A 108,008-nucleotide genomic window follows, 5' to 3' on the forward strand; every position below is an offset into this window, starting at 1 on the left:
GTCCCTATATGAAACCTATCTCCAGCTCCCCATCAGCTCTTGCCCTCATAGAAGCCATTCTCTATTCTGTGCTGGATCCACTAATCAAGCCAGTTATGTACAGCATGAGGAAGAAGGACCTTAAATGTGCCCTGTGGTTGCAGCCCCTTCTCCTGCTGCTGCCACTGTCCCCAACAGACCCAGGCAACGGGAGCCCCAGTGCTGGCCATGCCCCAATCCAGGTGCAGACTCTGGCTCCACAGGGTGCCAGGTTCAGGAGGGAACAGCAGTCGTGGTGCACAGGTCCTTTCTTCCAGGATCTGCTCCCAGTCCAGGTGGGACACCCGCAGGGAAGTGCCGTGGAGACAGTGCCCGAAAACTTGCAAAGAACATTTTTCCATTGATTTTGTTGGTTAAATATTGCATCTACCCTATAAACGTGCCTTTCAAAATGGCCACAGTTTTGAAGTGTGGGATGTACGGTACCTGAGATATTGCAGACATTTTCATTAAACTGGCTTCCAAGACCTGCTCTAATTAAAATGCCACCCTCTTCCCCCTGCCCCAGAGCATGTGTAAAGATGCCCATATGCAGACATAGGGAACTGGAGACAGATCATGATCCCACCAGTTGTCTTGAGAGACCAGACCAGTCCCTGGCTTTAACACCTGAGGTCTCTATTCATGCTCTATTTCTGTGTGTATGATACAGATAACTTGATGTGGACTGAGGCTGACGGGCTCAGGGATGAAGGCTGGAGCAACTCTTTTCATACCTGGCTTACCTCTTCATACCCAGCCCACGTGAACAGTGGCAAAGCAGCTGCCCCTGCTCACGTCCGTTCAAAGACCTGCTGATTGCTATTCTCCTAAAGCAAGCCCTAGACAAGGAATGACAGGACCCACAAAACATCCCACTCATCTGAACTCTTCTCAGCTGATAACCCTCACCCTCCCACCCCAAAACGCACATGCACATGTACACACACCCCAGCCTCAGCTGGGACTATGAACTGAATAAATTCTCTCAGCCACTGTGTCTCAGCTTTCTCATCCAACATCTTAGAGAGACTGCCACTGTCTAGAGGTCCTCAACTCAACTCCTCCACCCGCTCTCTGCTTATTCTATCAAGCGTTTGCCCTAGGCCTTTATTGCTAGTCAGAGCAAAAGCTATTCCGATAGGTGCTGTTCTTCCATGTAACCAAAGAGTTTTAAATCCAAGGTACAGCAGGTCGGTTTTGAGAGAGGCAGGGTGTGAAGGTATGCAAGGTCTAAAGACTAGGAAGGTCCTACACTAGGTACTAATTGAAGTCAATTCTGTTTCATCACAGAGTGAAATGAAAGCCCAAACTGTGTGCAAATGCCAAAAACTGTACGTGTGTGGCTGCATATACGCAGTTTCGTCTCATAAAGTGAAGTAGAATCTGGCACCAAGAACTAGGAATTGTTCCAGTGTAAGTATTTCCATATATCCCATTCTCCTACCTGAGCCGGCACCCACATTTTATTGATTAATTATCTGTTCACATCACTCTCAGTGGCATTGACATCAGTGACTTGAAATTGCATAATTGTGCTGGATTTCGTAATGATATATTCTTTACTTTCCTAACGTCCTCCCAATTTTTTTTTTCAAAAACCTACTCTGTGCACACATGAAGTTTATTATCCTATTTTTACCTAACTTGTTTTTAAATGAAACTAAAGGTTAAATGTAGGTTAAACAACTGTTAGGGGACATATTGAAGTGTCAGGCCTTACTCATGCCATACTTAGCTTAATGCAGATCTTTGGACCTGTGAGTCTAGAGCAGAAGCAATAATGCTGAGCATCATCATAGAATCATAGTGTTAGAAATACCCGTAAGGGTCATATGGTCCAACCCCCTCCATCCTTCCCTATTTAGGAAAGGAGAACAGTTATTCACCCTCGTCTTTATGGCAGTTTTTCAGATATTTCAAGACTGCTATGATCTCCCTCTTAACTGCCTTTTCTGCAAGCTAAAGATGCTTAGTTCTCAGTGTGGATGACCGGATTCATCAATGGAGGCACCACACAATACAGAACAGCTGCCAGGAGATCTAGAGGGGACGGGGAAGAAGTGGAAAGAAGCAGGGAGACCACTATAAGGTGGGGAATGCAGGTGGAGAAGGCTTTCTGCCGGCCCTGCTTCGAGGGGATGCTCCACACTGCGGTGAAGATACAAACATACGATACAACAATGAAAGCAAGACAACCTAAACATAAAAATGCACTGAAGGCAACAGCTGCCAGCTCCCTGCGGTATGTGTCGCAGCAGGAGAGCTTGAGCAGCTGGGGCACTTCACAGAAGAACTGTTTGATGATATTTGAGTGGCAGAGGGGGATACTAAAGGTGTTCCCAGTGTGCAGTGCAGAGTACATGACACCAGCAGCCCAAGCACCGGCAGCCATCTGGACACAAGCTCTCCTGTTCATTATCATCTCATAATGCAGTGGCTTGCAGATGGCAACATACCGGTCATATGCCATGATGGTGAGGAATGCAAGATTGTCTGCAGAAAAGAGGAAGAAGAGAAAGCTGTGCTCTGGTTTAATCTCCCTCACAACGCAAGTCATGGGATCTCTGACAAGGCCCTGAGCTTCTCTGTCTTGCTCAGTTGTCCCTGTTAGCCAGACTGGGCACCTTAGGATGCAGGGAGGCAACAGATTGCAATTGGGTTAGTTCCTATGCAGTTTTGCATGAGAACATAACACTGTTCACCAGAGTGCCCCAAGGGATGACGAGGGCAAGTGGTTATAAACTACTGCAAGAACGTTTCAGGCTGGATATAAGGAAGAATTTCTTTATTCTCCGAGCCCCGCAAGGCCTGGAGAAGCCTGCCATCGGAGGTGGTTCAAGCACCTTCATTGAACACCTTCAAGAGAAATTTGGGTGCTTATATTGCTGTGAACCTATGACCCCAGCTGACTTCCTGCCTCTTGGGCAGGGGGCTGGACTCGATGACCTTCCAAGGTCCCTTCCTGCCCGAATGTCAATGAATCTATGAAATATGACAGATTGTCAACTCAGATCCTAGCACATGGGCAGAGGGCACATTGACACAGCAGCTCTCCTATAGAGAGATAAGACACCGGCTCAAGATGTCAGTGGATTCTTTGCCCCTCTCTATTAAAAAAAAAACAACAACCCTGCCCGAAAAGAAGTATCAGGGTAGCAACGCTGTCTTGATGTGCTCAGGCTGCCTCTCCCTTGGCTAGTGCCTCTACAGGCTCTCTGATGGACACCCTGGCTACCTGAGTCAGCTTGCCCATGAACCCTGAATTTGGTCTGGACCTTTGGGTACCTAACCTGACTCTGGTTTGATGTGCTGCATACTCAACTAATGTGAAGTCTGGTTGGAAGTCTGGTGGAAGTATGTGTCCTCAGGGGACCATGGACAGACTAATGTGAAGTCTGGTGGAAGTTTGTGTCCTCAGGGAACCATGGACAGTCTGGCTGGAGTTTTGTATTGAGGTATGACATGCCAAGGATGGTCTCTGTCTACAAGGTCAGTACAGACTTCAGGCCATGCATAGGCTCCACTTGACTCACGGGTTCCATGAGTGCCTCTGTTGTCCACTCAGCAATAGCCGCAAAGCAAGCCTAGGCCACTGCATACCATCTGGCAAGCCATTTGGAGAGCACTTGATCCCAGCAGCTAGGCACCAGGCAATGAAGAGAAGTTAAGATGACTAGGTCTAAGCAAGATCCAAGTCAAATTCTGCAATGAAAGCCAGATAAAGTTTGCCCTCAATGAATCCTAAGCACCTAAGATTTAGCTTCTGTACACCATTGGAAGCAATGCAATTTAATCACCTAGGAGCCTGTTTCCCTTTTAGGTTCACCTATAATCTAGATAAATGCTGGAGGGGTGGCCAATCCTTTGGGGGAATCCAATCCAGTGGTTGTGCTCCAAGCATGCCTAAGGCACACGGACAGCTCTGAGCCTAGAGCACCCACGTTGGGCTTTAAAAGCTTAGTGGTTGAAGCACTCACCCATAGATCAGGAGACCTGAGTTACAGGCCTTTCTGCAGTAGTGTCTGTTGTCTCTGCAGATGGGTGGACTGGATTGATTTGGGACAGAAAAAACTCTCTTAAGCATCTCAATACATTTCTATTCCTCAGTCCTACTGCTTTGAGAAGCCCCTGCCACCCACCCTCCAGTTCTGCCCCACGCCCTCACACAAGCTGAGCCTGATTCGATGTTGGGTAGACCTGCAAGTTCCCTATGGCCCTCTTATTTCTGTGGGTACCTTACTGTTCCCAAGAGGTTTGTCACTTGTAGCCTCTCCTGAGAGAGAGAGAAGGGGTCCCATGCCAGTGGCCCAGCTTTTCTGGGAGCAGTGCTCCACTGCTGTCACTTCATTTGGTGGGTAGTGGCAGGAAGAAGAGCCCCAATGTATGTCCCCACATTGTCTTCATGAAGGATTGATGGTCAGGAGAAGCTGGTCTGGCAAAAAAATGCCTCTCTTCCAGAGGTCCATGGGAGCCAACATTTCAATCACATGGAAATGCCAGTATTTCAAAATCTGTCTCAGCAACAAAACTCACCCTCTCAGATATTTTTTATTTCATCCTTTCCAGAAAAATCTCAGAGCAGCTTATGCTTAAACAGAAAACATATGGAAACATCATAAAATACCAAAATAAGAAGGTTAGAGCCAAGCAAGCCCTGCCACTCCAGATCTCCAGCATTCAAAGCAATTCACCCTCACCCCGCAACTCCCTCCTGCTCCTCTGCCTCTGAGCAAGGAGAGTGCCCCCACTCCCAACCCAAACTAACTGCCCATCCTGCATTCACAATTTCCATGAACACCAGCAACATTGTGTATTTCTTCCCCAACTTCCCTCCTATCCCTCCCCACTGCCACTCCCCAGCTTCTCAACTTCCTTACCCGCTATTCATAGATTCATAGATATTAGGGTTGGAATGGACCTCAGTAGATCGTTGAGTCCAAACCCTGCCCTGGGCAGGAAAGAGCGCTGGGGTCAGATGACCCCAGCTAGGTGGTTGTCCAATCCCCACTTGAAGACCCCCAAGGTAGGGGAGAGCATCACCTCCCTTGGAAACCTATTCCAGATTCTGGCAACCCTTATTGTGAAGAAATTCTTTCTAATGTCCCACCTAAATCTTCTCTCCATCAATTTGTGGCCATTGTTTCTAGTTGCTCCAGGGGGTGCCCAGGTAAATAGAGTACCATGCTGATGTCCTTTCAGGATTATTTTCCCTGCTGGGCTCCCACAAATGTGATCCTTAATGATTTTTTCCAGAGTTTTCCTAAGGATAGAGGTGAGACCAACTGGCCTATAGTTTCCCGGTTCCTCCCTCCTCCCCTTCTTGAGAATAGGGACCACACCGGCCCTTTTCCGCTCTTCTGGGTCCTGACCGAGGCACCATGAGTGCTCGAACAGCAGTGCCAGTGGCTCTGCTATGACACTGCCAATTCCTTCAGCACCCTTGGATAAAGTTCATTTGGGCCCACTGATTTGAATATATCCAGCCCCTCCAAGTCCCCCTTCACTAAGTCTGTGCTAAGAGTTGATGGGCTGGTGTCCCTCCTGTGTCTATCTATGATCCAACTGGGAGATTTGTCTAGGTCTGTGTCTAGGAATACAGATGAAAGAACTCATTGAAGAGCTCAGCTTTGCCCCACTCCTTTTCCTACAGTGTCTTACACCAATGGCAATGTTGTGTGGGAGCACAATCCAGCTGTCATTGTGTGGATGAGCAATGCATCTTAGCATGTCCAGCTTCTTTGCTACTTGTGGTCATGTCAGAACTATGGAAATAGAAAGAATAAATAAAATAGGAAGCAAGGTGTTTCTTCCTGGACCAACTGCATCGTTGGGAGAGAAGTCTGGCAAGCTTCCAGGCACAGACTCCCCTTCTGCAGACCTGAGGAAAGGAAATGTATGTTGAAAACCTTTGCTGACTTCTCTCCCAATTATGTAGTTGGTCCAATAAAAGGTTTTGTGGGAAAAAAACAGGTTCTCATACAGTTCCTGCACCCTCATGGCTACAGAAACACTAGAAGCTAAAATGGGATCTACTGTTACCAGGGGCTTCATGGGTGTCAAAGAGCTCCAAGTAGTGTAAAGTTGGTAAGTAGGAGAGAAGAATCTGCAACATTTCGAGTTAGACTCTCAGCAAGGCAGCACAGGTTTGCTGATTTGATGAAGCTTAATGGATTTATGCACTTTGGGGATCCCTTCTCGTGCCTTCAATGGAATCTGTTTCTATCAGATAAAGACTGGTTCATTTGCTTTAGTGGCATGATTCATAAATTCATAGTTGTTAGGGGCTGGAAGGGACCTCATGAGCTCACCAGGTACAGCCCCTGCTTCCTTGGGCTGTCTCTGGCACCCAAGAGTAACACAATACATACCCCAGTGTGAGGCACCTTGAAACAAAGACTCCAAGATGAAGAAATGGAAGGAAAGCAGGACAAAGCAAGAGTCCCAGGAAAAGAAAGTTTGGCCTTTTGACTAACGGGACTCTATTCTTGACTCGAGCCTAGCAATGGTGACACAAGGACTCTGCTGGCTGTATTGCAGTAAGCCAGTAAATGCAGTCTTGCTTTACAGGGGCTGCATGCTTTCTGCACATGTGATCCTTTCTCTTTGTGAGGCAAAGTACCTCCCCAGGAGCTAAGCCAACTGGAGCTCGTTGTGGAGCTAAGCCAACTCAAGCACCAGCTGGAAAGCCTGGTCTTGTGGTTTGAAAAGCCATGTGTTCACCACTCTAGAAGCTACATCTGGGCTTGGTTTTCAGCAGGACACAGAGAAACCACATCATGGTTGAATATTCTCTAGAAAGAGCCCCTCTAGAGAAAGCGTAATAGGGTGAAGTGCAGTTCATCAGTGGATTCTGTAGTCAACTGTCCAGAAATTCAATTTCATGAACAACATATACTTACTTTCTTTATTTGACATGATAAAAAGGACCTTAGTTAGAGTAATACATGGGCACACTTAGTTTAATTACTCAATAATACTGGCAGCCTTAAAATAATTATTTCAACAGGAGCTGAGCAATGATGACACTTTCTACTTGTCTTTTCCACTCTCCAGCATTGTGGAGAGAAATCCATCCCGCCCCTCCCCAGATTCCCCATTTACACAAAAACAAGGCTATGAGGAAATAATAGCTGATCAATCATGCAGATGTCCCTCTAAGCAAACATTACCCCCTCATTGCATCCATCTTACCAAGCACTTCCGAATACCTGTGCTGAAGAAAAAAAGTCCGCCGCTTGGCTGATGGGGAGTATGGATTTAAGGCTCAAAGATGAGGTCTTAGCCTACAGAATATGAGAGGTTCCCTGAAATCCACTTATTGACTTTCATCTGCTATTGATTGTACAAGGGAGCTGATTAATTAGCACAAGTATGGCTTTTAAGTCTTAATGATCTGTGAGTTCCAGGGGTTAGCATGATTTACATACACCAGTTTCTGGAGTCAAAAGCACATAAGGAAGCTATGTGACTAGCATCACATCCAGCCACCTTTGACTGTGAAGGACTGTTAACCAAGTACATGCTTACAAGTAGATTGAATTAGGGGGGACATTAGCACAAAGCCAGATCAAGGTTTATTTTTAACTCACTGGAGCTGTAACTACATACTGTAGCACTTTGTCATCAAGCTCCTTTAAGATGCGAAAGAGGGTAGTATAAACTTCTAAGGAAAGAAAGTCTAATTGTAATCTTTAGGCACTTTAATTTCTTCAGTGGAGTTGGTCTGGATTGCACATTGCCTTACTTTTGTGGACTTATCTACCGGTTAAATACCTATACGCAGAAAAAGATAATCAAACAACACTTATGAGAAAAAGATGGGCTCTTTCTTTCAACTGAATAAATTCCAGGCAATATATTTCCCAAGGGCAGCTTTGATTTCCTTGTTCCTAATGCTGTAGATGATTGGATTGACTATTGGTGGCAGTATGGCATACACAACATCCCCCATGAGATCCAGACCTAATGAGGAGTTGGATGTGGGCTTCATGTATGCAACCGTGGCAGTGAAAATAAGCAAGGAAACTACAACAAGGTGAGGAATACAGGTTAAGAAAGCTTTATGCCGGCCCTGCCTTGAAGGGATTCTCAGTACCACACTGAAGATCTGAACATATGATACAACAATGAAACTAAAACAGATCAAAAATAAACACCCACTAAAGATAAGAATCCCAAATTCACTGAGAGAGGAGTCAGAGCAGGAGAGCTGGAGCAGCTGGGGGACATCACAGAAAAACTTGTTGATGATGTTGGAGTGGCAAAAAGGTAACCGAAAAGTGTTACCAGTGTGCAGTGCAGAGTAGGGAATGGCACTGACCCATGCACTGACTGCCATCTGGACGCAAGCTCTCCTGTTCATGATGGTCTCATAATGCAGTGGTTTGCAGATGGCAATGCATCAATCATATGCCATGATGGTGAGAAAGGCAAAGTTGGCTGTAATGAAGAAGAAGAAAAGGAAAACTTAGGCAATGCATCCAGCATAGGAAATCAACCTGGTGTTCCACAGGGAATTGCCCATGGACTTGGGGACAATGACAGAGATGCTTCCCAGGTCTAGGATGGACAAATTCATGAGGAAGAAAAACATAGGAGTGTGAAGGTGGTAGTCAAGGGCTACCACCATGATAACGAGGAGATTCCCTATCAGAGCTGCCAGGTACACTGCTAGAAAGATGGCAAAGTGTAAAAGCTGCAGCTCCCGGCTGTCAGAAAATTCCAGGAGGAGGAACTCGGTTACAGTGGTTTGGTTCGACATTGCTTTTTTCAGTCCACTGAGGGATGCCTGTGGAAGAAATACAAGGGCAGCAGTCAGGATCAGAAAAACATAGCTCAGAGGCTCTTATTCTCCATTTAAAAACATCTCACAAGCCATTGGCAATGCATAAGGGGCTGTGTCAATGACAGTATATGTTGCAAAACTCAGCTAGAAAAAATAAGAGCAAAATGCAGCCTTTAGTTTCACAGTCTTAGGGCATGTTTAGTAGAAAATGGGGGTTTACTTCACCCTAAATTGAAGCAGTGGGTTTTTAAAAACATTGCTGCAATTTAGGGTGAAGTAACTCCCTGTGTTGTGTACACCCGTGTCTTACCTGCCTCTCCAGCGGTGGGGAGGGGAGGGTGAGCTGCCAGTGAGCAGAGTGGTCCCCGGGCTGTGGGAGGAGGGGGTTGGGGTGCTTCCCTCCAAAACAGCAGTGGTCACCCTCTCAAGCAGCACCCACCTGCAGGCACCTGGCTCAAGCGGTCTCGGGGGGCACTGCAGCCATGGAGGATAGGACCTCATCCCCGTGCAGCTCAGACAGGCTCCAGGGGAGGAAAAAAAAAATAAGATCAGGCTCACCACTTTTTTTTTTCTTTTCTTTGGTGCATGGGCTGCTGCCAGACTGCCTGCAAAGCCCCTTATCCACATGGAGCATGGTGCTTCACTCTGCGGTTGTAGGGCAGCAAACTAAAACTCGGAGGTGTTTTAGTTTGCTGTGCCCCTAAGTCCTTTAAGGTGCATTATGCCACCAAATGTGCTACAGCAGCTGGAATTAATGCACAATATGCATACCCCAACACCATTAAAGTGGTGCAAAAGCATTGAACTTGCTTTAAAGCGTCGTGCATGCATGCCCCTTGTTTTGTCTACACAATTAGAAAAGAGGTTGCAACCCCACTGCAAAAAATATACTTACAGCTTGTGCAGGAAATTGTAACACTAATATTTCAGCATAGCATCCCACAGCCTTTCAAGGGATAGACTGCATGTGTATGTAATAATCCCACACCCAACACCTATGCACAGATTGCTTGACTGTCATCTGGTTGCAAACTAAAATAGGGCACTGCATACCAGCTGGGTTTGTCATTTCTATGTGAAAAGGGCATACAAGGGAGTCTACCTTACTACTTTGGTGCTCTGCTCATTTCTGCACAGCACTTAGTTTTAGCTTGCAGCAATGTGGCCAAAGACGCATCGTTCCAATCTCATTGACTCCCTTCTGTCCCTAGCCTCTCGTTGTATGTATTCAGGCTTGGAGCAACTTACCGCGCTGGTCTTTGTGGGTTTTTTCCACAAGCTTCTGTTGCATTTGATCCTCTGCTGTCAGTAGTCTTTGCGCACTACCCAGCTCTCAACCTACTTAAATACTCTTTCTTCTGCCACTGTGTTTTTTGAAGACAAAGACACTGATATTTGATTCAAGCCTCATTCTGTTTGGAGATGAATGGGCTGTAGCTGTCTAGGAGCCTCTCTGGTATGGAAGAGCAAAAGCTGCAGTAAGGTGATTTATCTGTGTCCTTCTTCTAAGGGCTTCTGGGACTCATTCCCTTGAGTTCTCCATAGCTCAGTAGCAGAGGCCTAGAACAAAACACTCTTAAATTAATTGTTTTTAAAGATAAAGGGACAATTGTGTATATGTAGTTTCACCTACTGTAAGGCACAGGTCAGAAATTTCACCCTGGGTTTCCTGTTCCTAATTCTGTGTATCCTGTGGGACAGACTGATAATGGTTTTTTAGCACTCACACATGCACACAGATGCCTAGTTGAATTTAGAAAGCTATATGTGCTGGTTGTCTAGTTCCCTTTGGTTAGGTACTGTTTTAGATCCCACTGACGGCTTAGTTAAATCTTTAAGCATCTCAGTAGGCACTTTCATGTGTGCATTTATGCACTTTCATTAATGTGCATTAAATCTAGTACCTCCATTTTGAGGTACAAGGAAAATGTGCATTAGCCCAGCTTAACGCGCATTAATGTGTCGCCCTCCGGTGTGGCACTGAAGGATAAGAGCATTGGTGAGATGCGAGTCCAGGGAGGGTGGTCATTCCTCACGGGAACAATCCTTTTGGCACAGAAGGGGACAATCCCATTGCGCATAAAAGGGGACAAAGGAGCCAAGAAACCCTCTTGGTTGAACAGGGAAATCCAGGAAAGCCTGGGGGCAAAAAAAGAGGCATACAGACTGTGGAAGCAGGGGGTGGCTACCAAGTAGGAGTATACCTACTTGACTCGCACTTGCAGGGAGTCAGTCAGGAAGGCCAAAGCAGCAATGCAACTTAGGCAACGAAAAATAAGGACAACAAAAAGCCTTTCTTCAGGTCTATAGGGAGCAAAAAGAAGGCACATGGTAACATAGGACCTGTACAGAACAGGCTAGGGTAATTGGTGACAGGTAGGAAGGACAAAGCTGAGCTCTTCAACAAGTTTTTTTGCTGAACACAGATCAAGACAAGTCTCCCAGCTGGACTACAGACAGGCATAGGAGGGACACCAGCCCACCAACAAATGGTGCTGACCTAGTTGAAGGGACACTTGGAGGGACTGGTGTAATGAAGCCCCGATAAAGTTTGCCTACAATGTTTCCTAAGCACCTACAAGTCAGCTTCTGTATGCCTTCAGAAGCAATGCGGTTTAATCACTGAAGTGCCTGTTTCCCATCTAGGGTCAACTGTAATCCAGAGAAATGCTGGAGGGGCGACCAGTCCTTTGGGGGAATCCAATCCAGTGGGTATGCTCCAAGCATGCCTAAATCACACTGTCAGTGCCGGGCCATGAAGGGTTGGATGCTGGTCCACAGGAGAGTTGGCTGCTGGACTGGAAGTCCGGAAGTGACGGGCATACTGCAGACTGGCAGTCAACCTTTTTTATACTTGGTATAAAAACGGTATGCTGGTCACTGCTGGTTTGCAGTTTGGCGGTCTGTGGTCACTTCTGGCCTGTGGTTTGCTGGTCCACAATCACTTCCGGCCTGTGGTTTGCCAGTCTGCAGCAGAAAAAAATTGGGAACCCCTGTCCTAGAGCACCCATTTTGGTCCTTAAAAGCTTAGTGGTTGGAGCACTCACCCATAGAGAGGGAGACCTGAACTACAGGCCCTTCTGCAGTGGTGTCAACTGTCTCTGCAGATGGGTGGAATTCATTTTTTGGGGACAGAGGAACCATCTTAGGCATCTTAGTTGGTTTCTACTCCTCAGTCCTACTGCTTTGGGGGAAATGGTTAGGGGTCTGAGGCACATGACTTACGAGGAGAGGTTGAGGGAACTGAGCTTATTTAGTCTGCAGAAGAGAAGACCGAGGGGGGATTGAATAGCAGCCTTTAAGTACCTGAAGTACAGAAGGGCACATGGGAAGCTTGCAGGGCCTGAACTTAGCACCTGTTGGTTTTGAAAAAACCATCGCACACTGGGCAAATTATAGGACAAGGCACAAGTTTAGAAAGGTGGTAGCAGACTTTGAAGTTATTGTTCAGCATTTACCCACTGGAGCAGAAGAGGAGTCACACTGCACTAGGCAGAATTATGTACGCATGCCATCTGCATAGATTTGGGAATGGAAGAGACTAGAGATGTTGTGCAAAGCATGGGAGAAATAAAATGGAAGTGTAACAGAGTATATAGCACTGATTTTATTGCAAATCTCTGTGAGGCCCTGCCCTCCGCATAACAGAGACAACTCTGATAGAGCACACATACAAACACCATACAAGGTCCTGGTTATGTTCAAAGGTCCTCTCCTGTCCTACTCTGAGCCCACCTATGATGGACAACAGTCTATCAAAGTATTGATAGATATATTTGGTATGGTTGCAGTATCTAGTATTCTGCTCTTTAGCTTTGTGGTCCTTGGTTCACTTCCCATTTTGTCAACAAAATTAAACATGGGAGGTAATGAGTAGGGCTGTGCGAGGCTTTGGACAGAGTTTCGGATCCGGTGAAGCTTCGGAGGCTTTGGGGTCCGAAGCAGCATGTCCGGGTGGAAGCGATGGCCTCGTTTGGCTTCCCGAAGTGGTTTGGAGCCACCTCGGAGATCCGGCCATAGGATATAATGGGGAAACAATAAAATATTTATAACTTTGTTGTTTTTTTGTCTGATTTAGACAAAATTTTCAGGGGTGGTAGCTCTTACTGAGGCCACAAAGTCTACCAGGTTTCAAGAGGATCAGTGCAGAGGTTTTGGGGTAACAGCAGCCCAAATTCTTGAAAGCAAAACTCATGTCATATCTAGGTATTACAACACAGTGGGGTGAAAGTGCAGGGGTGGTGGCTCCAAGATGAAGAAATGGAAGGAAAGCAGGACAGAGTGAGAGTCCCAGGAAAAGAAAACTTGGCCTTTTGACTCTATTCTTGACTTGAGCTGGCTTGGTGACGCAAGGGGCTCCTATACACATGCAGGGAGGCTGCTCCAACACGCTGTAATTACAGTGTGTTGAAGCAGACTTGATTAATTGAGTCTGCAGGAGTGTGGTAATTTCCATGCTCCATGAGACTCCACTGTCATGTATATCAGTGTCCCTATGCTGAAAAATGGCAGCAGGAGCACTTTAACTTCAACGAGTTTTAGTTAAAGTGCTGTGGCCACCACCATTTTTCAGTGTGAAGATGCAGATACATGTGACACTCAGGGCGCTTTAATTAAAGTGCCACCCCCACCTGCCAGAGCACATCTATAAATGCTTTAGGACTCTGCCTGCTCAGTTGCAGTTAGTGAGTAAATGCAGTCTTGCTTAAGACGGACTGGCTGCTTTCTGCATATGTCCTCCTTGCCCGTAAGAGGTAAAGAACCTCTCCAGCAGCTAAACCAACTGTAGCTCATGCAGATTGCCAGGTGGTGCAAGAACTGGAAATCCCAGTCTCATTGTTTGAAAATGAAACTGGGATTCACCTCTCCAGATGCTACATCTGGGTTTGGTTTCAAGCAGGACACAGAGAAACTGCATTACGGTTGTATTGTCTCAAGAAAGATCCCCTCTAGGGAAAGCACAATAGTGTGAATTGTAGCTCAACAGTGGATTCTGTCATCACCTGTCCAGAATTCCTATTTCGTGAACCACATAACATTTCTTTCTTTATTTAACATGATAAAAAGGACCTTAGTTAGAGTAATACATAGGCACACTTAGTTTAATTACTCAGTAATACTGGCAGCCTTAAAATAATGATTTCAACAGGAGCTGAGCAATGCTGACACTTTCTACTTGTCTTTTCCACTCGTCATCATTGTGGAAAGAAATACATCCCCCCCCCCCCCCCCCCAAATTCCCCATTTACACAAAAACAAGGCTATGAGGAAATAATAGCTGAGAAATCATGCAGATGTCCCTCTAAGCAAACATTTCCCCCCTCATTGCATCCATCTTACCAAGCACTTCCAAATACCTGTCCTGAAGAAAAAAAGTCCACTGCTTGGCTGATGGGGAGTATGGATTTAAGACTCAAAGATGAGGTCTTAGCCTACAGAATGCCAGAGGTTCCCTGAAATCCACTTCTTGACTTTAGTCTGCTATTGATTTTACAAGGAAGTTGATTAATTAGCACAAGTATGGCTTTTAAGTCTTAATGATCTGTGAGTTCCAGGGGTTAGCATGGTTTACATACACCAGTTTCTGGAGTCAATAGCACATAAGGAAGCTATGTGACTAGCATCACATCCAAATACCTTTGACTGTGAAGGACTGTTAACCAAGTACATGCTAACAAGTAGATTGAATTAGGGGGGACATTAGCACAAAGCCAGAGCAAGGTTTAATTTTAACTCACTGGAGCTGTAACTACATACTGTAGCACTTTGTGATCAAGCTCCTTTACGATGGGAAAGAGGGTAGTATAAACTTCTAAGGAAAGAAAGTCTAATTGTAATCTTTAGGCACTTTAATTTCTTCAGTGGAGTTGGTCTGGATTGCACATTGCCTTACTTTTGTGGACTTATCTACCGGTTAAATACCTATACGCAGAAAAAGATAATCAAACAACACTTATGAGAAAAAGATGGGCTCTTTCTTTCAACTGAATAAATTCCAGGCAATATATTTCCCAAGGGCAGCTTTGATTTCCTTGTTCCTAATGCTGTAGATGATTGGATTGACTATTGGTGGCAGTATGGCATACACAACATCCCCCATGAGATCCAGACCTGATGAGGAGTTGGATCTGGGCTTCATGTATGCAACCGTGGCAGTGAAAATAAGCAAGGAAACTACAACAAGGTGAGGAATACAGGTTGAGAAAGCTTTATGCCGACCCTGCCTTGAAGGGATTCTCAGTACCACACTGAAGATCTGAACATATGATACAACAATGAAACCAAAACAGATGAAATATAAACACGCACTAAAGATAAGAATCCCAAATTCACTGAGAGAGGAGTCAGAGCAGGAGAGCTGGAGCAGCTGGGGGACATCACAGAAAAACTTGTTGATGATGTTGGAGTGGCAGAAAGGTAACCGAAAAGTGTTACCAGTGTGCAGTGCAGAGTAGGGAATGGCACTGACCCATGCACTGACTGCCATCTGGACACAAGCACTCCTCTTCATGATGGTCTCATAATGCAGTGGTTTACAGATGGCAATGTATCGATCGTATGCCATGATGGTAAGGAAGGCAAAGTTGGTTGTACCGAAGAAGAAGAAAAGTAAAACTTGGGCAACACATCCAGCATAGGAAATCAGCCTGGTGTTCCACAGGGAATTGCCCAAGGATTTGGGGACAATGACAGAGGTGCTTCCCAGGTCTAGGATGGACAAATTCATGAGGAAGAAGTACATGGGAGTGTGAAGGTGGTGGTCGAGGGCTACCACCATGATAACGAGGAGATTCCCTATCAGAGCTGCCAGGTACGCTGCTAGAAAGATGGCAAAGTGTAAAAGCTGCAGCTCCCGGCTGTCAGAAAACTCCAGGAGGAGGAACTCGGTTACAGTGGTTTGGTTGGACATTGCCTTTTTCAGTCCGTTGGGGGATGCCTGTGGTGGAAAGAACAAGGGCAGTGGTCAGGATCCGAAAAATAAAGCTCAAAGACTCTGATTCTCCTGTCAGAAACATCTCACAAACTATCTTCCAAAAATTCACATGTCACTCTTTCTTCTTCAAGGATATATATATATATATAGTTGTTATATATAGTTTTATATATATATATATATTATATAGTTATATATAGTTATTAATATTACACACAAACCCATACTATTTGATATATATCTCAATAGTATGAGCTTCTATATAATAATTCCACCCCCAAGGTTTGTGCACAGACTGACTGCCACCTGATTACAGACTAACATATGGTGCTACATACCAGCTGGATTGTCATCTCTATGTAAAAAGCAGATATACTACTATCTCTCTGATACTTCTGCTCTTTATAACCACTCTGTCTCCTGCACCAAAAGCTGAATTTGGGAGGGAGTCTACCTTACTACTTCAATGCTCTTCTCATTTATGCACAGCATTTGGTTTCCGCTTGCAGCAACCTGGCCAGACACATAATCCCAATCTCATTGACTTTCTTTCTGTCCCTAACTTCCCATTCTATGCATTCAGACTTGAAGCAGTTTACCATGCTGTTTGTGGGTTTTTTCCACAAGCTTCTGTTGCATTTGATCCTTCGCTGACAGGATCCTTTGCTCAGTACACAGCTCTGAACCTACTTAAATACTCTTTCTTCTGCCACTGTGTTACTAGAAGACAGGCACTGATATTTGATTCAAGCCTATTTCTGTGTACAGATGAACTGGGTGTCACTGCCTCTGAGCATCCCTGGCATGAAAGAACAAAAGCTGCAGTAAGGTGCTTTATCTGTGTCCCTCTTCTAAGGGCTTGTGAGACTCATTCCCTAGAGCTCTGGATAGCTCCAAAGCAGAGGCCCAGAGGCAAACACCCTTGAATTAATTGTTTTTAAAGATAAAGAGACAAATGTGAATCTGTTGTTTGATCTACTGTAAGGCACAGGACATAGGTTTCACCCAGGGCTCCCTGCTTCTATGTATCCTGTGGGACGGATCGATAATGGATTTTTCGCACCCACATACAGACAGATGCTCAGTTGAATTTAGCAAGCTACGTAAACTGTTTGGCTGGTTCCCTTCGCTTAGGAGCTGTTTTAAATCCCATGAGCTGCTTACCTAAATCTTTAAGAATCTCAGTGCCTATGATACCCGATCCTGAATTTATGGCATCAGTTATACTCTCTCTCAACAAGGGGCAAACTGCCATGAGTCAGGTTGTACCAAACCTGCACCAAGTTATCATGAAGTAGCAAGTCTTCCCCCTTATTTATTTCAGGGACACTTCTTTAATTTCCTGTTCTTATAGAATCCTTGAAAATCACAGTCAGACATGATAGCAAGAGCAGCCAGGCACCAGGCACTGAGAGAAGAAGTTAAGATGACTAGGTCTAAGTGAGATCCAAGTCAAATGCTGCAATGAAGGCCAGGTAAAGTTTCCCCTCAATGATTCCTAAGCACCTAAGATTTAGCTTCTGTACACCTTTGGAAGCAATGCAATTTAATCACCTAGGAGCCTGTTTCCCTTTTAGGTTCACCTATAATCTAGATAAATGCTGGAGGGGTGACTAGTCCTTTGGGGGAATTGAATCCAGTGGGTGTGCTCAAGGAGAGCAAGGAGAGTGCCCCCACTCCGAACCCAAACTAACTGCCCATCCTGCATTCACAATCTCCATGAACACCAGCAACATTGTGTATTTCTTCCCCAACTTCCCTCCTATCCCTCCCCACTGCCACTCTCCTGCTTCTCAGCTTCCTTACCCCCTATTCATAGATTCATAGATATTAGGGCTCGAAGGGACCTCAGTAGATCGTTGAGTCCGAACCCAGGGCAGGAAAGAGCGCTGGGGTCAGTTGACCCCAGCTAGGTGGTTGTCCAGTCCCCTCTTGAAGACCCCCAAGGTAGTGGAGAGCATCACCTCCCTTGGAAACCTATTCCAGATTCTGGCAACCGTTATTGTGAAGAAGTTCCTTCTAATGTCCAACCTAAATCTCTCCATCAATTTGTGGCCGCTGGTTCTAGTTGCTCCAGGGGGTGCCCTGGTAAACAGAGCACCGTGCTGATTTCCTTTCAGAATTATTTTCCCTGCTGGGCTTCCACAAATGCGATCCTTAATTATTTTTTCCAGAGTTTTCCCAAGGATAGAGGTGAGACCAACTGGCCTATAGTTTCCCGGTTCCTCCCTCCTCCCCTTCTTGAGAATATCATGATTTTTCCAGGGACTGAGGTCAGGCTGACTGGTCTGTAGTTCCTCAGATGCTTTTCCTCCTTTTTCTTAAAGATGGGCACTATATTTGTCCTTTTCTGGACCTCCCTCGATCACCATGAGTTTTCAAAGATAATGCCCAGTGGTTCTGCAGTCACTTTGGCCAACTCTCTGAGCACCCTTGGGTACATTTCATTGGGCCCCATGGACTTGTACACATCCAGTTTTTCTAAATAGTCCCTAACCTGTTATTTCACCATTGCTGCCTGCTCTCCTCCTCCCCAAATTGTACTGCCAGGTGCAGTCGTCTGGCAGTTGACCTCTCCTTTGAAGGCAGATGTGAAAAAGGCATTGAGCACTTCAGCCTTTCCTGCATTTTCTGTCACTAGGTTGCCTTCCCCATTCAGTAAAGAACCCACCCTTTCCCTTATCTTCCTGGTGTTGCCAACATACTTGTAGAAACCCTTCTAGTTAACCGTCACATCCCTTGCTAGCTGCAGTTCCAGTTGTGTTTTGACTTTTCTGATTTCATCTCTGCATGTCCAAGCAATATATAATATATAATATACTCCTCCCTAGTTGTTTGTTCAAGTTTCCCCTTCTTATACCCTTCCTTTTTGTGTTTTGTCTCACTGAAGTTTCTTGCTAAGCCAAGCTGGTCTTCTGCTGTACTTGCTAGTCTTCCTGTGCACCGGGATACTTTGTTCTTGCTCTCTCACTAAGGTTTCTTTAAAATGCAATTGAGTCCAGGAGGACCCATGGCTTCCCAGAGGATTCGGCCCCTTAGTTCCCCGAGGGAGTCCAAGTCTGCTTTTCTGAAGTCCAGAGTCCTTACCCTGCTGCTCCCCCTCCTTTCTTTCCTCAGGATCCTTCCTTTCCTCGATTCCTCCGTCCCGAAACAATTGACTCCAGCGCTCAGCAGACTCAATAGACACTGCTGCAGAAGGGCCTGACACTCAGGTCTCCCACTTGGTGGGTGAGTGCTCCAACCACTAATCCTTTGTGCTAAAAGTTGGTACACTAAGCTCACAGCTGTCTGTGTGACTTAGCCATGCTTGGAGAGCAACTACAGGATGAGATTCCTCCACAGGATGAGGCACCCTCCCAGCATTAACATGGATTACAGTGGAGCCTAGAAAGGAAACATGCAGTTAGGTGATTGAATTTCATTGCTTCTGAACATGTACAGAAGGTGCATTTTGGGTGCTTAGGAATCCTTGTAGGCAAACTTTATCTGGCCTTCATTATAGCATTGGGTTTAGATCTCACAAGCCCTAATCATTTTAGCTTCTTCTGTCCAGTACCTGGTGCCTGGTTGGTCTTGCTGTCAAGTTAGACTATGATTTTCAAGGAACCTAAAGGTATAGGAAAAATAAGTCTCCCAGAAGTAGAGGAGGAGGAGATTTCCCTAGTTTGTGATAACTACCTCTGTGCATTGTTTTACCCCATAGTGGTTGCAATCTGAGTCATGGCAGTTTGCCCCTTAGGGTATAAAGGATGCCATAGATTCAGGACCAGGTTTCCATAGGCATTGAGATATCTAAAGATTTAGGTAAGCAGCTATTGTGATTTTAAGCACCACATAAACAAAAGGAAGTAGCCAACCAGCTCATGGAGCTTTCTACATTCAACTGAACATCTCTCAGCATCTGTGGGTGCCTAAAAACCTTTGTCAATATGTCCCCAAACTTATATTGAGCTAGGAGCCAGGGAACCCTGGATGAAACTTATGACCTGTGCCTTACAGTAGGTCAAACTACAGACCCAGGATGGTCATTCTGACTTTAAAAACCATTAAATCAGGAGTGTTTACTTTGAGACCCCTGCTTCTGAGCAATGAAGAGCTCTAGGGAGTGAGTCCCACAAGCCCTTAGGAGAGTGACACAGATAAATCACCTTACTGCATCTTCTGCCCTTTCAGTACAGGAGACTCAGAGGCAGCTACAGCCAGTTCATCTGTAGACAGAAATAGATTTGAATCAAATCATCCATGTCTTTATTATCTAGAAGCTATAGTGGCAGAGGCAAGAGAGACTAGATAGATTGAGAGCTGGGTAATGAGCAGCGAATACTGACAGCAGAGGACCAAATGCAACAGAAGCTTGTGGAAACCCCGACAAAGACCAGCATGGTAAGTTGCTTCAAGTCTGAATACACAGAACTGGAAACGAAGGGCATAAAGAAAGTCAGTGAGGCTGGGATTCTGTGGTTTTGGCCCCGTTACTGCAGGCTAAACCCAACTGCTGTGTAGCAATCACCGGAGTAAGGCAGACTCCCTCCAAAATCCTGCTTTTGGTCCTGGTGGCAAAGTGACAGCTTGGTTATACAGAGCAGAAGTATCCGAGTGATAGTAGTACCTCCTTTTCACATAGAGATGACAATCCAGCTCTTATGCAGCCCCATATGCTAGTTTGCAACCAGGTGGCAGTCAGTCTGCGTGCAAACCTTTGGTGTGGAGTTATTTCTTACAAGCAGGTCCTGTGTGGTATATCCTCGGGAAGATGGAGCGATGCCATGTTGAAACATTACTGTCACTGTTTGCTAGATGTGCTGTATGGTTTTTTTCACAGTGGGGTTGGGACCTTTTTTACCTAAAGTTTTAAACCTAAAGGTTGTATTTGCTCTTATTTTTTCCAGCCGAGTTTTGGGACAGATGCTGCAGCTGACTCAGCCCTGTGAACTCTACAAAAGATCTACCATGTAACAGTAGTTTCATAATGAACCTGAATACAACACGAATTTTGAAAGCGTAGTGAGTTTACACCTCCTAGATGATACCAAGAATGTCATCTGTCTCATAGTGCCTGCTGAATAACGCTGTTGCTCAGTTTTGTATCCAAATCAAAATATTCCTTCAAAACCAAACTTTTCCCGTAGACTAAAGATTTGGCTCCAGTTGATCCTGTGTGTATTTGAAAGTGAGCGTGTGAGATGTTTTTGACAGGAGAATCAGAGCCATTCTGATACTGATTGCTGAGCTTTTTGTTCTGTCCACAGGCAACATACAATGGTTTGAAGAAGGCAATGTCCAACCAAACCACTGTAACCGAGTTCCTCCTCCAGGAATTTTCTGACAGCCGGGAGCTGCAGCTTTTACACTTTGCCATCTTTCTAGCAGCGTACCTGGCAGCTCTGATAGGGAATCTCCTCGTTATCATGGTGGTAGCCCTCGACCACCACCTTCACACTCCCATGTACTTCTTCCTCATGAATTTGTCCATCCTCGACTTGGGAACTATCTCTGTGACTGTCCCCAAATCCATGGGCAATTCCCTGTGGAACACCAGGTTGATTTCCTATGCTGGATGTGTTGCCCAAGTTTTCCTCTTCTTTTTCTTTGCTACAGCCAACTTTGCCTTCCTCACCGTCATGGCTTATGATCGATACATTGCCATCTGCAAACCACTGCACTATGAGACCATCATGAACAGGAGAGCTTGTGTCCAGATGGCAGTCAGTGCATGGGTCAGTGCCATTCCCTACTCTGCACTGCACACTGGTAACACTTTTCGGTTACCTTTCTGCCACTCCAAAATGGTCAGCAAGTTTTTCTGTGATGTTCCCCAGATGCTCCAGCTTTACTGCTCTGACTCCTATCTCAGTGAGGCAGGGATACTTGCCTTTAGTGTCTGTTTATATTTAAGCTGTTTTGTTTTCATCGTTGTTTCGTATGTTCAGATCTTTACTGCAGTACTAAGAATCCCTTCAGAGCAGGGCCAGCATAAAGCCTTCTCCACCTGTGTTCCTCACCTCATTGTGGTCTCCTTGTTTCTTCTCACTGGCATTTCAGCTTACTTGAAACCAACTTCCAGCACCCCATCCATTCTGGATCTCATAGAATCTGTCCTTTATGTCATATTGCCGCCAGTGGTCAACCCTGTCATTTACAGCATGAGGAATAAGGAGATCAAAGCTGGCCTCGGGAAAGTGATTGTCTGTAAAATATTCACTGGGAAGCAAGTGTCCATCTTTTTCTCATAAGTGTTATTTAATTATTTTTTTTCTCCATTGAGATATGTGTGTGTGTGTGTGTGCGTGTGTGTGCATGTGTGTGTGTGTAGTATAACTGATAGATATGTTCACCACAGTAAAGCAGGGTGCAATCCACACCATCTTCACTGATGTAAGTAAAGTTCCTCTAGACTGAAATCATCTTAATTGCAATTAGACTTCCTATACTTAGAAGTTGATGCTACCATCTTTCCCATCTCAAAGGAGCTTGGTGTGAAAGTGCTCAAGGTATGTTGCTACAGCTCCAGCAAGTTAAGATTAACCTTGCTCTTCCCCTGTGCTAATGCCCCTGCTAATTCAGGTCACCTATGAATGTGAACTTGGTTAATAGTCCTTCATGCTCAAAGTTTGCTGGATGGGATGCTAGGCACAAAGCTTCCTTACGTGCTATTTTGCTACTGGAACTGGGTCACTGTGGCAATTCATTACCTTCCTTGTCAAATCAATAGCAGAGACAAGTCTGTAGTGGATTTCGGGAATCAAAGGTGTTCTGTGGGATGAGAGCTTACCTGTGTTTCTTAAAAGCATACTTCCCATCAGTCAGTCAGTGGGCTTTTTTTCTTCAGGATAGGTATTTGGAAGTACTTGGGCAGATGGATGCATGGGGGGTGGGGCGGGGTGGTGGTGAGGAAATTAGGAATGTTTGCTTAGATGCCCATCTGCATGATTTCTCAGTTAGTATTTCCTTATATCATGGTTTTTCTTTTTAAATGGGGAATCCCAAGAGAGAGAATATTTTATTCAATGCTGATATTATTGAGTTATTAAAATTAAAATTGAGTGTGTCCAATTAAGACTAAGGGTCTTTTTTTTAATCACTTTTAACATGTTCTGTCATCTATCACCACTGAGAACAGCCCAGCTGCATCCTCTTTGGTACCACCCTGCAGGGAGTTAAAGGCTGCTATTAAATCCCCTGTCAGTCTTCTCTGCTCCAGACTAAATAAGTCCAGTTCCTTTAGCCTCTCCTTAGAAGTCATGTGCCCTAGTCTCCCTCACCATTTTTGTTGCCCTCTGCTGGACTCTCTCCAATTTGTCCACATCCTTTCTGTAGGGGCAGGGGACACAAACTGGACACAGTACCCCACATTTGGCCTCACTGGTGCTGAATAGAGGGGAAATATCACTCCTGTTGACCTACTGGCAACACACCTACCAACGTGGTCCAGTATGCTGTTAGCCTTCTTGGCAACAAGGGCACACTGCTGGCTCATATTCAGCTTATTGTCCACTGTAGCCCCAAATCCTGTTCTGCAGAGCTGCTGCCCAGCCAGTCGGTCCCCAGCATATACTGGTGCATGGGATTGTTCTGTCCTAAGTGCAGGACTTTGCACTTGTCCTTATTCATAGATTCATAGATGTTAGGGTCGGAAGGGACCTTGGTAGATCATCAAGTCCGACCCCCTGCCCTGGGCAGGAAAAAGCACCGGGGTCAGACGACCCCAGCTAGGTGCTTGTCCAGTCTCCTCTTGAAGACCCCCAAGGTAGAACCTCATGAGTTTTCTTTTGGTCCAATCCTCCAATTTGTCTAGGTCACTCTGAATCCTAGCCCTACCTTTTAGTGTATCTACTACTTCCCACAGCTTGATGGCATCTGCAAACTTGCTGTGGGCATGCTCTATGCCATCTTCTAGGTCATGGATGAAGATATTGAATAAAATCAGCCCCAGGACCAACCCCTGGAATACTCCACTTGATACCAGCTCTCAACTACACATCAAACCATTGATTACTATCCTTTGAACCCAATTATCCAGCCAGTTTTCTATCTGCCTTACAGACCATTTATCCAATCCATACTTCCTTAGCTTGCCTGTGAAAATGGTGTGGGAGACCATATCAAAAGGCTTGTCTTGAGTCAAGGTATATCATATCTACTGTTCACCCTATATCCACAGAGCCAGTCATCTTGTCATAGAAGGCGGTCAGGTATGACTTGCCCTTGGTGAATCCATGCTGACTGTTCCTAATCAGTCACCATCTTCTCCTCCAACTGCTTAGAAATTGATTCCTTGCGGACCGCTTCCATGATTTTTCCAGGGACTGAGATAAGGCTGCCAAGTGGATCCCTGGATGGGCACTAGATTTGCCCTTTTCTAGTTGTCCAGGATCTCTCCCAGTTACCACAAGTTTTCAAAGGTAGTGGCCAGCAGCTCTGCAATCCAAAGTTTCCTTAAAGTCTTGGTGCCCAGGTTCACATTTAGTGGCTTACACCCAGTCTTGAACTCATATTCTTGTACGCTCAGCATGCAGACCCTTGAGCTACAGAACAGACTGGAAAAGTAGCATGACCAAACTACCACCAGTGAATGCAGTGAATATAGTCTATTTGGACTTTAGTAAGGCTACAGATGTAATCCCACATGACTTTATCATAAAATTACTAGAAGTCAGTAATTGGTTCAATAACTGTTCACAACATCTAATGATAAATGGATTAATTTTTGAGTGGCAGAAGGTTTCAAGTGGGATCTCACAGGAATCTGTCCTGGGCTCAGTAGTGTTTAACATGTTTATTAGTGATTTACAAGCTGGAGGAGAAAGCTTCCAGATCAAGATTGGAGATGACAGGAAGCTGGGAAGGATTGCAAACTCATCCAAAGATAGAACTGAAATTAAAAAGGATCTCGATCATGTGAGCTATGTGAATGTGATGAATCTGCATGTGTGAATCTTAAGTTACTTTCTGGTACTTTCTGTTGAATCAGCTCACACCAATGCAGGTAGAGTTTTACTTTGTGTTTTCTATATAAGCTGTGCCTGCCAGCCTGGGAGGGCTCTTTCCTACTCTAGTGTTTAGAGTTTTATTTATGGAGGCCCTGAGACACCACCAAAAATAGGTTTGGGAGCTGGGCTAGAGACAGTAGAATAAAGTTAAGAGCAGAGCTACATAAGGTGCTGCATCTAAGAAAGAAACATAAAATGCAAAATACAGAACAGGAGACAACAGCCTGGGTAGCAGCTTTGCTGAGATGAATCAGGTGGTTTTAGTGGATCACAGACACATCATGTGTGAGTAATGTGATGCACACAAAAAAGTACTTGTAATTTGGGGCTATATCAACAAGAGTTTTAGGCTCAAGATACAAGAGATGATGATATCTTTCCACTCCACACTGGCTCTGCCAGACCTAGAGTATTGTGTACAGTTATTGGCTTCACATCTTACAAAGGAGGTCGGGAAAGGGAAGAGGGTCAGGAAGGAATTTTACCCCATGGTCAGCTTTTTTCATGTTTGATGAGGGGTTTTGCCTTCTTCTGTACTAGGTGGTGTGGTCCTCTTCTTTGGATCTCTTGAGCATATTTTAACAAATTATTTTTTCACTCCTGCAGTAGCTCTTAATTGATAGCACACTCACTCCCCAGCTTTGCTTGTGGCAAATTAAAGGGTGTTTGATATTTCAGGTCTTATGCTTGGTAGGTAGGTGTGAGGGTTTATTCCTAAAACGTTAAGAAAAAAAATGATAAGCACTTGTGCAAGGTGTTTAGATAGGGATGATTCTGCCTTCAGTGAAAGGATGAACTTGGTTATCTTGTGAAGCCTCAGAGCTGCACAGATATCTATGGATTTGAAAACCTCATGCAATTGCTTTTGGATCAGCTCAACCTAAAGACTGAACCATGTGCATTTCCCCCAACATTTCACCTCCCTCCCCACACTCACTCATACACACCAGAAACAATTAAAAGCCCCACACTATCAGTGGAAAATGGCTTTTAATTTAGATTAGGTAAGACAAAAGACAGATAACAAAAGTAATATTTTTACATAAAAGAGAGAGAGAGAGAGCACAGTGCTTATCACAAAGAAGCAGAGTTACTGCCTAAGATACTTGAAAGCACAAAGAACATTGAATGTCAAGAGGAATTAGGTAGCTCTTCCATTAATGATTTTGCAAAGCTTTGCTTTGGGAAAAAAACAACCTACTCTTACATGAGTCCCATTAATAAAACAGAATTAGACGTACTCAGATTTTCACAAACCTTTTTTTTGTAGCAGAAATTATTTTTCTTTACTGAACTATACAAAAATGTGTCTTGCAATGTTTCTGTTTTGCAATACACTCCACATCCATCTTAGTATTTCCATCACTCTACATCTGGCATAGTATTGCCAGGTACTGAATCGAATATAATAAGATATCATTCTATATGGTGGTTTAGGAATGCCACAGAAGGAATATTATTTTCTGTGAAGAGCAGCATTCTGGCATCCATGCAGGGGGTTGGACCAGAGGACCCTTGAGGTCCCTTCCAGCCCTGTGGTTCTATGATTCATTTCTACAGATCATTAGAGTAAACTCTAGAGCAGGTTAAACATCACCTTTCTATTCTGCAGGGAATTCTGATATTTAGAAACTTTTTTTTTGTTCTGAATTGGAATAAAAATTAGACATAGAAAACAATATTCTGGTGGAACCAAGTTTCTGGAGAAAATATTTCAGAAATGGTGAAACACTTTTTTTTCAACAAGGATGAAGCACTTTGTTTCAAATATACTGTTCTGATAACACAACACATCACCACATAACATAAAGTTGGAACAAAATGACTCTAAATGAAGGGCTTTGATACATACTTGCCATTGAAAATTTCAATCAAATCAAACTGATACTACAAAATGTTTTTATTTAATCAATTAACCCCTTTTGGGTGAAAAGCTGTTCTGTCAGATTTTTTTTGACCAGCTGTAGGCAATTATATAGAACCCTAAAAGTGTTTTTATGACCCCAACACAAAGCAAAACAAGGTTCCTGAACAGCTATAAAAAATAATTTTAGGCTGAAATGCTCTTTTAACAGAAATTTACTTTTTAAACAAAACGGAATTTTGTCCAGAAAATTTTAGTTTTCAAGAAGAATGCTCAGAAACTTGGCAAAAAAAAAATCTAGTGGCAAATATTTGATTAATTTTGCCAATGGATAACTTTGCTAAGAAATCGCTTCAGGGCTTCTTTAACATCATTGTTCCTCAAGCTGTACACTATGGGATTGAAGAGCGGAGTCACAACAGTATACATCAAGGAAAGGATCTTGTTGAGATCAACTGTCTGGGTTCTTGTGGATGCACCGTATGTTATGGTCAGAGTCCCGTAGAAAGCTGTGACTACAATGAGGTGAGAGCTGCAGGTAGAAAATGCTTTGCGCTTCCCACTCTTTGATGGGAGTTTGATGACAATCAGGAGGATATGAATGTAGGATGTGATGGTTAAGAGAAATGGGATCAGCGACACAACACCGGCTGAGACAAAAATCGCTACCTCCACCATAAACGTGTCAGAGCACGACAGTTTTAGCAAGGGTGTCAAGTCACAGAAATAATGATTGATTTCATTTGGGCCACAAAGAGTTAAGGATTTTCCCAAAATAAGTAGCAACCCAGGAGCCAGCAGCAAACCCCACACCCACGTGCCAACTGCTAGCTTAACCGACAGAGTCCAATTCATTAAGTCTGCATAGTGCAAAGGGTTGCAGATAGCCAAGTACCGATCATAAGACATTAACATCAGTAGAAAACACTCAACAGTTCCCAATGCACAGAATATATATAACTGCAGGATACAGCCTCCAAAGGAAATGTATTTATCATGTCTTAGTAGGTCCATAAGCATCCTGGGGGTTATGTTTGATGAATACAAGACCTCCAGAAAGGACAGGTTACCCAGGAAGAAGTACATAGGTGTGCGAAGGTTGCGGTCAGCTGAGACAATAGTTATAATGAGGATATTCCCCACCATGCTTGCTAGGTACAATGTTAAGAAGAGTGGAAAGAGGAAAATCTGCAGTTCTTGATGATCCTCAAAACCCAGAAGTACTAATATGTCCACAACTGTTTCATTTTCAATCCCAGGGTCCACCATTATTCATTTCTAGCTGCCTATTAGAAACAATAATAAGTATTATTATTATTATTGACTTAGGAGTTGAAGCTGTGGGAACTGGGTGTATTTATTCTGGAGAAGAGGAGAGTAGGGGGATTTAAGAACAGCGTTCAACTACCTGAAGGGTAGTTCCAAAGAGGATAGGGCTGGACTCTTCTCAGTGGGGGCAGATGACAGGACAAGGAGGAATGGGCTCAAGTTGCAGCAAGGGAAGTAAAGGTTGGATATTAGGAAAAACTTTCTCATTAGGAGGGTAGTAAAGCACTAGAACAGGTTACCCAGAGAGGTGGTGGAATCTCCTTTTTAAGACTTGGCTAGACAAAGCCTTGGGTGGGATGGATATAGTTGGGGATGGTCCTGCTTTGAGCAGGGGTTTGGAGTAGATGACCTCCTGAGCTCCCTTCCAACCCTCATCTTCTATGATACTACAACAACAACAACAAGAGAAGTTAAGTTATGTAAGCCACACAATGAGTAGCTGACTTCTTTTGTGTGAATATGGATTCTGAAATAAGAAAAATGAAAAAAACCCAAATAAAATGGCAATAACACAAGTTGCATGCACACATTATTGTAATTTAGAAGTTTGTACAAATGATGTAGATCAAAGACATTTTTGACCCTTTAGAATAGCTGTGTAATGAAGCCATAACACAACATTATTGAATTCCCTGTGAAGCAGACAGAAATATTTTAAACTAGCTACTTGTGCATGTCAGAGAGAAATTCTTATAACAATGTTGTCGGTCTTTATTCATTGTGTCAGCTCTTTCTGTCTGTCTGCTTATTTATGGTAAATTCTCTTTCTCTTTTTTCTCTCAGTTGTGAGTCTCATGTACTTTTGTGCCTAGGTTCCCAAAGAATCCAATTCACTCTGAATTGCCCCCACGATTCTCTACCACTCCAAATTTTAGCACCAACATTTTTATATGTTTTTCTGATATTGAAGTAATATTCCAAACTTCAGCATCCCATAAGAAGCAACCACATCAGATGTTGCATAGAGAGTAGGCAAAGAAGATGTAAATACATTGTGAGATAAAGATATGCATAGATGCAGATGACGTGGAATTACAGAAAGAGAGCATCTGGGAATGTCTGGGCATACAGAATAGGAAACAGATTAATAACTAACCTTTATCGCTGGGTGATCAGGAAACGCCATGCCTTCAGAAATTTAAAAAAACATTTCTCCTTCTCATGGGCTGAAATGTTTTCTGCATCATCTTCAGATAAGCTGAATGGCAGTTTCATCAAGGACACTCTCATGCATACAGTTTACCGGTGCCTCAGTGTTCTCAATCCTCTTCATCCTCTCAACTTCTCTGAAAATTTTCCCTAGTCTAGTGCTCTTCTTAGAAATAAGCTATCAAAGCTCTTTTACTGCACATGTTGGTTCCCTCCCTGCAATTATAAGTACACAACACATGTGCTGTCTTTATTAAGAGCAGTACAAACAATTGATGGGCTGAAATATTTTTCTTTTCTTTTCAGCTTAAGTGTGTTTGTCACAATTCACTCTGAGGTGCATGTGGCTCCTAAGCTATCAAGATTGAATGTCACTGTCGCTGGCAATGCTGTGGTCTTTTGCTTTATATCAGCTCTTTTCCCCAACCAGCTGTTGATTTGCTTTCTTTGTTCTGCAGTAAGCATTATTAGCTGTGTATAGACACATCTGTTTGCATCATCTAATTGGTATATTCCTCAGGGGTACTTCCCCCTCCCAAATAATGTCTGAGATTCTTCTTGGGTTCCAGCCAATGAAAACTGGTATTGGAGCACAATGAAGATGGCTCCTATCTGATCTCTGTTTCACCAATTTCCGAATAGCCTCATGCTCAAGGCAAAGTTGGGCATGTTGTTATCTAGGATTCAGAGGCAGTGTTACAAAGGTCAAAGGTTATTGCCCATTTTTAGAAGATAGGGACTAGATTTTAAGACATTGTATTTAACCCCAGACGCTAAATGCTTTTGTGGTAGAGAAATATACTGTTGTCAAATAGGATCATAGGCAATGAGGATTGGAAAGGACCTCAGGAGATCACATCTAGTCCAACCCCCTGTTCAAAGCATGACCAGCCCCAACTAGATCATCCAAGCTGAGGATTTATCTAGCCTGGTCTTAAAAACCTTCAAGCATGGTAATTCCACTACCTCTCTTGGTAATCCGTTCCAGTGATTTACTGTCCTCCTTGTGTGAAAGCTCTTGTTAATATCTCATTTAAACATCTCCTGGTGCAACTTGAGACCACTGCTCTTTGTTCTATCATCTGCCACCACCCGGAACAGTCCAGCTCCATCCTCTTTGGAAACCTGCTTTAGGTAGTTAAAGGCTGCTATTACATTCCTCTTCAGTCTCCTCTTCTCCAGACTAAATAAGCCCAGTGTCCTCAGCCTCTCTTCAGAAGTCATGTGCCCCACTACCCATTTTCATTTCCCTCCAATGGACGCTCTCCAATATGTTGAAAGAGTAATCAGATTTACTTAGAATGCATTTTTAATAAAACTGCTAGGGGTTTTCATTGGGAAACAATGGTTTGTTGAAAACATAAGGCCCTGCTACATGTTGAAAAAACTGGATAAAAACCAGCTATAGAGTTTTTACACATTTTCAAACATGAATTTTGTAGCTGTTTGGCTCTTTTTATAGCTTGGCAATCATTTTTATTGTGTAATAATTACACTGCACATGTGGCTGGCCTAAATTTTACTGAGAAATTAGCCAGTTAATTGCATAATATATGTAATGTGTACCAGGGCCCTCAGATGTTTCAAAGAAATGAATTTGCTTTTATGAGCTGTCCATGACCCTCTTCCCCAGATTCCTATTTTTCCTGCCAGGTATGAATTCTTTAGAAATTTTGTACCTGCTTGCTTTGAGTGCTGCTCAGCAACTTTGTCCATCAGGATTCACAGTTCTGGCCCAGTCTGTCCCTGCAGCCTGCACCAGGGCCAGGGACCTTGGAAATGACAGGTTTTGCAGCTTCAGGGCAGCTTTCCCATGTAGTAGGGTACAAATGGACCAATAAGTTTTCTAGATTCTGTTGTCAGTCACAACTCATTGCCACAGGTGCCATCATTGTGTTTGAGGTAGACATGTTCTGCCCATGCCAGAAGAGTCATGTTGCCAGTCTTCCAAGTAGTGCATATAGCCGCCATATTGGAATTCAAGATGACTGCCATGAATTCATGTTTTGGTCAATATTTAAGCCCCCTCATAGGTTAGAAAATTTATTCCAATGACAAAGACAACATTGTGTGAACTGAGATCAACCACATCATTTCTGTCATGGTAGCCATATTGGATTCCAAGAGGCTGACACATTAGCATATATGTATGAGCTCAATGCAATTAAAAACCCTAGTAAACAATACTCAGGGGGAAAATGCTGGCTACCACTGTTCTAGATGACAGGCACCTGGCTTGCAGGACCTGTAGCTTCCATAGGAGTACCCTAGCTATTTAGCTCTGGGGGCAAAATACATGTTTTCACTTCTCAGGCTACAATTATTAGCCACAGGTTTTGGCTGACTCAATTTTAGGAGTCTTAAGACTGCTACATATCTATCAGGAATGTGTGGTACGTGCTTTGGCAGCTGGTGGGCACGTTCAGTCTGTGTGTACACTTAGTGGTGCATAGCCATCCACATGCACAGGGAAATGCATTCAAAGACAGGATTTTCTGCGCAAAAAGTGCTAAAATTGCCCTGTACATCGTCAAAAAATGGACACGGAGAGCACTAGGAAACAAGCACAATGTCACTCCAATGATCTTGTGATCATTTCCAGAGAACGTTTGTGACCAAGCCAGGAAGAGAACCAAGACTTCTGTTGTCTCCTGTTCCTGCCTCAACACAAAACAGTCCTTGCTTTCTAATCACAGGGTGTTAGGATTCCCTCTGGAAGCTGGGACTTTTGAAGGCCCCTAAATTAGTTTGACATGCAATGTCCAGTAGGATTTGAAATTAATACTCCTAGGGGTGTGTTAAGATGCAAGTACAAATTTATTAGTCAAGGCAAGAAAAAGCAAGCAAATAACACAAAGCAGATTCACCTTGCCTGCCAAAGACAGATTCCCAATTGATAATGGATATTTAGGCATTCCCATCATTCCCACTTTTCTTATGAGGATCTCAACACAACATTAGAAAATTCAGCTTCCTTCGTTCCTGTGTTTGTTCAGCAGTATAATTCTCATTTCCAGGCAGGAAAAACGAGCTGTTCTGTTAAATCTCTTGTTCATTTACTAGAGTGCAGTATAAACCTACACAGGGCTGGCTTTCACTTAAGTGAAATATATATTTAGAAATGAACAATTTGAAAGCGAGTTACAGATGGAATAAAGTTTGTGTTCAAGTCATTTCTGCCCATTCTTTTAGACAACCTAAACCATTTGAGGGATAGGATACAAAAGTGTGAACAATTAGTCAAAGAGATTAGGTTTTTACCACATCAGCTTGATAACACCCTCACTGTGTGCAACCTAAAGGGAAAGTTAGACTTCAGATTTGGGCCTAAGCGTAGGAAGCCTTTGGTTGAAGACAATCTGTGTATACTGGCTTGAAGCACTGAGAAGTTATCCTCTTAAAATCCATTCACTATTTTTATCTGGAGCAATTTTTAAGTGAACACTGTGGTAGCAGGACAATCCGTTCAATAGAACCAGGTGTGAAATGTAATAAATCTCTCAAAAGTTCCTCTTCCTTTTAGAATTCACTGGAAAACCCCTGGGCCAGGAGCCATTCATTTTCCAGAGCTCTGATTCCTGTTATTTCCATTTTGCTTCAACCTGCTAATAGAGTTTAACAATGTTTGCATTCCTCTCCAATTCATACACACACAGACAGCTTTCCTTACAGCCTCCTTGACTTCCTTGTTTCTCAGGCTGTAAATGAGAGGGTTGGCCAATGGGGTCAGCACAGTGTAGGAAAGAGAGAATACTTTGTTCAGGGCTCTAAGGGTGCTGGTTCTTGGGAACATGTACACTAAAATTAGGGCCCCATAGAAAATGGTCACCACAGTAATATGAGAGGAACAGGTGGAAAAGGCCTTTTGTCTCCCAGTAGTGGAAGGGATTCTTACTATGGTGGTGATAATGCAGACATAGGACATGAGAGTCAAAAGGAATGGGGGTAAAACAAATATACAGTCAAGACTGAGAACTGCAAGTTCAATCTCATAGGTGTCACTGCAGGAGAGTTTAATTATTGGAACATAGTCACAAAAGAAATGGTCAACTTGATTGGGTCCACAGAAGGTTAATCGCAACAAGAAGAGACACACAATGGAGACAACTATAAACCCACTGATCCATGAACCAGCTGCAAGTTTGAAAGAAAATCTGTCACTCATAAGGGCTGCATAATGCAACGGTTTACATATGGCTAAGTGCCGATCATAAGACATCACAGATAAAAGACAACACTCTGTAACTAACAACATACCAAAGAAAAAAAATTGGATGAAGCAGCCAGAGAATGAGATGGTTTTGTCACCAGTGAGGAGGCTGGCCAGCATCCTGGGCAGGACAGTGCAGGTATAGCAGGTTTCCAAGCAAGACAAATTCCCCAGAAAGAAGTACATGGGAGTGTGCAGATGCTGAACAGCTATAATTAGCACAATTATGAGGATGTTCCCAGCCATGGTTGCGATGTAGAGCAGAAGAAACAGCAAGAAGAGAGGTATTTGCAACTCTGGAAATATTTCAAACCCCAGGAGGATAAATTCAGTGATGGAAGTTTGATTTCCCACCTCTGCATCTGCCATGGCAGCAGAGAAATTCCATACAGCTCTGCAAAATAATCTGAATCAAACAGACACCTTTGAATATCATGGAATCAGTCTCTCTGCTGAATTTTTAAGAGACTAACCTTCCCTGAAAATGATCCATCTAGGTTGGTGTTCCAAAGTTAAAGCTAGGAGGTGAACAGTCCATCATATCCATTTCTATAACAGCTTCATGGAAGCCATTGCCCCACCTATGTCATTGTGAGAAAAGAAGGGGTAAAATTGTCTTTTGCAGACATGTAAGAACTGTTTTACAGTATGTCTAAATACTGCTTCATGCACCCCTCCTAGCTTCATCGGGGCAAACAATTAGAATTTTGTTCTGGGAATCTTCATCTCAGAGTGTAGCACAATATATGACATGCAATCTTTCCCATTTTCTTCTATCACCAATTATATTACAGATTTTCTAACTCAAAGTTATGAAGTATACGTTTTAATTTTACACAGTTGATAACATTAATGCCAGTCACAGTGTTCCTGTTATTTCTAGTTTTGTGTTGCTATAGAAGCTGAAATTAATAAAAGAGTTATAGTGTTTTTAGTTTAAATTTCTCAAACTCTAGATTACAATTCTAACCAGTCCTTAAATTATACAGTAAAAATTGGTAATGACATGAATTTGGTTTGCCAACCTAGAGCACTGGAATGTTTCTGAGACAAAATTGGTACATTAGGAAAACTTAAGAAAAGATTCGAGTCAGAATAAAATCACACTCTCTCTCCATAAGCAGATGGAAGGCAGACTTTTGCGGTGTTCTGGTTAGGATGCTCTGTTACTTCATTGGGAAGTGCTGCCCACCCCAAGGGTTTGGAAAGCATTTCTCAGGTTCCCCAAATCATGACATCAGTAACTGGAAAGACATGTCATTTGACAAAAGAAGTAACTTTCCCCCTCCCTACAAGCAGAGCTTGTTTTAAAAAAAATGGGCCTAACCAAAATGCAAGATAGGTACGTGTGAGTGTCCCTACTGAAATTCACACCTGATACCATGGGACTATGCTGACAACTGAAAGTAGAAAATTCAGTACATTGGTCCTGTGTTCTAATGTAATAGATGGAGATGCAACTGGATGCCTGAGCATCCTGAAGGACAGCTGCAAACAGGGCACTATCAGTGGCTTCTGCTTTAATGGTAGGGTGGCTTCCAGTTACCCCAAACAGATCATTTTCCATGTATGCTAAAGGGGTGTCGTGGGTGGCATTGCAAACTTTTTGCACTCCTGCCCTGGCTCACGAAGCATTATGGCAGATACCTCTTAGACCACTTTTGGATCCATCTCTCAAGAAAGCAGTAATTGTCCTCAAAGTACAAAATCACACGATAAACTGATGGCATTGACCTCTAGGCTGTTGTCAAGGATCAAATGAAAGTAATGAAAGGGTATTGGGTGAACTTGAAATAGATCAGCAACTGTTATAATATGAAGACACCTAACCTAGAAATTTTACCAACAGTACCATAGTCTGTCACAGGAGTGCATTACTGAATTATTGCTTAGGAACCCGTAGGATGCGAGTGTCTCTTTAGTTTTCCTGTACATTTGTGCAAGGGAGAGCTACTTAACATTTTTTTTCCATATATAACTTGCGCCTGGTTACCCAGCATCCTCTTGGGAATCAGTAACGAGCTCTTTACTTGGTCCCCTAGCCCCAGTTGCCCTGCCTGAACAATGCCTACACCATGTGAAGTCCTGGTCCTTTCCTGTGACCCAGCATGGTGTCATCTGCAGATTTATGGCTGCAGTGACAAGGAAAACTTTTACCTAGTTTCCTGTAGATGGATTCAGAAGAGACTGTAAGAATTTTACAAGTCTTAAAACTCTAGCCAAAGCCCATTCAAATGATCAGAAATCTTTCTGTTGACTGCAATATATATCATGACACGCACATACTTGTATTTAGTCTCACATCAAATATGTGTGTGGGAGGGAGGACATCTAGGAGTAGCATTCCTGCATTTGTGCAGGCAGTTTGATCAAACAACTTTTGAAGTCATTACAAATCTTATGATTTTATCACATGTCCATTTAAATTGAGTGGAAATTTTATGAGGATCTTTTTCTGTTAGGGAGTGATCAAACAGAGAGCCTTTTGGCCAGCTCTTTTCAAAGTTCAGTCTCTAAAAATCATTTGTACTATTATTCTCAATCCAGTATATCTGACAGATATAAATCTTAAGTGACTGAAGATGCATTAAGGAGGCAGAATTAAATCTTGGAATTCATATGATGCCAAATATGATTTTTATTCTGACTTGCTTTTTTCTTAACTCACATTTTAACTAATAAGAGAGATTTATTCCTTTAAACACTCAAAATGTTGTCATGTAATTATACTTATTTACTGTTTGGTATTATGTAACCTGACATTCCTCTATGCTTAATAAATGTCATACATGTATAGGAATTATTTTATTTATAACACATTTTACATAATTAAAATATTTTGAAACTAAGAAACAGGCCCAAAGAAAATAGAAACTGAAGGATGAATATTTCCTATAGACAATGAATGCCTTTTCTTTTGGAACGTACCATTCTATATTAATATTGAAGTGTTCGGGTTATTTATTTTGTTTATTCATTACTGAGTCTTGCAATACAGGTGAGATGTGAAAAAAAAATCTGTTCAGATAAGTTAACTAACATTCATAAACATGTCCAAATGCATATGTTAAATTTAATATTGATTATGTTGTGGGAAATTGAAACATAACCTAATGCCGCTGTAGGACAAAGATCACTTCAGAATATTATTTATATGGAACAGGTTTGATTATAGCATTTCCATTCGTAAATGGACAAATTAGTTCTATCTCTCTATCTATTCATCTCTTTACCTACCTCCCCACTGATGCACCCCTAAAACTGATATTATTTGAAGAAAAAAAAGAGAAATTATTAGCTTACATTCAAAGGGTGTAGCAAAGCTTGAATCTCTGATGTGGTGCCTTCTATCTTCATTCAGGAGACCCAAGTATTGCTTCTGTAGTCAACCTTCTCTCCTGATGCATTTCACATTCATTATTTCACCGATTTGACAGATGCACATATTCTAAGAGAGATGCTGTGGTTCCTCACCCACGCTTTTGTCCACTTGTAGCTTATAGGCATTACACAATATCAGTTTCTCCCTGAAGCCATTATTTATTCTGTCTTTGAGAAGGTGATAATACTCCAGACACTTCTGCTGATGGGCATGTCATATCATTATTGTGCAGGCAAAGCCATAATATTAATAGAACCAAGTAAACAACCCCTCCCCCCAAAAAAAGATGGGGGGGGGGGAAGAGAGAGAGATGGGAGTTTGAAATATCAAGATGAAATGAATAGCAAAGAAAATGAAAAACAAAAGAAAACAATCCCTCCCTCCACTCTCCTTAGGATTGGCGTAGTGTCGCTGATTATGAAGCAATTATCACCTCTACAACTTACTAGAGTTATGGACCCAGTCTGACATCTGTTGAGGGCTGAAATCTCCCGTGGGCTACATTTCCAATTTCCAGATGCTCACGAAGGAGAGAGGAAGACCTAACGTGGGCAAGGAAAAAATATATTTTGACATGCAGGAGTAAAATCTAAAACACATTCACTGCTTTGTCAAAGAACATCCCAAATGATTGGAGAATAAAGTTGGAGATGGACAACTATTCGTGTCAATTGTACTAGATCCTGTGTGTATCTGTTGTGCTTGTGTGTGACACAGGCCATTCCTAACTGAAGTGCTTTATTTTGTGCCAGAGGGAATGCTATTGAGGTGCTACATAAATAGGGGATAGAGAACTGGTTTCTAAGCATGCTTCCTTGCCTCTTGACCAAAAAGGCTTCCAGGAATAGCTAAGTGACAATATGAGAGTCTTTTGAGTATATGACCCCACCTGGCTTCTGCTTAGCAGTTTCTGTCCTGCAATGGCAGGAACAGGATATTAAAATAAGGAACAGCAACTTGTGGGAGCAGATAGTCTTAGAGGCCTGGGGTGATGAGCAGTGGTAGCGAAACTTCGGTTGAGAAGGGCCATCTACATGTAGCTGTGCATTCCAGTGACGACCTGATAGACTCTCATCTGTCACCAAAGGGTAGAGAAGTCCATGACCAGATTAGGCAACTTGGAGGTGATCTATGCCATCAGACAGTGCTGGCACTGTGTTTCCTCCAGAGGACCATACCTGGTATTATCCAGATGAACTTACTGATCTGAAGTGGAGCAATGGCTGGCATGAACCCTTCCATCCTGTACCCAGATAACTGTAGCTCAGAATACATCAGCTTCAAGTATTAATTCTCCATCTTGCTGCAGATCATCATGGGAACCTGGACATAAATTTCCCAAAGGAACCATATAGTGTTCAGGCAAGGTTCATTACACTAAGGTCCTTGGGTACACCAGATGGTGCTCTTGTTAATGTGGAGTGTGTTTGCATGTGCTGGTACCAGCACTGAAATGGAAGGAGTTAATATTTCTCCACCTGCAACATCTGCTTCTTGGGTAGCTGATGGCCTTTGACACCCTGAACTGAATGGTAAATACCAGTAGGCGATGGTCGCTATCACCCAGGTGGTCGAGAAACTGCAGTCCCCTCACCAGGTTGTCGCCTGTGGCCAGGACCAGGCCCAACAAGGCATTTCCCCTGGTGGGACTGTGCACCTCCTGGGTTAGATGGAGGTCCTGTAACTTGGCTAGGAACCTACATGAGCAGTCAGATCTGGCTGACTGCTCCTCCCAGCAGTGTCCGGATAGTTAAGGTCACCCATGATAACCACATCCCTTGACCTAACTGCCTCCGCAAGCTGACCCAAGAATTCTCGGTTCAGCTCTTCCTCCTGGTTTGGGTGGTCTGTAGTAGACCTCCACCGTTAATTCCCCTTTCCCCAAACCCCCTTGTATTCTTACTCAGAGCACTTCAGTCTGCCCCTCCTCTGACCCCGTGCTGTTTGTTGAACATGTGTATTGCTCTTTGATGTAGAGTGCCACATCCCGGCCTTTTCTCCCTGTTCTATCCTGCCTGTACAGCCTATAGCCCTTGATGTTCACCACCCAATTGCGCTTTGGATCCCACCAAGTTTTAGCGAGCCCCACTATGTCTGGGTTTGTGTCAGCCAGCAGGAGGGCAAGTTCCTCCTGCTTGTTCCCCATACTACGAGCATTAGTGTAGAGGCATTTAAGTCCTTCTGAGGGTGTATGCACTGCCCCCCTAATCCCAGGACTATCCTGTCTCTTACCTGGGTACTTCTTCTGCTCATCACCTGTCTTGGCTGGGCTGTTCTTGTGGGTGTCTCTTGGTTCAGTGTTCCATGGCTCCCTCTGTCCTCATCCCCCCATTCCCCTGATGAGCCTAGTTTAAAGCCTATTGGAGGAGATCAGCCAACCTCAAATAGAATACACGCTTACCTTTGGGGGAGAGGTGAAGCCCATCCCACTCAAGCATGTCTCTTGTTCTGAAGTATGGGCCATGGTCCTAAAAGCCGAAGTTCACCTCAAGACACCATTTTCGAAGCTGCAAGTTGACCTCCCTGGTGTTAGTGGAGGTGGTGCAGGTGGAGGCACTACTCCCACGTCCTTGCTGCCACTAGCAGCAGAAACATCATGGCTGCTCAGGAAGAGGGTGTGTCTAAGTTTCGGGAAGGGGGGAAACTTACAGCTCTCCCTCTGCCCCCCTCTCTCCTCTGCCAGAAGACCTGGCACCTGCCTTTCCAGCATCCCTCAAGTTTGGTGTGCTGGAAAATGTGTGTCTGTGTGCTGTATCTGTGTAGTGCTTTCCAGCACAGTGATGAGACAGTACCAGGCAAATCAGAGCTTTTGTTTTCTTTCGGGTGAAAAAGACTAAATAACAGGATTTTAGGGGAAGAAATATTTGAAAGGGATTAACAATTGGGATGGTAAGTAAGTGGGAAAGGATTGGCTAATGGCTGGCTACAAGTTGGTGGCAACAGACTTCCTACTGCTACCAGCCTAGACCCTTCAGATGCTGTGCTCTCCTGCCTATGCTGCAAGAGACAGATCTCACAAAAGGCAGAGAGCAGGTCACAAACAGCCTTATATGTTTTTTCTCTGTTCCTCTCTCAGAGCACTGGGATTGGAAGGAACCTCCGGGACAGATCGCAGATGCTAGTCAGCTAAGATGTCAAGATCAGAGCAGTCCTTCCTTTCCTCTTCCCCCTCCCTCTTCTGAGTTTCTGTTTCCCCACAAGCCCACCTCTGAAACATTCAGAAACATTTTGGATGGCTTTTTTCATTTCAGGGATGTTTTGGAACCTTCCATTTCATTTCAGATTTGGTGTTTCAGGTGCCAAAATGGGCTAAAACAACTCCAAATCAAAACAGTGCTGAAGTTTAGCACAGCCCTAATGCTCAGTCTGTGTATATACTTCATGGTGCAATGTCATGCACATGCAGAGGGCTATACATCCAGTAACTAGAGGCTCTGGGCAAAAAGTACTAAAAATGCCCTGTACGTGGCCAAACACTGGAGACAAAGAGAAGTAAGAAACACAAGAAGATCACTCCAGTGATATCATGAGAAAGTCCAGACAAATCTTGTGATGGAGCTAGAAAGAATAGCAGGAATTCTGTTATCTCATACTCCTGCCTGAATGTGCTCCAGCAGACTCTAGCGTCATTTGCATCAGCAGCCTGATTTGGATGGGAAAAACGGTGCCAAAAAATGTGCTGAAAAATGGGGCAGGAGTGTAGGTTGTAGCCGTGTTGGTCTAAGGACATAGGCAGACAAGGTTCCTTGGGTGAATTTGATACCTTTCATTAGACCAACCCAAATAGTTGGCTTAATAACTATTCTCCAACTATTTGAGTTGGTCTAATAAAAGATATCAAATTCACCCAAGGAACCTTGTCTGCCTGAAAAATGGTGGTGAGACTTTTTAAATTAAAACTCATTGAATGAGGTTTAGTTTAAAATGCCCTGCTGCCATTTTTCAGTGCAGGGGATGCTGAGGCTTGGGCACTTTTAGTTAGCGTGACTCACTAATTAAAATGCCCCCCATGCCTCCTGGAGCATGTGTAAAAATGTCCACATTGTCGAACATCAGATTTGAGATAAATGGTCCTAGAGTTGGGTTAAAATCTAACTACACATTTATTAGTCAATAGGGGTGTGCGAAACAGGCCCTATTCAATTTGGATTCAGATTCAGCTGGAATCGGGGGCAGTGATTCGAGTAGTTGATTTGGATAACTGTCCCTGATTCGATTCAGTCAAATCCGAATGTGAAGATTCGATACTGATTCAGAGAATCAGTGATTCGGCCATACGTACAACTTTAAATGTTTTTTCTACATACCTTGAGGTACCAGGCATGGTTTGTGAACTCTGCAATGGTGGGGCAGATGGAGTGTCCCACAGGAGCACGCCCCCACCGCATGCTCGGCGGTGAACCTGGGTCCACTGGTGAGTGTGCAAGAGGGCCCCCCTGCGAGCCCCTGGCTTGGCAATTGGCCATTGGCAGACCCTGGGTGCCCCCCCAGACCTAGGAGGCACCAGTTGCTGAGCTGGGAGGGCTTTGTGGGGCCCCTATGCACACTCCCTGGCAGACTGGAAAGTTGACTGGAAGTGCTTCTGGTCCACTTCTGGGTCTGCTGCCGAGTGTGCTGGGACCATCCACGCTCCTATGACATGCTCCATGCATCCCACCATCTCAGCATTCACAAGCTGTGCCTGCTACCTTGAGGTACGTAGAAAAAACATTTAAAGTTGTGTCTATGTCTGAACCGTTGAATCTTTCTGAATTTCTCTGAATTGATTTGGAGGGTGCTGATTCAATTCAGAGAGATTAAAGGGTCTCCCAATTCGATTCAGATTTGGAGATTCAGCTACCGAATTGGGCTGAATCTCCCCCACGTCAAATCAGCGACCGAAGCTTTGCACAGCCCTATTTGTCAAGGCTACAAAAAAGCAAGGAAATAACATAGAAGAGATTCACCATGCCTGTCAATGACTTCTTCCCAATTTATAATTGATAGTCAATCATTTCCATTATACCAATTTTATTTATGAGGATATCAACACAATATTAGATAAGTCAGCTTCCTAAAGATTTTTTTCAGCAGTATAATTCCTGTGTTTAGGCAGGGAAGACAAGGTACAGCCACAACAAAAATGATAGAAGACTAGTATGCTATTCTGGAACAGCAGTTGCATCAGTTCCTGATTTCACTGTTTCTACACAAAGCCTCCATTTGGGTAATTCTGTCATTCATTCACCAAAGCACTGCATAAAGTGACACAGGTTTATCTGTGAAGTAAGTGAAACACATATTTGCAATCAAACTATTTGTCAGTGAGAGAGAGATGGAGTCAAATTCTTGTAAACTCTGTTCAAGTCCATTCTGGACATTCTTCTTGACAAACTAAACTCTTTGAGAGTTCGGATACAAGCATGTGAACAACGAAGAAAAGAGATTAGGTTTTTGTCAAATCAGCCACTTGTTGATAACTGCCCATGCAGAGGCTTATTGGGCAAGTCTACATGAGAGGTTTACTGTTTAGTACATTAAATTAGCCACATACACAGTAAATGTGTTGGCATATACACATGTGTGCCTGTTAGGCTGGAGTAAACTAATATACTCAACAGCAGAATAGTACTCATAAATACAAGTACTCTATCCTGCCTCAGTAAAAAACTAGGTAGCAGCTCATGTGTAGATGCTGCCCTGGCTAGCTGGGACACAGGGGTGCTTCAGCGTGCAGGGTGCCCATTGGCTACCCGTTTCCTGAAGCACCCTCCTTGCCTCGGGTTGGTGAAAATGGATGTAGGCTGGCTTGAAGCACAGAGTTCATATGACAAAATCCATTCAGCATTATCTGGAACAATTTCAAAATTAACACTGTGGTGTCATGACAATCCATTCATTAGAACAAGGCGTGAAATGTATTGAATCTCTCTGAAATTTTCCTTTCTTTTAGAACGCCCCAAAACCCCTGGGTCAGGACTCATTCATTTTCTACAGCGTTGATTCCTGTTATTCCCATCTTACTTTAAGCTGCTAATAGAGTTCAGGAAAGGTTGTTTTCCTTGCCAATTCACAGACCCACAGACAACTTTCCTTACAGCTTCCTTGACTTCCTTGTTTCTCAGGCTGTAAATGAGAGGGTTGACCAATGGAGTCAGTACAGTGTAGGAGAGAGAGAATATTTTGTTCAGGTCTCTAAGGTTGTTGGTTCTTGGGAGCATATCCACAGTGGCTAGGGTCCCGTAGAACGTTGTCACTACAGTAATATGGGAGGAACAGGTGGAAAAGGCCTTTTGTCTCCCAGTTGTGGAAGGGATTCTCACTATGGTGGCGATAATGCAGACGTAGAATATGAGAGTCAAAAGGAAAGGGGGCAAAACGAATATACAGGTAAGACTGTAGTCTAGAAGCTCAATCTCATAGGTGTCACTGCAGGAGAGTTTAATCACTTCAAGAAAGTCACAAAAGAAGTGGTCAAGTTGATTGGGTCCACAAACATTAATCGTAACAAGAACAGGTATACAGTGGAGACAACTATAAATCCAATGACTCATGAGCCAGTTGCAAGTTTGAAACTAAATCTGTCACTCATAAGAGCTGCATAATGCAGTGGTTTACATATGGCCAAGTACCGATCATAAGACATCACAGATAAGAGACAACACTCTGTAAGTATCAAGATACCAAAGAAAAAAAACTGGATGAAGCAGCCAGAGAATGAAATAGTTCTGTTTTCAGTGAGGAAGCTGGCCAGCATCCTAGGCAGGAGGGTGCAGGTATAGCAGGTCTCCAAGCAGCATAAGTTCCCCAGGAAGAAGTACATGGGGGTGTGTAGATGTCCAACAGCTATGATGAGTGCAATGATGAGGAGATTCCCAGCCACAGTTGCAATGTAGAGCATGAGAAAGAGGAGGAAAAGAGGTATTTGCAACTCTGGAACAATTTCAAATCCCAGGAGGATAAATTCAGTGATGGAAGTATGATTTCCTACTTCTGCATCTGCCATGGCTTCAGAGAAATTCATACAGCTCTGCAAAATAATCTAAAGAGAACAGAAAATTCTGAATGCCAAGAAATTGTCCATCTCCTGAGTTTTCAAGAGACTAATCTTGCCTGAAAATGACCTATCCAAAGTAGGATTTCCAAAGATCCACCCAGGAGGTGAATACTTCAGCATATTCATTTCTAGATCATCTTCAATGAAGCCATTTTCCCACCTATGTCATTATAAGAAAAGTAAGGGGGCAATTCTCTTTGATACACATTAAAAAAACAGTTGTACAGGATGCCCAAACACTGCATCCTGTAGCCTTCATCCTCACCTCCTAGCACTATAGGGCCGAACTATGATTCTTCTAATCAGGCAAGCTTCAGTTTATAAATTTTGAAATCTATCTTTTCATTAACACAACTGACACCTGGTTGTGATCCAGAAGCTGGTTGTGATCTAGAAGCTGGTTCTAAGGAAAGTAATCAAAGGTTTATAGGGTTTTTAGTTTATATTTCAGTAACCTGTTCAACATCTCCAAATCATACTGTTCAACATCTTCATCAGTGACTTGGACAAGGGGGTGAAAAGCACCCTGTTCATATTCATAGATGACACTAAGATGTGGGGAGAGGTGGGCACGATAGAAGGGAGAGACAGGTTACAACTAGATCTGGACAGGTTACAGGGGTGGGCAAATGAGACTAGGATGGGATTCAACCCTGACAAGTGTAAGGTGCTGCACCTGGGGAGGAAGAACCAGCAGCAGACCTACAGGCTGGGGAACTCCCTTCTCCTCAGTGCAGAGGCAGAAAAGGATCTTGGAGTCATTATTGATTCCAAGATGAACATGAGGACGCGGTCAGTAAGGCTAAACACACCTTGTCATATATCCACAGATGCATCACGAACAGGTCCAAGGAGGTGATCCTCCTCCTCTATGCGACACTGGTCAGGCCGTAGTTGGAGTACTGTGTCCAGTTCTGGGCGCCACACTTCAGGAGGGATGTGGACAGCATTGAGAGGGTCCAGAGGAGGCCACTCACATGATCAGGGTTCAGCAGGGCAGGCCCTACGAGGAGAGGCTACAAGCCCTGAACCTGTTCAGCCTCCACAAGAGAAGGCTGAGAGGGGATCTGGTGGCCATCTATAAACTTACCGGGGGGACTAGCGGGGAACAGGGGAGTCCCTGTTCCCCCGAGCACTACCAGGAGTAACAAGGATTAACAGCCACAAGTTGATTGATAGTAGATTCAGGCTAGATATCAGGAGGCGCTACTTCACAGTCAGGGCGGCTAGGATCTGGAACCAACTTCCAAGAGAAGTGGTGCTCGCTCCTACCCTGGGGGTCTTCAAAAGGAGGCTGGATAATCAGCTAGCTGGGGTCATTTGACCCCAGCACTCTTTCCTGCCCACGGCAGGGGGTTGGACTTGATGATCTGCTCAGGTCCCTTCTGACCCTACCAGCTATGAAACTGTGAAACCGCAGGGATCAATTCTGATCAGTCCCTACATTATAAAATGAAAATGTATCATCCATTCCTATCATAGCTAATCATATGAACATATGTCTCCTAGTGTCCTGGAATCTTTCTTCCTAAAAAAATTGTGCACCAGGAAGAGGAATGAATAGATTCTGAGTCAGAATAAAACCCCACTCCTTGTCCATAGTTAGCTGGATGGCATGTTTTCTTCTGTTCTGAATGTCAGGATGCTCTGTTATTACACTAGAAAATACTGCCAATAACAAGTGTTGAGGAAACTTTTGTAAGGCTTCAAAAATCATGACTTCTATTGAATTAAAAGGTCATATTCTGTCACTAAGGAAATAACTTCTTTTCTTCTCCAGAAACGCACATTATTACAGAAAAATGCAAGTGACTGAAATGCAAAATATGTACACGTGTGTCACTACTGACACTCACCCCAGATACTCAGGAACAGTGCTGAGAACAGAGTGTAGAGGATTCATTACATTGGTTCTGCACGCTAGGGTAAAAACAGAGATGCAACTGGAAGCCTGAGCATCCTGAAGTGCAAAATGACACAAAGCAGTACCAGTGACTGCTGCTTCAGTGATGGATTGACTGAGAATGGGGTCCACAGCTCAGGAGAGAGGTAATTGCCTGAAAAGAACAAAAACACAGGATACACTGATGGCATTGATGTGTAGGATGTTACCAAGTCCCCAAAAAAGTATATAAAGATTACTGGGCTACCAGAAAACACAGCTATTTGGTTGAACCAGCAAGTTTGCATTGCAAGCCACGACAGCCTTTTAGCATGCATGGATAATGATCTGGCCTGGGCAACTCCCAGAGCAATGGGAAGAGAATTGCTGTCATGGCTACACAGCCCGGCACTGTAGAGCACCTAGAGCTGAAAGAAAGAAAGAAGGGTAGTTGAATTAGATTTGTGGCCAAGGTGGAAGACAATCTTATAGGTCATTTTTGATTCTTTTTAAGTCAGGTTCCTAGATAATCCTGGAAATCTGAAGCTGAAATGCTTTTTCATGAGGCAGATACTCTGTGCCCGTGGGAAAGAGAACAGGCTGACTTGGTGAGTGACCACTTATATCAAGAGGCAACACATATTTGCTAACGGTTGATTCTTTCTCCTCCTGGGTCAAAGCCTTTCCCACAAAACAGCTCTGAGAACAACTCAGTAACTAACATGTGTCCTCAGTAGATGGGGTTTACTGAATGTTACAGCCTGAGACATGGGTGGTAATAGCACTGGTGAAAGGGACCCGTGCACTAGGAATTGATCAGCAATTTCTGTTATGGTAAAGACACCTAATCTAGAAATATTACCAGCTGTACCACAGTGTGTCATTAGTGCATTAGTGCATTAGTGGAGTTAATGCTACAGAAACCACCTGGGATGAGACTGTTCCTTCATGTATCCTGTGCATCTCTGCAAGGGAGAGCCTTTAAAATTTTGCCCCATATAAGAATGTGCCTGGTTTCCCAGCATCCTTTTAGGAATCAGTAAGACACTCTTTATCTGGCTACCTGGCCTCTGTTTCCCTGCCAGAACAATGCCTACAACGTGTGAAATCCTGATCCTGTCCTGTGAAGTGTCTATTGCCCAACCCTGCTTGGTGTCATCTGCAGATGTATTTAGTGCATATGGCTCAAGTAACCTGGAAAACTCTTAGCGAGTTCCTTGAAGTGGGATTCAAGAGAGACTAAGAATTTTACACGTATTAAAGCTCTAATCAAAGCCTATTGAAACGATCAGCAATCTCTCTATTGGCTCCAATATACGTTATATCAAGACCTGTGTCTTTGGTGTGAGAGTAAATACAAAAGTGTGTGAGAGAGAGGGAGGGAGGACATGTAGGCGTAGCATTCCTGCATTTTGCAGGCAGTTGGATCACAACTTTTGAGGTCCCTCCCAATCCTGTGAGCATATCACATGCCCATCTTGATTAAGTGGAAATTTTACGAAGGCCATTTTCTGTTAGAAACTGATGAAATGGAGAAGCTTTCATCCAGCTCTTTTCAAAGTGCAGCCTCTAAAAATCATTTGTACTATTATTGTCAATCCTGTACGTCTGACAGATCTCAGACTAAAGGGACTGAAGGTGCACTAAGGAGACATAATTCAATATTGGAAGCCACACCATGTCCAACAAGAGATCATTAGGATTATTCTAACGTTATCATGAGAGCTTGGTTGTTTTTTTTTCTTAACTGACATTTTACTCTAACGTGAAATATTTATTCCTTGAAACGCTTAAAATGCTATCATATAGTTAAATTTCTTTTTCTGTCTGGGATTACATGTTTGACACACCTATATTCTTAAAAAACTGTCATACCTTTGTAAGAGTTATTTATCCTGTATCGCATTTTACATGATTAAAATGGTCTGAGTCTAAGAAACTGGTTTAAGAAAACAGAAACTGAAGGATGAATATTTTCATGCAGATAGAATACATCTGTGGGTTTTTTATGTGCTTGTCTATATAGATATCTAATTAATTTATTTAATTTAGTCATCTTCTCTGAATCCTGGGGTATGGGTTAAAGTTGAAAAAAAAATATTTGAGAAGATAAAGACGTTATATAATATGTTCAAATGTCCAAATGCCTATGATAAATTTTTAATACTGATTATATTATGGTATAACAAAAGATAATCTAAAGATGCTGTAGCACAAAGAGCTATTCAGAATATTGTTTTTATGGAACAGGTTTGATTATAGGATTTCCATTCATGGGGGGTCAAATTAGTTGTATTTCTCTAGCTACCCATCTGTTTACATACCTATCCAGTGACCCATCCTGAATCTGGTATTATATTATTTGAAGAAAAGAAGAGAAAAATGGTTCTTTACCTTCAAAAGTGAAGGAAAGTCTGGATTATCTGATGTGATCCCTTCCCTTTTCATTCTAGGAACCAAAGAATTGCTTCTATAGTCAATCTACTCTCCTGATGCATTTCAGATGCATCATTTCTCCCAGATGAGAGACCTACATATTCTCAGAAAGAAGCTGTGGTTCTTCACCCATGCTGTTGTCCATCTGTATGTTAGAGGCATTACACCATGTCAGGCTCTCCCTGGAATCACTATTTATCCTGCCCTTGACAAAGTGATAATACTCCAGACACTTCTGAAGGTGGGAACATCAAATAATTATTGTACAGGCTAAGCCACAATTCTTACGAAGTACACACCCTCAAAAAATAAGAAGAGAGGGAGGGTTGGCAGCTTGAAATAGCAGGGTGAAATGAATAACAAATAAAAGGAAAAAAACCTCAAACAAACAAACCTCTATTCTCATTAAGACCAGCATAGTGTCACTGATTATGAAGTAATCATCACCTTCACAAGAGGTTTCCAGACCCAGTCGAACATCCCTTAAGGGCAGAAATCTCCCATGGGCTATTTTTACAGTTTCAGACTTGCTCAGGAAGGACAGTGGGAGAACTAACAAAGGCAAGGAATGAATACATTTTAACATACAAACATGCTTCATTTAATTAAATCTGAGACTAATTCACTGTTTTGGAAGGAACATCCCAAATGATCAAAGAATAATGCTGGGTATAGACAACTGTACATGTGAATCACTTTAGATCCTCCTTTAAAATGAAGTGCTTTTGTACCATACAGTCTCATCCCAACAGAAGAGCTTTGTCTTGTGCTGGAGGTAATGCTACTGAGGTGTGCCACAGATAAGGGTCCAGAAAGTAGGTATCCAAGGCCTCTTGACCACTATCCACTAGAGGCTCACAGGGACCACTGAGTGGCAACATCATAGCAGGGGTGTAGGTTGTAGCTGTGTTGGTCTAAGGACATAGGCAGACAAGGTTCCTTAGGTGAATCTGATATCTTTTATATCAGATTCACCCAACAAACCTTGTCTGCCAACATTATAGCAGACGCTTAGAACAGGTTTTGGTCTGCTTGATTGTATTGAAGTCAGCAGATCTGAATGAGCTCCATCTCTGGATGCTGAAAAGTTGGAGAGAAAGGATTTGAGAGTCCTTGGCAATCATATCTCCAAAGTTGTGGGAATCAGACAAGGTTCCAGAGGTCTAGAAAAGGGCTGACATAGTGCCCTCTTTAGAAAAGGCAACAAGCCAGGCAATGACTGCAAGGGCTCTCTCCACACACAGGTTATTGCTAGTAAGGATAACACAAGTGTTATGTCAGGATGTAGGCCAGACGGCTAATTAATGGCCTGGATAAATGTCTGGCCTGTGCATATCATTTCCAGCATGAATGAGAGAGCGTTCCTGAGGTCTGCATGTTCCTACCTGCTACCCCCTGTACTGGCCCTACATTTTGTGCAATGTTCCTCAGGCTATAAATAAAAATGGTGGACCAATGGAGTCAGCACTGTGTAGGAAAGAGAAAATGCTTTGTTTAGGGCTATAAGGGTGTTGGTTCTTGTGAGAATATACAAAATTGCTAGGATCCCAAAGAAAATTGTTAACACAATAATATAAGAGGAACAGGTGGAAAAGGCCTTTTGTTTCCCAGTAGTGAAAGGGATTCTCAGTCTGGTGGTTATAATGCAGATATAGGACATGAGAATCAAAAGGAATGGGGGCAAAAGGAATATGCTGCCAAGACTGAAAACTGCAAGTTCAACTTCATAGGTGGCAAGGCAGGAGAGTTTAATCACTGGAACAGAGTCACAAAAGAAACGCTTGATATGATTGAGTCCACAGGAGGTTAATCATAACAAGAAGAGAGATGCAATAAAGCTAACTATAAATCCAGTGACTCATGAGCCAGCTCTTGGGTTGAAACAGAATCTGTCACTCATAAGGGGTACATAACGTATGGCTAAGTACCAATTATAAGCCATCAAAGATAAGAGACAACATGCTATAATTAACAGCATACCAAAGAAAAATAATTGGATGAAGCAGCTGGAGAAGAAATGGCTCTGTCTCCAGTGAGGAAGCTGGACACCATGGTGGGCTGGATGGTGCAGGTATAGCAGGTCTGCAAGCAGGACGATGCTCCTGCTCTGGGGCCTCAGTCTGTGTGTTTCCTCTCCCAGGAGCACTGGATGCAACTACTGCATCCAGTGATCCTTACTCCATTTCTATCTCTTTGTCAAATAGTTTGTTTGTTTCTTGTAAAGATGTATTTCACTTACTGCACAGATGAAAATGTGTGAGTTTACACTGTGCCTGGTGAATGAATTAACACTATTGGAATATAATGGCTGCCTGCTTGCCTTCCACCCCCCTTCTGGCTTCTGGACCTTCCCCCGGAGAAACCTTGGTGCTTTCTCTGAAAAGACTTTCTTTTTTGAACTTTACCCTTCTTCCTGCCCCCACAAGGGCTGCTTGGGCATCCACCTGGGGACTCTTTGCTGCGCTCAAATCCCTCTTTTTGTATTCTTTCTTTCCTTGGATGACACTTCATCTCTGGGCATCATTGATTGGTTTGATTGTGGCCATTATACTGTCCACCTTCTGTCCTATCAGCATATACCTTTTTCCACAAATCCATCACATGCATTTATCTTAATTTGGTTATATACAGAGACTCCTAACTGGTCTGTTCACAAAAACTGGAAATCCCAAGGGCTGTGCAGTTGTGCACTGTCCTGGTGCCAATGCTACAGAGTGCCTGATCTCTGTTATGGAACAGTGTTCATGTCTTCAGTTTCCCAGCCTGTGTGTCTGCTGGCTTCAGACACAGTTGGCCTCGAAGGAAACTTTGTCACAAGCAGGCTTTTAGAAATCAGCTAACCCTTACCATTTCCCTGGACCAGTTTGTAATGCGAAGTCTACTTTTCCTACAAACCAATTTCCAAAAGCAAACCTCTAAATATCATATTCTAGCTATCATTCCCCCTTCTTCAGCATGTTGAAAAATTGCAGCCACGACATGTTCCCATCCTTATCATGTCCCCTCCCCTGCTGCCATGTTCCAAAGTTCCACGAGGACAGATTGGGGCTGGGTCATACTCCCTCCATTATACCAGTTTTATTTATGAGACTCTCACCACAATAGATAAATGAGCTTCATAATTTCCCTGATTTGTTCAGCGGTATAATCCCCATGTTCACGCAGGGAAAACAAGGTACAGTCAGACAAAAAATATATATAAGACTAGTGTGTTATTCCTGGAAAGTGGTTACATGAGTTGTAATGTCCTAGCTGTCACTGTTTATTCCCAAGGCCTCCATTATGGTAGTTCTGTCTTTCGTTCACAAGGGCACAGTGCAAACTGGCACAGGTTCAGATCTGAATGATGTGAAACATATTTACAAATGAACTATTGGTCAGTGAGTCAGAGATAGATCAAGGTTTTTGTAGACTATGTTCAAGTGAGTTTGGGACATTTTTCTGACAAACTAAACTATTAGAGGGTTAAGATACAATCTTGTGAAGAATGGGTCAGAGGTTAGGTTTTTACTATATCAGCCACTCCTTGATACCTGCCCATGCACACGAGCACTGTGTGCAACTTAATGGGAGATTTACATCTCTGCCTAAGTGTAGGAAGCCTCCAATTGAATTGATTTCATACGGCAAAATCCATTCCATATTCTTTTGGGGAACAATTTTAAAATGCGTACCTTGGTGTCAGGACAGTACATTCATTTACACAGGGTACGGAATGTATTGAATCTCTCTAACGTTTCTCTTTTTTCTCAAATTCCCTAAAATCCTTGTGCTAGAATCCAGACATTTTCAACAGCTTGGATTCCTGTTATGTCCAATTTTGTTTAACCTGCTAATAGAGTTCAGGAATGGTTGCATTCTTTTCCAGTTCAGAAACATGCAGACAACTTTCCTTACAGCCTCCTTTACTTCCTTGTTTCTCAGGCTGTAAATGAGAGGGTTTACCAATGGAGTCAGCACAGTGTAGGAAAGAGAGAATATTTTGTTCAGTGCTGTTAGGGTGTTGGATGTTGGGGACATATAGACTATAGTTATGGACCCATAAAATATGGTCACCACAATAATATGAGAGGAACAGGTGGAGAAGGCCTTTTGTCTCCCAGTAGTGGAAGGGATTCTCATTATGGTCCTGATAATCCAAACATAGGACATGAGAGTCAAAAGGAATGGGGGCAAGAGGAATATACAGTCAAAACTGAAAGCTACAAGTTCAATCTCATAGGTGTTACTGCAGGAGAGTTTAATCACTTCAAGAAAGTCACAAAAAAAATGTTCAATTTGATTGGGTCCACAGAAGGTTAATTGTAAGAGGAAGAGATACAAAATGGTGACAACTATAAATCCACTGATCCATGATCCAGCTGCAAGGGTGAAACAAAATCTGTCAGTCATAAGGGCTGAATAATGCAACGGTTTACATATGGCTAAGTACCTATCATATGACATCACGGATAACAGACACCATTCTGTAACTATCAAGATACCAAAGAAAAATAATTGGATGAAGCAGCCAGAGAATGAAATAGTTCTGTCTCCAGTGAGGAAGCTGGCCAGCATCCTGGGCAGGAGGGTGCAGGTATAGCAGGTGTCCAAGCAGGACAAGTTCCCCAGGAAGATGTACATGGGGGTTTGCAGTTGCTGAACAGCTATGATGAGCACAATGATGAGGACGTTCCCAGCCACGGTTGCAATGTAGAATATAAGAACGAGGATGAAGAGCAGTATTTGAAACTCTGGAAGAATTTCAAATCCCAGGAGAATAAATTCGGTGACAGAAGTTTGATTTCCTACCTCTGCACCTGCCATGGCATCAGGGAAATTCAGTACAGGTCTGCAAAATAATCTGAAACAAACAGATACTTTTGAATGCCATGAAATCAGTCCATCTCTTAAGTTTTCAAATGACTAATTTTGTTGGAAAATGACTTATTCAGGTAGGTGGTCCAATGTTCCAACTAAGAGGTGAATAGCACTGTCTATTCATTTTTAGGCCCCCTTCATCTAAGTTATTGCCTTACCTATGCCATTACAAGAAAAGAAAGGGAAAAGTTCTTTGATAGTGTCACGGGATATAGGGGTTAAATCCTTTCTTACCTGTTGAGTTACTCCCTTGTGACATCAGAGTGAGCCCCCAAAATGGAATCACCAGCCCATTTTGTCAGTTGTTCTTGTTCTCCTGCCACGTCTTGTGGTTTTTACTGGGACAGAGTCCATGCTGATTTTTTATGGGATCTTTTCCCTCTGATTTCTTCATGCGGCTTCAACCTCCTTTATAACCCAAACTCACCAGATCCCTGGCCCAAATGGGTATCATTGTTAGGAAGCCCTTTACGGATGATCTCTTCTTATCCATGCCTCTCACTGACATAGGAGAGTTGCTTCCATTTCAGTGGCTCTTCTTAAGCCACCTGAGATCTCGGCCCCACGTCCTCATGATAGTGCTCATCACAGTGTAGCCTTAACAACGTTCATTAAACATTTACTGAAAAACTCAACAGAAAGTTCTACCATCTAACCTTTCCTGAGATGAACTCCGAGTTAATGTATTCTTATCCCATGCTGTGGTCTAGGGTTTTGCCTCTTAGGGGGAATCATTCCCCTTAGCCGGTTTGCCTCCCATCCCTGGTCATCCACTGGACTGTTTCCAGGTCTCATGTCATCCATCCTTGTGTTGCCTCCCGGCTCCTCAGTCCTGAGAGGTAACTCCAAGTCCCAATGTTGCCAATTCTGGTCTGGCTTTGAACTCTTCCACTGTTCTCCACTGGAAAGCTCTGTCCCCTTTTGTGGTTCAATCTTTACTGAGGCGCACAGCGGGTTCAGCTTCTAGAGCAAGTCATGCATGTCTTCCCAGCCCCACCTCTGCCCCTGATCCTCTCTAGGTGGTTTGTTCACTGCCAGCTGTAGCTCTTCCCAGCTGTGTGCTGGCCCTGTCCTCTCACCCCTTTCTCCTGGGGGGTGTTTCCATCTCTACCCTCCTGTGAGCCACTCCGCTCCGCTTCCCAGCTTCCCAACTTCTCTCAAGGCTTCTCACTGCTTCTCCCCCTCTCCTCCTCCTCTGCCCTTCCTGTTGATTGTTCCCTGGCCCTGGCCCTCTTTCCCCCTGACCCAGAGGGTCCAGCAGCTACAGAACTGCTGTGCCGGGGCCTGTCATGCTGGTGCCTTTCCAACTGCTGGGGGAGGAGACAGAAGGGAAAACCTCCATTTGTTGTCTCTTCCCCTCTTACACATCCTCCACCTTAAGACACCATTAGGCACTCTTGACTGATTGCCTGGGTCCATGGGGGCAGATGAGGGTGTGGGCAGGGAAGATGCCAAACCATGTGTGGGAATGTCCCTTGAATGGCAACAAGATAGTCAGTCACTATGTTAACCTTTCCTAGTCTGTATTCTATATGAAATTGAAAAGGTTGTAATGCCAAGGCCCAATGGGTAAGGATGGCATTATCTGTTTGGGAGGATATGAGCCATTTTAAAGGGGAATGGCTGGTGATGACCATGAAAACTTGACCTAGCAAATAGCCGTGGAAATACTGGATGCTAGGGCTGTGCGAAATGGAAGCATTTTGTTTCAACCAGCGTTTAGACGTTTCAACAGAACAGTGTTTCATTTCAACTTTTGTTTCAAGTCAAAACAGCTGTTCTGTTTTTTTCCGTCGAAACGTTTTGCCGTTTCAACCCTGTTTCGAAGTTTTGCCCATAAGATATAATGGGGAAGGTCAAAACAGGCTATACCTTTGTTATTTCCAGCCAGATTTGGATGAAATTTGCAGGACTGGTAGCCACTTCTGAGGGCATGATGTGTACTGAACGTAAATAATGAAGTCTCTATTTTAGTTAAGACAGCTGACAACATTGAAACACAAGGAAGCCTATGAATGTGATTGAATTGAGTTGTGCTCTAAAAGTTGGTTCTAAGAATGACAGTCAAAGGTTTATACGGTTTTCAGTTTACAGTGTAAGGATCCAAATTTTTATCTGGAGTTTCTGACATATAAAATGAAAATGTATCCATTTCTATCATTGCTGATCATTTGAACTTATTCTGGTCTCCTAGTGTCCAGGAATCTTTCTGATCCAAGAATCGGTACATCGTGAAGAGTATTGAATACTTTCTGAGTCAGAATATAATCCCACTCTCTTCCCATAGGCAGATGGACAGCACTATTTTCTTCTGTTCTGAGTATTTGGATGCTCTGCTACTGCATTAGAAAAAAACATCCCATCACAGGTGCTGGGCAAACATTTGTCAGGCTCCAAAAATCATGACTTTGGTGGAATTGAAAGGGCCTTTTCTGTAACAAAAGAAATAACCCTTTCCTCTCTATAAACATGTTATTTCAAAGAAATGTAAGTGGCTGAGATGCAAAATATGTACATGCACTTCTTTTCTGAAGTTCACTCCAGATACTTTGAACAATGCTGAGAATTGAATGTAAAACATTCATTACATTGATGCTTAACACTGGTGTGAAAGACAGAGATGCTACGGGACCCTTGAGTGTCCTGACTGGCAGTGGCACATGGGACAGCATCCGTGGCTTCTGCATTAATGGGGGGGGGGGTAGACTGACAATGGGGTCATCTGTAACAGTACACCCCCTGGCTCCATCCCACAGGACAGAAGTAATTGTGCCAAAAGTACAAAGTCACATGATACACTGATGGCATTGACCTGTAGGGTCTTACCAAGTACCAAGCTAAAGTTAAAAAAACAAAACAAAACAAAAGTTACTGGGATATTTTGAAACACAACAATTTGGTTGGGCCACAAAGTTTTCAGTGCAACCCACAACGGCCTTCTTGCATGCATGAATAACAATCTGGCCAGGGTAATTCCAGGGCAATGAGAAAATAATTCTTGCCATGGGTATACAGCCCACCACTGTAGAGCACCCAAAGCTGAAGGGAAGAAAAAAGGGTTGGCAGATTAGATTTGCAGTCAAAGGAGAAGGGCCGTTGTAATGATAATTTTGATTCTTTTTAAGTCGGGGCTTAATATAACAATAGAAATCTGAAGCAGAAATGGCCTTTCATGAGCAGACCCTTTGGGTCCATGGCCAAAAAACAGGCAGACTCCACTGGTGAGCTGCATGTTACATCAAGAGGCTACAAAAATTTGCTAGTGATAATTTCTCCGCCTGGATTGAAGCCTTTCCCACAAAACAGCTCTGAAAACACCTCAGTAACTAACATGTGTGCTCAGTAGGTGGGGCTGACTGATGTGTACAGACTCAGACAATTTAATTGGAAATGCAATGAAAGAGGTCAGAGTCCTAGGAATTCATCACCAATTTATTTCACATAAAGACACCTAAGCTAGAAATATTACAGATAGAACCATAGTCTGTCAGAGAAGCTCATTAGTGGAGTTTATGCTCAAGGATCGACCTGTGATGTGAGGGTCCCTTTAGTTCTCCTGTGCAAGGAAGAGATGCTTCACAATTCTTGCCCCGTATAAAATGGTACCTGATTGCCCAGCATCCTCTTGAGAATCAGTAACAAACTTTTTACTTGGTCACCTGACCCTAGTTGCCCTGCCTGAACAATGCCTGCAACATGTGAAATCCTGATCCTTCCCTGCGAAGTGTCTGCTCCTCAGCCCCTTGGGATTATCCATTTAGGATAATTCCATGAGAGCCTGAGTTGCTCTGAGTTGCTGTTTTCCTAACTCAGATTATAACTTAATGTGTCAAATGTATTCCTTTATACACTAAAAATGTTATCATGTAATTATATTTCTTTTACTGCTTGGCATTACATATTTTTCTTTACATTCCATTATGCTTAATAAATGCTGCAGCTTTATAAGAAGTATTTAACCTTATATTTGATCTAATCAATATAAGACATTAAGATATAGGCTTTAAGAAAATAGAATTTGAAGGATGAATACTTTCATATAATGTTTTTTTATAAAATACCTTTGTTTTTCTGAATGTACTATATATATTAATATAAAAATATTCTGGGTCTGATTTAAAATATGCAGCATGAAGAGCTATTCAGAATATTTCTATATGGAACAGGCTTCAGCATAGCATTTCCATTCATGAATGGATAAATTAGTTCTGTTTCTCTATCTACACTTCTATATACCTACCTCCTCACCAATCCATCCTAAATCTGATAGCATATTATTTGCGGACATACAGAGAGAAATGTTGCTTTACCTTACAAAGGTTGGGAAAAGCTTGAATCTGTTGTGGTCCCTTCCATTTTCATTCTGGAAACCAAATAATTGCTTCTGCAGTCAATCTCCTATCCCAATGTATTTCAGATACATGTCTCCCAGTTGAGAGACCTACCTATTCTCAGAAAGATGTTGCCATTCTACACCCATTCAATTGTCTATTTGTACCTGATAAGCATTACAAATAGCTGGCCCTCCTAGGAATTATTATTTATCCTGTCTTTGAGAAGGTGGTAATACTCCAGACTTGTGCTGATGGGCATGTCATATCATTACTGTGCAGGTAAAGCCATAATAATCACAGAACAAAGTAAACAACTGCAAAAAAAAAGGGCGGGGGGAGGGGGAGAGAGAGATGGTAGTTTGAAATATTGGGATGGAATGAATGACAAAGAAAAGGAATGAGAAAAACCACGTACTCTCATTAGGGCTTCTATATTGTCACTGATTGTGATGCAATTATCAGCTCAACAATTACCAAATTCCAGACCCAGTCTAACATCTCCTGAGGGCTGAAATCCCCCATGGGGTATGTTTACCATCTCCAACTTGCTCACGAAGCAGAGAGGAAGAACTAAGACATGGAAGAATTGAATACCTTTTAACATTCATTTAGTTAAATCGGAGACAAATGCACTGCTCTGGCAAAGAACATACCAAATAATCAAACAAGTTGGGTATGGACAACCGTTCATGTCAATTGTTGTACATCCTGCACCAATTTTAAGTGTTTTATTATGCCACAGGCCCTTCCCAATTGAAGCACTTTGTTTTGTTCTGGAGGGGATGCTACTTAGGTGTGCCACGGATAGGGAACTAGAGTGCAGGTAGCCCAGCATCAGTGCCTTAGGGGTATGTGACCCCACCTGGCTTCTCCTTAGTGATGCCTGCCCTGGAATGGCAGGACCACAGTTTTAAGCTAAGGAATAGCACATGCTGGCAGTAGGTCTTGGAGGCCTGAGGTGATGGGCAGTGGTACCACAATTCAGTTACAATGGGGACACCTACATGGAGATCTGTCCCGAGCTAGTCCCGTCACTTTAGAACCATGCCCCCAACATAAGTTTGCTGATAACTTCCCAATAGACTTTCATCTGTCACCAAAGTATTAGGAAGTCCATAACCAGATCAGCTGTGTGGGAGGTGAGCTGTGCTATGCAGAAGGTACTGGCACTGCATTTCCTCCAAAGGATCATACCTGGGATTGTTCAGATGAACTTTCTGATCTGAAATGGAGCCACGACTGGCACCCACCCTCCCATCCTGCGCCCAGATAATTGTAGCTCAGAGTACATCAGTTTCAAGCATTCATTCTCTATCCTGCTTCAGGGCTTAGCAGATGCCTGGTGACAGTGTAATGAACCTGGCCTGAACACAGGGTGGTTTTCTGAGTGAATTAAGTTCTCTCATGAAGTTGGTGCTCTTGCTCATGTGGAAAGTGTTTGCCTCTCCTGGTACCAGCACAGAACTGGAAGTAGTGAATGTTTCCTCACATGCAACACATGCTTCTTGAATACCCAAAATATTCAAAATATTTGCTTCTTGAATACCCAAAATATCCTCCTGTGGCTCATGAGGTTCTATGGTAGACACCTGGAGTAATTCACCTATAATCTCAATGCCACTCTGTGAGCAGAAATTGCATGTTGGGCATCGCAAGGTATAGTGGGGAGCACTGAAGGATACTCCTGGATGATCATGAGCACTTAAAACATATGTGAGACAAGGACAAAGAACTTCCTAGAGGATTGGGCTGTTAAGGCTCCCCACAGCCAGCACAACCTAGACATCAAGGCTCTCTAGTATTGTGTTCTTGTGAGGAACAACAGGTATAGGCAGAAATGACAATTTTTGCCTGATCTGGCCACAGAAAGCCGTCCTATAGCTGTGACCAAACACAAGTGCATGGTTGAAAACAGCTTTAAAATGGCCAATCAGGTGAAAATCTGACTCCTCATCGCATGAGGTATCAGATAAAGACATTTCAAAATATCCCAGGTTGCACCCCTCGCCATTATGTGCAGTGCTGGGCCTATGTGGAGCCGCATGCTGCTGGGCATCTGTGCCTGCACCAAGCATGCATGGCCTGAGCACTCTCACCTGCTGCTGAAGCACCATGGGGGGAGTGTAGTGGGGGTCTCCACCCACCCAATGACCCTCACACCCCACAAACACCACACACCCGCACACTGCCCCCACAAGTACCCATATAGATTCATAGATGCTAGGGTCAGAAGAAAAATCAACAGAACATTGAGTCTGACCTCCTGCCCTCGGCAGGAAAGAGTGCTGGGGTCAGATGACCCCAGCCAGATGCCTGTCCAGCCTTCTCTTGAAGACCGCTGAGGCAGGAGAGAGTACCATCTCTCTTGGAAGCCCATTCCAAATGTTGGCCACCCTTACCGTGAAGAAGTTTTTACTGATGTCTAGCCTAAATCTGCTCTCTGTCAGTTTGTGACCATTGCTTCTTGTTATGCCAGGAGGCGCCCTGGTGAACAGAGAATCTTCAGTTCCTTGTTGTATCCCTATAATGAATTTGTAGGCGGCTACAAGATCACCTCTCAGCCTTCTCTTGTGGAGGCTGAAGCGGTCCAGGTCCCTTAATATCTCCTCATAGGGCTTGATTTGTAAGTTCTTAACCATATGAGTGGCCCTGCTCTGAACCCTCCCAAGGGTATCCACATCCTTCTTAAAGTATGGCGCCCAGAACTGGAGGTAGTACTCCGACTGTTGTTGGACCAATGCCGCATACAGGGGAAGTATCACCTCTTTACTATTTGTCATGTATCTGCTGGTGCTTGATAAAGTGTGGTTAGCTTTGCTGATGATTTCATCACACTGATGACTCATGTTCATCTTGGAGTCCACTATGACTCTGAGATCACTCTTTTCTTCTGTGCTGCTGCGAGGGTCATTCCCCAGCCAGTAGGTGTGCTAGATATTTTTGCACCCTAGATGCAGCACTCTGCATTTGTCCTCGTTGTACTGCATCCTATTGTGTACCGCCCACTTTTCTAACCTGTCCAGGTCTGCCTGCAATCATTCCCTACCCTTCGGAGTGTGCACTTCACCCCACAATTTAGTATCATCCACAGACTTGGACAGAGTACACTTCACGCCCACATCTAAGTCACTGATGAAGACATTGAAGAGTACAGATCCAAGGACCAAGTTCTGTGGGACCCCACTGCCGACATCTTTCCTGGTCGATACTGACCCATCTACTACCACTCTCTGGGTGCGACCCCCAAGCCAATTTGCCCTCCACTGAAACATGTAGGCATCTAAGTTACATCCCCTTAATTTATTTATGAGACTGGGATGAAATAGTGTATCGAAGGCCTTCCTAAAAATCTAAGAAAATGAAATCCACCTTCACTCCTTCATCTAAGTGTTTTGTGACGTGGTCATAAAATGAAACCAGATTAGTCAGGCATGATCTGCTTATTACAAATCCATGCTGGTTTCCCTGCTGCATTATTTTTCTCGCTGGACTCACACAAATATGATTGTAATAATCTTTTCAAAGACTTTTCCAAGGATGGAGGTGAGACTGACTGGCCTATAATTACTCGGATCCTCCTTCCTCCCCTTCTTGAAAAAAGGAACCACATTGGACCTTTTCCAGTCCTCCAGGTCCTGACCAGAGCACCATGAGCACTCAAACAGCCGTGCCACTGGTTCTGCTATGACACCAGCCAGTTCCTTCAGATGAAGCTCGTCCAGGCCTGCTGACTTAAACACATCCAGTCCATCCAAGTGACTCTGCACCAAGTCAGTGTCGACAGTTGGTAGACTGGTGTCCCTCTGATGCCCATCTAAGAACCCTTTAGGAGACTTATCTTGACTCCTGTTCAGGAACACTGAGGCAAAAAACTCATTGAAGAGCTCAGCCTTGTCCCCCCTGTCTGTCACTAATTGCTCCTGCTTGTCCAGTAGGGGTCTTATGCTGCCCTGCGCCTTCCTTTTACTCCCTACATACCTACAAAAAGACTTTCTGTTGTCTTTAATTTGTGTTGCCAACCTTAGCTCTGCAGTTGCTTTGGCCTTTCTAACTGCCTCCCTGCAAGTATGGGCCAAGTAGGTATACTCCTTGGTAGCTTCACCCTGATTTGACCACCTATATGTCTCTTTTTTTAACCCATAGGCTCCCCTGGATTTCTCTGTTTAGCCAAGGAAGTTTTTAGCCCCTTTCCCCCTATTCCCTTGCACTGGGATCATCTCCTGTCTCGCCAATACTCCTATCCTGCAGTGCTTCATTGACTAAACTCCTAAGCACACTGAAGTTAGCCTTCCTAAAGTCAAGCACTTCCACCCTACTAGTTATCTTACCCACTCTATGCTGTATTGTGAATTCTATTGATTGGTGGTCACTGTCTCCAAGGTGACCACAAATCTGCAGCTCCCCTACCAGGTCATCCCCCATAGCCAGCATCAAGTCCAGTAGGGCATTCCCCCTAGGGGGACTGTATACCTCCTGCATTAGGTGAGAAGTAGTTGGCACTCATGTGTAGACTCACATGATTGTTACATCACCATAGCACATCGGAGACCGATGAAGTACATTGCTACAGTGACATAGGGCAACATGTAGACATGCCTACAGAGAACTAGGAAGCACCAGAATGTCACTCCAATGATTTTATGATAAATCCCAGTCCTTGTTTTCTAATCATGCCATGTTGGGACTCCTCCTGAAAGCTGGGACTTCTAAAGGCTTTTAAATTTGTTAAACATGAAAAGTTCAATAGAACTTGAGAGAAACACTCTTAAAGGTGGGTTAAGATCTAAGTACAAATTTATTAGTCAAGGCTACAAAAAGAAAGCAAATAACACAGAGGATAATCACCATGGCTGCTAATGACCTCTTCCCAATTTGTAATGGATAGTTAGGCAGTCCCATCATTACCACGTTTCGTATGGGGATCTCAACACAACATCAGATAATTCAGATTCCTAAATTCCCCTATTTGTTTAGCAGTTTAATTCCCATGTTCAAGCAGGGAAGACAGGGTTTAGCCACAACAAAATATAAGACTAATATGTTATTGAATCAACAGCAATTACACATTTACAAGTTCCTGATTTTCACTGTTTATACCTAAATCCTCTGTTCTCATAATTCTGTCATTTGTTCACCAGAGCACCGTGTAAAGCAACACAGGTTCATCTGTGAAGGGAAACACATATTTACAATGAAAATATTTGTCAGTGAGATAGAGATAGAGTAAAGTTTTTGTAGACTCTGTTCAAGTCTGTTCTGGACATTCACCTGGATGAACTAAACTGTTTGAGGGTTAGGATATAAGCATGCAAACAATGAGTCAAAGAGGTTAGGATTTTACAAAATCAGCCCCTCCTTGATAACTGCCCATGCACAGGCTCTCTGGACATGTCCACATGGGATATTTACTCTGCAGTAGATGAAAATAGCCATGCAGTAAATATTTTAGGGTCTACATGTGCCCCTATTAGGCTGGAGTAAACTAATTTACTCCACAGCAAGATGGTACATGTAAATACAAGTACCCTATCCCAGTCCTGCCTGAACACAAAACTGTCCTTGCTTTCTAATCACAAGTTGTTGGGACTCCCCCTGAAAGCTGGGACTTTTGAAGGCCCCTAAATTAGTTAGACATGAAAAGTCTGATAGGATTTGAGAACAGCACACCTAGGCCATGTCCACATGTGGTGTGGACATTTGTTTTTCCTGGAACAACTAATGCAGGTGCATCTTGTGCCACTACTAGTTGTCTTTGGGGAATGCCCGTGCCATGCATGCTTTGGCAGACAGTAAGTTAACTTGGATAGGGTAGGGGAGGCTGGGGCTGGCACTGGGCTGGTCCCAGAAGCCTTACCTGAGGCCCTGGGGGCCTCCCAGGGCTGCAGCCATGGCAATTCTAGCATGTGAAGCATGGCTGGCAGCCACAGCGTGACTCTGGGAGGCCCACCTCTACTTTTGAGTGGTACATGCTGCCCCTGTGTGCTGCTCAGCTTTTTTTTTTCCATGGTTTTTTTGGCCCTTGGATATCCAGGGGTCCTCTACTGCTCCCTTGCAGCATGGAGAACAACTGCATGTACAACATGTGGTGCTGCAGACGTGTCTGTGGCGCCACACACCGCATGTCCGCACTTGTCTGGACACAGCCCTAGAGGTGAGTTAAGGTCTAACTACAAATTTATTAGTCAAGGCTACAAAAAGCAAGCAGATAACACAGAGGATATTCACCATGCCTGCCAATGACTTCTTCCTAATGCCCAGTTAGGCATTTCCATCATTACCACTTTTCTTGTGAGGACTTCAATGCTACATAAGATAATTCAGCTTCCTACATTCCCTTTTTTGTTCAGCAGTGTAATTCCCATGTTCGAGAAGGGAAGACACGGTTCAGCAAAAATGTATATAAGACTAGCATGTTATCCATGGAACAGTAGTTACATCAGTTAGCAGTTTCATTTGTCACTGTTTATACCCAAAGTCTCCCTTCTGCTAATTCTGGCATTCATTCACCAGGGCATAGTGTGAATTGACACAGGTTCATCTGTGAAGTAAGTGAAACACATATTTACACTCAAAGGATTTGTCAGTGAGATAGAGATGGAGTAAGGTACTTTAAACTCTGTTCAAGTGTGTTCCAAAATTGTCCTGGAAAAAAAAAACCAAACAAACTGTTTGAGGGTTAGCATACAAGCATATGAACAATAGGTAAAAGGGGTTAGGTTTTTCAACCTCAGCCACTCCTCAATAACAGCGCATGCACATGCTCACTGTGTGCAACCTGGGCCTAAGTGTAGGAAGCTTTCAGTTGAAGAAAATGGGTTTATACTGGCTTGAAGCACAAGAGTTCATTTGTCAAAACCCATTCAGTATTCTTAGTGGGAACAATTTTAAAATGAACACTGTGGTGTCAGGACAATCTGTTCATTAGAACAGGGTGTGAAATATATTGAATCACTCTAAAGCTTCTCTTTCTTCTAGAATTCCCCAAAACACCTGGGCCAGGACCCATTCGTTTTCTACAGCTCAGATTTCTGTTATTTCCATTTTGCTTTAACCTGCTAATGAAGTCTGAGAATACTTAAACTTTTTTCAGATCTATAAAGACAGACAACTTTTCTTACAGCCTCCTTGACTTCCTTGTTTCTCAGGCTGTAAATGAGAGGGTTGGCCAATGGAGTCAGCACAGTGTAGGAAAGAGAGAATATTTTGTTCAGTGCTCTAAGGGTGTTGGTTTGTGGGAACATATAGACTATAGTTATGGACCCATAGTAAATTGTCACCACAATAATATGAGAGGAACAGGTGGAAAAGGCCTTTTGTCTCCCAGTAGTGGAAGAGATTCTCAGTATGGTGGTGATAATGCAGACATAGGACGTTAGAGTCAAAAGGAATGGGGGCAAAAGGAAAATAAAGCTAAGACTAAAAACTGTAAGATCAATCTCATAAGTGTCACTGCAGGAGAGTTTAATCAATGGAATGTAGTCACAAAAGAAATGGTCAACTTGATTGGGCCCACAGAAGGTTAATTGTAACAATAAGAGATTTATAATGGAGGCAACTATAAATCCACTGATCCATGAGCCAGCAGCAAGGCTGGAACAAAATCTCTCACTCATAAGGGCTGCATAATGCAGTGGTTTACATATGGCCAAGTACCGATCATAAGACATCACGGATAAGAGACAACACTCTGTAACTATCAAGATACCAAAGAAAAAAAATTGGATGAAGCATCCAGAGGATGAAATTGTTCTGTCTCCAGTGAGGAAGTTTGCCATCATCTTGGGCAGGAGGGTGCAGGTATAGCAGGTCTCCAAGCAGGACAAGTTCGCCAGGAAGAAGTACATGGGGGTGTGCAGATGCTGAACAGCTATGATGAGCACAATGATGAGGACGTTCCCAGCCATGGTTGCAATGTAGAGTATGAAAAACAACAGGAAGAGAAGTATTTGTAACTCTGGAAGAATTTCAAATCCCAGGAGGATAAATTCAGTGACCAAAGTGTGGTTTCCTACTTCTGCATCTGCCATGGCATCAGAGATTTCATACAGCTCTTCAAAAAATGTGAGAAAACAGACACGTTTGAATTGCAAGGAATCAGTCCATCTCCTGAGTTTTCAAGATAGTAATTTTCCCTGAAAATGATCCATCTAGGTTCGCGTTCCAGAGATCCATCCAGGAGGTGAATAGTCCGGCATATTCATTTCCAGAATGCTTTCATGGAAGCCATTGCCCCACCTGTGTCATTAAGAGAAAAATAAGGGAAAAATTCTATGTAAGAACTGTTTTACAAAATCTGTAATACTGTAATAAAATGGTGGTAGGGAAAAAAGAGCAAATTTTGCATGTTCTATATTGAGCTACACACTCAAAATTACAAATGATATGTTTTAATTTTACACAGCTGATAATATTAACATGTCATTCACAGTCTTCCTGTTGTTTCTGGAATTGTGCTGCTATTAGAAGTTGGCTCTAAGAAGGTTAATCAAAGGTTTATAGTGTTTTAGGCTTAAATTTAATGAATTCCAGATAAAAATTCTAGTCAGCCCCTACATTATAAATAAATATATATCAATTTCTATCATTGCTAGTTGTATAAATATGGTTTGGCATCTTAAAGCACTGGAATCTTTCTGATTCCAGAATCAGTACATCATAAAGAATAATGAAGTGATTTTGAGTCAGAATAAAACTCCGCGGTCTCCATAAGCAGATGGAAAGCAGTATTTTGTCCTGTTATAATTGTTGGGCTGCTCTGTTACTGCATTGGAAAGTACTGGTAACCCTAAAGGTTTGAAAACATTCATGAAATTCATCAAATCACAAATCATAGCATTGAATCAACTTGAAAGACCTGTCATTTGAGGAGTAAGTACCTTTTTTTCCTCCCTACAAACAGAGCTTGTTTCAGGAAAAATGCAAGTGAGTAAAATATGTCCATATGTGTTGCTACTGAAATTCACACTAGGTACTTTGAAACAATGCTGCGAACCAAGTGTAGAAAATTCATTACACTGGTTCTGCACTCTAGTCTAAAAGACGGAGATGCAACAGGACGCTTGAGTGTCCTGAACAATAGTGTCACACACAGCAGTGTCCCTGGCTGCTGTTCCAATGCCAAGGTTAACTGAAGGGGACCAACCAACCTATGCACTCCTGCCCTGGCTCCTGAAGTGGTATGGCAGACATCTCTTTGACCACTTCTGGATCCACCTATGAGGACAGTGGTATTTTCTAGGGCTGTGCGAAGCTTCGGTCCCTGACTCGATTCAGCAGAGATTCGACCTGATTTGGTGGCCAAATCTCCAAATCTGAGTGTCTAGAATGACTGAGACCCTGAATGCTTGGACTCTGTGACCTGGTCTTCTGATCCCCATATTTTCCCAATGTGATAACCAATTAGGAAAATGAGGTATACAGCATGATTGTAACATAAACACACCCAACTTGTAGCAAATTTCTTGTAGTGGGATTCAAAAAAGATTAAAAATGTTAAGACTGCATTATTCAATTTTAGCATCCACATCACCACCAAGAGAGAAGAATTAGGATTATTGTAACATTATCACAAGAACTTCTTTCATTCGGAATTGATTTTTCTTAACTCACATCATTATCTAACATGTAAAGCCATTCCCTTTTGCTAGCATGTAGTTATGTATCATCTAATGTCTATAATTACATATGTATGTCTAGATTAATGCTGGTTTAATAAATGTTATGTATTTAAAAGAATAATTTAAACTATATTTCACCTAAACGGAACTAAAATATTTTGATAATTAGAAACTGCTGATAAGAACTGAGGCAGACAAAGTTCCTTGGGTGAATTTGATATCTTTTATTAGACCAACCCAAATGGTTGGAGAATAGTTATTAAGCAAGCTTTCGGGTTCAAAGACCCTTCGTCAGGCTAAGGACGCTGCAGCAGTTGCTCTTCCAGGAAGAGCACGCAGCAACTGCTGCAGCGTCCTTAGCCTGACGAAGGGTCTTTGAACCCGAAAGCTTGCTTAATAACTATTCTCCAACCATTTGGGTTGGTCTAATAAAAGATATCAAATTCACCCAAGGAACTTTGTCTGCCTATATCCTTAGACCAACATGGCTACAACCTAAACCCCTGATAGGAAGTGAGACATTTAAGGACTTTTAATTTAAATACTGTCTGTAGATAAATATTTTCAAATCAACACAAAACACCATTGTTCCTTAAAGATATATATTTAGTCTATACATTTTAGTCTACACTAAAATAGCAGTTTACAGGTTTTTGTTCTGTTTTGTTCAGCTTCTCTGAATAATAGAATATGGATCAGTATTGAAAAAAAAAATGTGTATATTCGAATAAGTTAATTAGTGTATATTAAAATGGCCAAATGCTGATATTCTAACATGTGAATACTGGTTGTGTTTTGGCACATTAAAGCACAACCTTATGCTTCTGTTGCATAAATAGCTCATCAGTGTACTATATATATAAAACTTATTTCCATTTGTAAGTGGACAAAGCAGTTCCATCTCTTTATCTATCCATCTCTCTGTCCATCTATTTACCTACCTAGCCAACTATTCAACCCAAGGCAAAGATAAGAATATTTAAAGAAAAGAAAAATGTTTCTTTACCTTACAAGGATGCAGAACAGCTTAAATCTCTGATGTGGTCCCTCCCATCATTATTCTGGAGACCAAAGTAGGGGTCTGAAATCAAACTTCTATCCTGGTGCATTTCACATACATCATTTCTCCCAGGTAAGAGACCCACATATTTTCAGAAAGATGCTGTGATTCTTCACTCATGCCTTTGTCCAGATGTATGCTAGAGACTTTATACAATGTCAATCTTTCCCTGGAATCATTATTTCTCCTGGCTTTAAGAAGGTGATAATACTCTAGACATTTCTGCTGACGGGCATGTCACATTATTACCATCCAGCCAAAGCACAGTATGATAGAAACAAGTAAACAACCTCCAAAAATAAAAGCTGCTTACAATATTAACATGGAAGGAATAAAAAAAGGAACAAAACCTGAAAACAAACCTCTCTACACTCATTAGGACTGGCAGAAAGTCACTGATTATTAAATAATATATCCCCTCAAGAATGCAACTGAATTTCAGGCAGAATTCAACAGTTTGGCAGTGCTGAAATCTCTCTTACTGTATGAAGAAAAGAAGCCTTTCACATGAAGCAGAGAGGAAGAACTAATACTGGCAAGGACTGAATGCATTTTTACATGCAGTTATGTTTCGTATAGATAAATCTGAGACAATTTCACTGCTTTGGCAAAGAACGTCCAAAACCATCAAAGAATAGCGTTGGACATGGACAAATATACTTGTGAATCATACATTCCTGCACTAATTTGAAGTGTTGTGTAGGATACAGGCCCTTCCCAACTGATGCACTTCTTATTGTGTTAGAAGTGATGCTATTGAGGTGCTCTACAGTTAGGGCACTAGGGAGCAGATGTCCCAGTATGCTTCTAGGCCTCTTGACCATTATTTTCTAGAGGTTTCCAGGAAGAGCTGACTGGCAACATCAGAGCCTTCTGAGTATTTGACCAGGTTTTGGCTTAGTGGTTCTGTCGCAGGGCACCTCAGTGGGGAGAAGACCCAGAAGTCTCTGAACACCCTACACCTCTCTTCCCTCTCCACCCCGATACACACAAATCAAATAGGAAGAAAAATAAAGCTTCTTTGGCATTGCATGGAAAATGGCATCATGAGCGCTTGCCCCACACCCCTTCTGCAAAGGGGGCTTCTCCTACTGCACCCCACCCCTTGTAGATCTGCCCCACACTCCATCATGTGCAGCAACCACCCCATCTCTCCACCCTCCTCTGCTGCAGGCATAGATAGTTCATGCCTTACTGCTGAGTGGGACTGAAGCGAGTCCAGATGCTACATCTTGGGACTTATCCTTTCAGCTCTCATGTGGGAAGCAGAAAAAGAAGATTGGCTTCTCTGAAAAACTTTTGGTGCCCCTGAGCTTTCCCAGGTCTGAGCGGGGGTGAGGGACACTGCATTTTGGGGCCGTGAGGAAATCACTCCCTGTCTACATGCCTGTTTCCCAGATCTCACATGCAGGTACTGCTGCTTGGCACCCATAATCACCCTGAACACCTACGTCCCCTCTGTCCACCCTGCTAGCTGCAGGTGAAGGGGAAGCCCACCTCCACGCTCAGGAGTCATAGCCATGGGGACCAGGGAATAGCACAGAGCAGGAAATCTCTCTGTAGCAAGAGGGACTGCAAGGTTTCCTTGGCCATGGTCTGGAGCAAGGTGGTCGTGGAGCTGGCTGGCGATGTGGAACGGAGCCTGCTGAGCAGGGTCGACTCAAGAGGCATCAAGGGGTGCAGAAAGTGTTAGGCTAAGCCTTCCCTTGTGTCTGCAGGGAAGGGGAAACCCCCAGTGTGAGAAACACCCCCTTTTGCACCTCTTGGGAAGAGAAATGAATTCTTGTGCGCCAAACCCCTGCTGTTCCCCACCCACCCACCCACCCACATAGAGAGAGAGCACCCAGGCCAGTTTGCAGTTGCAGCTGTTTATTGCAAAAAGCAGCTGGAAGGTTTAGCTCGGTCACAGCTTTGAGGACTCATCAGGATGCTGGAGGATTGGCTGCACGTTCCTGCTGCCTCTGGATTTGGGTGGGGAGGGGAGATGCTGTTCTGTATATTGGGCGCTAGGGGCCAGAATAGGAGAACGGCTGGGCTGGGAGTGCCTGTTCTGTATACTACATATGAAATAAGCAGTAGTGTGACTAAGGATGGGAGATGGATGTGGGACGTGGGACGTAACTTTGGATGTGGGAATAAAAGCGGCTGCCAAAGTTGTGCAACCATGCCATAAGTCACCGCTTCTCCACTGCGTTGTCCCTGCCCTGTGAGCCCAGCTGCTCTGTTGCATCTCTGACTGTAACTAGTGAATGAGGTGGATTTGGGGCCTCTGTGACCAAGCCTTTTGTTCCAAGCAAAAGCTGAGGGATGCAGCGGGGTCAAGGCCTGCCCCACCCCTAGCTACTTGGGGAAGCACTCTTTGTAGCTGCCATAGTGGACAGGTGCCAGTCCAGCTCCGTGGACTTGCTCACAGGTTATGCAAATCCTCCGGGATAAGGTGGTTGTCCCGTACACACAGCCTTGCCGTGGGTCCTTTCTTATAAGTTTGCAGTCAGTGACATAGAAGCTGTCGTTGCTGTAATACCTGTTGTTGGGCTTCTTAGTCCCAGTCCGTGTGCAGACGGCTTTTACTGTTCCTAAATCTGAGTGAATGAAGGTGTTGAAGACCTTGCACTTGGGAGTGGTCATCTTCTGCTTCTTCATCCTCGTGTTGCAGTAGAGGTCATTGAGCAGCTGGTCTGGCACCTCGTCGATATGCTGCTGCTGGAACTTCTCGTATTGCGATTCCTTGCCGTCCGCGGTCGGCCAGGAAGACATCGGGGTCAGCATCAGGAACATCAGCAGCACGGCGGTGCGGGGCCCCCTGGGAGACATGGCTTCCTCAGAGCCACTCGATCCACCTGCAGTTGTGGAAGGGGCAGGGGACATGGGTGGAGACGGTTATAAGGAGTACGGATTAACTACCCACCCGACTCTGTTATGTACCCAAACCCATCACCTCCCCCCACCCTGTCCTCCCCAACTCTCCCTCCCATCACCAATGCCCTAAAGCCCCTTTCTCTCCCAGCAGCCATTAGTGCCATACAGAGATCCTCATCACTTAGAAAAAGGACAATTGTTATTGGCATTGTCGCAGGGCACCTCAGTGCCTGCTCCTAGGGAGTAGAGACTGCCAGGGAGAGCGAGAGAGCCCTGGTGAAGGCGCAGCGTGCGGTGATGAGCGCAACCAGTGGGTTGCGGGCGGGGAACATAGACCCCGGGTTGTGTGCGGGGTACGTAGACCCCAGCCCCAGAGAGAGGCGGCTTTGAGGCACCCTAGCGCAGGCACGACGAACCCCAGAGAGGGGGCCATATTATTAGGAAGCCCAGTGTGGGCACGGTGAGCCTCTGAAGAAGGGCTCGGGGCAGAACAAATACCCACTTGGTCTCCGGGAGCTTGTGGGGAACATGAATCATGTGGTGTTATCAGGGCCCTTTCCTATTTAGGGTGGCATTCCCCTTCCCTGTAGCCCCAAGGGGAAGGAGGGGAAGAAGGAAGATCTCTTCTTGTCTTGGGAGCCATCTCCGCAGGCATCTTTCTCTTCTTCTGCATGGAGCCTAGGCCCCGGGCAGATGCAGCATTCGCTTCAAAAGCAACGAATGCTTCAAAGGGTGAGTGAGCAGACAGCAAGCCCTAAGAAGCCCTCCAGAAAGGGCCACAGTGCTCCAAAAAATGAGCCCGGCTCAAGAAACTGTTGTTAGCTTTTGGTTGTTGAAGCACTTCCAGTCATATCTGCATGCTGCACAAGGCACGCTGGGAGGTTGCTCAGGTCTCGGGCATCCCACAGCGCTCGGCTCTCCCCCACCTCCGCAGGGCAGTGGGGCAGGACAGGGGGAAGACTGGGGTGGGCAGCAAAGCAGGGCGCTCCAGGGTGCCTGGCAGTTTTGCAGCTGGAGAGCAGGAATAGCTACGTGCATCTCTGACTCAGGTCCCTGGCCCCCCAGGGTGGGGTGCTCAATAATCCCCACGGTTTTCTGACCTGACACTTCTGCTTCATCGCACTTGGAAGGCAGCTCCTAAGTTCGACTGCGTTCTGCGTTATTCCACTTGGGAAACGTGCATGTTGAAACACCCTTAAATGTTGGTTTTCCTGCTACCTGACATCGCCTTCTCGTTTGAAAATGCAATTTAGTTTCATTTTGAGTGGAAATGTAAGGCACAAATATTGAATAGTTTTTGCAAACCTTTGTTCGTGTCATTGTAAAATCAGTTGTGCTTTGCACTGACCATTCATTTTTCTTCGTTTGAAATTTCTAGCGGAGGGCATGGACCTCTTTCTCAGATCTCTTGAGCACATTTCAACATGGTCCACGGTAGAGCCCCGATAGCTCTCAGCCCCCAGCTTTGCCCATGGCAGGGGAGGGGGCTTTGGGAGTTTGGTGGCATGATGCTGTTGCCTTGTAGTTGTGCAACAAGGTTCATTGTGTAATTTTAGGAATATGTTAGCTAAGGAGTTACATATAAGGGGTGCAGTACTGCCCACCGCAGCAGGTAAGGGGGGAAGAGGAAGGAGAATGGGGGTGCAGATCAAGGCCCCCATGCTGAGGGTGGGTGTGAAGCAGAGAAAGTGGTGGGCGCGGGGATGAATGGTGCCCCCGGGGCAGGTCGCGGGATGCTCAAAGCCCGAGAGGCTTGCCCAGGGGTGCAGGGGGCACACACCTCAGCACAGCCCCGGGGGGGCACGTGCCCCCAGATCTGTGCACGGGGCAGAGACAGGCTGCTGCTGCGGGCTGTACAGGACTTCAGTTAGATCAGTCTTGTCAGGCCTGATCTGTTAACACACATCACAAATAGGGTTAACTTTGTCTATAAATGGGCAACCTGATCCACCAAACTTCCTGAACTTCTGTAAAGTTCATACTTAGATCCCTAGTTAGGTCAATCAAGTTGAAGGTACGCACCCGAGTGAACTAAGTTAGATTGGGTGGCCATTCTTAACCCAATTTAACCTCCCTGAACATCTGTACCTAGCCTGTGTGCCTGGGAGAGCCCCAGCTCCTGGTTAACACGTGGTAGCACCTATGCCCTGACTTCAGCAGCAATATCCACCTCACTGCCCACACAACCCCCCAAAAGGCAGGACGCCCCAACCAAGCAGACACACGTTCCCCAAGCTACCAGGCTTCGCCCCCTCTCTCTCTCTGCCGTGTTCAGGACAGAAGCCACAACAGCCAGAGGAACCAGGAACAGAATTTATTTACAGAAATCGTGCGTGTGCACACACATGCACGTGTAGCAGCTTGCTCTTAGTTTGTGCCGGGCCTCAGGCACCCAAAGCAAAACATAGAAAATATACGGGGCAGAGTACGCCCATGGTTTGTGTTTGGAGATTGTACCCTTCCCCAAGGGCTTTTCGAGATTGCCTCCTTGACCTGGGTGGCCGCGATTTGGACTGGTGGTGATGAGTCCTTTTCCAGAGACCTCAGAGCTGGAAGGAGAGAGGAGACGTTCGTGAACAGACCACTCGTGCTAGCAGCGCCACAGGCGGGTCATCCCTGGGCATCGGGGCTCAGGAGTGATGTGGGGTGGGCAGTGCACAATGCATGCAGACGTGTGGTCTCTCGGGGTCCTGCAGCCTCTCGGCTCCTTCTGGGCTCCAGAAAGGAAGGGCAGGGGCTGGATTTCTGACTTACAGCTCTGCAAGTGGGCGATGTTCAGCCACCTGGTAGTCCCTGGGCTGCTGTACTCCAGCATGATGCCTAAACACACAGCAGGGACAACCGATCAGCTTCCCCCGGTCGGGGTGCAAGGAGAACTCAGCCCCGAGGCAGGTCGCTGGTTCCCCTGTGCCGTGTTTGCCATCGCAGGCATTTACGACCAACACACTCCCTGCACGCTGCGGCCCAGGACGCCCCTGCCCCATCCCATTTGCCTCCCCCATGAAGTGGTGCCGAGCAATCCTGAGCCGTGCCGGGTGACCACGTCCCAGACACGTCTCCATCACTCAGGATGACTGAACCATGGCCCAGGGCTTCTCTGCCATCACCCCCAGCCCTGCTGTCTGGTTCAGTCCCCCTTCACAGCAGCCGTGCAACACTGGGAGCATCTTGCTTTCCCAATGCTTTCTGGGGAGCCTGAGGCACAGGCTGATTCGCAGCTTGACCGTTCCTCGTGGGGGTGGGGGAAATGCACAGGGACCAGGCATCCTCTCTCACCAGTAAAATTTATTGCTGCTGCCCGGATCTCTGGCCAGGAGCTGGTGTAGTACCTCCTGGTCCTGTAGCACAGACCCTCCAGGAGTGCTGGTTTTTCTTTGACCTGGAGGGACCAAGGACACATGAGCGCCCGGTGGTGAGAAGACCTCCCGCACCACATGCTGATGCAGATCAGGAGGAAACAGGAGCACCAAGGAGCAATCTTGGCCTGTCCCGTGCCCTGTGGTCCTGGACCTGGACCTTGCAGGCATTGGCACTGCGCCCCGGTTCCCCCGCTCCATCCTACAAACAGTCCTGCCCTCCCTCACCTCTTGCCGCTCACAAACTCACTCACCAAGTGCCTGCAAAGGTCTCGCAGCAGGGCGTTGACCCGCACCTCTCCCGACCCCTGCACATAAAAGGCCAGGACTCCCTGCACCCTGCTGAGCCCCAGGTAAGGGCAGCAGAGGCCCACAGCTCTTCTGCACTCCTGAAAAACACGGTCACACCAGGTCTGGACTCCCTGCTGACTGCTGAGCAGAGCCCAAGGCTTGCCTCTTGTCCCATGACTGTGCCCAGGCCAGGAACAGGAGGGGCTGGCCAGGAGGAGCCTGGCACTAGGCACAGAGGAGAGGTGGTGGGCAAAGGGAGGACTTCTCCTGCCTTTCAGGTGCCAGCTGCAGCTGACCCCCGTCTCCCGCTCAGCAAACCATGCGGGGAGACTTCCTGCCTGCACAGGGGGTCGGATGTGCAACCTGCCCTGGACCTGGGAGGCAGCCCCAAGCTCAAGGAGGTGCCTGCATGGAGCCGCCCCAGTGGGAAGGGGATGGCCACCACAGGATGCAGGAATGGCAGAGCTGCCCTGGGGCTGGACAGGGGAGACCTGGGGGGGCTGAGGACACCAGTGTCACCGGTCCTTACCTTGGCCACCTCCTTGTTGGGGTCCTGCAGGTGCAGCAGCAGCGCTGCCCAGCTCTGCCTCACCTGGGTTTTATACCAAGTGTGCCATCTTTTTCTTAGGCACCCTGCCAAGGTGGCGAACAGGGCAAATGAGGCTTTGCGCAGGGCACCATCCTTCTGTGGACAAGAAACCCCAGTGGGGTCACAAACAAACCTCTATCTCATGGGCTTGCTTTTCTTCCTGAGAACTCATATCTTCCACAACAGTTAAAATCTTCCAGTTTGGACTGGAGCAAGGGGCAGCAAGTGCATCCCCTCCCCGACAGGGCTCACAACGAAGAGCAATCGAATGGGGATGGGGAGCAGTGCTCACTCACGTGGTCGAAAAAGGCCCTGACGTGCGTCCCCACAGCCAAAATGACGGGCCCTGTACTAGTCCCTAACTGGCTGAGGACCTTGGCCAGAGATATCATGCCCTCTGTCATTAGCTCATCTGAAGATGGCACGAAGGAGGCTTGGACCAGGGTGTCCAGTATGAGGGTCTGGTGGTGTTTCAGCTGGACAAACAGAAGACGTGACACATGGATCAGCGCCTACGCTCCTTACCTCTGGGGTCCCCGTTATTCCCAGAGCGTTCAGGACTTTATCTGTCCAAGCAAGCCCCCGCAGCTACATTCCCGTATGCCTGTGAGATGCACCCACTTCTGCACCAAAAGTACACTTGTCACCTCAACAGTCCCTAGAGACATCACAGGGGTGAGAGAGCAACACTGGAGATTTGTCAGGGGGTTGTGCACCCTTTCAGCCCTGCCTCATTGTCCGGTCTCTATGGTCAAGCTCCGGTCCAGAGAGGGCAGAGGGATTTCGACCTCACCTGCGCAGGGGCACCATGTGCCACGTTCCCCAAGGCCCTGGCTGCCATCTGCCGAACGGCGTAATTGCCGTCCTTGGCTCCTTCCGCCAGCAGAAGAAGGGCTGGGTTCAGCAGCTCCTCGTCCTGAATGGACGGGTCACTCGTAAGCTAAAAGAAACCAACGCATGCATTTGACCCAGCACAGTCATTGCCAAGAGCCCAGCCCTGCAGCAGAAAGGTATCCCGTGCCAGAGCAGAGTCCCACAAAACACCACGAGGAAGAGCCTCAGCCCGTGGTGCTCTCCTGTTGGACGTGGGCATGCTTGTCTGCTTAGATCCAGGGCAAGCATCAAGACAGGGGCCTAGTGTGAGCGGGAGAGGTGGCGCCGATGCGAGTAGATGGGGGCACTGCTTGGTTGAGAGCAGCGTCTTCCTGGGATGCTGGGAGCTTATAGAGGGTGCACTAGTTAGGACCAAGCTCGGAGCTGCTGGCTAGAAAGAGGGCTCGGTAAGGAAATCCCTCTCCTTGTCATATGGCAGAAGTGGTGAGGCGTGGGCAAGGGCAGAAGAGAAACCTCTCAAGTTATTCCAGTGATCCTCCCTCCTAGGAAGGGGCTGGGGCACTGCCCAGGGAAAGAGCACAGCAACCAGCCACCTTTCCATCGAACTGCTCATTCTCTACGGGGCCTTACCTGGCTGAGGAAGGCTGTCCCTGTGAGCCTCAGCTTTGGTGACCCAGCCCGCACCCATTTGAGGATCTCCTTGATGAAATTTGGCGTTACCATGCCCGACGGCAGCAGAGCCCTGCAAGAGAAGACCCCTGGCTGTGGGACCGGCTGGGCACTGCCAGAGCTCAGTTGCTCGGAGGCGGCAGCTCTCATCTCTTGGGGCACAAGCTCCCTGTCCCCAGCCCCACGCCACCCTGCAGCTTCAGCGTGGAAAGTGCCCCCTCCGCTGCTCTCCCCTCTGCCTAGAGCGCAGATGCAAGGCAGCCTGCCTCTTACCTGGCCAGCTGGCACACCCCCTCGTGGTGTGTCTCTGGGCACTCAAGCAAGGGCCACGTTCCCTTCTTGCACAGGGATGCGGCCACACTTTCCCCTATGCCCTTTGAAATGGCGCAGGCCAGGGCCTCCATGGAAAGCCTGGGGAAAGAGAAGGCCACGTGGACAGGCTGTAAGGAGGTGCTGCAGCCGGAGCAGGACCAAAACTCCCTGTCACTCGGGAGGTGCGTTACTCAGACACTTATACACACCCAGCCAAGTGCGGTGTGATACCCATGTGCCTGGCCCCCCGAAAGGGAGAAAAGGCCCTGTCTGCCCACAGCTGCAGCTGTAGGGATGACAAAGGTCTCCAAACTGGTTGCTACTTCTGCTCTCCAAGCCTTCCCGATGGCTAAGGCAGACAGCTCAGATCAAACCGATGCTGCCATTGTTTCTCATGCCTTTGTCCCCTGGCAGGGACAGGAGGCTGGGCTTTGCACGCATCAATGCTGGAAGCCAGAAGGCAAGCATGGAGGCTCTCCCAAGCCCAGAGGAGGTCAGATGGGAGGATCAAACAGCTGTAACATGTCAGACGGCCCTTGGCAGACAAGCCCCGTGTCTTTCAGCTGCCAGGACCAAGACAGCTCAGCACAGCCCTTGGCAAGGAGACATCACCCTGCAGGCAGTGGGCCTGAAGTGAGGCCAAACCTGTGACAGCAGTCTGAGCCTGCCCCTCACCTGCAAGGGTTGCCCACTACGTGGACTTGGCCCTCTGTAATGCTGCTCAGGCTCCCGCCGGGCGCTGGCATTTTTTGCCCCACGGTGTGGCTTGTTTGCTCCACAAGAGCACGCAGCATGGCTGGGAGCATGTCCCTCAGCACTTGGCCACACTGCAGGGTGCTGATGATTTCCAAAGCAGCACAGGTTGCCTGAAGGGAGAGAGAGGACCAGAGTCAGCCCGGGGAAGACATCTGGAAATCCACAACTCCAAGTCCAAAGGTCTCTTCCTCACATCCAGGAGAGCGCAGGACAGCCCAGGGAGCACCTCCCTTAGCAATTGGCTCTCCTCCCAGTCACATCCCTTCCCAGTCAATCCCTTCCCAGTCACATCTGTGCACACCTGGGGCTGGGCTGTCACTTACTGCCAGTGGCTCAAATGCTACGGTGAGTGAGCTGCTCTCCGTCTCAGCCCGATGGTCCAGCTTGGCGAGGAACAAATGCAGCACGTGGATGGAGAAATCATCGCCTCCACCCATCGCCCACCACAATTCAGAGGTGTCACTGCAAATTAATCCGAATTACAGATGAGCTGCGGATACTCTGGTGATGTCATGAAGCAATAGGGCATTGAAGCAAAGATCAAGGGTGCTGATGGGGTAGGACGGGGTTGGGCGCAGTGATTCCTCTTCCAATGCCATTAGGCACAAGCCTGGCATTTCCTACACAAACCCACCAGGACATGGCTCTCCAGAAGTCATCCCAAGGGATCTGCACCTGGCTTGACCCTCTACGGGCTTTTCCAGGCTGTGGGATCTGCGTGTCCCTCGGTACAGGAGGTGGGGAGTGGCAAGTACCTGTCCATGGGCAGAGGTCTACAAAGCAGGCTGCTGGTGACGGCCTCTACGTGGAAGCCTGCTAGACTGGCCACAGCTTCCAGCAGGCAGCTCTTCATGCACCCTTCCTGCATAGCTGGCATGTGCATCGTTATGGTGCCCAGGATGTCCGGCACCTGCAGGGAAAAGAAGAAGAACAAGGGCCCTTGCTCACTTGCCAGCACAAGAGAAACCAATCCCTCCCATGCTTGGAAAGATGCTGCCATCTGAGCTATCCCTTGCTTTAAGGGACTAGTGTCCAGACACTGCTGCCTCAGGATGATCCTTAGCAATGAGCACGTCCCTATGCCCCTGCCCGGGGTGAAAGTGGGCACTGCTACACATGCGCCAACACCCACCAACCCACAACCCTCAGCCCCTCGTGCACCCATGTGCACACACCTACAGCCTAATGGCATGGGCCACCTGGGACCTATTTCTGCCTGCCTTAACCTTGCACAAGCACCCCAACCAATATCAATATCTGGGAGCTGATTTAAGATGCTCATTTTGGCCTTTTGCCTGTGGGGGTGCTTAGGTGAGGACCAACAAGCACCACCAACTTCACACCCCCTGATCCGCGCATCCCCATCTCAGGCTAGCAAGGGAAATGGCCCTTGCTTCATGCCCAGGGATCAGCGGTAAGATCGCTGTCCACACCGCATGAAAGCAGCATTTGAAAAGCATGAAGCAAATGCAGAAATCCTCCTCAGCTTCAACTTCACCTCCTTCAGCAGGGCCTCTCCATGCTCCTTGATGATTCTGAGGAGCCAATGTCCTCCTGCTGTGGCACATGTGGGGCTGGCTCTCAGCATGCCAGTCAGCATGGTCTCCATGAACTCATGGGTCTGGCTTGATGGACAATATTTTCCAAGGACCTGGAGACAAATTGAAAGAAGGGAAACTGCGCTGAAGTTCTTCTCCAGGTGAGACAACTGGTGAAGACCTAAGAGCTGCTGAACGATGGTTCATGAGCAGGTGCTGCAGGAGGGATCTAGCTCCTCATTGGGAATGGCAGCTACCCCAGAGCTCAAGGCTGATGTTAAAGAGTCGTGCTGTGCAGAAGCCTCTGCCCTATGGTGGCGTGGTGTACATGCAAGAGGCAAACCCTGAGCTTAAATGTTGCTTCCATCTTCAATGGAGAGAGCCTCATTTGACAACACCAAATGATCCCAGCCAAGCTGCGCCCCAGGATATGTCGAAGCAGGCACAGAAGGTGACCGAGTCCTGGTTATAGCTCTCATTTGGGTGCTGTACTGACACAGGTTTCTTCTTGTGTGCAAGGACAGAAATGTCTGCAAAACTTTCTAAGCTAGCTCTGACTTCTTTTTCTACCATGCACAAGGGGAAACAGCAGCAGGCAGTGGATGAACAATAATTGTCCCTAATGCCTCCCCCATGCACTCCACAGGAAGAGGTAAACCATGTGTGAGCAAAGGAGTGGACAGTGAAGGACGCCCGGTCCCCAGAGTCCCCACACCAGCCTCTTGAGACACTCACCTTGGCCATGCGGGAGGATGCGGCAAGCACAGTCTCGGGGGTGGAGGCTTTCAGCTCCTCCCGGATACCCTTCAGCTCCTCCTCTGCTGCATCCATGCCCATGGACTGATCTGGAATAAAAATAAGGAGGAAAGAGGGCCGTAATGACGTCTGATACAGAACCTTGGCTCCATGGAGGACCCACGTGCAATGTCATGGGCAGTGCGGTCCAAGGGTGATGTCTAAGCGGCTTCAGGGGGGTGGAGGTGCGGTGGGATCAGAGCTGCTACAAGCCTCTCCCCACGCAACTCTCCTCTCCCAGGAGGTCATCCCAGGGCCAGTCATGGGGCTTTTGAGATAACTTTAGACTAGTAGCGAATGGACAGAGAAGAGCAGCGTTTCCAGACGGAGAAATGGGGCAGAGATACTTGCACCTACTCCGAGTGCCCTCACCTTGTATGGGGAGGAGGCAGGCAATGCAGTCAGCAGCCCACAGCCGGGATGTGGCGAGAGAGGCGCAGGAGTAGGGCGCCAGCAGCCCCAGCAGGAACCCGGTTTTCCCAAAGGGCTCTTGCAGCTGAGAAAGGAGGATAAAGACCTTAATGAAATGTGCCTGGGTCTGCCTGGAGTGACATTCAAGTTTCTGGTCCTGGGAAGGTGAGAACAGGAATGCATCCCTGTCTGCTAGGCAAGATGTCTGGGTCTCAGGGGTAGGCTGCCACAACGACGCCAAGACAAGAGAGAGTTAGCCCATACTTACTCTGCAGTAGACGGCCTCTCGGCAGGCGGCAAGCAGCTGGGCACTGCCCTGCAAGGCCCTGTCCCTCTCCCACTCCTTGTCAACTGAAAGCCATGGCTCAAGAAGCTGTCGGGAGAGCAGACTACTGTCAGAGGCACCTCCAAAACAGCTCAGATGAACCATTTCAACTGCAGACATCACCATCGCCCCTGACATCCCTCCAAGCAACCTGATCCTTTCACCCTCTGGACACATCCCAGGGGGACTGTCTTTGTCCTGAAGCCGCAGGACCTGTGCAGTGACCCTGGCACAACAAGGGGCAGCTACGAGGCATGTCAATGGGATGCCAGCCCATACCCACAAGGACACCTCTCATTTGCCCTGCTGAAGGAAACCTTCCTCCCTGTCGCTTGGGCCCACCCCTGCCTTCCCAGAAAAGAGAGCTCTGCTGCTCCTGCTAGCTACTCACGTGGAACATCTCCATGACCCAGCTCTCAGTGGGGTCTTCTTCAAGGAGGCCTCTCATGAGCTCGCCCAAGGCCTGCATGGACAACTCGTGCAAGGACTGCAAGCGGGAGACAGAAGAGGGAAGCTGGAGCGTGTTCACAAACCCCAGACCCCTTTGGGGAGGCCAGGGGTGACTGCCAGGCCCAGGGCCGGCTGGGGATCATGCCGGTGGTCCCAGGAGGCGATGCCACAAGTCGGCTCTTTAGGTGTACCTGTATTTGCAATGAGTCCTGAGCTGTCTCCCCCTCCTGTGTCAGGTGCTGCACAGCTGGGAGAGGTACCAGGCACCTGAGGCAGGTTTCAAGCAGGCTTCTGTTTGCATCCCGATTCAGGGAGGGTTTCACCTTGCTGGCAGGAGACAGAGAGGAAGAAAAGCCCTCCGTCACACTGGAAAGTGGGTCTAGTGCTCAGATACGATCTGAACCTGGAACCTGAAATCCAGACATCCCTGGGCATGGCGGCTGAGAAGCTCTTGCACTGCCCACCACTCCTACTTGTCCCACCACCACCTCCAGGTCTTTCCATCCAACTCCCCAAGCCGACCAAACACATTGCAACCCCCTGAACCCCGCTGCAGGCAGGGCAGCCTGTGACTGGAGCCCTGCATGTGTTTCTCATTTCCACATCTGGCAGGAAGAGCACCCCAGGGTGAAGCAAGGAGCTCATCTCTGAGCAGGGCATCCCAGCGCTGAGAGCCAGGGCACGAATCACCTACCTCAGGTGCTTAATGGCAAGCATGGCCGTGAGGCGAACAGGAGAGGCCAGGGAATCCATCGGTTCCTCTTTTATGAAGTCCTAAAAGGCATTAGCAGAGATGTGACTCAGGGGAAGACGGATGTGGAAAGCAGTCTGCCCCCACAAAAGAGCCACTCCCAGGAAAACCAGTCCTGCTCCGTTCCCCCCAGGCCCTTTGCAGTTTGAACCCCCGGCCTCCTCCCCACTCACCAGCATGTACCCCAGCAGCTCCTCTTTGTACGTGAACTGAAAGCTCTGGGAGCCATCAGCATCCTGGATGGCACGGCTGATCTCAGTGACTGACCGGATGAGGGTCAGCTTTAAGTCCATGTCCTGAATTTCATGGGGGAACGACAAAGAGATGGGGATGAGGAGCGGAGAAGAACCGAGGTCCATAAGGCAGCCTCCTTTGCACCCCTGAGAGATGTCTACAAGCCCCAGATCCACCCCCGTCTCAGACAAGGTGCATGGCAGTGTAGGGGCTCCCGTCTGGGGTAGGTGATCGTGCCTCAGTGACGCAGGGAGTTAGGGGCTGGGAAGTGCATGAGCAGAGGTGGGCTCGTTGAACATTTACCTTATTGAGGATGGTGATGCCAAGCACCTGGGAAATAAAATGCAAAACTACCGTCAGCACCTGGGACGGCCCCAGAGCGCAGCACACTGCTGGGTCCAAACAGCGGCCGGGCTGGGGAGTGCAGAGCAGCGCAGGGGCATGAATGCACAACCCCTGCCAGAGCAGGTTGAGAGGAGCATCTAGCCCAGCACTCTCCATACATGGGTCCCTCCCACTGCCCATCGCCCCAGGAGCATGAACGCGGATGCTCCTCACAGGCAGGAGTTCAGGGTCATCAGAGCATCCGAGCCGTCCAGGCACCCCGGTGCAGAGCAGACCTCAGTCCCACGGCAGGCCTGTTCCCACCACGCTGCACTCCCAGGCTCCTACCTGGCAGCTGCTCATGTAGTGCTGCAGGACCCTCCTGGTGATGTCACGCTCCACGCGGGGGAGCAGCTGTGTTTGGGGGGCATGCACAGCTATTTGGCTGTAGGCCAGGATCAAGGCCCTGTGGGTCCTGCCTCTTCTCCCCTGGTGAAAGTCCTGCAGGGGTAACACGACACTCACACCATGCCCTCTGCCCCCAAGCAGGAATCCCTGCTGACCAAGGAGCTGCCCCAGCAGCGATACCAGCTCTCCTTGCCAGCCCCACAAGACCCACAGCTCTCACAGCACCATCCCCAGCGCTTTGTTTCAGATGCTCCCAAGCCTCATCATGTCTGTCCTGCACGTGGGCGGCTTGGCAGAGAGAGCTGTCGTGCCACGCTGAGCCACAGAGGTGCGGACAGGGGCAGGCGAGAGTTGGTGACCTCCAGGAACTGGGGCAGCAGGCCTGGCGGTGGGGCAGGGGGTGGGAGTGCAGTCCTGGGTCCCAGCCCCTGCTCCAGGGCCGCCTCAGGCATTTGGCCATAACGAGTCCCTGCACACAATGCATTCGGAGGGCCGGTGTGGAGGAGGTGGCCCTGCCTGCTGTGCTCGGTGCAGAAGCTGAGCCCCATTTTCCAGCAAGCACGTAGGTGTCTTTCGACTCCCCAGCACCTGCCCAGGGAGCTGGGTGTGCACGCAGACTATGCACTTGGAGCTGGTACATTCAGGTTGGGCAGTAGGACTCGTGTCTCCTCTCCCACAGCTAACGGAAAGAGGTGAAAACTACACAGTCTCTTTCTCTGGGTGAACAAGAGATGTAGCTGCCTCCAGGCCCAAAAGGGGCTCTTTGAATGCTGACTCATTAACCTGAGGCATAAAAAGTGTGACTAGTGCAAACTGCGCTCCCCACTGTCTCAGCAAACCTCTGATGTGGAGCACGTTCCCTGGGAGAGGGTGCCACTGCCAAGCTGCTCTTCTCCAGGGTTTGTAGGGGAGGAAGCCGGAGAAAGCCCCCAGCTCCATTACCTGCAGGAGGCTGATGATCCCAGACACCTGCACTTTACTTATGGCAGCACCAAAGTCCTCCAGGGTGCTCAGGGTGGGGTCCAAGTGGCCCTTGGCTGAGAAAGCCAGGATGCTCACGACTTGCTGAAACCCAAGAAATGCATTGGTGAGTGGGTCTGACCTGACCCGAGCATCCCCCCCGCGTCCCATTGATGCTACAATGCGCACCCGACCTGGAGCAAGCGAAGGGGCTGTGCGAGGGGAAGGCGAAGGGAAAGCCGTGTAGCAAACCGGCAAGAGAGAGGTGAGGACACGAGGGGAGTCAGGGAAGACCTGGCCGTGTCTGGACAGAACAGGGCCCTCACCTCTCTCTCCGAAGCGTCCATGTAATCTGTGTCCTACAGAAATTTCTGGAGCTGGGATTTCATGTAGGCAACATCCTGGCAAGAGGCCAGCGTGGTACCAAGTGCCTTATATAGGAAAGTCTGAAAGAAGGAGACCAACATCACCAAAGAGCTGGGAACACAGCAGCCTGCTACTTGGGACAAGAGCAGCCCAGAAACAGCCCGTCCCCAGGAAGGACCAAGAGAGCCCAGCCCCAGCACCCACACACCCAGCAACTGCCCCACACTGTGCAGGGAACTGGCAACTAACGGCAGGGGCAGCCCCTCCGAGAAGCTCCCTTTGGGGCAGTCAAGTGGGTAGAGAACCAAGGACCATGCCTTGGATCAAGAAAATAGATTGGAAAAGCACAAACTCTGGAGAGAAAGTTTCTGCAGCCTTCCTGCCCCAGCACCGTGAAACAGGTGCAGCAACCCAGGCTTCGCCAAGAGCACGCACCTTCTCCGGGGAGGAGCAGGCGTAGCTGGCCGTCTGCAGCTGCAGCTCCAGGATCAGCTCTCTGCTCCATGCATCGTCGTCAATGGTCTGCAGTGTCCTGTTCAGGAACTGAGGGCCCGAGTGAAGGGAAGCAAAGGGACGGGTGCATGGGCTGAGTCGTCGTCCTCCTCCTCTGCTGTGCCCTTTCTAACACCCAAGAGGCCCTGAGCAAGGCCTCGTCCCCTTCCACTTGAGCTCAAAGACACTATGGAAAGGCTGGACGATCCCAAATGACAACTCTGGACGTCAAGCCAGACTCAAGGAGACTGGCAAACCTTCCAAGTTGGACTCCTCCTGCCTTATTAACACTCAGCACCTCATTTTCCTGAGGTTTGAGGGAACCCCCCCTTCCCAGACAGCCCTCTGCGGTTTGCCTGGCTGCCGTAACAGCTCTGCGAGCCGTCCTGTACCTTCAGCAGCAGGTGCTCCCACCACACGTTGTCCTGGCAGGTCTGAGCAGTTCCTGAAAGTGGGAGGCAAACAAGAAGGATGTCACTGCTGTCGGCACTGAAGAAGAGTCCCAGGTGTCTCCCTGGGCATCCCTTCTGCGGAAGCTCCTGCATCCGCACCCTGGCACCTCCTGGGTCCCAAAGTCACGGGCCTTGCCCCCCATGCTCACTGGGTCCAGCACACATCATGCTGACAGGCCTGGGAGTTGTGCACAGCCAGTCCCTGCAGAAGTGGCCGTAGGAGGAATGGAGGGTGCTCAGCACCTGGCGGACATGCTCAGCACAGCTCGGCACAGGGCTGGGATTTGCAGAAGGGCAAAGCGCACAGAGTTTGCACTGGGGGAGCCCTTCAAGGGCAAAACCTCCCCTGAGTCCCATCAGCCTCAATGCTGTCTGGCCCCTGGGTTCGTCCCCTGCGACAAAGAGCAGAAGCTTTAAAGCATGTGGCGCTGCGGCAGGGGAATGGCACCACGGGGCGCTCCCCCCAGGTCGTTACCTTCCATAGTCATGAGCAGGATGGGGATCTTGATCCTCCACTGCTCCCCAACAGCAGGGTGGATCGTGCGGTGTAGAGCCCAGAGTCCCCGCAGCGCACGATGCGCACGGGTCCTGTCGCCCAGGGCCGAGGCGACCACCTGACAGCGAGAGAGAAACACGGGCTCAGCTCTGGAGCGGGGCTGCACGCCTTTCCTTAGCAGGGAAACCGGCCTCCAGCACACATGGCCAGAGCCTTCAGCCATCAGACACAGGCCTCGTGCTGTGCTTGGCCTCTCCACAGGCTGCGAGGCGGAGGCCGAGCCTGGCTGTGCTCAGCGAAGGGCAGGGAGCTCTGCCGGCAAAGGACAGCTCGCGTGCGGGAAGAGGCAGAGCGTGCTCCTCCAGCCAAGGCGACGGGCACGTGTCTCCCACCCCACTGCCCTTCCCCACTCCTCTGGCAGTGACCTTTCCAGGGTACTCACCAGGAGTCGTGCCAGCAGCCCCTGGGCACTGGGAAGTTTGGCTGGAGAGAGAAAGAGGGCATGGCCATGTGTGACTGCTTTGCAACAGGGTGATGCTGCTACAACCCCGTGCATCCCCAATGTGCCCACCCATGTACGCTCTGGGCCCTGGGCACATCTGGCACTTCCATGGCACTGCCCGTGTCTGGATTGCAAGCAACTTGCCCAGGGAGCTTGCCCCCTGCCCCTCTGTGAGACAGGCGCTGCTCAGGCACCCCTGGATGAGTGGGGAAGCTGAGGCAGAAAGGCCCTGGGATTCCCCTATGGCACAGCATACATCTGGGGTAGCCCTGGGCTTTGGGGACCCACACCTCCCGGGTTGTAATGACCCAACTGAGAGCCACAATGTTGGGCCTCGCATTATGGACACAAGAGGTCAAGATCTTCCAAGAGGCCCTTGGAGCTGGTTGAATGCACAGGGATCCGGATTGCAAACCTCCTTTGCTGGGGGGTGTGCCAGGCGCCGCTTCTCCCTCCCACTGCTGCTGCTCGGCCAGGTCCCCGAGGCATCGGCACAGCGGGCTCAGAGTGCAGCTGTACTGAGCTGGCACGATGTACTCCAGCAGCCGGGGCTATAAGACCTGGAGAGAAGAGCCAGACATCTCTGACTCAGCTCCCACTTCTCCTGCACCTGGGAGATGCCTTGATAATGCAAGGGCACCAACTGGTCACCTACTTGGCTCATGCCACGCACTGAGACATCCACATTTTCCAGCAGCTCTACACAGGTGGCTCAGATGCTGTGTTCCTCCTCAGCATCCGCACTGCAAAGGTTTGTGGACGACTGCACAAGACACAGAGAGAAAGCTCAGGAGTAGCAGAGACACTAGCAGGGCACTCAGTCTCCATCTCTTCTGCAGCCAGCGTGGGTTACGTCTTGACAACTGCCACATTTGTCCTTCCCTTGTCCGCCCAAGAAAACCTTTCACATTCAGCGCAGCGCACACCAATGTGCAGGCATCACCCCTCCGCTCCGTCTGCCCCGGGGGCCAGCCAGCTCCATCCTCTGTGTCCCCTCAATGTGACTGTCACTGGCCAAGCCACGTCCTGGGCACCGAGACACATCCTCGGGGTCTATTTTTACTCGAGAGCATTTCTGTTCTCAAGTGACTCTGCCTGGCTGCCCTGGGGCACCCCGTGCTCCTGCTCCAGCCAGTGCCAGGCTTCCCCCTGCTCGGACATCAGCACCAAGCGCCCACCCTCCATTTCTCTTACCATTTGGCTGCTAGATGAGCTGGCCTGCTTGAAAATATAGGCTACCAGCTCCCAGGCCCACTCCTCCAGGCCATGCACAGTGAGCACCGTCCTGCTGAAATGGAGCACAGCCTTCTTCACCTGGGAGGGAGGAGAGGACAGGTGGGAATGAGGACCGTCCTTGTGCCCAAAGGGTGGAGCGGCCGACCATGGCACGAGCCCTCCCTCAGCCCTTGCACAGGGTGGCAGGGAGGAAGGAGGGTCCTCAGACCTCCAATTTGACTTCAAGGTTTATAAAGAGGAGCCCACTCACACGGGCAAGACAGCAGTGTGTCCTTGACATGCAACAGCCCCATGATGGCTGCTCAGGGAAAGCAGATGCCCTCCCACCCACCAGCAATGGGAGGGATAACACTTCCCTGGCCCCTGGCTCTCCCCAACTATGGATGCAGAGGGGCAAACTCCCTGCAATGCTTGCCCTGGAGATGCTGAGAGGGAGGAAAGGTTTTCCCTACACGAGGTGCAAGGATCTGGGGTGGGAATATTGTGCCAGGCCCACGTGCCATCCCTAGCACAGCCACTGCTCACACACCACCTCACCTCAATGCTCTCATCACTAAGCGTGCCCCTCATGGCCTGCACCATGTCACATTTTTTCTCCCGCATCTCCGGCACTGGAAGGAGAAGGAGGGCACGGTGTGGGCTTGCTTTGGGCACCCACCTCCACAGTGGGATGCACCCTGGTTTCAGAAGACCTGCTTGTGGCGACCCGCACGGCCCCCTGTCTCTACTCTGCAACCAGCTCTTGGGCCAGAACAAGGTCTCATTCAACCTCTTCACTTGGGAGTGTGGCCAGGAAAGGTGCCCGAGCAGGATTTGGCCCCAGCACTCCTGCATCATCCTGCAGGATGCAGGGTGCTCCTGGCCTTCTGAGACCGAGCAGCAGAGGATGGAGGTCTGGCTCTAGCTCTCCGCAGCCAGGGCTCTTGCGCACAGCTGGAGCGGGACAGGTTATTAATCCTGGCCAGTCCTAACGCAGGGCCTGACGGGTCAGCCGAGACGGCAGCCGACACGTTTGCTCTGCTCACACTTACGGTCAGCAGCAAGGATGCCACTGAAAATGGAGAGGGACGCCACACGGCTTGCCTCCTTGTCGGCCTGGAGCCAGGAGCCCACAAAGGAAATAAATTGGTCTGGGGAGAGACAGGCTTTGGGGAGAAGAGCACAACCCTGGTGAGCTCAGCGCTCCTCGTTCCCGTTCCCCCCCAGGGTTTGGCCCAGTGCAGGGAGGTCCGAAGGAAACCCCCGTGGCACCTGGACTCTCTCGTCCTTACCGAGCAGACCGAGACAGTACAACACCTTGGCATGGTTCTCTGGTCTCGGCAGCTGCGCGTGATCACACACCTGTGGGAGGAAGGGAAGGGAAGGGATGCTCCACAGTCCCATCTGCATGGGGATGAAAGTGTGGCGTGGATCCTCAAGTCCCACTTTCCATGACTTGAACCAGAGTTTTCCTGAGCCCCAGGAGACATCACTGCCACCACAGCAAGAGCCAACAACATAAAGGTCCAGACCATAAACCTGAGGGGATCCTGGCTTCCAAGTCCCTTCAGCAGCACGGCTGCTCTTGGTTGGACTCGTGCCACGGGGGGGATCGTTTTGGGTTCGACTCGCGAGGAAAAGGGATTTGCATGCACCTGCTCCAGGGATTTGAACTGGACTGAGGGGAGACTAGGAAGCTACAGCCTGTTTTCTTCTTCTTGGGCAAGCAGAGAGCTCACCAGCAGAGTGGGGCTTTGCACGGCCATCAGCTGGCCCTATCGGGTTCACGGGACTTGGACCTGCTGGGCCCAGGATGAGCGGTACAGGACCGGCCGTCCCTTACCTGGTCGTGCAGGGCAAGGCAGACGATCCTGAGTGTCCCATCAGGGAGAGGCACCTGAAAATCATAGGCCACCTACAAGACCCGGCTCAGACTCTGCAGCAGAAGGTGACCGTCAGAGGGAGGGTCAGTGAGGACAACCAAGGACCTCTCCTCACCCCCACCCATACCTGTGCAGACCGGCACGGGCCAGGGCTGCTTTCCCAGGCGGTATCTCACCACGGTGACATGAAGGTTGTTGACCCCTGCCCCGTACTGCTGCAGGAGACAGGGCAGGCTCTCAAAAACAGTATCACGATACCCCTCGTGATGGAGGAAGAGACCCATGGCGGGTCCCAGCGCCTGGACCGCAGCCTGCTGCAGCTGCAGAGAGGGAAGGCAGGACTGAGTCCCTCGCACAGACTTGCTGGGAGGTTGCTCTGGACCAGGCTAGTGTGCAGAGGAAGCAAACTCCTCCTTGCTGCCACCCCCCAGACACCACAAGAGACACACCTGGAAGGCCCTGCCCCTACCCCAGTGCTCACTGCCAGCCATTAGCGCACACAACTGCACGTCACCTGCGGGCAGAGCATTTCTCACGCATGTGAGATCACCCCGGACACGGGGTGTCCCTGCCACGACTGCACAGACATGCACGCATAGTGACATGTGACGGATGTGCTGCAGGTTTAGAAAGACAGCAGCCCTCACCTCTGGGTCCTCGCTGCTCAGCCAGCTGCTCCTCATGAGACTGAAAAAAGGGAGCACATGGAAACAGTAGTTGGCCGCCCGATTGATGGGAAACGGGACCTCGTCCCTGACCTGGAACTTCATGTTGGCAGCGTGAGCAAAGCCTTGCACCACTGCGGAGGGGAGGAAAGACAGGGTGTTTGCAGCGGAGGTCCCCTGGCCAGTGCGGCACGCTCCGGCGGGGTCCAGGCTGGAGGTTCGGCCCTGGGTGCCCACCGGGGCACCTGCAGGAGGGACTGGCACTCACCTGCACACAGTGCCCGCTTCATCTGGCTGGTCTCCACCAGCCGCAGCATGTAACACAGTTTGCTGAGCGTCAGCACCAGAAAGGGCTCAGACTTCAGGGCTGCAGAAGGGATGGGAGGACACACTGTGCTGTTGGAGACGTTCCTGACGATCTTCATCCCTCACACTCGGCACCGGGGCTGGGCTGGGCTGGGCTGCCCTGGGTTGCCTGCTGTGGCCTCCCCACCTTGGCCATGCTGGGTGAGCAACACACTGGGGCTTTGCGGATGTCCAGGAAACCCCACAGTGACCTCCCCTACGTAGGGCAATTCTGTGTCTGCTGCCCTGGCCATGCCCAGATGCAGGAGAGGAGCAGGGGTGCAGGGGCATGTTGGGGAATGGCACCTGGTCTCCACTCCTTCCCATCCCAAATGCTTTTCCAGCTGTGACGGGAGTTAGTGTCGTCTCCTTAGAGCCAGGAGGCAGACTCCTTGGGCCTCAAATCCAGGTCAGCTGTGGTGGCCCCATTGGACAGAGGTGGTATTCATGCCCTCCCTCCACAAACCCTGAACAGAGACACAAGCGAGGGAGCAATGCTGTACCATAGGCTGAGACCAGGTCGCCCAGCATGATCAGGAAAGACAGGGGTGGGAGCTCCATGATGTCCACGTGGCTCTGCAGCTCGTGCATCACCTCGTTGTAAAAGGTGCCGGCAAGCGCCACGAGGGTTTTTCCTGCCGCCACCTGCACTTCCTCAGTTTCTTGCTAGAATAAAAACATAAAACTGGAGCAGGCGCCCGGCGCACACTTGATACCGCCGTAAGTCAAGCTGGGGATCAAGGTCCCTCCTCCGAAAGGGAGGCAGAGTGGTGCATTAGCCTCAGCATCTCCACTGTCTTAAGTCCATGCCATCCTTGGGTAGCCCTTGACTCCAAGCAAACTGCCTCCCCCACCACCTACCAGCCACACACTAGAAAAGCTGCTCCTGAATTCACCAAATCCCCCTAATAATTCCCTGCATGAGAGCCCTCACCCATGAACGCCAATGGAAACACTTGGATGAACAATATTTCGGCTCTAGTTGTGTGCTCAAGTGCAGAATTCACCTGGGCTGCAGCACACAGCTCCAGCATGGACCAGGATATGTCTTGGGCAATGCATGCTGGTGCTGCCCCCAGTAAAGCACCTCTGCGCTCTGGGCTGTCCCAGCACCGGAGCTGCCCCAGGTTTCAGAGGAGCTCAGCGCTGGGCTGGATCCTGTCTGTGCTGTGCAGAAACATCTGGAGATCGGTCTTGAGCGAGGCTGCAGCCCCTAACCAGGGTCCGTGCAGGAGGCGCACCGTCGGCTCAGGCTGCACCGGACCAAACAAACTGGGCACAGACTAAGGCTTTGTGTGGAGCAACTGGGCCGAGCTCACTCACCTGGGTCTCCCTCAAGTCTTTGGAGGCCAAGTGAATGATTCTCCTGACAAGGCTCCTGTCCAGGCCCTTGATGTCCCCCTGCAAGACTTGCTCCAGGCTGGAGTAAACGGTTACTCTTGTCTCCTGGGAACACAACAAGAGAGAGAACCACGAATGGGGTAGGCTTTGCTTTGGGACCAGCGCCTGACCATCCAGGACTATCGTGTTGAACATCAGCCACCCAGGATCACAGCAGCTCTGACGGGGAACTTGCTCCCTGGACAGGAACACAACCCTGGCCCTGGCATGCAGATGTTGACAGCTGGCACTAGCAAGGGAGGCGTGTCAGGCACTGGGAGGGCAGGATGCACCAGGGTGGCGGGAGATGCAGAAATACAATCAGAAAAGTAGCCAGATGCATCACAGGCACCGTCCCCCGCGTGCATTGGGGAGGTGTCCCTGACTGACGCACATTTCCTTCAGCCAGGGGGACACTTGGGGAGTGATAAGGGACTGCCGGGTGACCCCAAGCAGCAAATTTAGCATTGGGTTGCCAAGCAAAATGCTGCCTTAAACCATTGTGTGATTGGGTGTGTTGCTGAATGCAGAAAGGAGTGGAAATACTTGTGAGCCAGGTTCCCCTGACACAGTGGGGTCACCCGTGTCTAAGAGCACATGAGGTGGGGCAGGGGTGCTGCCGGGGTCTAGACAGAGACTCAGCACCCTTGGCTGGATGCCCAGCTCTTTTCCTGACTTGCTGTGGGCCATGGGCACACCACTTCACCTCCCGGGACACAACGCTGAGGCTTTCCAGGCTCACAAGGTTGCTGGGAAACTATAGTTTATGTCAGCTCAATGCTGCACGATACTTGGAGGAAGACGCTCAAGAGGCTCATGGCATTATGTGCAGGGTGAGGGCTTGTCTGAACGTGGCTTATACCACACCCACCATGCACTGGGAGCGGGGAGATGATGCCCGTGTGAGCGTGCCCTGATGTCATAGTGACATCACAATAGACAGAGGGCATGTTGTATTGGGACCTTGTTTTGGGGGAGAAGGAATGGGAAAGACACAGCGGATGGGCAAGGACCAGCCCTACCTCCTCCCGCTGGAGTCTCTCCAGCACAAGGCTCACAGCAATGGCCAGCTCCACCTCTGATGCCTGGCCGGACCCTCTCCCTGCAGAGGCATCACCAATGGAAAGACCTGAAATGGAGGGAAAGGACTCTGCTGATCTCCATGTGAGATGTCATCTTGGTCTCTCTCTTCACCCCCCGCTAGCAGCTCTGCCGGAGCCGAACCCTGTGGCCTGGCTCCAAAGCAAAGGTTTCCTAGCACAGCACCCACAGGACAGCTCTCCAGGCCGCCCTCCTGAGGCACTTTCCTTACAGCAACTTAGTTCTGCCAAAAATCCCTTCGTTGTCAGTGGGATGGAGATGATGCTCTGGAGTTGGCCAGCTTCAAAGCGTTACAAGCTATAATCATCAGTCCCGTGTGCGATGGCCACGGCTGGACCAGCCACAGGGACCTGGTCAAGGAGAGGAAGATGCATCTTCCCCTTGCTCCTCTTCCGACTCTGTTATGCTGGAAGATTTGCTTACAAAATGACCCAGGCACTTGAAAGGAGAAATTACTGTGACATTTGTTTTCAGGAAAATAAGGGCCATCATGTAGACAGTGACAAGTCTTTTCTCCTTGGCAATTAGTTGGAGAATTGGGAGCGCACACCGTGATTGCTTAGGGCCAAAGTTTTCAAAAGTTAAGGTGCCTCTACATGTTCTGGGGGTGTGGAAGGGCTGTTTAAGTTAGAGTGGTTCCTCAACAGCCACTCAAATGAAAACGGCTCATCCTCACATGTATTAAGTCTTCAACATTTTAAAATGGCCATGAGATCCCTTGCAATCAAGCTTATTCAATACGCTTTAGTGAAAGGACCTGATGTAGCTGATCAGGCTATACGAGGCACGGAGAACAGCCTGGGCATCTTACCGCTGCCGTGTAGGGTCAGGTCGGTGTCTTCCATTATTCAGAAATGGCTTCAACAAGCTTTCCGTCTCTCGCTCGCTGAGCAACTCCTATCGCGAAGGCGTCCGGAGCCACTCAAGCGCCAGGTCCAGGAGACAGGGAAGAGGTGAGCCAACAGCCTTTGTGATGTAAGCACCACCATGACAACGAGGTGACCATGTGTGACCTCATAGAGGGCTGCTGACCAATGAGGGGCTGCGTATCGTGTCAGCTCTCACGTGGCTGCACAAGGCTCCACATCCAAGCATCCCCCGAGGAGGCTCAGTTTGTTTAATGTAGGAGATCCCCGGCCCTGAGATCACCGGGGAGTTCTTCTGTCGTCTCAAGCAGCGCGGTACCGTCCAACACCGAGTTAGTATTTCGATCTGCCCACGGTTGGATTTGTAAGAGATAAAAACAGGGCAGGACCGGGAGAAGCTTCCTCTGAGCTGCTACTTGCTTGGCCTCCTTTGGTTTGTCATCTTGTTGTCCAAAAGGGCTAGTTGAAGCCCTCAGATGCTACAGGACTGGGTTGCAACCATCTTGTCCAGACTGAGGTTTGGTGCAGTTCATGTTGAAGTCACATGTACTCGTCATGGCCAAGGCCCACAGTGCGTCTGAATGATTAAGTGTCCTTCTTTAGCGTGACTGGGGGACATGATTTAGGGGGAAAGACTGAGGGAAATGGGCTTATTTAGTCTGGAGAAGAGGAGACTGAGGGGGATTTGATAGCAGTCTTCAGCTACCTGATTTGGGGTTGGATAGAAGAGGGAGCTGGACTGCTCTCAGCGGTGGCAGGTGACAGCACAAGGAGCAACGGGCTCAACATGCAGTAATGGAGGTTTAGATTAGATATTAAGAAGACTTTTCTCACCAGGAGGGTAGTAAAACACGGGAACAGGTTACCCAGAGATACGGTGGCAGCTTCATCCTTCATCCTGCCCTCCCTCCTGGGGAAGTCTCCCCTGCACCCTTTCTTTCCTCTCCTCTCCTGCCTCAGCACCCATCCCAAACATGCACGTGCTCTTGTAAGCATCCATTTCTGCAACTATCGGCAAACTTTCCCGCTCCGCCGTTGCAGGGATCCTGAGCCCTGCTGCAAATCCGCACCAGGTATACCTAGATTATTGCTGCCCAGAGCAGGGAGGGGTTGGACTCCATGAACCTCAGGGTCCCTTCCAGACCTAATGTCTACAATTTCTATGACCAGTGGTTGTCCAACCCCTTTTGAACACCTCTAGTGATAGAGAGTCCACAACTCCCCTAGGCAGCCTATCCCACTGCCTCCCTGTCCTAACCATGAGGAAGGTTTTCGTGCTATGCAATCACAACCTACTTGGCTGAAACATGAAGGCATTGGTCCATGTCCTACTCTCCACAGCAAGAGAGAAAAGGTGTTTGCCCTCTCCTTCATAACAGCCTTCATTTCTTTGAAGACTGTGTTCACGTTTCCCTTGAAGTGCCTTTTCTGCCAGCTGAACATGCCTGTTTCCTTCAGCCTCTCCTTGCACGACTTGCCTTGCAAGCCCTTTCCTCGTGTCTGTCACCCAAGTACATTGAATCCCTCAGGAAGTAAAGGCTCATTTCCACTGGCCCTGCTGCTAGAGTGACCAAAACCCATTTCCAACATCACAAGTGGAAAATACATTTTTCTCACTGGTCATCTTTTCACTCAAATCCTGATATGAGGCTACGATAGGCGCTAATAAGGGTATGCATTTATTAAGAACTCTGAGATCCAGCACGAATCTCCAAGAATTTCTTAATAATTCCCTGTTTTTTCCCCAAATCCATTGTGATCTTCCCACCACTCCTGCTCCATGGACTGTCTCTCCATCCTCCCAACCTCGACCACCCAGAGCTGAGCAGGGAGTGAGAGGCACAGCTGTCCATAGCTCCATGCTCCCTCCAGGTCCTGGTTTCTGAATCACTTTGGCTCTGTTCCTGAACGCCGACTTTCTAGCTGTCCCCTTGGATGTCATAACCCAGTTGCTGACTCCTGAACCCTAACCCTGCCTGTGTTTTGGGCTCTGCCTCTGGATTTGATGAACTGGTCTCTGACTCCTGGCCCCTGGTGCAGCCTATGGTTTGACTCCTGCCCTCCTGCAGTTGTAGCCTAACTGCCAGGCAAGGTCCCCTGCCACCCAGTCCCTGACATTAGGCCCCAGTCTGGAGCAAGGTGGTCATAAAGCTGGGGTATTTATGGGGATGGAGGTTTGGCGTGAAGCCTGCTAAGCGGGGTTGCCTCCTGATCTCCCAGTGGGAGTAGGTAACACTGGAGTCGTCCTTCCTCAAAGTCTTCAGGGACGGTGAAACCTATAATCATACAAAGCCAACCATTTCCATCCCTGGAGCAGGGAAAATGAATAAAACAAGTTATTATGTACAACGGGCCCTTTCCCTCCCTCTGCCCCTCCTCCTCTCCTCCCTTCCCTGGTTAGAGCAACACACACACAGTCCCAGACAGTTTGCACTTGCAGCTGTTCATCGCACAAAGCAGGGGGTTGTGGTGCTGGGGGTGCTCAAGTGCATGGTAGACAGCCCCAAGGTTACAAGTCGGAGGCCACAGCAAAAGTGCTCGTGGTGCGGCCCCGCCAGATTCCAAGAAACATGTGAATTCTGCTAAATACCTCGTCACCAGGACATGTAAAAGGAAAGGAAATGCAAACAGCAGCAAGAAGGCTCCTCTCCACACCTATCCTGTATAATGGTTAAGTGGATTTTGAACTGAGATGGGGCGGCGGTGCTCGAGCCAAGGTGCAGTTTTGTGGTGGGGCATAGTGCGCTGGCTTATTTCTAATACAAGCAATGCAAATCTGCCCTCTCCTGACACATTTAGTGTATTGACAATCACTTTGTCGCAGGGCACCTCAGTGCCTGCTCCTAGGGAGTAGAAACTGCCAGGGAGAGAGAGAGAGCCCTGGCAGGACATAACGAGCACAGCTGCGGGGTGCCGGGGCAGCTAAGGAGAGCCAGCTGCTTGTAGGAGGCAGGGCCTGGCCCTTATAAAGCCCAGGGCTGAGGTTGGGCTGGCAGTCCCCTGCCAGCAGGAGCTGGAGCTGGAGCAATGCCAGAACTGCTCTAGCTGAGGGAAGGAGGGCAGCTCTGAGAGGATTGAGCACTATGGTTTAGCCAGGTGGCTTGGAGTTAAGTTGTTACAGCCAGAGAGCATTATGTTTGAGTTATAGCCAGGAGGCTCGAGTTTGTGTTCAGGCTTTGATATTACACCGGTGGTTTGGGCGAGGCTATAGGGGTTGGAGGAGGCCCAGTGGGTTGTGAGCGGGGAACATAGACCCTGGGTTTTGTGCGGGGTATGCAGACCCCAGCCCCAGAGAGGGGCAGCTCTGAGATGCCCTAGCACGGGCACGACGAGCCCCAGAGAGGGGGCGATATTATTAGGAAGCCCAGTGCGGGCACGGTGAGCCTCTGCAGAGGGGCTAGTGCTGCGACAAACCCCGGAGCAGGGTGGAGTGCTGCAGTTGCCCCCCGCGAGAGGGGGTAGTGGTGCGGTGAGCCCTGGGAGAAGGGGCAGCAGCGTGCTGGGCCCGAGAGTCAGGGGGCGTCGCTGAGAAGTCCCCAGAGGGGGCGCAGAGACCCCAGAGAGGGGGCGATATTATTGAGAAGCCCAGCGTGGGCATGCAAGGTCCCAGAGAAGGGGGACTATTGAAAAGCCCGAGGCGGGCGTAGCGAGCCCGGCTGTAGGCTAGTGCAGCAACACCCCTCGGGCAGAGGCAAGGTGCTGCGGTTGTCCCTGAGGAGAGGGGATAGCAGTGCGGTGAGCCGGGATCAGAGAGGGTAGCCGTGTGGTTGGCCTAAAGGACTGGAGACCCACCAGAGGGTCCCTGAGCGGGACAACACTTTTAGAGAAGGCCCAGCGTGGGCTCGACGAGAGTCCCAGTGAGGGGCTGTGTATTAGAGAGCCCAGAATGGGCTAGACCATAGAGGAGGCCCCAGAGAGCGGGCGAGAGTACATAGAGGAGGCCCGAGAGACGGGCTGTGTACATGGGATAGACGCTGGTATGTCTCTCCCTATCAGCAAGGCTTGGGGCGTGGTATTAGGGGTTGGTAGGAGCCACACATAGCCCATAAGGCTGGGGTGCCCCAAGGCACCCATGGGTGCAAGTTAAGACCCGCGAGGGGTCCAGGAGTTTGTGCCCAAGGAGACGCAAGGCAGCCTCCCAACTATACATAAACATCAAAGATGTGGCGGGCGAGAATTTGAGGGTGCCCTTGGGCCGACTTGGCACGGGGAGGGGATCGTAAGGAGATCACGGCCCTCCTATAGGACCCCGCCGTGACAGGTTCCTACCCTGGAGCGGCAGGAACAGTGGTTTAAACTGAGGAAAAGCAACTGGTGAACATGGATAGTGCTGGAGGCCTGGGGTGAGTTGTGGGACTTGGGGTCTCAAGCAGAGTGGAGTATTTGCAATATTAATTTCCTAGGTCTAATTAGACAGCAAGAGATGAAAGAGGAATTGGTTCTTCTTTGTGTCCTGGTGAAAGCAAGGATTTTCCTGATGGCTGAAATGAGTAGAAGCTATTAGTTTCCTAGGAATAAGGTCAGCAAAAAGCAGCTGCCACAGGGAAGCTCCAAAATTATGCATATGACTTGATCTGGCCAGGACTTCATGGTTGCATTTATTCTTCTGTGACCATGGGGTGAAATCAGATGAAGGCATGGTTGTGTTTCCAGAGTGCTGTAGTTGTCTGCCCTGGGGTCTGCCAACAGAAAAGAGGGGTGTGCTATTAAAGAGAAGCTGTGAGTGACACGGTCTCACTTTTTTGGCTAATAGGACTTCGTGTCATAGGCTGTGTCCAAGAGAGACTGAGTCTGTAGCCTGATGGTTTGAGCACTCTCGTCAGCCTTAATAGAGGATAAAGATTTGATTTGGCAACTTTGGCAGAACCACATCTGGATTAGTAAACAGCTGTAAACACTGTAACTAACACCATACAAGAGAAAAAAAATTGGATGAAGCAGTCAGAGAACGAGATGGTTCTGTCTCCAGTGAGGAAGCTGGCCAGCATCCTGGGCAGGAGGGTGCAGGTGTAGCAGGTGTCCAAGCAGGACAAGTTTCCCAAGAAGAAGTACATGGGGGTGTGCAGATGCTGAACAGCTATAATGAGTACAGTGATGAGGACATTCCCAGCCACAGTTGCAAAGTAGAGTAGGAGAAACATCAGGAAGAGAAGTATTTGTAACTCTGGAAGAATTTCAAAGCCCAGGAGGATAAATTCAGTGATGGACGTTTGATTTCCTACTTCTGCATCTGCCATGGCAGCAGAGAAATTCCATACAGCTCTGCAAAATAATCCAAAGGAAACAAATACCTTTGAATGCTATTGAATCAGTCCATATCCTGACTTTTCAAGAGACTAATCTTGCTTGAACGTGACGGATCCAGGGAGGTGTTCCAAAGCTCCACTCTGGAGGTGAATACTGCTGCATATTCATTTCTACAACACCTTCATGTAAGCCAGTGCCTCACGTGTACCATTATGAGATAAGAAAGGGCAATATTTGGTAGATATGCAAGAACTGTTTTACAAAGATGTCTAATCACTGCACCATGTAGCCTTCACCCTCACGTCCTAACTTCATAGGGCAGAACAAAGATTCTTCTAATCTGAGAAACTTCAGGTTACAAAATCTGCGATGCAAAAAGAAAATGGACAAATATTGCATGTTCTATATTTGGCTGCTTTGTAACATGAATTATGACTTCCATCTTTTAATTAAGACAGCTGACATCATAAATCCTACTCATACTACTCTTCCTTGTGTTTCAAATATACCTGTGCTCCAAAACCTGGTTCTAGGAATAGCAGTCAAAGCTTTATAGGTTTTACAGTTAATATTTCTCAAATTCCAGATAAATATTCTGTTCTGTCCTTACATTATAAAATGGAAGAATAGGTACATTCATGAAGAATAATAAAAGTCTATTTTCAGTCAGAAAATCCCCCACTGCCTTTCCATAGGCAGATGGATGGCATAATTTTCTTCTGTCCTGATTGTTAAGATGCTCTGTTACTGCATTAGAAAATACTGCCACTTGCAAGTGTTGGGAAGACATTTTTCAGGCTCCAAAAGCATGAGCTTGGTTTGACTGAGAACGTGTTGCATGTGACAAAAGAAATTACTTCTTTTCCTCTCCACAAACACATGATATTATAAAATGTAAGTGATTGAGATGCCATATATGTACATGTGTGTCACTGCTGAAATTCACCCTAGATACTTAGGAACAATTCAAAGAATGGAGTGTAGAGCATTGATTGCATTGCTTCTTCACACGAGTGTAAACAGCGGAGATGGCAGTGGCATCCTGAATGGCTGTGACACACGGGGCACTATCAGTGGCTGTTGCTTCAATGGTAAAGTGGATTGAGAATGGGTTTTCAATTCTGTTTTCACCCCTTATGAGAGAGAAAGTTGCCCAAAAAGAACAAAAACATATGATACACTGATGGCATTCCCCAGTAGGCTGTTACCAAGTGCCAAGCTAAAGTGATGAAAGGTTACTGGGCTACCTTGAAATACCACTGTTTAGTTGAACCAAAATGTTTATAGTAAAACCATGACAGCCCTTTAGCATGCACAGGTAATTATATGGTTGGGGCAATTGCCAGAGTAATGAGAAAATAATTCTTGTCATGGGTACACAATCCACAACTGTACAGCACCCAAAGCTGAAGGAAAGGAAGAAGGGATGGTGAATGAGACTTGTAGCCAAAGGGGACAATGGTCTTAAAATTAATTTTGATTCTTTTAATTTGGGATTAAACATAACCCTAAAAATATGAAGCAGAAATGTTCTCTCATGAGACAGAGCCTCTGGGCCTCTGGAAAATTAACCAGTGGGGACTTATCTCTTATCTCAAGAGGTTCTGAATATATCCTCATAGTTGTAGATAGTTTCTCCTCCTGGGTTGAAGCCTTTCCCACAAAATATCTCAGAAAACAACTCAGTAACTAATAAGTGTACTTGGTAGATGGGAATTCTGAAGGTTACAGACTTGGACAGAGGTGGCAATTTCACTGGAGATGGGGTGAAGGCAGTCTGTAGACTAGGAATTAACTAGCAGTTATTGTAACATACAGACACCTAACCTAGACATATTACCAACAGGAACATAGTTTATCACAGAAGCACATTACTGGAGTTAATGCACTAGGAACCACCTGGGATGGGAGTGTTCCCTCAGGTTTCTTGTGTGTGCGCAAGGGAGAGCCACTTAACCAGTTTTAACCCAGATAAGATACTTTGCCTGGCTGCACAGCATCCTTTCAGATTCAAAGTTCAGTCTCTAAAAATCATTTGCACTATTATTGCCAATCCTGTAAGTCTGACAGACCTACAACTTAGGCAACTGAAGATGTTCTATGGAGATTTAATTCAATATTTGAATCCACATCATGCCCAAAAAGAGATCATTAGAATCATTTCAACATTAATTCAGAATAAAACAAGCTTTCATGATACTTTTTTCTTAGATCTGATACTACCATAATGTGTAAAATTTATTCTTTTATTTCTTTAAACACTTAAAATGCTATTACCCTTTGTTTTTCTAATTTCTACCTATTTATATTTTCACTGACATCCTGTCACACTTTTAGCTTCTCTCATTTCTGTTTGCCTGACCTCCAACTCTTTCTTTTATAACAGACAGCCTCTTTTCTACCTTGTTTTCTATCATTTCATGTCTCCCTTTCACCATTTTTCCCACCTGCCTTTCCTTCCCCCTGCTTTACCTTCTGTCTTCCTAATTTCTACCTACTGTATTTACATTCGCGCTGACATCCTGCCACACTTTTAGCTTCTCTCTGTCCTTGGAGTTTTAGAGCGGCAGAGACTGAAGAAGGGCGACTGTGCCTGAAACCTTGCCAAGAACTTTTTTTCCAACTACTTAGTTGGTCTAATAAAAGATATCACATCTACTCAAAGAACCTTGCCTGCCATGACATAATTATATTTCTTTTATTGCCTAGAATTACGTATCTATCTTGACATTTTTGTGTACTTAATAAATGTCACACTTTTATACGCATTATTTAACCTTATATTTCATATTAACCTAGCTAAAATGTTTGCAGCTAAGAAACAGACTTCAGAAAGTAGAAACTGAAGGATGAGTACGTCCATGTAGACAGAAAATGTCTGTGTTTTTTGTATGTACAACTCTATATTAATATTGAAATATTCAGGTTATTTCACTTATTCATCTTCTCTGAGTTTTGGAATAAGGGCCAGATTGGAAAAAAATCTTTATCTGTTCAAATAAATAATGTGTATAAACATGTCTGAATACCTATGTTATATTTCAATATTGATTATATTTCGGTATATCAAAACATAATACAATGCAGCTCTAGCACAAAGAGCTACTCAGAATGAGGAGGAACAGGTTGATTATAGTATTTCCATTCACAAGTGGACAAATTAGTTATGTTTTTCTATCTTTCCATCTATTTACCTACTTCTTCACCAATCCGACCTTAATCTGTAACTAGGTTGCACACTAAAACAATAATTTCATGAGTTAATTCTAAAATAAATGTAAGTAAAGCAAAGTCATAAAACACAGATGTGCATATTGTTTTTGGAGAGGATCAGCCTGTGGAGCAGCTGCTTGAGGGCAGCTTGGATCTCCCTGTTCCTCATGCTGTAGATGACTGGATTAACGGGATGACGAGGGCAAGTGGTTATAAACTACTGCAAGACCTTTTCAGGCCGGACATAAGGAAGAATTTCTTTGCTGTCTGAGCCCCCAAGGTCTGGAGTAGCCTGCCATCGGAGGTGGTTCAAGCACCTACATTGAACACCTTCAAGAGAAATGTGGATGCTTATCTTGCTGGGATCCTTTGACCCCAGATGGCTTCCTGCCTCTGGGGCAGGGGGCTCAACTCGAAGATCTTCTAAGGCCCCTTCCTGCCCGAATGTCTATGAATCTATGAAATATGACAGCCCCTCAGACCACTTTCCCCTGACTCGTATACACACAGGGTCCCAGCTCCCCTTAAACCCAGGGATCTCACACACAGATGGCCCCCTCTGCCAGATCAAGCCAAGGCATGGCCTAGTGGAGGCACTGCATGCAGCTTGCGTTCTGGATTGTCTACATGTGCAGCTGGCAGCATTTGTACAGCTCTATCCCTGCACGCCGCATGAAACACAAACCAGCCCCAGCATCACGCACAGCATAAGAGGCTTGGGGCCAGCCTGGAAGCCATGCAATTTTTCAGTAGTTTTCTTCTGAAGGCTCCTAGGATGCAGGGAGGCACCAGATTGCAATTGGGTTAGTTCCTATGCAGTTTTGCGTGAGAACAGAACATGAGAATAAAAGTCAGGTTATAAGGTGCAAAAAACAAATAATTCCCCATTGCAATGCCCCATAGCAAGGCATCATGTTGACAAAATATTAGCTCAGTAATCATTAATAGGGTCCTGGTTCTGAATCTACTGTCATGAGAGCCCAGAGAAGAGCTACGCGCATGATCGGAGGGCAGAAAAACAGACCTTACGACGACAGGCTGAGAGCCATGGGGCTCTTTAGCCTGGAAAAGTGCAGGCTCAGGGGAGATCTGATGGCCATCTATAGGTTTATCAGGGGTGACCACCAGGATTTGGGGGAACGATTGTTCACCAGAGCGCCCCTTGGGATGACAAGGGCAACTGGTTATAAACTACTGCAAGACCGTTTCAGACTGGACATAAGAAAGAATTTCTTTACTGTCGGAGCCCCCAAGGCCTGGAATAGCCTGCCACTGGAGAATGTCTTGGGTTTAGTCACTGAAACTCTCCTGCCTGGAGCACTAACCCACACATACACACACCTCCTACGTTAGGTAAGAATCCTAGGACTCCTGACGCACAATCCCCTTCTCTAACTATGTTCTCCTAGAGCTGGGACTAGACGTCGAGAGGCCTGGCTACCAGCCCCAACCTGTTCTCACTCACTCAACCTTATTCTTCCAGGGGCTGGAGCCCAGTTGGAGGGGCCGTGTGCAAGCTCCACCACGCGGTGAAGCCGATAGAAATGCTTGGCTGCTACCATTTTCACTTGCTCGCTGGCCTGCTTGACGGTCTTGAGCCGAGAGGGATGCTTTTTCTTTCCTAGAAGCGGTGTCACTGAGCTGGTAGAGCATTGACTGCCCAGTTTGAAGTTCCCCGGTTGAAGTCGTTCTTGTGGCAAGGTGTGTGGCCTTGTTACCTGGTGTGGTGTGTGAAGAGGAGAAGAGGGAAGGAGAAGAGGAGAAGCTTGTGAGTTGGGCAAGGAGGCAGGAGGTCACAGCTTCTGCAGCCCGGCTCCCCGCTGCTGCCTGCCTGCTGTGGGCTTGGGCACGGGAGGCTGGTTCCCCGTTGCTGCATGCACGCCCAGGGGGCAGGGGGAACCCGTGCCCGCCAGATCTGAGCGCAGGGCAGGTTGTGTCCTTGGGCGGGGGGGGGGGGGGTGGCAGCTCTCTGGCTCTGCACGCACTCCCCGGGAGGCAGGGGGGACCTGTACCCCCCAGATCTATCCACATTGTGGGCACAGCCTGCGGGCTCAGGCTCCCACCCTGCTCCCCTACCCTGGGACCGCCGCAGCCCAGTGGGCACGACCCAGCGTGGCAGGGAACAGTGGGGCAGCCCCAGCCCCCGCCTTCCCCAACTACCCCTATCTCCCCTTCCCTCCCTATGGGGGCTCAATACCGCCCCTTCCTACACCCCCCATCAGGACCTGCTTTCTGGGCTGCCTGGGGCCATGTGCTTGTACCGCCCTCCTCCAGCTCCTTGCCAGCTCTGGGCAAATATGAACTGTGCCAACCTGCAGGGAGCTCATGGCAAAACTGCAAAATTCACGGGCTTCCATTTCTTTCCGAGGGAAATGGAAAACCCTGATCATCAGGCTCCTGTAGGGACACAAAGAAGCCAAACTGATGTCCTGATATAAACCCTGAATGACACTGCTGAAATTCCCATGATTTTAACCCCTAGAAGGGAGGCCCTGTGGCTTAGTTGGCTAAAGCACCTGTCTAGTAAACAGGAGATCCTGGGTTCAAATCCCAGCAAGGCCTGCTTTGTTACGTTTGGCATGGCTCTGTAGCTCAGGGTGTAGAGGCCTGGGCTTGGGAGTTTAAATCTCACTATTTCCTTGCTTTAAGGCAGTTCATGGGCTAAATTTTGGAACTCTGGACTCTAAAACCAATCATTATTCAAACCTAAAACCTAGTCAGATCATTGTACTCAGTCACAAGTCGTCCCTCATAAGTCACAGGGTCTGCCTACACATGCAATTAATGCTATTTGGGTTTAGTGCTCAGTAATGTCCTGTGCAATAAGCCAGCCCTGGGATGTTGTCTACACCTGCATCCATTTGGAAGAGATCTCTTCCTTACAGGAGTAGCCTGCTCCTTATGGGAGTGGGCTATTGCTTTGCTCAACTTGGCCACACGCACCAGCCTGAGCTACGTCATCCCTGTCTTTGGGGTGGTGAAGGCAACTGCTGAGGAGGCTGTCCTGGAGGTCTGTGGTGTCCTCCAGGACATCCTTGTAACAGGGCTGAGCCCTGATACTACGGGTGTGAGAGCGCCTGAACAGCTGCACACCCGTGAGGACTTATCCCAAGCCCTGCCCTTGAGGTCTGTCCTGTGTCACAAGGGTCTAAAATAAAGCAGGGCAGGCATGAGACACATCAGTACTTGGCTTGTTGGTCTAGGGGCATGATTCCTGCTTTGGGTGCAGGAGGTCCTGGGTTCAACTCCCAGATGAGCCCTGCTTAGCCCCCTTGGTGTGCTGAGTGGTCCCTTTTATCCAGCTGCAGAGGCAGGTGGGGCCATTTCCAGTTGCTGCTGGACAGGATTATCTCACAAAGCCACCAATCGGTCCCTCCATGAGAAACAGCGGCTGCCCAGCAAAACAAACAGCACGCACGCCTTCGTTAACGCAGCCGTGTTGGGTTCTCTTTCTCATTAATGCCCTGTTAAAGCCTTCAGATTTGGCCTGTTTATCCCTAATCTCACATTCTTCTTTAATTTGAATGTGTTGCTTTCTTTCTACATGTTCTTTTACCCTTCTGGCATGAGAGCTGACTTAAATGCTGCAGTACTTGCAGTGCAATGCAGCCTCTTCACCTTCCTGTTTCCTCTTTTTGAAAACTTCGAAACACTGATTTTCACAGATGTATTCACAGAGAGATGTGCACTTTCTACCCATCTTTTACTTTTTTTCCCTGTGTATGTTTTTATTCAGCCCCACATTAAATGGAAGCACTAAGTGCCTATTTATGTCACATGAGCCAATCATGGTGCAACATTAACATGGTTTAATCTGACTGGCTCCATCGTGTGTCTGGAGTGAGTTTTACATTGAAGAATTGCTTCATCTGGAGTGCTGCAATACAAAACCAGCTATCAGGAGGGCATTTCATACAAATAAATACCAGGTAAAATATTATTGAGTGAACTGAAAACCAGGGGTAAATCAGTAAAAACCGAATAACTTCAATTTACAAAAAATCAGGTAATTTATCGGTGAATTCGATAAAAACGGAAAATGCAGGACACAGTAGGATGCTGTAGGCCTTTTTTTCCAACAAGAGCACACTGCTGGTGAGTATTCAGCTTATAGTCGAGTAACCCCCAGCTCCTTCTCTGCTGTACTGCTGCCTATCCAGTCACTCGCCAGTCTGTATCTCTGCATGTGGTTATGCTGTCATAAAACCATAGAAACTAAGGGTTGCAAGGGACCTCAGGAGGTGACATCTAGTCCAACCCCTTGCTCAAAGCAAGATCACTTCAACTAGATCATTCGAGCCAGGGGTTTGTCTAGACAGGCCTGAAAAACCTCCAAGGATGGAGATTGCACTACCTCTCTAGGTAACTTGTTCCAGGGCTTCACCACCCTCTTAATGAGAAAGTTTTTCCTAATACCCAACCTAAATCTCCCTTGCTGCAACTTGAGCCCATTGCTCCTTGTTCTGTCGTCTGTCACTGCTGAGAACAGTCCAGCTCCGTCCTCTTTGCAACCCTCCTGCAGGAAGTTGAAGGCTGCTATCAAATCCCTTCTCAGTCTTCTCCAAACTAAATACACCCAGTGCCTCAGCCCCCAAACCATTTTCATAGATTCATAGATGTTAGGGTCGGAAGGGACCTCAATAGATCATCAAGTCCGACCCCCTGCATAAGCAGGAAAGAGTGCTGGGTCTAAATGACCCCAGCTAGATACTCATCTAACCTCCTCTTGAAGACCCCCAGGGTAGGGGAGAGCACCACCTCCCTTGGGAGCCCGTTCCAGACCTTGGCCACTCGAACTGTGAAGAAGTTCTTCCTAATGTCCAGTCTAAATCTGCTCTCTGCTAGCTTGTGGCCATTGTTTCTTGTAACCCCCGGGGGCGCCTTGGTGAATAAATCCTCACCAATTCCCTTCTGTGCCCCCGTGATGAACTTATAGGCAGCCACAAGGTCGCCTCTCAACCTTCTCTTGCGGAGGCTGAAAAGGTCCAGTTTCTCTAGTCTCTCCTCGTAGGGCTTGGTCTGCAGGCCCTTGACCATACGAGTTGCCCTTCGCTGTACCCTCTCCAGGTTATCCGCATCCCTCTTGAATTGCGGCGCCCAGAATTGCACGCAGTACTCCAGCTGCGGTCTGACCAACGCCCGATAGAGGGGAAGTATCACCTCCTTGGACCTATTCGTCATGCATCTGCTGATGCACGATAAAGTGCCATTGGCTTTTCTGATGGCTTCGTCACACTGCCGGCTCATGTTCATCTTGGAGTCCACTAGGACTCCAAGATCCCTTTCCACCTCCGTGCCACCCAGCAGGTCATTCCCTAGGCTGTAGGTGTGCTGGACATTTTTCCTCCCTAGGTGCAGCACTTTGCATTTCTCCTTGTTGAACTGCATCCTGTTGTTTTCTGCCCACTTGTCCAACCTATCCAGGTCTGCCTGCAGCTGTTCCCTGCCCTCCGGCGTGTCCACTTCTCCCCATAGCTTTGTGTCATCTGCAAACTTGGACAGAGTACATTTCACTCCCACGGCCAAGTCGCTGATGAAGACATTAAAGAGTATCGGTCCAAGGACCGAACCCTGCGGGACCCCACTGCCCACACCCTTCCAGGTCGAGACCGACCCATCTACCACGACTCTTTGGGTGCGACCCTCTAGCCAATTCGCCACCCACCGAACTGTGCAGTCATCCACATCACAGCCTCTTAATTTGTTCACCAGTATGGGGTGGGATACTGTATAGAAGGCCTTCCTTTCATTGCAGGCGGTCGCGGTAACATCAGTGGGAGGTGGGGGGGAAGAGTGGGAAGCAGCGGGCGGTGAGCAGGCACTGCCCACAGCCACCATCCACGCTGTCGGTGGGGATGGCGAGTGGAGAGCGGGGACTGCCTGCAGACGCTGGTGGTCACATCAGCAGCGAGCCCCGGGGGGGGGGGGTGGGTGTGTGTGGGCAGCAGCTGCCCACAAAATCCGGTGGTGGCTTTAGTGGTGGCCAATCTTAGGGGGGGCATGTGCCCCCCCTACACATCACCTATGCTTGAGA

At 47.1% G+C, this 108,008-nt stretch overlaps 7 protein-coding genes and 2 non-coding genes across 9 annotated transcripts; 3 read left to right on the top strand and 6 right to left on the bottom strand.

Annotated features, from left to right (window-relative positions):
• Positions 1–14,786: 14,786 nt before the first annotated feature.
• On the bottom strand, positions 14,787–16,093 carry LOC132251780 (olfactory receptor 14I1-like). The gene is made up of 3 exons (XM_059731709.1): positions 16,079–16,093; positions 15,476–15,743; positions 14,787–15,421 (listed from the first exon to the last, which is right to left on the bottom strand). Exons 1-3 carry the CDS (start codon positions 16,091–16,093, stop codon positions 14,787–14,789), a joined length of 918 nt encoding a protein of 305 aa, XP_059587692.1.
• A 4,923-nt stretch (positions 16,094–21,016) lies between these two features.
• Positions 21,017–27,707, top strand: LOC132251781 (olfactory receptor 14A16-like). The gene is made up of 2 exons (XM_059731710.1): positions 21,017–21,925; positions 27,651–27,707. Exons 1-2 carry the CDS (start codon positions 21,017–21,019, stop codon positions 27,705–27,707), a joined length of 966 nt encoding a protein of 321 aa, XP_059587693.1.
• Positions 27,708–32,329: 4,622 nt separating this feature from the next.
• On the bottom strand, positions 32,330–33,291 carry LOC132251782 (olfactory receptor 10A4-like). Its single transcript, XM_059731711.1, has 2 exons — positions 32,743–33,291; positions 32,330–32,368 (listed from the first exon to the last, which is right to left on the bottom strand). The coding sequence occupies exons 1-2, from the start codon at positions 33,289–33,291 to the stop codon at positions 32,330–32,332; spliced, it is 588 nt and encodes a 195-aa protein (XP_059587694.1).
• An 18,516-nt stretch (positions 33,292–51,807) lies between these two features.
• LOC132251783 (olfactory receptor 11A1-like) lies at positions 51,808–65,294 on the bottom strand. Its single transcript, XM_059731712.1, has 2 exons — positions 64,630–65,294; positions 51,808–52,805 (listed from the first exon to the last, which is right to left on the bottom strand). Exons 1-2 carry the CDS (start codon positions 65,237–65,239, stop codon positions 51,808–51,810), a joined length of 1,608 nt encoding a protein of 535 aa, XP_059587695.1. The 5' UTR covers positions 65,240–65,294.
• Positions 65,295–70,229: 4,935 nt separating this feature from the next.
• On the bottom strand, positions 70,230–70,703 carry LOC132251784 (ribonuclease pancreatic-like). Its single transcript, XM_059731714.1, has one exon. It carries the CDS (start codon positions 70,701–70,703, stop codon positions 70,230–70,232), a length of 474 nt encoding a protein of 157 aa, XP_059587697.1.
• A 3,625-nt stretch (positions 70,704–74,328) lies between these two features.
• On the bottom strand, positions 74,329–76,077 carry LOC132251785 (protein maestro-like). The gene is made up of 5 exons (XM_059731715.1): positions 76,042–76,077; positions 75,778–75,924; positions 75,281–75,460; positions 74,925–75,080; positions 74,329–74,493 (listed from the first exon to the last, which is right to left on the bottom strand). Exons 1-5 carry the CDS (start codon positions 76,075–76,077, stop codon positions 74,329–74,331), a joined length of 684 nt encoding a protein of 227 aa, XP_059587698.1.
• Positions 76,078–77,470: 1,393 nt separating this feature from the next.
• Positions 77,471–82,118, bottom strand: LOC132251786 (maestro heat-like repeat-containing protein family member 2B). The gene is made up of 11 exons (XM_059731716.1): positions 81,999–82,118; positions 81,769–81,848; positions 81,266–81,401; positions 81,016–81,111; positions 80,568–80,672; positions 80,261–80,384; positions 79,829–79,938; positions 79,054–79,206; positions 78,311–78,465; positions 77,879–78,017; positions 77,471–77,665 (listed from the first exon to the last, which is right to left on the bottom strand). The coding sequence occupies exons 1-11, from the start codon at positions 82,116–82,118 to the stop codon at positions 77,471–77,473; spliced, it is 1,413 nt and encodes a 470-aa protein (XP_059587699.1).
• A 22,344-nt stretch (positions 82,119–104,462) lies between these two features.
• On the top strand, positions 104,463–104,536 carry TRNAT-AGU (transfer RNA threonine (anticodon AGU)). The gene has a single exon. It is a non-coding gene; the product is annotated as a tRNA-Thr (tRNA).
• A 626-nt stretch (positions 104,537–105,162) lies between these two features.
• Positions 105,163–105,234, top strand: TRNAP-UGG (transfer RNA proline (anticodon UGG)). The gene has a single exon. It is a non-coding gene; the product is annotated as a tRNA-Pro (tRNA).
• Positions 105,235–108,008: the final 2,774 nt, after the last annotated feature.

Source organism: Alligator mississippiensis, chromosome 7 (assembly GCF_030867095.1).
Source record: "Alligator mississippiensis isolate rAllMis1 chromosome 7, rAllMis1, whole genome shotgun sequence".
Lineage (NCBI taxonomy): Eukaryota > Metazoa > Chordata > Crocodylia > Alligatoridae > Alligator > Alligator mississippiensis.

Excerpts from the sequence above, each read along its gene's own strand:
- LOC132251780 (XM_059731709.1), bottom strand. Across the intron at positions 15,422-15,475 it reads CATTGTCCCCAAATCCTTGG|TTTTACTTTTCTTCTTCTTC; the intron begins GCAATTCCCTGT and ends GTGTTGCCCAAG.
- LOC132251781 (XM_059731710.1), top strand. The coding sequence starts at position 21,017 with ATGTCCAACCAAACCACTGTAACCGAGTTCCTCCTCCAGGAATTTTCT. Across the intron at positions 21,926-27,650 it reads CTGGCCTCGGGAAAGTGATT|AAAGGACAGGTTACCCAGGA; the intron begins GTCTGTAAAATA and ends CAAGACCTCCAG.
- LOC132251782 (XM_059731711.1), bottom strand. The coding sequence starts at position 33,291 with ATGTCTTATGATCGGCACTTAGCCATATGTAAACCGTTGCATTATGCA. Across the intron at positions 32,369-32,742 it reads ACAAGGAAGTCAAGGAGGCT|GTTGCACACAGTGAGGGTGT; the intron begins GTAAGGAAAGCT and ends CTTTCCCTTTAG.
- LOC132251783 (XM_059731712.1), bottom strand. The coding sequence starts at position 65,239 with ATGGCAGATGCAGAAGTAGGAAACCACACTTTGGTCACTGAATTTATC. Across the intron at positions 52,806-64,629 it reads GATTGATCTTACAGTTTTTA|GAAATCAAACTTCTGTCACC; the intron begins GTCTTAGCTTTA and ends GTGCAGAGGTAG.
- LOC132251784 (XM_059731714.1), bottom strand. The coding sequence starts at position 70,703 with ATGTCTCCCAGGGGGCCCCGCACCGCCGTGCTGCTGATGTTCCTGATG.
- LOC132251785 (XM_059731715.1), bottom strand. The coding sequence starts at position 76,077 with ATGCCCACGTCCAACAGGAGAGCACCACGGGCTGAG. Across the intron at positions 75,461-75,777 it reads CACATGGTGCCCCTGCGCAG|CTGAAACACCACCAGACCCT; the intron begins GTGAGGTCGAAA and ends CTGTTTGTCCAG. Across the intron at positions 74,494-74,924 it reads CCAACAAGGAGGTGGCCAAG|GAGTGCAGAAGAGCTGTGGG; the intron begins GTAAGGACCGGT and ends CGTGTTTTTCAG.
- LOC132251786 (XM_059731716.1), bottom strand. The coding sequence starts at position 82,118 with ATGGACTTAAAGCTGACCCTCATCCGGTCAGTCACTGAGATCAGCCGT. Across the intron at positions 81,849-81,998 it reads AGCTGCTGGGGTACATGCTG|GACTTCATAAAAGAGGAACC; the intron begins GTGAGTGGGGAG and ends AATGCCTTTTAG. Across the intron at positions 78,466-79,053 it reads GAGAGGCCCTGCTGAAGGAG|GTGCCGGACATCCTGGGCAC; the intron begins GTGAAGTTGAAG and ends TTTTCCCTGCAG.